The sequence below is a fragment of the Diuraphis noxia genome, unplaced genomic scaffold (assembly GCF_037042655.1).
Source record: "Diuraphis noxia isolate RWA-SAM2 unplaced genomic scaffold, SU_Dnox_SAM2 contig0001, whole genome shotgun sequence".
Classification (NCBI taxonomy): domain Eukaryota; kingdom Metazoa; phylum Arthropoda; class Insecta; order Hemiptera; family Aphididae; genus Diuraphis; species Diuraphis noxia.
The window spans coordinates 99,707,880-99,852,058 of record NW_028301711.1 but is presented as its reverse complement, the minus strand read 5'-3'; the positions used below and the strand labels follow the sequence as shown (position 1 = coordinate 99,852,058).

Genomic DNA, 144,179 nt, shown 5'->3' with positions numbered 1-144,179 from the left:
CACCGACGATGGACGACGGATTGAAATCAAATAAAACAAACATATTCAGTGAACGGTTTTGGAAAGAGCAGATATTCGATTACAAGTTTCAAAAATTATCGACAAATGACGCGTATAACGTATGTTATAAATATGAATTACAACACTTGTTTTATGAAGAACATAAACGATATGATTGGACGCGCAATCTTCAACCGTACGACTTACAGTTCGACAATAATTGCAGTATAAACGATGGAGAAATTGTCAATATATTAAGTAATATATTGCAAATGGATCTCGAATGGTGATAAATCGCTCTGGTGGCCCAAGGACTGGTAGATTTGAATGTAATATATGTTTTGCATATAATAAACGATGACTTAACCTTTTGACGTGGCAATACGTGTACCCGATGTGGGAAAAATTGCCCGTTAAGGGGTCGAGCGATCTATAAGAAGATATTATGAAGATTTGTACATCCCAGTGTCGGATTCAAATCATCAATATTTTAAAGATAACATGCTCCAGAAATCGCCAATTTCTAAAGACGACTACGCACTATCGGGAAACAGGTATTTGGATAATAGTTTCGTAAAAAACCTAAAAAATGTACAACGCGTGCTGTCAAAAGACAACGTTTAGGTTGAAAATTTGTAAAAAAACCGTTTACATAGTCGAACCGGGATTTATCTTATATTCAATTCTGAATAGTGTATATATTATAACGCATTTAATATTTACGCGATTGCACAGATTACCCGTCCGGTTCATACGTCGAAACACGTGTACGTTGCGTTGGTTGTGAAAAAAAAACGAAAACTTCGTCATAAATTTTACCATTTACTGAATCGTCAAGATGAATACGTCGAATACCTAACTTACTATTTAAAAGAACACGAATGTGATGTTTTTAATATTGCGAAAAACAGTATTTTTGAATTGGAACTCGATTTGAGAAATGAATATTCGAATTTATACTATAATGACGGTCAATTGGACGATAATCACCGACGATGGAACGACGGATTGAAATCAAATAAAACAAACATATTCAGTAAACGGTTTTGGAAAGAGCAGATATTCGATTACAAGTTTCAAAAATTATCGACAAATGACGCGTATAACGTATGTTATAAATATGAATTACAACACTTGTTTTATGAAGAACATAAACGATATGATTGGACGCGCAATATTCAACCGTACGACTTACAGTTCGACAATAATTGCAGTATAAACGATGGAGAAATTGTCAATATATTAAGTAATATATTGCAAATGGATCTCGAATGGTGATAAATCGCTCTGGTGGCCCAAGGACTGGTAGATTTGAATGTAATATATGTTTTGCATATAATAAACGATAACTTAAACGTTTTGACGTGGCAATACGTGTACCCGAGGTGGGAAAAATTGCCCGTTAAGGGGTCGAGCGATCTATGAGAAGATATTATGAAGATTTGTACATCCCAGTGTCGGATTCAAATCATCAATATTTTAAAGATAACATGCTCAAGAAATCGCCAATTTCTAAAGACGTCTACGCACTATCGGGAAACAGGTATTTGGATAATAGTTTCGTAAAAAACCGAAAAAATGTACAACGCGTGCTGTCAAAAGACAACGTTTAGGTTGAAAATTCGTAAAAAAACCGTTTACATAATCGAACCGGGATTTATCTTATATTCAATTCTGAATAGTGTATATATTATAACGCATTTAATATTTACGCGATTGCACAGATTACCCGTCCGGTTCATACGTCGAAACACGTGTACGTTGCGTTGGTTGTGAAAAAAAAACGAAAACTTCGTCATAAATTTTACCATTTACTGAATCGTCAAGATGAATACGTCGAATACCTAACTTACTATTTAAAAGAACACGATTGTGATGTTTTTAATATTGCGAAAAACAGTATTTTTGAATTGGAACTCGATTTGAGAAATGAATATTCGAATTTATACTATAATGACGGTCAATTGGACGATAATCACCGACGATGGACGACGGATTGAAATCAAATAAAACAAACATATTCAGTAAACGGTTTTGGAAAGAGCAGATATTCGATTACAAGTTTCAAAAATTATCGACAAATGACGCGTATAACGTATGTTATAAATATGAATTACAACACTTGTTTTATGAAGAACATAAACGATATGATTGGACGCGCAATCTTCAACCGTACGACTTACAGTTCGACAATAATTGCAGTATAAACGATGGAGAAATTGTCAATAAATTAAGTAAAATATTGCAAATGGATCTCGAATGGTGATAAATCGCTCTGGTGGCCCAAGGACTGGTAGATTTGTATTTAATATATGTTTTGCATATAATATACGATGACTTAACCTTTTGACGTGGCAATACGTGTACCCGATGTGGGAAAAATTGCCCGTTAAGGGGTCGAGCGATCTATAAGAAGATATTATGAAGATTTGTACATCTCAGTGTCGGATTCAATTCATCAATATTTTAAAGATAACATGCTCCGGAAATCGCCAATTTCTAAAGACGACTACGCACTATCGGGAAACAGGTATTTGGATAATAGTTTCGTAAAAAACCTAAAAAATGTACAACGCGTGCTGTCAAAAGACAACGTTTAGGTTGAAAATTCGTAAAAAAACCGTTTACATAGTTGAACCGGGATTTATCTTATATTCAATTCTGAATACAGGCACGTCACCAAGGGGGGGGCCTTAGGGGGCCTGGCCCCCTAAGAAAAGTCAGTGGCCCCGAACTGGCCCCCTCAATTTTATTTTCAAATATAATGGCATTTGATTATTCCGAATGGCCGAATCAAACAATCGTATTAGGTAGGTACATAAATTAAATTCCAAGATTTTATTTTATTAGTCGTTATTATACTCGCCACGGACTAAAGTATCTTAATTCTTAGTATATGGCGACATGGCGTATATGCGTTAGTCCGTAAAATTCGTCACTCGACAATTTGAGATAAGAGTGATAATCATAAGATTAGAGTGAATTACACGTCTAAGAATAGATTGAAAACTAGAAATTCCAAATACGGGTCTCGAACGTGCATTTGATAAACACGACCGTCGACCACAGACAACACGACTAGGTACAATAGTTTATATTCCACTATTCCAGTAACATTGTGATAGTGATCACCATTTACTACAGTCTACAATAACGTCAATAACAAATAAACATACCTCATCAATATAATATACACAGTGTATCGATTTGTATTGATTCATTATTCATAATCAGGCAGAGGCCAAGTCACAAGTAGTTGTAGTAGTATTACAATGAAGAGAAGTATAATAAGTTATTTTAATAATCCAAAAAACTTAAAAACTGAGAAAGGTATGTACGATAATATTATACACAATTCAGGTACATTTTATCTACCCAAGTCTTATTTACCTACATTTTATATTTACTAATTATTACACTAATTTTCTTAAAGCTGTATATTCTATCATTAATAGGTACCTACGTCCTACATATTATTAATCCGTAGTTTTTTTAAATTTTTAAGACATTTCATTCTATTATATTGTTGAATTTGTAGTATTTTAATTTTTAATCATTAAGATGATTATTATTTTATAGTGTTTATGTGCATTATACTCTTTGCACACTCTTTTTAATCTCAACATTTACACTATTTTTACAAAGTATAATTTAGGTAGGTAGTACTAAATATTTCTGGACTTATGGTATTTACTATTTAGTATTGTATTTACCTGGTTTACCTCGATGGACAGCCCAAGTATTTGCATGCTTAACAATGAAAAAAGCAATTAGTCCATTACTTGTACTATTAAACAAATTAGCATATGAAAGAGGAGACCGTGCTGTAGAAGCTATAGGTTTACTTCATCAAATTGATTTTAAATTTATTTTAAATTTAGTAATGTTCTGTTATATCCTACATATGTTTAAAGGAATAAGCGATTATTTACAAAATGTAAGTGCTGAACTAGCTAATGCATTGATTTTAATATCATCTTTAGAATCAACCCTTCAAGATATGCGGTTAAAAGATACAGATACAACTTTTAGTAACATATATGCTGAAACCATTTCTATATGTGGTAAAAATAACATACCCATACCTTCACAAGATACAAATGTAAAAAGAATAAAAAAAATACCAAAACACTTTGAACAATTTATATTTACACAACAAAACTCATTAGAAGTAGAATTGTATACATCCAAAATAGATTTAAAAGTCAATCTTTATTATACAGTAATTGACTACATTTTGTTGGAAATTAAAAATCGATTTTCCAATAATAAAGATATTTTAAGTGCTGTCTCATACTTACATCCTGGTAATGAAAAATTTTTAAGTTTTTCGCACATTCAGCCTTTAGCCGAACATTATGGGGCCAATACTGATGTACTAAAGTCAGAATTAAAGATATTACCAAACACTATAAAAAGATATGCATTACAAAATAATACAGAAATTAAAACTATGATGAAATTATTGGAGCTGTTAGAAAAATACAAGTTGGCTTTTATTGAAACTCATAAAATTGTACAAATTATCATAACTATTCCAGTTTCAAGTGCTGCATGTGAGAGAACATTTTCTTGTTTAAGAAGGCTCAAAAACTATATGAGATCTCTTATGACAAATGAAAGGTTAGTGCAGTATTTAAATATGTAAAATAATATGACTAGTAAACTCAAACAATTATACACTTCTACAAAATATGTATTATTACATATCTTTAAAAATGCTATTATGTATAATACAATTATCTAACAAAATAAAAATAAAATATTTCATTCATAAATTCAAAAAATATCCCATTGAAAAACAATCAAACTGGAAATTTTTTGTTTTTGTAAATTATAAGCATCTCAATTACTTAATTAAAATTAGATACCTATGAGATAATAGTTTTGTTTATTATTTTTTGTTGTAGGTTGAATAATTTGGCACTATTGTCTATAGAAAAACATTTATCTAAATCATTAGATTTAGATGAATTTACCAGAAGATTTGCTGTGAACCATAAAAACCGAAGACTTATTCTAGTATAAATAATAAAATGTATATAATAAAATGTATATAATAAAATGTACCTACCTAATATAAATATAATATAAAACTTTAACAACCAATACAGACATTATACTGTTAAAATGTAGTATATATTTTTATAGATATTATGTGATAAGGAAAGGAGTGGTAGGGGGTAAAAAAACATAAAGGGGCCAACAAATATTGGCCCCCTCATAGAAAAATTCCTGGCTACGTGCCTGTCTGAATAGTGTATATATTATAACGCATTTAATATTTACGCGATTGCACAGATTACCCGTCCGGTTCATACGTCGATACACGTGTACGTTGCGTTGGTTGTGTCGGGATTGTGAAAAAAAAACGAAAACTTCTTCATAAATTTTACCATTTACTGAATCGTCAAGATGAATACGTCGAATACCTAACTTACTATTTAAAAGAACATGATTGTGATGTTTTTAATATTGCGAAAAACAGTATTTTTGAATTGGAACTCGATTTGAGAAATGAATATTCGAATTTATACTATAATGACGGTCAATTGGACGATAATCACCGACGATGGAACGACGGATTGAAATCAAATAAAACAAACATATTCAGTAAACGGTTTTGGAAAGAGCAGATATTCGATTAAAAGTTTCAAAAATTATCGACAAATGACGCGTATAACGTATGTTATAAATATGAATTACAACACTTGTTTTATGAAGAACATAAACGATATGATTGGACGCGCAATCTTCAACCGTACGACTTACAGTTCGACAATAATTGCAGTATAAACGATGGAGAAATTGTCAATATATTAAGTAATATATTGCAAATGGATCTCGAATGGTGATAAATCGCTCTGGTGGCCCAAGGACTGGTAGATTTGAATGTAATATATGTTTTGCATATAATAAACGATGACTTAACCTTTTGACGTGGCAATACGTGTACCCGATGTGGGAAAAATTGCCCGTTAAGGGGTCGAGCGATCTATAAGAAGATATTATGAAGATTTGTACATCCCAGTGTCGGATTCAATTCATCAATATTTTAAAGATAACATGCTCCAGAAATCGCCAATTTCTAAAGACGACTACGCACTATCGGGAAACAGGTATTTGGATAATAGTTTCGTAAAAAACCTAAAAAATGTACAACGCGTGCTGTCAAAAGACAACGTTTAGGTTGAAAATTCGTAAAAAAACCGTTTACATAGTCGAACCGGGATTTATCTTATATTCAATTTTGAATAGTGTATATATTATAACGCATTTAATATTTACGCGATTGCACAGATTACCCGTCCGGTTCATACGTCGAAACACGTGTACGTTGCGTTGGTTGTGAAAAAAAAACGAAAACTTCGTCATAAATTTTACCATTTACTGAATCGTCAAGATGAAAACGTCGAATACCTAACTTACTATTTAAAAGAACACGAATGTGATGTTTTTAATATTGCGAAAAACAGTATTTTTGAATTGGAACTCGATTTGAGAAATGAATATTCGAATTTATACTATAATGACGGTCAATTGGACGATAATCACCGACGATGGAACGACGGATTGAAATCAAATAAAACAAACATATTCAGTAAACGGTTTTGGAAAGAGCAGATATTCGATTACAAGTTTCAAAAATTATCGACAAATGACGCGTATAACGTATGTTATAAATATGAATTACAACACTTGTTTTATGAAGAACATAAACGATATGATTGGACGCGCAATATTCAACCGTACGACTTACAGTTCGACAATAATTGCAGTATAAACGATGGAGAAATTGTCAATATATTAAGTAATATATTGCAAATGGATCTCGAATGGTGATAAATCGCTCTGGTGGCCCAAGGCCTGGTAGATTTGTATGTAATATATGTTTTGCATATAATAAACGATGACTTAACCTTTTGACGTGGCAATACGTGTACCCGAGGTGGGAAAAATTGCCCGTTAAGGGGTCGAGCGATCTATAAGAAGATATTATGAAGATTTGTACATCCCAGTGTCGGATTCAAATCATCAATATTTTAAAGATAACATGCTCCAGAAATCGCCAATTTCTAAAGACGACTACGCACTATCGGGAAACAGGTATTTGGATAATAGTTTCGTAAAAAACCTAAAAAATGTACAACGCGTGCTGTCAAAAGACAACGTTTAGGTTGAAAATTCGTAAAAAAACCGTTTACATAGTCGAACCGGGATTTATCTTATATTCAATTCTGAATAGTGTATATATTATAACGCATTTAATATTTACGCGATTGCACAGATTACCCGTCCGGTTCATACGTCGAAACACGTGTACGTTGCGTTGGTTGTGTCGGGATTGTGAAAAAAAAACGAAAACTTCTTCATAAATTTTACCATTTACTGAATCGTCAAGATGAATACGTCGAATACCTAACTTACTATTTAAAAGAACATGATTGTGATGTTTTTAATATTGCGAAAAACAGTATTTTTGAATTGGAACTCGATTTGAGAAATGAATATTCGAATTTATACTATAATGACGGTCAATTGGACGATAATCACCGACGATGGAACGACGGATTGAAATCAAATAAAACAAACATATTCAGTAAACGGTTTTGGAAAGAGCAGATATTCGATTAAAAGTTTCAAAAATTATCGACAAATGACGCGTATAACGTATGTTATAAATATGAATTACAACACTTGTTTTATGAAGAACATAAACGATATGATTGGACGCGCAATCTTCAACCGTACGACTTACAGTTCGACAATAATTGCAGTATAAACGATGGAGAAATTGTCAATATATTAAGTAATATATTGCAAATGGATCTCGAATGGTGATAAATCGCTCTGGTGGCCCAAGGACTGGTAGATTTGAATGTAATATATGTTTTGCATATAATAAACGATGACTTAACCTTTTGACGTGGCAATACGTGTACCCGATGTAGGAAAAATTGCCCGTTAAGGGGTCGAGCGATCTATAAGAAGATATTATGAAGATTTGTACATCCCAGTGTCGGATTCAATTCATCAATATTTTAAAGATAACATGCTCCAGAAATCGCCAATTTCTAAAGACGACTACGCACTATCGGGAAACAGGTATTTGGATAATAGTTTCGTAAAAAACCTAAAAAATGTACAACGCGTGCTGTCAAAAGACAACGTTTAGGTTGAAAATTCGTAAAAAAACCGTTTACATAGTCGAACCGGGATTTATCTTATATTCAATTTTGAATAGTGTATATATTATAACGCATTTAATATTTACGCGATTGCACAGATTACCCGTCCGGTTCATACGTCGAAACACGTGTACGTTGCGTTGGTTGTGAAAAAAAAACGAAAACTTCGTCATAAATTTTACCATTTACTGAATCGTCAAGATGAATACGTCGAATACCTAACTTACTATTTAAAAGAACACGAATGTGATGTTTTTAATATTGCGAAAAACAGTATTTTTGAATTGGAACTCGATTTGAGAAATGAATATTCGAATTTATACTATAATGACAGTCAATTGGACGATAATCACCGACGATGGAACGACGGATTGAAATCAAATAAAACAAACATATTCAGTAAACGGTTTTGGAAAGAGCAGATATTCGATTACAAGTTTCAAAAATTATCGACAAATGACGCGTATAACGTATGTTATAAATATGAATTACAACACTTGTTTTATGAAGAACATAAACGATATGATTGGACGCGCAATCTTCAACCGTACGACTTACAGTTCGACAATAATTGCAGTATAAACGATGGAGAAATTGTCAATAAATTAAGGAATATATTGCAAATGGATCTCGAATGGTGATAAATCGCTCTGGTGGCCCAAGGACTGGTAGATTTCTATGTAATATATGTTTTGCATATAATAAACGATGACTTAAACGTTTTGACGTGGCAATACGTGTACCCGAGGTGGGAAAAATTGCCCGTTAAGGGGTCGAGCGATCTATGAGAAGATATTATGAAGATTTGTACATCCCAGTGTCGGATTCAAATCATCAATATTTTAAAGATAACATGCTCAAGAAATCGCCAATTTCTAAAGACGTCTACGCACTATCGGGAAACAGGTATTTGGATAATAGTTTCGTAAAAAACCGAAAAAATGTACAACGCGTGCTGTCAAAAGACAACGTTTAGGTTGAAAATTCGTAAAAAAACCGTTTACATAATCGAACCGGGATTTATCTTATATTCAATTCTGAATAGTGTATATATTATAACGCATTTAATATTTACGCGATTGCACAGATTACCCGTCCGGTTCATACGTCGAAACACGTGTACGTTGCGTTGGTTGTGAAAAAAAAACGAAAACTTCGTCATAAATTTTACCATTTACTGAATCGTCAAGATGAATACGTCGAATACCTAACTTACTATTTAAAAGAACACGATTGTGATGTTTTTAATATTGCGAAAAACAGTATTTTTGAATTGGAAATCGATTTGAGAAATGAATATTCGAATTTATACTATAATGACGGTCAATTGGACGATAATCACCGACGATGGACGACGGATTGAAATCAAATAAAACAAACATATTCAGTAAACGGTTTTGGAAAGAGCAGATATTCGATTACAAGTTTCAAAAATTATCGACAAATGACGCGTATAACGTATGTTATAAATATGAATTACAACACTTGTTTTATGAAGAACATAAACGATATGATTGGACGCGCAATCTTCAACCGTACGACTTACAGTTCGACAATAATTGCAGTATAAACGATGGAGAAATTGTCAATAAATTAAGTAAAATATTGCAAATGGATCTCGAATGGTGATAAATCGCTCTGGTGGCCCAAGGACTGGTAGATTTGTATGTAATATATGTTTTGCATATAATATACGATGACTTAACCTTTTGACGTGGCAATACGTGTACCCGAGGTGGGAAAAATTGCCCGTTAAGGGGTCGAGCGATCTATAAGAAGATATTATGAAGATTTGTACATCTCAGTGTCGGATTCAATTCATCAATATTTTAAAGATAACATGCTCCGGAAATCGCCAATTTCTAAAGACGACTACGCACTATCGGGAAACAGGTATTTGGATAATAGTTTCGTAAAAAACCTAAAAAATGTACAACGCGTGCTGTCAAAATACAACGTTTAGTTTGAAAATTCGTAAAAAAACCGTTTACATAGTCGAACCGGGATTTATCTTATATTCAATTCTGAATAGTGTATATATTATAACGCATTTAATATTTACGCGATTGCACAGATTACCCGTCCGGTTCATACGTCGAAACACGTGTACGTTGCGTTGGTTGTGTCGGGATTGTGAAAAAAAAACGAAAACTTCTTCATAAATTTTACCATTTACTGAATCGTCAAGATGAATACGTCGAATACCTAACTTACTATTTAAAAGAACATGATTGTGATGTTTTTAATATTGCGAAAAACAGTATTTTTGAATTGGAACTCGATTTGAGAAATGAATATTCGAATTTATACTATAATGACGGTCAATTGGACGATAATCACCGACGATGGAACGACGGATTGAAATCAAATAAAACAAACATATTCAGTAAACGGTTTTGGAAAGAGCAGATATTCGATTAAAAGTTTCAAAAATTATCGACAAATGACGCGTATAACGTATGTTATAAATATGAATTACAACACTTGTTTTATGAAGAACATAAACGATATGATTGGACGCGCAATCTTCAACCGTACGACTTACAGTTCGACAATAATTGCAGTATAAACGATGGAGAAATTGTCAATATATTAAGTAATATATTGCAAATGGATCTCGAATGGTGATAAATCGCTCTGGTGGCCCAAGGACTGGTAGATTTGAATGTAATATATGTTTTGCATATAATAAACGATGACTTAAACGTTTTGACGTGGCAATACGTGTACCCGAGGTGGGAAAAATTGCCCGTTAAGGGGTCGAGCGATCTATGAGAAGATATTATGAAGATTTGTACATCCCAGTGTCGGATTCAAATCATCAATATTTTAAAGATAACATGCTCAAGAAATCGCCAATTTCTAAAGACGTCTACGCACTATCGGGAAACAGGTATTTGGATAATAGTTTCGTAAAAAACCGAAAAAATGTACAACGCGTGCTGTCAAAAGACAACGTTTAGGTTGAAAATTCGTAAAAAAACCGTTTACATAATCGAACCGGGATTTATCTTATATTCAATTCTGAATAGTGTATATATTATAACGCATTTAATATTTACGCGATTGCACAGATTACCCGTCCGGTTCATACGTCGAAACACGTGTACGTTGCGTTGGTTGTGAAAAAAAAAACGAAAACTTCGTCATAAATTTTACCATTTACTGAATCGTCAAGATGAATACGTCGAATACCTAACTTACTATTTAAAAGAACACGATTGTGATGTTTTTAATATTGCGAAAAACAGTATTTTTGAATTGGAACTCGATTTGAGAAATGAATATTCGAATTTATACTATAATGACGGTCAATTGGACGATAATCACCGACGATGGACGACGGATTGAAATCAAATAAAACAAACATATTCAGTAAACGGTTTTGGAAAGAGCAGATATTCGATTACAAGTTTCAAAAATTATCGACAAATGACGCGTATAACGTATGTTATAAATATGAATTACAACACTTGTTTTATGAAGAACATAAACGATATGATTGGACGCGCAATCTTCAACCGTACGACTTACAGTTCGACAATAATTGCAGTATAAACGATGGAGAAATTGTCAATATATTAAGTAATATATTGCAAATGGATCTCGAATGGTGATAAATCGCTCTGGTGGCCCAAGGACTGGTAGATTTGAATGTAATATATGTTTTGCATATAATAAACGATGACTTAACCTTTTGACGTGGCAATACGTGTACCCGATGTGGGAAAAATTGCCCGTTAAGGGGTCGAGCGATCTATAAGAAGATATTATGAAGATTTGTACATCCCAGTGTCGGATTCAATTCATCAATATTTTAAAGATAACATGCTCCAGAAATCGCCAATTTCTAAAGACGACTACGCACTATCGGGAAACAGGTATTTGGATAATAGTTTCGTAAAAAACCTAAAAAATGTACAACGCGTGCTGTCAAAAGACAACGTTTAGGTTGAAAATTCGTAAAAAAACCGTTTACATAGTCGAACCGGGATTTATCTTATATTCAATTCTGAATAGTGTATATATTATAACGCATTTAATATTTACGCGATTGCACAGATTACCCGTCCGGTTCATACGTCGAAACACGTGTACGTTGCGTTGGTTGTGTCGGGATTGTGAAAAAAAAACGAAAACTTCTTCATAAATTTTACCATTTACTGAATCGTCAAGATGAATACGTCGAATACCTAACTTACTATTTAAAAGAACATGATTGTGATGTTTTTAATATTGCGAAAAACAGTATTTTTGAATTGGAACTCGAATTTGAGAAATGAATATTCGAATTTATACTATAATGACGGTCAATTGGACGATAATCACCGACGATGGAACGACGGATTGAAATCAAATAAAACAAACATATTCAGTAAACGGTTTTGGAAAGAGCAGATATTCGATTAAAAGTTTCAAAAATTATCGACAAATGACGCGTATAACGTATGTTATAAATATGAATTACAACACTTGTTTTATGAAGAACATAAACGATATGATTGGACGCGCAATCTTCAACCGTACGACTTACAGTTCGACAATAATTGCAGTATAAACGATGGAGAAATTGTCAATATATTAAGTAATATATTGCAAATGGATCTCGAATGGTGATAAATCGCTCTGGTGGCCCAAGGACTGGTAGATTTGAATGTAATATATGTTTTGCATATAATAAACGATGACTTAAACGTTTTGACGTGGCAATACGTGTACCCGAGGTGGGAAAAATTGCCCGTTAAGGGGTCGAGCGATCTATGAGAAGATATTATGAAGATTTGTACATCCCAGTGTCGGATTCAAATCATCAATATTTTAAAGATAACATGCTCAAGAAATCGCCAATTTCTAAAGACGTCTACGCACTATCGGGAAACAGGTATTTGGATAATAGTTTCGTAAAAAACCGAAAAAATGTACAACGCGTGCTGTCAAAAGACAACGTTTAGGTTGAAAATTCGTAAAAAAACCGTTTACATAATCGAACCGGGATTTATCTTATATTCAATTCTGAATAGTGTATATATTATAACGCATTTAATATTTACGCGATTGCACAGATTACCCGTCCGGTTCATACGTCGAAACACGTGTACGTTGCGTTGGTTGTGAAAAAAAAAACGAAAACTTCGTCATAAATTTTACCATTTACTGAATCGTCAAGATGAATACGTCGAATACCTAACTTACTATTTAAAAGAACACGATTGTGATGTTTTTAATATTGCGAAAAACAGTATTTTTGAATTGGAACTCGATTTGAGAAATGAATATTCGAATTTATACTATAATGACGGTCAATTGGACGATAATCACCGACGATGGACGACGGATTGAAATCAAATAAAACAAACATATTCAGTAAACGGTTTTGGAAAGAGCAGATATTCGATTACAAGATTCAAAAATTATCGACAAATGACGCGTATAACGTATGTTATAAATATGAATTACAACACTTGTTTTATGAAGAACATAAACGATATGATTGGACGCGCAATCTTCAACCGTACGACTTACAGTTCGACAATAATTGCAGTATAAACGATGGAGAAATTGTCAATATATTAAGTAATATATTGCAAATGGATCTCGAATGGTGATAAATCGCTCTGGTGGCCCAAGGACTGGTAGATTTGAATGTAATATATGTTTTGCATATAATAAACGATGACTTAACCTTTTGACGTGGCAATACGTGTACCCGATGTGGGAAAAATTGCCCGTTAAGGGGTCGAGCGATCTATAAGAAGATATTATGAAGATTTGTACATCCCAGTGTCGGATTCAATTCATCAATATTTTAAAGATAACATGCTCCAGAAATCGCCAATTTCTAAAGACGACTACGCACTATCGGGAAACAGGTATTTGGATAATAGTTTCGTAAAAAACCTAAAAAATGTACAACGCGTGCTGTCAAAAGACAACGTTTAGGTTGAAAATTCGTAAAAAAACCGTTTACATAGTCGAACCGGGATTTATCTTATATTCAATTTTGAATAGTGTATATATTATAACGCATTTAATATTTACGCGATTGCACAGATTACCCGTCCGGTTCATACGTCGAAACACGTGTACGTTGCGTTGGTTGTGAAAAAAAAACGAAAACTTCGTCATAAATTTTACCATTTACTGAATCGTCAAGATGAATACGTCGAATACCTAACTTACTATTTAAAAGAACACGAATGTGATGTTTTTAATATTGCGAAAAACAGTATTTTTGAATTGGAACTCGATTTGAGAAATGAATATTCGAATTTATACTATAATGACAGTCAATTGGACGATAATCACCGACGATGGAACGACGGATTGAAATCAAATAAAACAAACATATTCAGTAAACGGTTTTGGAAAGAGCAGATATTCGATTACAAGTTTCAAAAATTATCGACAAATGACGCGTATAACGTATGTTATAAATATGAATTACAACACTTGTTTTATGAAGAACATAAACGATATGATTGGACGCGCAATCTTCAACCGTACGACTTACAGTTCGACAATAATTGCAGTATAAACGATGGAGAAATTGTCAATAAATTAAGGAATATATTGCAAATGGATCTCGAATGGTGATAAATCGCTCTGGTGGCCCAAGGACTGGTAGATTTCTATGTAATATATGTTTTGCATATAATAAACGATGACTTAAACGTTTTGACGTGGCAATACGTGTACCCGAGGTGGGAAAAATTGCCCGTTAAGGGGTCGAGCGATCTATGAGAAGATATTATGAAGATTTGTACATCCCAGTGTCGGATTCAAATCATCAATATTTTAAAGATAACATGCTCAAGAAATCGCCAATTTCTAAAGACGTCTACGCACTATCGGGAAACAGGTATTTGGATAATAGTTTCGTAAAAAACCGAAAAAATGTACAACGCGTGCTGTCAAAAGACAACGTTTAGGTTGAAAATTCGTAAAAAAACCGTTTACATAATCGAACCGGGATTTATCTTATATTCAATTCTGAATAGTGTATATATTATAACGCATTTAATATTTACGCGATTGCACAGATTACCCGTCCGGTTCATACGTCGAAACACGTGTACGTTGCGTTGGTTGTGAAAAAAAAACGAAAACTTCGTCATAAATTTTACCATTTACTGAATCGTCAAGATGAATACGTCGAATACCTAACTTACTATTTAAAAGAACACGATTGTGATGTTTTTAATATTGCGAAAAACAGTATTTTTGAATTGGAAATCGATTTGAGAAATGAATATTCGAATTTATACTATAATGACGGTCAATTGGACGATAATCACCGACGATGGACGACGGATTGAAATCAAATAAAACAAACATATTCAGTAAACGGTTTTGGAAAGAGCAGATATTCGATTACAAGTTTCAAAAATTATCGACAAATGACGCGTATAACGTATGTTATAAATATGAATTACAACACTTGTTTTATGAAGAACATAAACGATATGATTGGACGCGCAATCTTCAACCGTACGACTTACAGTTCGACAATAATTGCAGTATAAACGATGGAGAAATTGTCAATAAATTAAGTAAAATATTGCAAATGGATCTCGAATGGTGATAAATCGCTCTGGTGGCCCAAGGACTGGTAGATTTGTATGTAATATATGTTTTGCATATAATATACGATGACTTAACCTTTTGACGTGGCAATACGTGTACCCGAGGTGGGAAAAATTGCCCGTTAAGGGGTCGAGCGATCTATAAGAAGATATTATGAAGATTTGTACATCTCAGTGTCGGATTCAATTCATCAATATTTTAAAGATAACATGCTCCGGAAATCGCCAATTTCTAAAGACGACTACGCACTATCGGGAAACAGGTATTTGGATAATAGTTTCGTAAAAAACCTAAAAAATGTACAACGCGTGCTGTCAAAATACAACGTTTAGTTTGAAAATTCGTAAAAAAACCGTTTACATAGTCGAACCGGGATTTATCTTATATTCAATTCTGAATAGTGTATATATTATAACGCATTTAATATTTACGCGATTGCACAGATTACCCGTCCGGTTCATACGTCGAAACACGTGTACGTTGCGTTGGTTGTGTCGGGATTGTGAAAAAAAAACGAAAACTTCTTCATAAATTTTACCATTTACTGAATCGTCAAGATGAATACGTCGAATACCTAACTTACTATTTAAAAGAACATGATTGTGATGTTTTTAATATTGCGAAAAACAGTATTTTTGAATTGGAACTCGATTTGAGAAATGAATATTCGAATTTATACTATAATGACGGTCAATTGGACGATAATCACCGACGATGGAACGACGGATTGAAATCAAATAAAACAAACATATTCAGTAAACGGTTTTGGAAAGAGCAGATATTCGATTAAAAGTTTCAAAAATTATCGACAAATGACGCGTATAACGTATGTTATAAATATGAATTACAACACTTGTTTTATGAAGAACATAAACGATATGATTGGACGCGCAATCTTCAACCGTACGACTTACAGTTCGACAATAATTGCAGTATAAACGATGGAGAAATTGTCAATATATTAAGTAATATATTGCAAATGGATCTCGAATGGTGATAAATCGCTCTGGTGGCCCAAGGACTGGTAGATTTGAATGTAATATATGTTTTGCATATAATAAACGATGACTTAAACGTTTTGACGTGGCAATACGTGTACCCGAGGTGGGAAAAATTGCCCGTTAAGGGGTCGAGCGATCTATGAGAAGATATTATGAAGATTTGTACATCCCAGTGTCGGATTCAAATCATCAATATTTTAAAGATAACATGCTCAAGAAATCGCCAATTTCTAAAGACGTCTACGCACTATCGGGAAACAGGTATTTGGATAATAGTTTCGTAAAAAACCGAAAAAATGTACAACGCGTGCTGTCAAAAGACAACGTTTAGGTTGAAAATTCGTAAAAAAACCGTTTACATAATCGAACCGGGATTTATCTTATATTCAATTCTGAATAGTGTATATATTATAACGCATTTAATATTTACGCGATTGCACAGATTACCCGTCCGGTTCATACGTCGAAACACGTGTACGTTGCGTTGGTTGTGAAAAAAAAAACGAAAACTTCGTCATAAATTTTACCATTTACTGAATCGTCAAGATGAATACGTCGAATACCTAACTTACTATTTAAAAGAACACGATTGTGATGTTTTTAATATTGCGAAAAACAGTATTTTTGAATTGGAACTCGATTTGAGAAATGAATATTCGAATTTATACTATAATGACGGTCAATTGGACGATAATCACCGACGATGGACGACGGATTGAAATCAAATAAAACAAACATATTCAGTAAACGGTTTTGGAAAGAGCAGATATTCGATTACAAGTTTCAAAAATTATCGACAAATGACGCGTATAACGTATGTTATAAATATGAATTACAACACTTGTTTTATGAAGAACATAAACGATATGATTGGACGCGCAATCTTCAACCGTACGACTTACAGTTCGACAATAATTGCAGTATAAACGATGGAGAAATTGTCAATATATTAAGTAATATATTGCAAATGGATCTCGAATGGTGATAAATCGCTCTGGTGGCCCAAGGACTGGTAGATTTGAATGTAATATATGTTTTGCATATAATAAACGATGACTTAACCTTTTGACGTGGCAATACGTGTACCCGATGTGGGAAAAATTGCCCGTTAAGGGGTCGAGCGATCTATAAGAAGATATTATGAAGATTTGTACATCCCAGTGTCGGATTCAATTCATCAATATTTTAAAGATAACATGCTCCAGAAATCGCCAATTTCTAAAGACGACTACGCACTATCGGGAAACAGGTATTTGGATAATAGTTTCGTAAAAAACCTAAAAAATGTACAACGCGTGCTGTCAAAAGACAACGTTTAGGTTGAAAATTCGTAAAAAAACCGTTTACATAGTCGAACCGGGATTTATCTTATATTCAATTCTGAATAGTGTATATATTATAACGCATTTAATATTTACGCGATTGCACAGATTACCCGTCCGGTTCATACGTCGAAACACGTGTACGTTGCGTTGGTTGTGTCGGGATTGTGAAAAAAAAACGAAAACTTCTTCATAAATTTTACCATTTACTGAATCGTCAAGATGAATACGTCGAATACCTAACTTACTATTTAAAAGAACATGATTGTGATGTTTTTAATATTGCGAAAAACAGTATTTTTGAATTGGAACTCGAATTTGAGAAATGAATATTCGAATTTATACTATAATGACGGTCAATTGGACGATAATCACCGACGATGGAACGACGGATTGAAATCAAATAAAACAAACATATTCAGTAAACGGTTTTGGAAAGAGCAGATATTCGATTAAAAGTTTCAAAAATTATCGACAAATGACGCGTATAACGTATGTTATAAATATGAATTACAACACTTGTTTTATGAAGAACATAAACGATATGATTGGACGCGCAATCTTCAACCGTACGACTTACAGTTCGACAATAATTGCAGTATAAACGATGGAGAAATTGTCAATATATTAAGTAATATATTGCAAATGGATCTCGAATGGTGATAAATCGCTCTGGTGGCCCAAGGACTGGTAGATTTGAATGTAATATATGTTTTGCATATAATAAACGATGACTTAAACGTTTTGACGTGGCAATACGTGTACCCGAGGTGGGAAAAATTGCCCGTTAAGGGGTCGAGCGATCTATGAGAAGATATTATGAAGATTTGTACATCCCAGTGTCGGATTCAAATCATCAATATTTTAAAGATAACATGCTCAAGAAATCGCCAATTTCTAAAGACGTCTACGCACTATCGGGAAACAGGTATTTGGATAATAGTTTCGTAAAAAACCGAAAAAATGTACAACGCGTGCTGTCAAAAGACAACGTTTAGGTTGAAAATTCGTAAAAAAACCGTTTACATAATCGAACCGGGATTTATCTTATATTCAATTCTGAATAGTGTATATATTATAACGCATTTAATATTTACGCGATTGCACAGATTACCCGTCCGGTTCATACGTCGAAACACGTGTACGTTGCGTTGGTTGTGAAAAAAAAAACGAAAACTTCGTCATAAATTTTACCATTTACTGAATCGTCAAGATGAATACGTCGAATACCTAACTTACTATTTAAAAGAACACGATTGTGATGTTTTTAATATTGCGAAAAACAGTATTTTTGAATTGGAACTCGATTTGAGAAATGAATATTCGAATTTATACTATAATGACGGTCAATTGGACGATAATCACCGACGATGGACGACGGATTGAAATCAAATAAAACAAACATATTCAGTAAACGGTTTTGGAAAGAGCAGATATTCGATTACAAGATTCAAAAATTATCGACAAATGACGCGTATAACGTATGTTATAAATATGAATTACAACACTTGTTTTATGAAGAACATAAACGATATGATTGGACGCGCAATCTTCAACCGTACGACTTACAGTTCGACAATAATTGCAGTATAAACGATGGAGAAATTGTCAATATATTAAGTAATATATTGCAAATGGATCTCGAATGGTGATAAATCGCTCTGGTGGCCCAAGGACTGGTAGATTTGAATGTAATATATGTTTTGCATATAATAAACGATGACTTAACCTTTTGACGTGGCAATACGTGTACCCGATGTGGGAAAAATTGCCCGTTAAGGGGTCGAGCGATCTATAAGAAGATATTATGAAGATTTGTACATCCCAGTGTCGGATTCAATTCATCAATATTTTAAAGATAACATGCTCCAGAAATCGCCAATTTCTAAAGACGACTACGCACTATCGGGAAACAGGTATTTGGATAATAGTTTCGTAAAAAACCTAAAAAATGTACAACGCGTGCTGTCAAAAGACAACGTTTAGGTTGAAAATTCGTAAAAAAACCGTTTACATAGTCGAACCGGGATTTATCTTATATTCAATTCTGAATAGTGTATATATTATAACGCATTTAATATTTACGCGATTGCACAGATTACCCGTCCGGTTCATACGTCGAAACACGTGTACGTTGCGTTGGTTGTGTCGGGATTGTGAAAAAAAAACGAAAACTTCTTCATAAATTTTACCATTTACTGAATCGTCAAGATGAATACGTCGAATACCTAACTTACTATTTAAAAGAACATGATTGTGATGTTTTTAATATTGCGAAAAACAGTATTTTTGAATTGGAACTCGATTTGAGAAATGAATATTCGAATTTATACTATAATGACGGTCAATTGGACGATAATCACCGACGATGGAACGACGGATTGAAATCAAATAAAACAAACATATTCAGTAAACGGTTTTGGAAAGAGCAGATATTCGATTAAAAGTTTCAAAAATTATCGACAAATGACGCGTATAACGTATGTTATAAATATGAATTACAACACTTGTTTTATGAAGAACATAAACGATATGATTGGACGCGCAATCTTCAACCGTACGACTTACAGTTCGACAATAATTGCAGTATAAACGATGGAGAAATTGTCAATATATTAAGTAATATATTGCAAATGGATCTCGAATGGTGATAAATCGCTCTGGTGGCCCAAGGACTGGTAGATTTGAATGTAATATATGTTTTGCATATAATAAACGATGACTTAACCTTTTGACGTGGCAATACGTGTACCCGATGTGGGAAAAATTGCCCGTTAAGGGGTCGAGCGATCTATAAGAAGATATTATGAAGATTTGTACATCCCAGTGTCGGATTCAATTCATCAATATTTTAAAGATAACATGCTCCAGAAATCGCCAATTTCTATAGACGACTACGCACTATCGGGAAACAGGTATTTGGATAATAGTTTCGTAAAAAACCGAAAAAATGTACAACGCGTGCTGTCAAAAGACAACGTTTAGGTTGAAAATTCGTAAAAAAACCGTTTACATAATCGAACCGGGATTTATCTTATATTCAATTCTGAATAGTGTATATATTATAACGCATTTAATATTTACGCGATTGCACAGATTACCCGTCCGGTTCATACGTCGAAACACGTGTACGTTGCGTTGGTTGTGTCGGGATTGTGAAAAAAAAACGAAAACTTCTTCATAAATTTTACCATTTACTGAATCGTCAAGATGAATACGTCGAATACCTAACTTACTATTTAAAAGAACATGATTGTGATGTTTTTAATATTGCGAAAAACAGTATTTTTGAATTGGAACTCGATTTGAGAAATGAATATTCGAATTTATACTATAATGACGGTCAATTGGACGATAATCACCGACGATGGAACGACGGATTGAAATCAAATAAAACAAACATATTCAGTAAACGGTTTTGGAAAGAGCAGATATTCGATTAAAAGTTTCAAAAATTATCGACAAATGACGCGTATAACGTATGTTATAAATATGAATTACAACACTTGTTTTATGAAGAACATAAACGATATGATTGGACGCGCAATCTTCAACCGTACGACTTACAGTTCGACAATAATTGCAGTATAAACGATGGAGAAATTGTCAATATATTAAGTAATATATTGCAAATGGATCTCGAATGGTGATAAATCGCTCTGGTGGCCCAAGGACTGGTAGATTTGAATGTAATATATGTTTTGCATATAATAAACGATGACTTAAACGTTTTGACGTGGCAATACGTGTACCCGAGGTGGGAAAAATTGCCCGTTAAGGGGTCGAGCGATCTATGAGAAGATATTATGAAGATTTGTACATCCCAGTGTCGGATTCAAATCATCAATATTTTAAAGATAACATGCTCAAGAAATCGCCAATTTCTAAAGACGTCTACGCACTATCGGGAAACAGGTATTTGGATAATAGTTTCGTAAAAAACCGAAAAAATGTACAACGCGTGCTGTCAAAAGACAACGTTTAGGTTGAAAATTCGTAAAAAAACCGTTTACATAATCGAACCGGGATTTATCTTATATTCAATTCTGAATAGTGTATATATTATAACGCATTTAATATTTACGCGATTGCACAGATTACCCGTACGGTTCATACGTCGAAACACGTGTACGTTGCGTTGGTTGTGAAAAAAAAACGAAAACTTCGTCATAAATTTTACCATTTACTGAATCGTCAAGATGAATACTTCGAATACCTAACTTACTATTTAAAAGAACACGATTGTGATGTTTTTAATATTGCGAAAAACAGTATTTTTGAATTGGAACTCGATTTGAGAAATGAATATTCGAATTTATACTATAATGACGGTCAATTGGACGATAATCACCGACGATGGACGACGGATTGAAATCAAATAAAACAAACATATTCAGTAAACGGTTTTGGAAAGAGCAGATATTCGATTACAAGTTTCAAAAATTATCGACAAATGACGCGTATAACGTATGTTATAAATATGAATTACAACACTTGTTTTATGAAGAACATAAACGATATGATTGGACGCGCAATCTTCAACCGTACGACTTACAGTTCGACAATAATTGCAGTATAAACGATGGAGAAATTGTCAATAAATTAAGTAGAATATTGCAAATGGATCTCGAATGGTGATAAATCGCTCTGGTGGCCCAAGGACTGGTAGATTTGTATTTAATATATGTTTTGCATATAATATACGATGACTTAACCTTTTGACGTGGCAATACGTGTACCCGAGGTGGGAAAAATTGCCCGTTAAGGGGTCGAGCGATCTATAAGAAGATATTATGAAGATTTGTACATCTCAGTGTCGGATTCAATTCATCAATATTTTAAAGATAACATGCTCCGGAAATCGCCAATTTCTAAAGACGACTACGCACTATCGGGAAACAGGTATTTGGATAATAGTTTCGTAAAAAACCTAAAAAATGTACAACGCGTGCTGTCAAAAGACAACGTTTAGGTTGAAAATTCGTAAAAAAACCGTTTACATAGTCGAACCGGGATTTATCTTATATTCAATTCTGAATAGTGTATATATTATAACGCATTTAATATTTACGCGATTGCACAGATTACCCGTCCGGTTCATACGTCGAAACACGTGTACGTTGCGTTGGTTGTGTCGGGATTGTGAAAAAAAAACGAAAACTTCTTCATAAATTTTACCATTTACTGAATCGTCAAGATGAATACGTCGAATACCTAACTTACTATTTAAAAGAACATGATTGTGATGTTTTTAATATTGCGAAAAACAGTATTTTTGAATTGGAACTCGATTTGAGAAATGAATATTCGAATTTATACTATAATGACGGTCAATTGGACGATAATCACCGACGATGGAACGACGGATTGAAATCAAATAAAACAAACATATTCAGTAAACGGTTTTGGAAAGAGCAGATATTCGATTAAAAGTTTCAAAAATTATCGACAAATGACGCGTATAACGTATGTTATAAATATGAATTACAACACTTGTTTTATGAAGAACATAAACGATATGATTGGACGCGCAATCTTCAACCGTACGACTTACAGTTCGACAATAATTGCAGTATAAACGATGGAGAAATTGTCAATATATTAAGTAATATATTGCAAATGGATCTCGAATGGTGATAAATCGCTCTGGTGGCCCAAGGACTGGTAGATTTGAATGTAATATATGTTTTGCATATAATAAACGATGACTTAACCTTTTGACGTGGCAATACGTGTACCCGATGTGGGAAAAATTGCCCGTTAAGGGGTCGAGCGATCTATAAGAAGATATTATGAAGATTTGTACATCCCAGTGTCGGATTCAATTCATCAATATTTTAAAGATAACATGCTCCAGAAATCGCCAATTTCTATAGACGACTACGCACTATCGGGAAACAGGTATTTGGATAATAGTTTCGTAAAAAACCGAAAAAATGTACAACGCGTGCTGTCAAAAGACAACGTTTAGGTTGAAAATTCGTAAAAAAACCGTTTACATAATCGAACCGGGATTTATCTTATATTCAATTCTGAATAGTGTATATATTATAACGCATTTAATATTTACGCGATTGCACAGATTACCCGTCCGGTTCATACGTCGAAACACGTGTACGTTGCGTTGGTTGTGAAAAAAAAAACGAAAACTTCGTCATAAATTTTACCATTTACTGAATCGTCAAGATGAATACGTCGAATACCTAACTTACTATTTAAAAGAACACGATTGTGATGTTTTTAATATTGCGAAAAACAGTATTTTTGAATTGGAACTCGATTTGAGAAATGAATATTCGAATTTATACTATAATGACGGTCAATTGGACGATAATCACCGACGATGGACGACGGATTGAAATCAAATAAAACAAACATATTCAGTAAACGGTTTTGGAACGAGCAGATATTCGATTACAAGTTTCAAAAATTATCGACAAATGACGCGTATAACGTATGTTATAAATATGAATTACAACACTTGTTTTATGAAGAACATAAACGATATGATTGGACGCGCAATCTTCAACCGTACGACTTACAGTTCGACAATAATTGCAGTATAAACGATGGAGAAATTGTCAATAAATTAAGTAAAATATTGCAAATGGATCTCGAATGGTGATAAATCGCTCTGGTGGCCCAAGGACTGGTAGATTTGTATTTAATATATGTTTTGCATATAATATACGATGACTTAACCTTTTGACGTGGCAATACGTGTACCCGAGGTGGGAAAAATTGCCCGTTAAGGGGTCGAGCGATCTATAAGAAGATATTATGAAGATTTGTACATCTCAGTGTCGGATTCAATTCATCAATATTTTAAAGATAACATGCTCCGGAAATCGCCAATTTCTAAAGACGACTACGCACTATCGGGAAACAGGTATTTGGATAATAGTTTCGTAAAAAACCTAAAAAATGTACAACGCGTGCTGTCAAAAGACAACGTTTAGGTTGAAAATTCGTAAAAAAACCGTTTACATAGTCGAACCGGGATTTATCTTATATTCAATTCTGAATAGTGTATATATTATAACGCATTTAATATTTACGCGATTGCACAGATTACCCGTCCGGTTCATACGTCGAAACACGTGTACGTTGCGTTGGTTGTGTCGGGATTGTGAAAAAAAAACGAAAACTTCTTCATAAATTTTACCATTTACTGAATCGTCAAGATGAATACGTCGAATACCTAACTTACTATTTAAAAGAACATGATTGTGATGTTTTTAATATTGCGAAAAACAGTATTTTTGAATTGGAACTCGATTTGAGAAATGAATATTCGAATTTATACTATAATGACGGTCAATTGGACGATAATCACCGACGATGGAACGACGGATTGAAATCAAATAAAACAAACATATTCAGTAAACGGTTTTGGAAAGAGCAGATATTCGATTAAAAGTTTCAAAAATTATCGACAAATGACGCGTATAACGTATGTTATAAATATGAATTACAACACTTGTTTTATGAAGAACATAAACGATATGATTGGACGCGCAATCTTCAACCGTACGACTTACAGTTCGACAATAATTGCAGTATAAACGATGGAGAAATTGTCAATATATTAAGTAATATATTGCAAATGGATCTCGAAAGGTGATAAATCGCTCTGGTGGCCCAAGGACTGGTAGATTTGAATGTAATATATGTTTTGCATATAATAAACGATGACTTAACCTTTTGACGTGGCAATACGTGTACCCGATGTGGGAAAAATTGCCCGTTAAGGGGTCGAGCGATCTATAAGAAGATATTATGAAGATTTGTACATCCCAGTGTCGGATTCAATTCATCAATATTTTAAAGATAACATGCTCCAGAAATCGCCAATTTCTATAGACGACTACGCACTATCGGGAAACAGGTATTTGGATAATAGTTTCGTAAAAAACCGAAAAAATGTACAACGCGTGCTGTCAAAAGACAACGTTTAGGTTGAAAATTCGTAAAAAAACCGTTTACATAGTCGAACCGGGATTTATCTTATATTCATTTCTGAATAGTGTATATATTATAACGCATTTAATATTTACGCGATTGCACAGATTACCCGTCCGGTTCATACGTCGAAACACGTGTACGTTGCGTTGGTTGTGAAAAAAAAACGAAAACTTCGTCATAAAATTTTACCATTTACTGAATCGTCAAGATGAATACGTCGAATACCTAACTTACTATTTAAAAGAACACGATTGTGATGTTTTTAATATTGCGAAAAACAGTATTTTTGAATTGGAACTCGATTTGAGAAATGAATATTCGAATTTATACTATAATGACGGTCAATTGGACGATAATCACCGACGATGGACGACGGATTGAAATCAAATAAAACAAACATATTCAGTAAACGGTTTTGGAAAGAGCAGATATTCGATTACAAGTTTCAAAAATTATCGACAAATGACGCGTATAACGTATGTTATAAATATGAATTACAACATTTGTTTTATGAAGAACATAAACGATATGATTGGACGCGCAATCTTCAACCGTACGACTTACAGTTCGACAATAATTGCAGTATAAACGATGGAGAAATTGTCAATAAATTAAGGAATATATTGCAAATGGATCTCGAATGGTGATAAATCGCTCTGGTGGCCCAAGGACTGGTAGATTTCTATGTAATATATGTTTGGCATATAATAAACGATGACTTAAACGTTTTGACGTGGCAATACGTGTACCCTAGGTGGGAAAAATTGCCCGTTAAGGGGTAGAGCGATCTATAAGAAGATATTATGAAGATTTGTACATCCCAGTGTCGGATTCAAATCATCAATATTTTAAAGATAACATGCTCAAGAAATCGCCAATTTCTAAAGACGTCTACGCACTATCGGGAAACAGGTATTTGGATAATAGTTTCGTAAAAAACCGAAAAAATGTACAACGCGTGCTGTCAAAAGACAACGTTTAGGTTGAAAATTCGTAAAAAAACCGTTTACATAATCGAACCGGGATTTATCTTATATTCAATTCTGAATAGTGTATATATTATAACGCATTTAATATTTACGCGATTGCACAGATTACCCGTCCGGTTCATACGTCGAAACACGTGTACGTTGCGTTGGTTGTGAAAAAAAAACGAAAACTTCGTCATAAATTTTACCATTTACTGAATCGTCAAGATGAATACGTCGAATACCTAACTTACTATTTAAAAGAACATGATTGTGATGTTTTTAATATTGCGAAAAACAGTATTTTTGAATTGGAACTCGATTTGAGAAATGAATATTCGAATTTATACTATAATGACGGTCAATTGGACGATAATCACCGACGATGGAACGACGGATTGAAATCAAATAAAACAAACATATTCAGTAAACAGTTTTGGAAAGAGCAGATATTCGATTAAAAGTTTCAAAAATTATCGACAAATGACGCGTATAACGTATGTTATAAATATGAATTACAACACTTGTTTTATGAAGAACATAAACGATATGATTGGACGCGCAATCTTCAACCGTACGACTTACAGTTCGACAATAATTGCAGTATAAACGATGGAGAAATTGTCAATATATTAAGTAATATATTGCAAATGGATCTCGAATGGTGATAAATCGCTCTGGTGGCCCAAGGACTGGTAGATTTGTATGTAATATATGTTTTGCATATAATAAACGATGACTTAACCTTTTGACGTGGCAATACGTGTACCCGAGGTGGGAAAAATTGCCCGTTAAGGGGTAGAGCGATCTATAAGAAGATATTATGAAGATTTGTACATCCCAGTGTCGGATTCAAATCATCAATATTTTAAAGATAACATGCTCAAGAAATCGCCAATTTCTAAAGACGTCTACGCACTATCGGGAAACAGGTATTTGGATAATAGTTTCGTAAAAAACCTAATAAATGTACAACGCGTGCTGTCAAAAGACAACGTTTAGGTTGAAAATTCGTAAAAAAACCGTTTACATAGTCGAACCGGGATTTATCTTATATTCAATTCTGAATAGTGTATATATTATAACGCATTTAATATTTACGCGATTGCACAGATTACCCGTCCGGTTCATACGTCGAAACACGTGTACGTTGCGTTGGTTGTGAAAAAAAAACGAAAACTTCGTCATAAATTTTACCATTTACTGAATCGTCAAGATGAATACGTCGAATACCTAACTTACTATTTAAAAGAACATGATTGTGATGTTATTAATATTGCGAAAAACAGTATTTTTGAATTGGAACTCGATTTGAGAAATGAATATTCGAATTTATACTATAATGACGGTCAATTGGACGATAATCACCGACGATGGAACGACGGATTGAAATCAAATAAAACAAACATATTCAGTAAACGGTTTTGGAAAGAGCAGATATTCGATTACAAGTTTCAAAAATTATCGACAAATGACGCGTATAACGTATGTTATAAATATGAATTACAACACTTGTTTTATGAAGAACATAAACGATATGATTGGACGCGCAATCTTCAACCGTACGACTAACAGTTCGACAATAATTGCAGTATATACGATGGAGAAATTGTCAATAAATTAAGTAATATATTGCAAATGGATCTCGAATGGTGATAAATCGCTCTGGTGGCCCAAGGACTGGTAGATTTGTATGTAATATATGTTTTGCATATAATAAACGATGACTTAACCTTTTGACGTGGCAATACGTGTACCCGAGGTGGGAAAAATTGCCCGTTAAGGGGTCGAGCGATCTATAAGAAGATGTTATGAAGATTTGTACATCCCAGTGTCGAATTCAAATCATCAATATTTTAAAGATAACATGCTCCAGAAATCGCCAATTTCTAAAGACGACTACGCACTATCGGGAAACAGGTATTTGGATAATAGTTTCGTAAAAAACTTAAAAAATGTACAACGCGTGCTGTCAAAAGACAACGTTTAGGTTGAAAATTCGTAAAAAAACCGTTTACATAGTCGAACCGGGATTTATCTTATATTCAATTCTGAATAGTGTATATATTATAACGCATTTAATATTTACGCGATTGCACAGATTACCCGTCCGGTTCATACGTCGAAACACGTGTACGTTGCGTTGGTTGTGAAAAAAAACGAAAACTTCGTCATAAATTTTACCATTTACTGAATCGTCAAGATGAATACGTCGAATACCTAACTTACTATTTAAAAGAACACGATTGTGATGTTTTTAATATTGCGAAAAACAGTATTTTTGAATTGGAACTCGATTTGAGAAATGAATATTCGAATTTATACTATAATGACGGTCAATTGGACGATAATCACCGACGATGGAACGACGGATTGAAATCAAATAAAACAAACATATTCAGTAAACGGTTTTGGAAAGAGCAGATATTCGATTACAAGTTTCAAAAATTATCGACAAATGACGCGTATAACGTATGTTATAAATATGAATTACAACACTTGTTTTATGAAGAACATAAACGATATGATTGGACGCGCAATCTTCAACCGTACGACTTACAGTTCGACAATAATTGCAGTATAAACGATGGAGAAATTGTCAATAAATTAAGGAATATATTGCAAATGGATCTCGAATGGTGATAAATCGCTCTGGTGGCCCAAGGCCTGGTAGATTTGTATGTAATATATGTTTTGCATATAATAAACGATGACTTAACCTTTTGACGTGGCAATACGTGTACCCGAGGTGGGAAAAATTGCCCGTTAAGGGGTCGAGCGATCTATAAGAAGATATTATGAAGATTTGTACATCCCAGTGTCGGATTCAAATCATCAATATTTTAAAGATAACATGCTCCAGAAATCGCCAATTTCTAAAGACGACTACGCACTATCGGGAAACAGGTATTTGGATAATAGTTTCGTAAAAAACCTAATAAATGTACAACGCGTGCTGTCAAAAGACAACGTTTAGGTTGAAAATTCGTAAAAAAACCGTTTACATAGTTGAACCGGGATTTATCTTATATTCAATTCTGAATAGTGTATATATTATAACGCATTTAATATTTACGCGATTGCACAGATTACCCGTCCGGTTCATACGTCGAAACACGTGTACGTTGCGTTGGTTGTGAAAAAAAAACGAAAACTTCGTCATAAATTTTACCATTTACTGAATCGTCAAGATGAATACGTCGAATACCTAACTTACTATTTAAAAGAACACGATTGTGATGTTTTTAATATTGCGAAAAACAGTATTTTTGAATTGGAACTCGATTTGAGAAATGAATATTCGAATTTATACTATAATGACGGTCAATTGGACGATAATCATCGACGATGGAACGACGGATTGAAATCAAATAAAACAAACATATTCAGTAAACGGTTTTGGAAAGAGCAGATATTCGATTACAAGTTTCAAAAATTATCGACAAATGACGCGTATAACGTATGTTATAAATATGAATTACAACACTTGTTTTATGAAGAACATAAACGATATGATTGGACGCGCAATCTTCAACCGTACGACTTACAGTTCGACAATAATTGCAGTATAAACGATGGAGAAATTGTCAATATATTAAGTAATATATTGCAAATGGATCTCGAATGGTGATAAATCGCTCTGGTGGCCCAAGGCCTGGTAGATTTGTATGTAATATATGTTTTGCATATAATAAACGATGACTTAACCTTTTGACGTGGCAATACGTGTACCCGAGGTGGGAAAAATTGCCCGTTAAGGGGTCGAGCGATCTATAAGAAGATATTATGAAGATTTGTACATCCCAGTGTCGGATTCAAATCATCAATATTTTAAAGATAACATGCTCCAGAAATCGCCAATTTCTAAAGACGACTACGCACTATCGGGAAACAGGTATTTGGATAATAGTTTCGTAAAAAACCTAAAAAATGTACAACGCGTGCTGTCAAAAGACAACGTTTAGGTTGAAAATTCGTAAAAAAACCGTTTACATAGTCGAACCGGGATTTATCTTATATTCAATTCTGAATAGTGTATATATTATAACGCATTTAATATTTACGCGATTGCACAGATTACCCGTCCGGTTCATACGTCGAAACACGTGTACGTTGCGTTGGTTGTGAAAAAAAAACGAAAACTTCGTCATAATTTTTACCATTTACTGAATCGTCAAGATGAATACGTCGAATACCTAACTTACTATTTAAAAGAACACGAATGTGATGTTTTTAATATTGCGAAAAACAATATTTTTGAATTGGAACTCGATTTGAGAAATGAATATTCGAATTTATACTATAATGACGGTCAATTGGACGATAATCACCGACGATGGAACGACGGATTGAAATCAAATAAAACAAACATATTCAGTAAACGGTTTTGGAAAGAGCAGATATTCGATTACAAGTTTCAAAAATTATCGACAAATGACGCGTATAACGTATGTTATAAATATGAATTACAACACTTGTTTTATGAAGAACATAAACGATATGATTGGACGCGCAATCTTCAACCGTACGACTTACAGTTCGACAATAATTGCAGTATAAACGATGGAGAAATTGTCAATAAATTAAGTAATATATTGCAAATGGATCTCGAATGGTGATAAATCGCTCTGGTGGCCCAAGGACTGGTAGATTTCTATGTAATATATGTTTTGCATATAATAAACGATGACTTAACCTTTTGACGTGGCAATACGTGTACCCGAGGTGGGAAAAATTGCCCGTTAAGGGGTCGAGCGATCTATAAGAAGATATTATGAAGATTTGTACATCCCAGTGTCGGATTCAAATCATCAATATTTTAAAGATAACATGCTCCAGAAATCGCCAATTTCTAAAGACGACTACGCACTATCGGAAAACAGGTATTTGGATAATAGTTTCGTAAAAAACCTAAAAAATGTACAACGCGTGATGTCAAAAGACAACGTTTAGGTTGAAAATTCGTATAAAAACCGTTTACATAGTCGAACCGGGATTTATCTTATATTCAATTCTGAATAGTGTATATATTATAACGCATTTAATATTTACGCGATTGCACAGATTACCCGTCCGGTTCATACGTCGAAACACGTGTACGTTGCGTTGGTTGTGAAAAAAAAACGAAAACTTCGTCATAAATTTTACCATTTACTGAATCGTCAAGATGAATACGTCGAATACCTAACTTACTATTTAAAAGAACACGATTGTGATGTTTTTAATATTGCGAAAAACAGTATTTTTGAATTGGAACTCGATTTGAGAAATGAATATTCGAATTTATACTATAATGACGGTCAATTGGACGATAATCACCGACGATGGAACGACGGATTGAAATCAAATAAAACAAACATATTCAGTAAACGGTTTTGGAAAGAGCAGATATTCGATTAAAAGTTTCAAAAATTATCGACAAATGACGCGTATAACGTATGTTATAAATATGAATTACAACACTTGTTTTATGAAGAACATAAACGATATGATTGGACGCGCAATCTTCAACCGTACGACTTACAGTTCGACAATAATTGCAGTATAAACGATGGAGAAATTGTCAATAAATTAAGTAATATATTGCAAATGGATCTCGAATGGTGATAAATCGCTCTGGTGGCCCAAGGACTGGTAGATTTCTATGTAATATATGTTTTGCATATAATAAACGATGACTTAAACGTTTTGACGTGGCAATACGTGTACCCGAGGTGGGAAAAATTGCCCGTTAAGGGGTCGAGCGATCTATGAGAAGATATTATGAAGATTTGTACATCCCAGTGTCGGATTCAAATCATCAATATTTTAAAGATAACATGCTCAAGAAATCGCCAATTTCTAAAGACGTCTACGCACTATCGGGAAACAGGTATTTGGATAATAGTTTCGTAAAAAACCTAATAAATGTACAACGCGTGCTGTCAAAAGACAACGTTTAGGTTGAAAATTCGTAAAAAAACCGTTTACATAGTTGAACCGGGATTTATCTTATATTCAATTCTGAATAGTGTATATATTATAACGCATTTAATATTTACGCGATTGCACAGATTACCCGTCCGGTTCATACGTCGAAACACGTGTACGTTGCGTTGGTTGTGAAAAAAAAACGAAAACTTCGTCATAAATTTTACCATTTACTGAATCGTCAAGATGAATACGTCGAATACCTAACTTACTATTTAAAAGAACACGATTGTGATGTTTTTAATATTGCGAAAAACAGTATTTTTGAATTGGAACTCGATTTGAGAAATGAATATTCGAATTTATACTATAATGACGGTCAATTGGACGATAATCATCGACGATGGAACGACGGATTGAAATCAAATAAAACAAACATATTCAGTAAACGGTTTTGGAAAGAGCAGATATTCGATTACAAGTTTCAAAAATTATCGACAAATGACGCGTATAACGTATGTTATAAATATGAATTACAACACTTGTTTTATGAAGAACATAAACGATATGATTGGACGCGCAATCTTCAACCGTACGACTTACAGTTCGACAATAATTGCAGTATAAACGATGGAGAAATTGTCAATATATTAAGTAATATATTGCAAATGGATCTCGAATGGTGATAAATCGCTCTGGTGGCCCAAGGCCTGGTAGATTTGTATGTAATATATGTTTTGCATATAATAAACGATGACTTAACCTTTTGACGTGGCAATACGTGTACCCGAGGTGGGAAAAATTGCCCGTTAAGGGGTCGAGCGATCTATAAGAAGATATTATGAAGATTTGTACATCCCAGTGTCGGATTCAAATCATCAATATTTTAAAGATAACATGCTCCAGAAATCGCCAATTTCTAAAGACGACTACGCACTATCGGGAAACAGGTATTTGGATAATAGTTTCGTAAAAAACCTAAAAAATGTACAACGCGTGCTGTCAAAAGACAACGTTTAGGTTGAAAATTCGTAAAAAAACCGTTTACATAGTCGAACCGGGATTTATCTTATATTCAATTCTGAATAGTGTATATATTATAACGCATTTAATATTTACGCGATTGCACAGATTACCCGTCCGGTTCATACGTCGAAACACGTGTACGTTGCGTTGGTTGTGAAAAAAAACGAAAACTTCGTCATAAATTTTACCATTTACTGAATCGTCAAGATGAATACGTCGAATACCTAACTTACTATTTAAAAGAACACGATTGTGATGTTTTTAATATTGCGAAAAACAGTATTTTTGAATTGGAACTCGATTTGAGAAATGAATATTCGAATTTATACTATAATGACGGTCAATTGGACGATAATCACCGACGATGGAACGACGGATTGAAATCAAATAAAACAAACATATTCAGTAAACGGTTTTGGAAAGAGCAGATATTCGATTACAAGTTTCAAAAATTATCGACAAATGACGCGTATAACGTATGTTATAAATATGAATTACAACACTTGTTTTATGAAGAACATAAACGATATGATTGGACGCGCAATCTTCAACCGTACGACTTACAGTTCGACAATAATTGCAGTATAAACGATGGAGAAATTGTCAATAAATTAAGGAATATATTGCAAATGGATCTCGAATGGTGATAAATCGCTCTGGTGGCCCAAGGACTGGTAGATTTCTATGTAATATATGTTTTGCATATAATAAACGATGACTTAACCTTTTGACGTGGCAATACGTGTACCCGAGGTGGGAAAAATTGCCCGTTAAGGGGTCGAGCGATCTATAAGAAGATATTATGAAGATTTGTACATCCCAGTGTCGGATTCAAATCATCAATATTTTAAAGATAACATGCTCCAGAAATCGCCAATTTCTAAAGACGACTACGCACTATCGGGAAACAGGTATTTGGATAATAGTTTCGTAAAAAACCTAAAAAATGTACAACGCGTGCTGTCAAAAGACAACGTCTAGGTTGAAAATTCGTAAAAAAACCGTTTACATAGTCGAACCGGGATTTATCTTATATTCAATTCTGAATAGTGTATATATTATAACGCATTTAATATTTACGCGATTGCACAGATTACCCGTCCGGTTCATACGTCGAAACACGTGTACGTTGCGTTGGTTGTGAAAAAAAACGAAAACTTCGTCATAAATTTTACCATTTACTGAATCGTCAAGATGAATACGTCGAATACCTAACTTACTATTTAAAAGAACACGATTGTGATGTTTTTAATATTGCGAAAAACAGTATTTTTGAATTGGAACTCGATTTGAGAAATGAATATTCGAATTTATACTATAATGACGGTCAATTGGACGATAATCACCGACGATGGAACGACGGATTGAAATCAAATAAAACAAACATATTCAGTAAACGGTTTTGGAAAGAGCAGATATTCGATTACAAGTTTCAAAAATTATCGACAAATGACGCGTATAACGTATGTTATAAATATGAATTACAACACTTGTTTTATGAAGAACATAAACGATATGATTGGACGCGCAATCTTCAACCGTACGACTTACAGTTCGACAATAATTGCAGTATAAACGATGGAGAAATTGTCAATAAATTAAGGAATATATTGCAAATGGATCTCGAATGGTGATAAATCGCTCTGGTGGCCCAAGGACTGGTAGATTTCTATGTAATATATGTTTTGCATATAATAAACGATGACTTAAACGTTTTGACGTGGCAATACGTGTACCCGAGGTGGGAAAAATTGCCCGTTAAGGGGTCGAGCGATCTATGAGAAGATATTATGAAGATTTGTACATCCCAGTGTCGGATTCAAATCATCAATATTTTAAAGATAACATGCTCAAGAAATCGCCAATTTCTAAAGACGTCTACGCACTATCGGGAAACAGGTATTTGGATAATAGTTTCGTAAAAAACCTAATAAATGTACAACGCGTGCTGTCAAAAGACAACGTTTAGGTTGAAAATTCGTAAAAAAACCGTTTACATAGTTGAACCGGGATTTATCTTATATTCAATTCTGAATAGTGTATATATTATAACGCATTTAATATTTACGCGATTGCACAGATTACCCGTCCGGTTCATACGTCGAAACACGTGTACGTTGCGTTGGTTGTGAAAAAAAAACGAAAACTTCGTCATAAATTTTACCATTTACTGAATCGTCAAGATGAATACGTCGAATACCTAACTTACTATTTAAAAGAACACGATTGTGATGTTTTTAATATTGCGAAAAACAGTATTTTTGAATTGGAACTCGATTTGAGAAATGAATATTCGAATTTATACTATAATGACGGTCAATTGGACGATAATCATCGACGATGGAACGACGGATTGAAATCAAATAAAACAAACATATTCAGTAAACGGTTTTGGAAAGAGCAGATATTCGATTACAAGTTTCAAAAATTATCGACAAATGACGCGTATAACGTATGTTATAAATATGAATTACAACACTTGTTTTATGAAGAACATAAACGATATGATTGGACGCGCAATCTTCAACCGTACGACTTACAGTTCGACAATAATTGCAGTATAAACGATGGAGAAATTGTCAATATATTAAGTAATATATTGCAAATGGATCTCGAATGGTGATAAATCGCTCTGGTGGCCCAAGGCCTGGTAGATTTGTATGTAATATATGTTTTGCATATAATAAACGATGACTTAACCTTTTGACGTGGCAATACGTGTACCCGAGGTGGGAAAAATTGCCCGTTAAGGGGTCGAGCGATCTATAAGAAGATATTATGAAGATTTGTACATCCCAGTGTCGGATTCAAATCATCAATATTTTAAAGATAACATGCTCCAGAAATCGCCAATTTCTAAAGACGACTACGCACTATCGGGAAACAGGTATTTGGATAATAGTTTCGTAAAAAACCTAAAAAATGTACAACGCGTGCTGTCAAAAGACAACGTTTAGGTTGAAAATTCGTAAAAAAACCGTTTACATAGTCGAACCGGGATTTATCTTATATTCAATTCTGAATAGTGTATATATTATAACGCATTTAATATTTACGCGATTGCACAGATTACCCGTCCGGTTCATACGTCGAAACACGTGTACGTTGCGTTGGTTGTGAAAAAAAAACGAAAACTTCGTCATAAATTTTACCATTTACTGAATCGTCAAGATGAATACGTCGAATACCTAACTTACTATTTAAAAGAACACGAATGTGATGTTTTTAATATTGCGAAAAACAATATTTTTGAATTGGAACTCGATTTGAGAAATGAATATTCGAATTTATACTATAATGACGGTCAATTGGACGATAATCACCGACGATGGAACGACGGATTGAAATCAAATAAAACAAACATATTCAGTAAACGGTTTTGGAAAGAGCAGATATTCGATTACAAGTTTCAAAAATTATCGACAAATGACGCGTATAACGTATGTTATAAATATGAATTACAACACTTGTTTTATGAAGAACATAAACGATATGATTGGACGCGCAATCTTCAACCGTACGACTTACAGTTCGACAATAATTGCAGTATAAACGATGGAGAAATTGTCAATAAATTAAGTAATATATTGCAAATGGATCTCGAATGGTGATAAATCGCTCTGGTGGCCCAAGGACTGGTAGATTTCTATGTAATATATGTTTTGCATATAATAAACGATGACTTAACCTTTTGACGTGGCAATACGTGTACCCGAGGTGGGAAAAATTGCCCGTTAAGGGGTCGAGCGATCTATAAGAAGATATTATGAAGATTTGTACATCCCAGTGTCGGATTCAAATCATCAATATTTTAAAGATAACATGCTCCAGAAATCGCCAATTTCTAAAGACGACTACGCACTATCGGAAAACAGGTATTTGGATAATAGTTTCGTAAAAAACCTAAAAAATGTACAACGCGTGATGTCAAAAGACAACGTTTAGGTTGAAAATTCGTATAAAAACCGTTTACATAGTCGAACCGGGATTTATCTTATATTCAATTCTGAATAGTGTATATATTATAACGCATTTAATATTTACGCGATTGCACAGATTACCCGTCCGGTTCATACGTCGAAACACGTGTACGTTGCGTTGGTTGTGAAAAAAAAACGAAAACTTCGTCATAAATTTTACCATTTACTGAATCGTCAAGATGAATACGTCGAATACCTAACTTACTATTTAAAAGAACACGATTGTGATGTTTTTAATATTGCGAAAAACAGTATTTTTGAATTGGAACTCGATTTGAGAAATGAATATTCGAATTTATACTATAATGACGGTCAATTGGACGATAATCACCGACGATGGAACGACGGATTGAAATCAAATAAAACAAACATATTCAGTAAACGGTTTTGGAAAGAGCAGATATTCGATTAAAAGTTTCAAAAATTATCGACAAATGACGCGTATAACGTATGTTATAAATATGAATTACAACACTTGTTTTATGAAGAACATAAACGATATGATTGGACGCGCAATCTTCAACCGTACGACTTACAGTTCGACAATAATTGCAGTATAAACGATGGAGAAATTGTCAATAAACAGTGGCGCCGAGTTCATTAAAAAAAGGTGGTTCAACTCTCCCCAAAGACCACCCACCCACCCACAAAACTAAACCACACAAAACCGCTCGCTTCGCTCGCGAATCACATACACTTTACTTATCAAACAACTGTATTTATGAAATTAAATGAATTTATCTAATTCAATAAACCTTACTGTTTAGTATTTACAAACATTTTGATACCATATTATTAGCATACATTTATAGGATGATAAATATATTTTACCTCTTAATTCTTATCAATCTATTATTTATTATATAAGTATAAACCTTAATAGGTACATAAATATGAAAACATTTAGAGATTTTTATTCATAAAATAAAAAATAAAAAATATACCGGTAGGTACCATAATACCAAACATTAGGTTAGATGTTTTGATAATACAGATGTAGTACTGGCAAACTCATCTACAACTTGATTATGATCTATATCAATATCAGATTCGCAAGAAATAATCATTAACTGCTCCAAGCGGTCCTGACTAATTGTTGTCCTCAATCGGTTTTTAACGATTTTTAATTTAGAGAACGTCCGCTCTGGTGTTGTGCTAGACACTGGTAGTGTACATGCGATTTGAAGAGCCATGTATAAGGTCGGGAAAATGCTCTGTAATCCGGAAGTATGACATACCTATAAATTACAATAATTTAGAGTTACTATATTATATAATTTATTTTTTGCTCTTATCCAGCAAAAATATTTAGGTCTAAATAGGGAATGTAAATAAATAAATTAGTAACAACCTTAAATACGTGAAGAAGTGTTCCCAAATTTTGGCTACTGTTTTTTTTTAGACCAACGGTATCTTCTTTTTCTTCTTCTTCATCGCTGCCTTCTAAATCTGAAGAACTTTCTTTATTATCACTAGTTGCAGAACTAGGATGTAAACATTGAGAACCTATCATAGCAGATTCAAAATAAGAAAATAATTTTGAAAATTCTAAGTATTCTTTTTTTAACTCGGTATGATTAATAAATTTGCTGTACAAATTACAAAATTTATTAAATGCATCATCTGGTAATGTGTTAGGGTCAGATTTTGTTTTTTTCAGAACTGAAACAGAAAATAAAGAAATATCTTTCAATAATTCTTGAGATTTTGAATGAAAGCGTTCTTCAATACAAGTAATTGCTGAATCTATTGCAATTAAGTATGTTTTAACTTTATAGTGGAATTTAGGATCAATAAATGTATGGTCTTCAGTTGTTTCACCAGACAATAACTTTTTCTTTCTACTACGCTGTATTGGTAATGAAGTAAATGTAAATTCCGATGTATTCATAAATTGTGTTGCTTCATTGCACAAGTCGTTATATGCATCATCAGATCTCAAGCGTTTGATGCTGCTCGAGACTGCTTGAAGACTATTTACTGCACCTAGCAAATCAATATCTTGACTTTGAAAAATTTTTGTTACTGGGTCTAAAATATTGAATAGATTTTTATAACAGATTGCTGTCAAAACAAATCTTTCTGATAAAAAAAAATCTATTAAACCCGTAGCTTTAGATCTGGCTTTGAAGTCTGCATTTTCAGTTATTTTGATCTGTTCTAATGTATTAATAACTATGTCGTATGTTAATAATACTGTATTCAGTGCTGATGAGTATGACATCCAACGAGTGGTTTCTACTCTTTTAAGTCTATGCACTCTTGCTTTAGGATTTTTTTCTTTTTGCATATTTTCATATATCGCTACCCGCTTTTTACTTGTTGAAATCAGTGCATACAACTGCTCCAGATTCCCAAATGTATCAACTGCATTAGCTGAACAGCTTGACATTTGAACAACAACCAAACTAAGTCTATGTGCATAGCACCATGTATAAATCGCTGCTGGGTTTATTTCTCTGATTAAAGCTTGTAGTCCTTCATATTCACCCCGCATATTGCTGGCTCCATCATATGATTGACCAACAAGCAGCAATTTCCAATCCAAATCATTTTCTTTGCATATATCTTGGAATACGGAAAATAATTTTTGACCGGTGGTAGTAGATGTTTCTTTAAGTCCTAATAAACGTTCTCGTATAACTGGAGAATGTTCAACTATACAAACATAACGAATTATAAATGCCAGTTGTTCTCTTCTAGAGCTGTCAAACGTGGTATCAATTGAAACACTAAAAAAATTGTTAAGATCTAACTCTTTTTTTATAGACTTTTTTATACATTTTGAAACAGAATTTATCAATTGATTTTGTCTCTGCCATGAGATGAAGTTAATTTGATTTCTTCCATGTATTTGAAGACGGTCCATATAAACAGCCAAGCTAGGAGAAAATTTAGATAAATTCTTTACCAAAGTAAACAACTTTGGATCATATGATAAAATGTTTGGCCGTTCTGTAATAGGGTAATACATTAAAAAAATAGATATTTAAAGTTGTTTTGTTACAATTAAAATAATATTAATATAAACATTTGTACCTACCAGTTTCATTTAAACAACTCGACTTAGACATAATCTGTTCTACTGGCTCATTACAATTAACACTGGAACTTGGATCATCAGTGAATACTATAATACATATAAACAAAATAAACTTATTATTTTTTAAAAAATCTAGTATTACTTATTTAATTTTCTATAATTGTTATTCGTTTGTATTTATCAAAGAAACAGTATTGAATAATTGTTTGTACCTACCAGTTTCATTTAAACAACTCGACTTAGACATAATCTGTTCTACTGACTCATTACAATTAACACTGGAACTTGGACCATCAGTGAATACTATAATACATTTAAACAAAATAAACTTATTATTTTTAAAAAAATCTAGTATTACTTATTTAATTTTCTATAATTGTTATTCGTTTGTATTTATCAAAGAAACAGTATTAATTTAAATATTTGTACCTACCAGTTTCATTTAAACAACTGGAGTTGGATATAATCTGTTCTACTGGCTCATTACAATTAACACTGGAACTTGGATCATCAGTGAATACTATAATACATTTAAACAAAATAAACTTATTATTTTTTAAAAAATCTAGTTACTTTTTTCATTTTCAATAATTGTTATTTGTTTATATATATTAAGGATTAAGGAAACAGTATTGAATAAATGTTTGTACCTACCAGTTTCTTTTAAAGAACTCGACTTAGACATAATCTGTTCTACTGACTCATTACAATTAACACTGGAACTTGGACCATCAGTGAATACTATAATACATTTAAACAAAATAAACTTATTATTTTTAAAAAAATCTAGTATTACTTATTTAATTTTCAATAATTGTTATTCGTTTGTATTTATCAAAGAAACAGTATTAAATATACATGTTTGTACCTACCATTTTCTTTTAAAGAGCTCGAGTCAGACATTATCTGTTCAACTGGCTCATCACAATTTACACTGGAACTTGGATCACCTGGTAATAATATAACATATTTAAACAAAATAAACTTATTATTTTTAAAAAAATCTTGTATTACTTATTTAATTTTTAATTATTGTTATTTGTTTGTATAAATATATTAAGGATTAAGGAAACAGTATTGAATAATTTTTTGTATCTACCAGTTTCTTTTAAAGAATTTGAGTTATTTTATATTATAGATTTATATTATAAATTGGTTTAAATTCAAAAACTATGTATCCAAGTTAAACTTAGTAGGTACTTACCAATAGAATAAGAATAATTTGTTCCTGTATTCACTTGAACTGTAATCGGTGTAGGAAAAAATGAAGATATTGAACGAGAAGAAATTTTGGTTTTTCGTACTTTACAGTTGTCTAAATGTCTTTTCCAGTTAGTGATATTTAGCTGCTCTCGTTTTTTTCCACAAACGCACATACACTTTTCCGACATATTAAGTTTTTTATATAAACAAGAAGTTATAAAAGTAAATTATGAATATAAAATATTGTAATGTAGTATCTATATAGAAGGTAGTCGCTACTAAGGTAGAGCAATATTCAAAAATGTATAAATAAAATCAAACTTTTAAATTCAAGTAGGAAAAAATGTATCATTAATTTGTAAATAGGTACAACACTTCACATTTCACAGTACACAAATAAAAATAACTAATAAGGACATCAGTAATTACCAACTGGCAACTGCACAAAATATGAACAAATAACAATGTTCAATATACACTGTAATCCGTGTTGGTATAAATTTTCGATTTATGATTAGTCGTAGGTCGTAAGCCGTAGCCCGCATATTGATACGAATACGGAATAACCACAATAATAATATTATTATTAGGTATGCATTTATCAGTTTTATCGCAGTCTAAAAATATCTTGTCATTTTTATATTATTGCGTCGTCGTCGTCTCATGTCATATACAATAATATTGTATACGCCATATTATACATTTATACGGTATACTGTATAGTACTATAGTGTATACCTACGTGCTAATAACATGGTGGTGCGACTGGACGGTGTTATTGGATTTAAAGATAATTTAAGATTTTTGCCCGATTTCGATTTTTGACCAACGATAGTCAATAAATAATCCCACAATACCTACATAATGTTCAATCAAACTATGAAGTATTCAGTATTGAATTATCAGACTATATAGACTAATAGAGTCCATGAATCATGAGTCAATATTTTGGCCACATACTTTAATATTTTATCCATAACTATCCATACGCTAACGTAAGTGTTATAATAATAATATAATAATGCAATACCTTATACCTACCTAGGTTACAGGTAAACAGGTAATATGTTGTAACTGGTAACTGCTTAACGCTTAAGTAGTTAAGTGCCTAGTACCTACTTAAATACTTTATACTTAGTATAGTAAAAGAATTAACTATCTTGGTTCAATATTTTTACTTACCTACCCAAGACCCACACAACCCACCCACCCACCCACCCACCCATAATTTTAGGTGGTTCAAATGCACCACCTTAAGTGCGTACTCGGCGCCACTGTCAATAAATTAAGTAATATATTGCAAATGGATCTCGAATGGTGATAAATCGCTCTGGTGGACCAAGGACTGGTAGATTTGTATGTAATATATGTTTTGCAATATAATAAACGATGACTTAACCTTTTGACGTGGCAATACGTGTACCGAGGTGGGAAAAATTGCCCGTTAAGGGGTCGAGCGATCTATAAGAAGATATTATGAAGATTTGTACATCCCAGTGTCGGATTCAAATCATCAATATTTTAAAGATAACATGCTCCAGAAATCGCCAATTTCTAAAGACGACTACGCACTATCGGGAAACAGGTATTTGGATAATAGTTTCGTAAAAAACCTAAAAAATGTACAACGCGTGCTGTCAAAAGACAACGTTTAGGTTGAAAATTCGTAAAAAAACCGTTTACATAGTCGAACCGGTATTTATCTTATATTCAATTCTGAATAGTGTATATATTATAACGCATTTAATATTTACGCGATTGCACAGATTACCCGTCCGGTTCATACGTCGAAACACGTGTACGTTGCGTTGGTTGTGAAAAAAAAACGAAAACTTCGTCATAAATTTTACCATTTACTGAATCGTCAAGATGAATACGTCGAATACCTAACTTACTATTTAAAAGAACACGAATGTGATGTTTTTAATATTGCGAAAAACAGTATTTTTGAATTGGAACTCGATTTGAGAAATGAATATTCGAATTTATACTATAATGACGGTCAATTGGACGATAATCACCGACGATGGAACGACGGATTGAAATCAAATAAAACAAACATATTCAGTAAACGGTTTTGGAAAGAGCAGATATTCGATTACAAGTTTCAAAAATTATCGACAAATGACGCGTATAACGTATGTTATAAATATGAATTACAACACTTGTTTTATGAAGAACATAAACGATATGATTGGACGCGCAATCTTCAATCGTACGACTAACAGTTCGACAATAATTGCAGTATATACGATGGAGAAATTGTCAATAAATTAAGTAATATATTGCAAATGGATCTCGAATGGTGATAAATCGCTCTGGTGGCCCAAGGACTGGTAGATTTGTATGTAATATATGTTTTGCATATAATAAACGATGACTTAACCTTTTGACGTGGCAATACGTGTACCCGAGGTGGGAAAAATTGCCCGTTAAGGGGTCGAGCGATCTATAAGAAGATATTATGAAGATTTGTACATCCCAGTGTCAGATTCAAATCATCAATATTTTAAAGATAACATGCTCCAGAAATCGCCAATTTCTAAAGACGACTACGCACTATTGGGAAACAGGTATTTGGATAATAGTTTCGTAAAAAACCTAAAAAATGTACAACGCGTGCTGTCAAAAGACAACGTTTAGGTTGAAAATTCGTAAAAAAACCGTTTACATAGTCGAACCGGGATTTATCTTATATTCAATTCTGAATAGTGTATATATTATAACGCATTTAATATTTACGCGATTGCACAGATTACCCGTCCGGTTCATACGTCGAAACACGTGAACGTTGCGTTGGTTGTGAAAAAAAACGAAAACTTCGTCATAAATTTTACCATTTACTGAATCGTCAAGATGAATACGTCGAATACCTAACTTACTATTTAAAAGAACACGAATGTGATGTTTTTAATATTGCGAAAAACAGTATTTTTGAATTGGAACTCGATTTGAGAAATGAATATTCGAATTTATACTATAATGACGGTCAATTGGACGATAATCACCGACGATGGAACGACGGATTGAAATCAAATAAAACAAACATATTCAGTAAACGGTTTTGGAAAGAGCAGATATTCGATTACAAGTTTCAAAAATTATCGACAAATGACGCGTATAACGTATGTTATAAATATGAATTACAACACTTGTTTTATGAAGAACATAAACGATATGATTGGACGCGCAATCTTCAACCGTACGACTTACAGTTCGACAATAATTGCAGTATAAACGATGGAGAAATTGTCAATAAATTAAGGAATATATTGCAAATGGATCTCGAATGGTGATAAATCGCTCTGGTGGCCCAAGGACTGGTAGATTTCTATGTAATATATGTTTTGCATATAATAAACGATGACTTAAACGTTTTGACGTGGCAATACGTGTACCCGAGGTGGGAAAAATTGCCCGTTAAGGGGTCGAGCGATCTATAAGAAGATATTATGAAGATTTGTACATCCCAGTGTCGGATTCAAATCATCAATATTTTAAAGATAACATGCTCCAGAAATCGCCAATTTCTAAAGACGACTACGCACTATCGGGAAACAGGTATTTGGATAATAGTTTCGTAAAAAACCTAAAAAATGTACAACGCGTGCTGTCAAAAGACAACGTTTAGGTTGAAAATTCGTAAAAAAACCGTTTACATAGTCGAACCGGTATTTATCTTATATTCAATTCTGAATAGTGTATATATTATAACGCATTTAATATTTACGCGATTGCACAGATTACCCGTCCGGTTCATACGTCGAAACACGTGTACGTTGCGTTGGTTGTGAAAAAAAAACGAAAACTTCGTCATAAATTTTACCATTTACTGAATCGTCAAGATGAATACGTCGAATACCTAACTTACTATTTAAAAGAACACGATTGTGATGTTTTGAATATTGCGAAAAACAGTATTTTTGAATTGGAACTCGATTTGAGAAATGAATATTCGAATTTATACTATAATGACGGTCAATTGGACGATAATCACCGACGATGGAACGACGGATTGAAATCAAATAAAACAAACATATTCAGTAAACGGTTTTGGAAAGAGCAGATATTCGATTAAAAGTTTCAAAAATTATCGACAAATGACGCGTATAACGTATGTTATAAATATGAATTACAACACTTGTTTTATGAAGAACATAAACGATATGATTGGACGCGCAATCTTCAACCGTACGACTTACAGTTCGACAATAATTGCAGTATAAACGATGGAGAAATTGTCAATAAATTAAGTAATATATTGCAAATGGATCTCGAATGGTGATAAATCGCTCTGGTGGCCCAAGGACTGGTAGATTTCTATGTAATATATGTTTTGCATATAGGTAATAAACGATGACTTAACCTTTTGACGTGGCAATACGTGTACCCGAGGTGGGAAAAATTGCCCGTTAAGGGGTCGAGCGATCTATAAGAAGATATTATGAAGATTTGTACATCCCAGTGTCGGATTCAAATCATCAATATTTTAAAGATAACATGCTCCAGAAATCGCCAATTTCTAAAGACGACTACGCACTATCGGGAAACAGGTATTTGGATAATAGTTTCGTAAAAAACCTAAAAAATGTACAACGCGTGCTGTCAAAAGACAACGTTTAGGTTGAAAATTCGTAAAAAAACCGTTTACATAGTCGAACCGGGATTTATCTTATATTCAATTCTGAATAGTGTATATATTATAACGCATTTAATATTTACGCGATTGCACAGATTACCCGTCCGGTTCATACGTCGAAACACGTGTACGTTGCGTTGGTTGTGAAAAAAAAACGAAAACTTCGTCATAAATTTTACCATTTACTGAATCGTCAATATGAATACGTTGAATACCTAACTTACTATTTAATAGAACACGATTGTGATGTTTTTAATATTGCGAAAAACAGTATTTTTGAATTGGAACTCGATTTGAGAAATGAATATTCGAATTTATACTATAATGACGGTCAATTGGACGATAATCATCGACGATGGAACGACGGATTGAAATCAAATAAAACAAACATATTCAGTAAACGGTTTTGGAAAGAGCAGATATTCGATTACAAGTTTCAAAAATTATCGACAAATGACGCGTATAACGTATGTTATAAATATGAATTACAACACTTGTTTTATGAAGAACATAAACGATATGATTGGACGCGCAATCTTCAACCGTACGACTTACAGTTCGACAATAATTGCAGTATAAACGATGGAGAAATTGTCAATAAATTAAGGAATATATTGCAAATGGATCTCGAATGGTGATAAATCGCTCTGGTGGCCCAAGGACTGGTAGATTTCTATGTAATATATGTTTTGCATATAATAAACGATGACTTAAACGTTTTGACGTGGCAATACGTGTACCCGAGGTGGGAAAAATTGCCCGTTAAGGGGTCGAGAGATCTATAAGAAGATATTATGAAGATTTGTACATCCCAGTGTCGGATTCAAATCATCAATATTTTAAAGATAACACGCTCCAGAAATCGCCAATTTCTAAAGACGACTACGCACTATCGGAAAACAGGTATTTGGATAATAGTTTCGTAAAAAACCTAATAAATGTACAACGCGTGCCGTCAAAAGACAACGTTTAGGTTGAAAATTCGTAAAAAAACCGTTTACATAGTCGAACCGGTATTTATCTTATATTCAATTCTGAATAGTGTATATATTATAACGCATTTAATATTTACGCGATTGCACAGATTACCCGTCCGGTTCATACGTCGAAACACGTGTACGTTGCGTTGGTTGTGAAAAAAAAACGAAAACTTCGTCATAAATTTTACCATTTACTGAATCGTCAAGATGAATACGTCGAATACCTAACTTACTATTTAAAAGAACACGATTGTGATGTTTTGAATATTGCGAAAAACAGTATTTTTGAATTGGAACTCGATTTGAGAAATGAATATTCGAATTTATACTATAATGACGGTCAATTGGACGATAATCACCGACGATGGAACGACGGATTGAAATCAAATAAAACAAACATATTCAGTAAACGGTTTTGGAAAGAGCAGATATTCGATTACAAGTTTCAAAAATTATCGACAAATGACGCGTATAACGTATGTTATAAATATGAATTACAACACTTGTTTTATGAAGAACATAAACGATATGATTGGACGCGCAATCTTCAATCGTACGACTAACAGTTCGACAATAATTGCAGTATATACGATGGAGAAATTGTCAATAAATTAAGTAATATATTGCAAATGGATCTCGAATGGTGATAAATCGCTCTGGTGGCCCAAGGACTGGTAGATTTGTATGTAATATATGTTTTGCATATAATAAACGATGACTTAACCTTTTGACGTGGCAATACGTGTACCCGAGGTGGGAAAAGTTGCCCGTTAAGGGGTCGAGCGATCTATAAGAAGATATTATGAAGATTTGTACATCCCAGTGTCAGATTCAAATCATCAATATTTTAAAGATAACATGCTCCAGAAATCGCCAATTTCTAAAGACGACTACGCACTATTGGGAAACAGGTATTTGGATAATAGTTTCGTAAAAAACCTAAAAAATGTACAACGCGTGCTGTCAAAAGACAACGTTTAGGTTGAAAATTCGTAAAAAAACCGTTTACATAGTCGAACCGGGATTTATCTTATATTCAATTCTGAATAGTGTATATATTATAACGCATTTAATATTTACGCGATTGCACAGATTACCCGTCCGGTTCATACGTCGAAACACGTGTACGTTGCGTTGGTTGTGAAAAAAAACGAAAACTTCGTCATAAATTTTACCATTTACTGAATCGTCAAGATGAATACGTCGAATACCTAACTTACTATTTAAAAGAACACGAATGTGATGTTTTTAATATTGCGAAAAACAGTATTTTTGAATTGGAACTCGATTTGAGAAATGAATATTCGAATTTATACTATAATGACGGTCAATTGGACGATAATCACCGACGATGGAACGACGGATTGAAATCAAATAAAACAAACATATTCAGTAAACGGTTTTGGAAAGAGCAGATATTCGATTACAAGTTTCAAAAATTATCGACAAATGACGCGTATAACGTATGTTATAAATATGAATTACAACACTTGTTTTATGAAGAACATAAACGATATGATTGGACGCGCAATCTTCAACCGTACGACTTACAGTTCGACAATAATTGCAGTATAAACGATGGAGAAATTGTCAATAAATTAAGGAATATATTGCAAATGGATCTCGAATGGTGATAAATCGCTCTGGTGGCCCAAGGACTGGTAGATTTCTATGTAATATATGTTTTGCATATAATAAACGATGACTTAAACGTTTTGACGTGGCAATACGTGTACCCGAGGTGGGAAAAATTGCCCGTTAAGGGGTCGAGCGATCTATAAGAAGATATTATGAAGATTTGTACATCCCAGTGTCGGATTCAAATCATCAATATTTTAAAGATAACATGCTCCAGAAATCGCCAATTTCTAAAGACGACTACGCACTATCGGGAAACAGGTATTTGGATAATAGTTTCGTAAAAAACCTAAAAAATGTACAACGCGTGCTGTCAAAAGACAACGTTTAGGTTGAAAATTCGTAAAAAAACCGTTTACATAGTCGAACCGGTATTTATCTTATATTCAATTCTGAATAGTGTATATATTATAACGCATTTAATATTTACGCGATTGCACAGATTACCCGTCCGGTTCATACGTCGAAACACGTGTACGTTGCGTTGGTTGTGAAAAAAAAACGAAAACTTCGTCATAAATTTTACCATTTACTGAATCGTCAAGATGAATACGTCGAATACCTAACTTACTATTTAAAAGAACACGATTGTGATGTTTTGAATATTGCGAAAAACAGTATTTTTGAATTGGAACTCGATTTGAGAAATGAATATTCGAATTTATACTATAATGACGGTCAATTGGACGATAATCACCGACGATGGAACGACGGATTGAAATCAAATAAAACAAACATATTCAGTAAACGGTTTTGGAAAGAGCAGATATTCGATTAAAAGTTTCAAAAATTATCGACAAATGACGCGTATAACGTATGTTATAAATATGAATTACAACACTTGTTTTATGAAGAACATAAACGATATGATTGGACGCGCAATCTTCAACCGTACGACTTACAGTTCGACAATAATCAGTGGCGCCGAGTACGCACTTAAGGTGGTGCATTTGAACCACCTAAAATTATGGGTGGGTGGGTGGGTGGGTGGGTTGTGTGGGTCTTGGGTAGGTAAGTAAAAATATTGAACCAAGATAGTTAATTCTTTTACTATACTAAGTATAAAGTATTTAAGTAGGTACTAGGCACTTAACTACTTAAGCGTTAAGCAGTTACCAGTTACAACATATTACCTGTTTACCTGTAACCTAGGTAGGTATAAGGTATTGCATTATTATATTATTATTATAACACTTACGTTAGCGTATGGATAGTTATGGATAAAATATTAAAGTATGTGGCCAAAATATTGACTCATGATTCATGGACTCTATTAGTCTATATAGTCTGATAATTCAATACTGAATACTTCATAGTTTGATTGAACATTATGTAGGTATTGTGGGATTATTTATTGACTATCGTTGGTCAAAAATCGAAATCGGGCAAAAATCTTAAATTATCTTTAAATCCAATAACACCGTCCAGTCGCACCACCATGTTATTAGCACGTAGGTATACACTATAGTACTATACAGTATACCGTATAAATGTATAATATGGCGTATACAATATTATTGTATATGACATGAGACGACGACGACGCAATAATATAAAAATGACAAGATATTTTTAGACTGCGATAAAACTGATAAATGCATACCTAATAATAATATTATTATTGTGGTTATTCCGTATTCGTATCAATATGCGGGCTACGGCTTACGACCTACGACTAATCATAAATCGAAAATTTATACCAACACGGATTACAGTGTATATTGAACATTGTTATTTGTTCATATTTTGTGCAGTTGCCAGTTGGTAATTACTGATGTCCTTATTAGTTATTTTTATTTGTGTACTGTGAAATGTGAAGTGTTGTACCTATTTACAAATTAATGATACATTTTTTCCTACTTGAATTTAAAAGTTTGATTTTATTTATACATTTTTGAATATTGCTCTACCTTAGTAGCGACTACCTTCTATATAGATACTACATTACAATATTTTATATTCATAATTTACTTTTATAACTTCTTGTTTATATAAAAAACTTAATATGTCGGAAAAGTGTATGTGCGTTTGTGGAAAAAAACGAGAGCAGCTAAATATCACTAACTGGAAAAGACATTTAGACAACTGTAAAGTACGAAAAACCAAAATTTCTTCTCGTTCAATATCTTCATTTTTTCCTACACCGATTACAGTTCAAGTGAATACAGGAACAAATTATTCTTATTCTATTGGTAAGTACCTACTAAGTTTAACTTGGATACATAGTTTTTGAATTTAAACCAATTTATAATATAAATCTATAATATAAAATAACTCAAATTCTTTAAAAGAAACTGGTAGATACAAAAAATTATTCAATACTGTTTCCTTAATCCTTAATATATTTATACAAACAAATAACAATAATTAAAAATTAAATAAGTAATACAAGATTTTTTTAAAAATAATAAGTTTATTTTGTTTAAATATGTTATATTATTACCAGGTGATCCAAGTTCCAGTGTAAATTGTGATGAGCCAGTTGAACAGATAATGTCTGACTCGAGCTCTTTAAAAGAAAATGGTAGGTACAAACATGTATATTTAATACTGTTTCTTTGATAAATACAAACGAATAACAATTATTGAAAATTAAATAAGTAATACTAGATTTTTTTAAAAATAATAAGTTTATTTTGTTTAAATGTATTATAGTATTCACTGATGGTCCAAGTTCCAGTGTTAATTGTAATGAGTCAGTAGAACAGATTATGTCTAAGTCGAGTTCTTTAAAAGAAACTGGTAGGTACAAACATTTATTCAATACTGTTTCCTTAATCCTTAATATATATAAACAAATAACAATTATTGAAAATGAAAAAAGTAACTAGATTTTTTAAAAAATAATAAGTTTATTTTGTTTAAATGTATTATAGTATTCACTGATGATCCAAGTTCCAGTGTTAATTGTAATGAGCCAGTAGAACAGATTATATCCAACTCCAGTTGTTTAAATGAAACTGGTAGGTACAAATATTTAAATTAATACTGTTTCTTTGATAAATACAAACGAATAACAATTATAGAAAATTAAATAAGTAATACTAGATTTTTTTAAAAATAATAAGTTTATTTTGTTTAAATGTATTATAGTATTCACTGATGGTCCAAGTTCCAGTGTTAATTGTAATGAGTCAGTAGAACAGATTATGTCTAAGTCGAGTTGTTTAAATGAAACTGGTAGGTACAAACAATTATTCAATACTGTTTCTTTGATAAATACAAACGAATAACAATTATAGAAAATTAAATAAGTAATACTAGATTTTTTAAAAAATAATAAGTTTATTTTGTTTATATGTATTATAGTATTCACTGATGATCCAAGTTCCAGTGTTAATTGTAATGAGCCAGTAGAACAGATTATGTCTAAGTCGAGTTGTTTAAATGAAACTGGTAGGTACAAATGTTTATATTAATATTATTTTAATTGTAACAAAACAACTTTAAATATCTATTTTTTTAATGTATTACCCTATTACAGAACGGCCAAACATTTTATCATATGATCCAAAGTTGTTTACTTTGGTAAAGAATTTATCTAAATTTTCTCCTAGCTTGGCTGTTTATATGGACCGTCTTCAAATACATGGAAGAAATCAAATTAACTTCATCTCATGGCAGAGACAAAATCAATTGATAAATTCTGTTTCAAAATGTATAAAAAAGTCTATAAAAAAAGAGTTAGATCTTAACAATTTTTTTAGTGTTTCAATTGATACCACGTTTGACAGCTCTAGAAGAGAACAACTGGCATTTATAATTCGTTATGTTTGTATAGTTGAACATTCTCCAGTTATACGAGAACGTTTATTAGGACTTAAAGAAACATCTACTACCACCGGTCAAAAATTATTTTCCGTATTCCAAGATATATGCAAAGAAAATGATTTGGATTGGAAATTGCTGCTTGTTGGTCAATCATATGATGGAGCCAGCAATATGCGGGGTGAATATGAAGGACTACAAGCTTTAATCAGAGAAATAAACCCAGCAGCGATTTATACATGGTGCTATGCACATAGACTTAGTTTGGTTGTTGTTCAAATGTCAAGCTGTTCAGCTAATGCAGTTGATACATTTGGGAATCTGGAGCAGTTGTATGCACTGATTTCAACAAGTAAAAAGCGGGTAGCGATATATGAAAATATGCAAAAAGAAAAAAATCCTAAAGCAAGAGTGCATAGACTTAAAAGAGTAGAAACCACTCGTTGGATGTCATACTCATCAGCACTGAATACAGTATTATTAACATACGACATAGTTATTAATACATTAGAACAGATCAAAATAACTGAAAATGCAGACTTCAAAGCCAGATCTAAAGCTACGGGTTTAATAGATTTTTTTTTATCAGAAAGATTTGTTTTGACAGCAATCTGTTATAAAAATCTATTCAATATTTTAGACCCAGTAACAAAAATTTTTCAAAGTCAAGATATTGATTTGCTAGGTGCAGTAAATAGTCTTCAAGCAGTCTCGAGCAGCATCAAACGCTTGAGATCTGATGATGCATATAACGACTTGTGCAATGAAGCAACACAATTTATGAATACATCGGAATTTACATTTACTTCATTACCAATACAGCGTAGTAGAAAGAAAAAGTTATTGTCTGGTGAAACAACTGAAGACCATACATTTATTGATCCTAAATTCCACTATAAAGTTAAAACATACTTAATTGCAATAGATTCAGCAATTACTTGTATTGAAGAACGCTTTCATTCAAAATCTCAAGAATTATTGAAAGATATTTCTTTATTTTCTGTTTCAGTTCTGAAAAAAACAAAATCTGACCCTAACACATTACCAGATGATGCATTTAATAAATTTTGTAATTTGTACAGCAAATTTATTAATCATACCGAGTTAAAAAAAGAATACTTAGAATTTTCAAAATTATTTTCTTATTTTGAATCTGCTATGATAGGTTCTCAATGTTTACATCCTAGTTCTGCAACTAGTGATAATAAAGAAAGTTCTTCAGATTTAGAAGGCAGCGATGAAGAAGAAGAAAAAGAAGATACCGTTGGTCTAAAAAAAAACAGTAGCCAAAATTTGGGAACACTTCTTCACGTATTTAAGGTTGTTACTAATTTATTTATTTACATTCCCTATTTAGACCTAAATATTTTTGCTGGATAAGAGCAAAAAATAAATTATATAATATAGTAACTCTAAATTATTGTAATTTATAGGTATGTCATACTTCCGGATTACAGAGCATTTTCCCGACCTTATACATGGCTCTTCAAATCGCATGTACACTACCAGTGTCTAGCACAACACCAGAGCGGACGTTCTCTAAATTAAAAATCGTTAAAAACCGATTGAGGACAACAATTAGTCAGGACCGCTTGGAGCAGTTAATGATTATTTCTTGCGAATCTGATATTGATATAGATCATAATCAAGTTGTAGATGAGTTTGCCAGTACTACATCTGTATTATCAAAACATCTAACCTAATGTTTGGTATTATGGTACCTACCGGTATATTTTTTATTTTTTATTTTATGAATAAAAATCTCTAAATGTTTTCATATTTATGTACCTATTAAGGTTTATACTTATATAATAAATAATAGATTGATAAGAATTAAGAGGTAAAATATATTTATCATCCTATAAATGTATGCTAATAATATGGTATCAAAATGTTTGTAAATACTAAACAGTAAGGTTTATTGAATTAGATAAATTCATTTAATTTCATAAATACAGTTGTTTGATAAGTAAAGTGTATGTGATTCGCGAGCGAAGCGAGCGGTTTTGTGTGGTTTAGTTTTGTGGGTGGGTGGGTGGTCTTTGGGGAGAGTTGAACCACCTTTTTTTAATGAACTCGGCGCCACTGACAATAATTGCAGTATAAACGATGGAGAAATTGTCAATAAATTAAGTAATATATTGCAAATGGATCTCGAATGGTGATAAATCGCTCTGGTGGCCCAAGGACTGGTAGATTTCTATGTAATATATGTTTTGCATATAGGTAATAAACGATGACTTAACCTTTTGACGTGGCAATACGTGTACCCGAGGTGGGAAAAATTGCCCGTTAAGGGGTCGAGCGATCTATAAGAAGATATTATGAAGATTTGTACATCCCAGTGTCGGATTCAAATCATCAATATTTTAAAGATAACATGCTCCAGAAATCGCCAATTTCTAAAGACGACTACGCACTATCGGGAAACAGGTATTTGGATAATAGTTTCGTAAAAAACCTAAAAAATGTACAACGCGTGCTGTCAAAAGACAACGTTTAGGTTGAAAATTCGTAAAAAAACCGTTTACATAGTCGAACCGGGATTTATCTTATATTCAATTCTGAATAGTGTATATATTATAACGCATTTAATATTTACGCGATTGCACAGATTACCCGTCCGGTTCATACGTCGAAACACGTGTACGTTGCGTTGGTTGTGAAAAAAAAACGAAAACTTCGTCATAAATTTTACCATTTACTGAATCGTCAATATGAATACGTTGAATACCTAACTTACTATTTAATAGAACACGATTGTGATGTTTTTAATATTGCGAAAAACAGTATTTTTGAATTGGAACTCGATTTGAGAAATGAATATTCGAATTTATACTATAATGACGGTCAATTGGACGATAATCATCGACGATGGAACGACGGATTGAAATCAAATAAAACAAACATATTCAGTAAACGGTTTTGGAAAGAGCAGATATTCGATTACAAGTTTCAAAAATTATCGACAAATGACGCGTATAACGTATGTTATAAATATGAATTACAACACTTGTTTTATGAAGAACATAAACGATATGATTGGACGCGCAATCTTCAACCGTACGACTTACAGTTCGACAATAATTGCAGTATAAACGATGGAGAAATTGTCAATAAATTAAGGAATATATTGCAAATGGATCTCGAATGGTGATAAATCGCTCTGGTGGCCCAAGGACTGGTAGATTTCTATGTAATATATGTTTTGCATATAATAAACGATGACTTAAACGTTTTGACGTGGCAATACGTGTACCCGAGGTGGGAAAAATTGCCCGTTAAGGGGTCGAGAGATCTATAAGAAGATATTATGAAGATTTGTACATCCCAGTGTCGGATTCAAATCATCAATATTTTAAAGATAACACGCTCCAGAAATCGCCAATTTCTAAAGACGACTACGCACTATCGGAAAACAGGTATTTGGATAATAGTTTCGTAAAAAACCTAATAAATGTACAACGCGTGCCGTCAAAAGACAACGTTTAGGTTGAAAATTCGTAAAAAAACCGTTTACATAGTCGAACCGGTATTTATCTTATATTCAATTCTGAATAGTGTATATATTATAACGCATTTAATATTTACGCGATTGCACAGATTACCCGTCCGGTTCATACGTCGAAACACGTGTACGTTGCGTTGGTTGTGAAAAAAAAACGAAAACTTCGTCATAAATTTTACCATTTACTGAATCGTCAAGATGAATACGTCGAATACCTAACTTACTATTTAAAAGAACACGATTGTGATGTTTTGAATATTGCGAAAAACAGTATTTTTGAATTGGAACTCGATTTGAGAAATGAATATTCGAATTTATACTATAATGACGGTCAATTGGACGATAATCACCGACGATGGAACGACGGATTGAAATCAAATAAAACAAACATATTCAGTAAACGGTTTTGGAAAGAGCAGATATTCGATTAAAAGTTTCAAAAATTATCGACAAATGACGCGTATAACGTATGTTATAAATATGAATTACAACACTTGTTTTATGAAGAACATAAACGATATGATTGGACGCGCAATCTTCAACCGTACGACTAACAGTTCGACAATAATTGCAGTATATACGATGGAGAAATTGTCAATAAATTAAGTAATATATTGCAAATGGATCTCGAATGGTGATAAATCGCTCTGGTGGCCCAAGGACTGGTAGATTTGTATGTAATATATGTTTTGCATATAATAAACGATGACTTAAACGTTTTGACGTGGCAATACGTGTACCCGAGGTGGGAAAAATTGCCCGTTAAGGGGTCGAGCGATCTATAAGAAGATATTATGAAGATTTGTACATCCCAGTGTCGGATTCAAATCATCAATATTTTAAAGATAACATGCTCAAGAAATCGCCAATTTCTAAAGACGTCTACGCACTATCGGGAAACAGGTATTTGGATAATAGTTTCGTAAAAAACCTAATAAATGTACAACGCGTGCTGTCAAAAGACAACGTTTAGGTTGAAAATTCGTAAAAAAACCGTTTACATAATCGAACCGGGATTTATCTTATATTCAATTCTGAATAGTGTATATATTATAACGCATTTAATATTTACGCGATTGCACAGATTACCCGTCCGGTTCATACGTCGAAACACGTTACGTTGCGTTGGTTGTGAAAAAAAAACGAAAACTTCGTCATAAATTTTACCATTTACTGAATCGTCAATATGAATACGTTGAATACCTAACTTACTATTTAATAGAACACGATTGTGATGTTTTTAATATTGCGAAAAACAGTATTTTTGAATTGGAACTCGATTTGAGAAATGAATATTCGAATTTATACTATAATGACGGTCAATTGGACGATAATCATCGACGATGGAACGACGGATTGAAATCAAATAAAACAAACATATTCAGTAAACGGTTTTGGAAAGAGCAGATATTCGATTACAAGTTTCAAAAATTATCGACAAATGACGCGTATAACGTATGTTATAAATATGAATTACAACACTTGTTTTATGAAGAACATAAACGATAGGATTGGACGCGCAATCTTCAACCGTACGACTTACAGTTCGACAATAATTGCAGTATAAACGATGGAGAAATTGTCAATAAATTAAGGAATATATTGCAAATGGATCTCGAATGGTGATAAATCGCTCTGGTGGCCCAAGGACTGGTAGATTTCTATGTAATATATGTTTTGCATATAATAAACGATGACTTAAACGTTTTGACGTGGCAATACGTGTACCCGAGGTGGGAAAAATTGCCCGTTAAGGGGTCGAGAGATCTATAAGAAGATATTATGAAGATTTGTACATCCCAGTGTCGGATTCAAATCATCAATATTTTAAGGATAACATGCTCAAGAAATCGCCAATTTCTAAAGACGTCTACGCACTATCGGGAAACAGGTATTTGGATAATAGTTTCGTAAAAAACCTAATAAATGTACAACGCGTGCCGTCAAAAGACAACGTTTAGGTTGAAAATTCGTAAAAAAACCGTTTACATAGTCGAACCGGGATTTATCTTATATTCAATTCTGAATAGTGTATATATTATAACGCATTTAATATTTACGCGATTGCACAGATTACCCGTCCGGTTCATACGTCGAAACACGTGTACGTTGCGTTGGTTGTGAAAAAAAAACGAAAACTTCGTCATAAATTTTACCATTTACTGAATCGTCAAGATGAATACGTCGAATACCTAACTTACTATTTAAAAGAACATGATTGTGATGTTTTTAATATTGCGAAAAACAGTATTTTTGAATTAGAACTCGATTTGAGAAATGAATATTCGAATTTATACTATAATGACGGTCAATTGGACGATAATCACCGACGATGGAACGACGGATTGAAATCAAATAAAACAAACATATTCAGTAAACGGTTTTGGAAAGAGCAGATATTCGATTAAAAGTTTCAAAAATTATCGACAAATGACGCGTATAACGTATGTTATAAATATGAACTACAACACTTGTTTTATGAAGAACATAAACGATATGATTGGACGCGCAATCTTCAACCGTACGACTTACAGTTCGACAATAATTGCAGTATAAACGATGGAGAAATTGTCAATAAATTAAGTAATATATTGCAAATGGATCTCGAATGGTGATAAATCGCTCTGGTGGCCCAAGGACTGGTAGATTTGTATGTAATATATGTTTTGCATATAATAAACGATGACTTAACCTTTTGACGTGGCAATACGTGTACCCGAGGTGGGAAAAATTGCCCGTTAAGGGGTCGAGCGATCTATAAGAAGATATTATGAAGATTTGTACATCCCAGTGTCGGATTCAAATCATCAATATTTTAAAGATAACATGCTCCAGAAATCGCCAATTTCTAAAGACGACTACGCACTATCGGGAAACAGGTATTTGGATAATAGTTTCGTAAAAAACCTAAAAAATGTACAACGCGTGCTGTCAAAAGACAACGTTTAGGTTGAAAATTCGTAAAAAAACCGTTTACATAGTCGAACCGGGATTTATCTTATATTCAATTCTGAATAGTGTATATATTATAACGCATTTAATATTCATATTATGATATGATATTAATATACTATTTTTTCTGATGACCGGTTCAAATGTGTATACGGTGTATGATTTAGTTTAGTGAAAGGATTAATTTACGTATTTCTTCGAGTAATAAGTGTATCATCGGAAACCCGCCTCTCAGAGCGGTATTCATTTGTTTATGTGTAAAAAAAAAATAGTGTTCGGATTGTAGAAGGATCTCGTGTTTTGTGCACATGCGCACACTCGCTTGTGTGTGTTTGTTCGACCCTTATATAATATACAATGTAGGTATAGAAATTTATAGTATATCACTATTTACGAGTAATGCGTGTTTAAAATGATTCAGTGTTATTTTACAACACCACCGAACCATAACGATTCATAAACTCTGAGATTTTATCAGTTTAAATTTATTTTGAATTATTCACTTTAAATTTAAAAATGTACAACGTCTTTTGCGATGAACCGGTATACGAAGATTATCCGTTTTTGATGATATTATTAATTAAAATATTTAGAATACGAATACCGAGGTGTAGTTTTTCATCTTTATGCCGAAAACGCAAAGAACGTATGGATATCTTTTGTTAAATATTATAATATTATACGGTTTTGGATAAACATAAACCATATAACTTAACATATTACATAACAATGAAATCATTTAGATAAGTAATTTTGGGTACAAGGTGGGATGTAGAGAGGAGCATAATTTATTAACATTTAGACTAAAAAAAAAACACATCTCATTCTACACCCTTCGATTACAACCAATCAGAAGCCTACCATCACAGTTTAAGAAAAAAAGACTACCGTACAAACCCGATTGTGCCAACCAATTCGTCAGTCTGTATTAGCCACTGTCTGTATTAAGGCTGTTAAACCACAGAGAGGTCCACAGTTTTTTTAAATTATATAATTTTTTACCGTTAAATATATTATACTCTAGTATTTATTTTTTTAGTTTATCTGTGCTTATAAAATACATTTTTTTAAATTTTAAACGATATGTTAATCACTATGGACGAATCCTTGGACAACGTTTCAATTACTATTTTAATTAATTAATTAATTTGTTTTTTTAGTTGCTTTTGATACGGAAGATGAGACACAATTCGAGTTTGAAATAACTAATACTGTGAGATCACCAATGATTGTTGATAACGTAGGCAACTACGAAAATGTTGTGTGCTCGACGCTATCCTGTGCCTCCGAAAGACTACAACCACTGTTGTATATACCAAGCATTTCTGCGAAATCGACAGTCTCATCGCCATACATATCGCGCAAAAGTTCTGCCAAATCACCCGTAGTGTATTCTCGGATCCGATGAAATTAGTGTATCTGATGAAATTCGAAATGTCCAGTTAATTCACCAACTGTATTATATCAAATTAGCTTTTTCAAAAATCTGAATGAATCGCAATGCGAAAATCACATTATATCGGTCCGGGGTGGGGCTGGGGACATGTGCAAATTTCGGAAACACATATTACCGGCGAAATATTGGTTTGCAAGTTTCGACGACTACCTTGCAAATTGTTGCTAATTTGCTGCTAAATGATTGTACAACAATAATTTAAAAATGTGTTCTTGATGATATGGTTGGGGCTGAAGTCATATGTCCCCAGCCCCCACCCTTAATTTTTTTTATTTTATGATTCAACTGAAGGATTGCAAATTGTGAAAATAGTCTTGCAAATTGTTGCTAATTGACTGCTAAATGCTGAATTGTTAAAATTGTTATTGGGTGGGGTTGGGGACATGCACGTCAAAATATCACCAACACTGCCAAGTTTACCATCGAAATTACAACCATCCTCATCGTCGTCACATAAACCACGCAATAATACTGCAGATATTGCCAATAGCGTTATCGGCACCGCCATTACCATCACAACCACCGCACCGACCGTTGACTCCGCCACAGGCTCCTCTGCCAGCAACTGTAGCACCACCTCCATTATACCAGTGTTGGTGACAGAAGTTTCCGCGACTTCTAACAACGAAGAGGAAAGAGTCAAAATCAACAACGATAAAGGTATTGTAAATGACACAACTTTTGATCCAGATATTGAAATATCGGAATTGGTAGTAATTAAAAATAAAACAAAAATTAAATTACAACAATTATAACAACATTATAGATAACACTGATGACCGTGATAAAAGTAATAAGAATTATGATGGTTGTGATAGTTGTATGGATTCAGAAAGTTCGATTTCGGCTTCAGATTCTGATTCCGATTCAGATTTTGAGACTTTTATAAAAAATTATGAACAACGACTACGAACGGTACCGATAGCTGATAGATATAGTAAATCAAAAAAAAATCTTACCGTACATTTTGAAGAAATAACAAGCAATGTAGTCTTAGATAGTTTACAATACCTAGATGCAGACATTGATCCTGCAGACTATACATATTATGTTAAAAACCAACCTGAATATCAGGATTCACCAGAGTATACACTTCATAAAACAGCTGTAGATAAAAAATATTTTATAACTTTAATAAAAACATTTAAATTTTTTTTACTGATTTCAGATAAAAAATTCCAAGAAAAATGTATAAATAACGTTAAACCTATTAAATACACAGTCCCCGAATACGATCGTCATATTAGTCAGTTTAAATGCCCTAACGGGTAACCGATATATCGAAAATTTTAGAGAAAATTGAGTCAGTTAATCGGAAAATTATGGTAGTACAAACGTTTTAACTGGGGGAACTTTTGAAAACATATAGGTAGTACTAATAAACTCAATTTTCCAGTCATACAAAACCTGCAGACTAATTTAAAAAAATATATCTTAGTGTATGATTTAACTTACGAACACATTCCGCCTAGGTATGTTACAGAATTCGAATTTATGGTACACAAATTATTTGAATCTCGTACTACATTGCCATATGATATACTGGAAGGCGAGTTGGAAATTTTGTTTCTGGCTTATTGGAAATTAGATACACAGGATTTAAAAAATTATGAAGAAACTGTGAAGAGGGTAAAAAAAATTGTCTATCTCATATAATCTACAGGTTAAAAAAATTAATAAATAATATAACACACGATACTAAATTACGTTGAACAATTATTAAAAAAAATTATTCAAAGAATCATTAATTTTGGTAGATTTGATGATAAGGCACACATAACAGCGATGTCGTTAATTTATATGAAACAATATATTTTACCCATAATCTCATCATTAAAAATTACAATACTTGACGGTTAACCAGATGGTTGAAGCGTTGGGTGGTTTATTTTTAGATTTAAAGCTTCACAATATATATTTTCCACATACCTATAACATTTTAATGAAAAACAGAGAGACTGCGTGTATGTGATTGTATAAAATAACCAATAACTTTAATTTAAAAGAAATAGATACTTCGGAAAAGTACAGCGTTTTTTTAACCTGTTTATTATTGCACATTTATATGTGAATTTAAATATATATTTATTTAGCAAAAATATACTTAATTTTAGGCAGAAAGCAAAATCATGGTTTCAGCATCATGTGTGGACGTTAGACAAACTTTCATGAACGTCATAAAATATAATAAAAGATTATTATTAGTTGCTTTGCTCAACAACACAAGTAAGTAAACTGTTTTTAATCATTATATACTTACAAAATTACTGTTTTTTTTTTAATATTTTCCATTTAAATTTAAATTAATAATTTATTAATATTATATATTTTGTTTGTTACAGATGATTGCCAAGGTACGGCTGTGTTCGTGAAAAATAGTACAGTTGCTAATTTTTATAGCAATCTATCTATGTGAAATAGAGATTCCGGCAACAAGTGTGAACGGTTTACGTTTAACACCGGAACGAGAGCAAGTGTTAGACGATTTTAACAATAAAAGGATGAAGGCATTGGTTACAACCGGTGTAGCTGATAGAGGACGACCAGGTATATTTAATTTATAGTGTATTAGACCCTTAGACAAAAAATAATAAAAACAATTAAGTTTAAGTTTACTATAAATTGCAATCAAATATAATATAATAGAATATAAAGTATACTATATTATACTTATTATAGTTTCAGTTTTTTGACACAGCATTGATATTTTGTATTTTAATAATTTAATTATTTACGAAATTAATATAAATTCTAGCTAGAAATTAACCTGCATTTGTTTATTTGTTTATTTATATTCAACATGTAAAATAAATACAACTTAAATTTTATTTTAAATTTTACAGACATAACGGGCGTTACAAAAGTAATCAATTTTTATTTACCAACAACCATCCCAACATATTTGCGAAGAGTTGGAAGCACCGGTCGGTTGAAAAATCTTGGTCCGACCGTCTCTTTTTATGATCCGGAATATGATTATGATGCCATTGAACCTTCTCTAATTGAAATGCTTAGCATGGTAAATTAAACTTTTTATATATATGTATATTTTTTTATCATAGCTTATGTAATGACTTATAATACAACTAAAATAAAAATAATATAATTTATTATTTCAGGCTGTTCAATATAATATTCCGGACTTTTTATACCGGTACAGGCGTCAAGGCTCAAAACGGGAACCTCCGAGCTATTGGTAGAGGCCAGAGATCAAAATACTTAACAATTATTTATATTATTATTTTAAAAAGATTAACAAAATTTTGCATTACTTTTTAATATAACAATGTTTTTTTCAAAATTTCAAAACGCATTTAATATTTAGGCGATTGCACAGATTACCCGTCCGGTTCATACGTCGAAACACGTGTAGGTACGTTGCGTTGGTTGTGTCGGGATTGTGAAAAAAAAACGAAAACTTCGTCATAAATTTTACCATTTACTGAATCATCAATATGAATACGTCGAATACCTAACTTACTATTTAAAAGAACACGATGGTGATGTTTTTAATATTGCGAAAAACAGTATTTTTGAATTGGAACTCGATTTGCGAAACGAATTTTCGAATTTATACTATAATGACGGTCAATTGGACGATAATCACCGACGATGGAACGACGGATTGAAATCAAATAAAACAAACATATTCAGTAAACGGTTTTGGAAAGAGCAGATATTCAATGACAAGTTTAAAAAATTATCGACAAATGACTCGTATAACGTATGTTATAAATATGATTTACAACACTTGATTTATGAAGAACATAAACGATATGATCGGACGCGCAATCTTCAACCGTACGACTTACAGTTCGACAATAATTGCAGTATAAACGATGGAGAAATTGTCAATAAATTAAGTAATATATTGCAAATGGATCTCGAATGGTGATAAATCGCTCTGGTGGCCCAAGGACTGGTAGATTTGTATGTAATATATGTTTTGCATTTAATAAACGATGTCTTAACCTTTTTACGTGGCAATACGTGTACCCGTGGTGGGAAAAATTGCCCGTTAAGGGGTCGAGCGATCTATAAGAGGATATTATGAAGATTTGTACATCCCAGTGTCGGATTCAAATCATCAATATTTTAAAGATAACATGCTCCAGAAATCGCCAATTTCTAAAGACGACTACGCACAATCGGGAAACAGGTATTGGGATAATATATCATATGTAGTTTTATTGCAGAAGTACGTACCAAGTAAAAATGAAATATGTATGTTTATCGATAAAGTAGATTTAGTTTGTAATAATTCATTGTTAAAATGTCAAAAAAACATTAAATTTCTAAGTAGTATTAAATAATTCATTTTTTTGGACATTTCTCATTAGATGGCTCATCTACACACCAAATACTTGCGTTAAGAAAAAATCATGAAAATCGGACCGGTAGAACTTTCAGATATAACTGTCATAAGTCGCCACCTCACGTTTTAATAATAATATTATAGATATGGAATGTATCGTAATATTTTTTTTCTACTATGTGTTATTATAATATTATATTCATATTATGATATGATATTAATATACTATTTTTTCTGATGACCGGTTCAAATGTGTATACGGTGTATGATTTAGTTTAGTGAAAGGATTAATTTACGTATTTCTTCGAGTAATAAGTGTATCATCGGAAACCCGCCTCTCAGAGCGGTATTCATTTGTTTATGTGTAAAAAAAAAATAGTGTTCGGATTGTAGAAGGATCTCGTGTTTTGTGCACATGCGCACACTCGCTTGTGTGTGTTTGTTCGACCCTTATATAATATACAATGTAGGTATAGAAATTTATAGTATATCACTATTTACGAGTAATGCGTGTTTAAAATGATTCAGTGTTATTTTACAACACCACCGAACCATAACGATTCATAAACTCTGAGATTTTATCAGTTTAAATTTATTTTGAATTATTCACTTTAAATTTAAAAATGTACAACGTCTTTTGCGATGAACCGGTATACGAAGATTATCCGTTTTTGATGATATTATTAATTAAAATATTTAGAATACGAATACCGAGGTGTAGTTTTTCATCTTTATGCCGAAAACGCAAAGAACGTATGGATATCTTTTGTTAAATATTATAATATTATACGGTTTTGGATAAACATAAACCATATAACTTAACATATTACATAACAATGAAATCATTTAGATAAGTAATTTTGGGTACAAGGTGGGATGTAGAGAGGAGCATAATTTATTAACATTTAGACTAAAAAAAAAACACATCTCATTCTACACCCTTCGATTACAACCAATCAGAAGCCTACCATCACAGTTTAAGAAAAAAAGACTACCGTACAAACCCGATTGTGCCAACCAATTCGTCAGTCTGTATTAGCCACTGTCTGTATTAAGGCTGTTAAACCACAGAGAGGTCCACAGTTTTTTTAAATTATATAATTTTTTACCGTTAAATATATTATACTCTAGTATTTATTTTTTTAGTTTATCTGTGCTTATAAAATACATTTTTTTAAATTTTAAACGATATGTTAATCACTATGGACGAATCCTTGGACAACGTTTCAATTACTATTTTAATTAATTAATTAATTTGTTTTTTTAGTTGCTTTTGATACGGAAGATGAGACACAATTCGAGTTTGAAATAACTAATACTGTGAGATCACCAATGATTGTTGATAACGTAGGCAACTACGAAAATGTTGTGTGCTCGACGCTATCCTGTGCCTCCGAAAGACTACAACCACTGTTGTATATACCAAGCATTTCTGCGAAATCGACAGTCTCATCGCCATACATATCGCGCAAAAGTTCTGCCAAATCACCCGTAGTGTATTCTCGGATCCGATGAAATTAGTGTATCTGATGAAATTCGAAATGTCCAGTTAATTCACCAACTGTATTATATCAAATTAGCTTTTTCAAAAATCTGAATGAATCGCAATGCGAAAATCACATTATATCGGTCCGGGGTGGGGCTGGGGACATGTGCAAATTTCGGAAACACATATTACCGGCGAAATATTGGTTTGCAAGTTTCGACGACTACCTTGCAAATTGTTGCTAATTTGCTGCTAAATGATTGTACAACAATAATTTAAAAATGTGTTCTTGATGATATGGTTGGGGCTGAAGTCATATGTCCCCAGCCCCCACCCTTAATTTTTTTTATTTTATGATTCAACTGAAGGGTTGCAAATTGTGAAAATAGTCTTGCAAATTGTTGCTAATTGACTGCTAAATGCTGAATTGTTAAAATTGTTATTGGGTGGGGTTGGGGACATGCACGTCAAAATATCACCAACACTGCCAAGTTTACCATCGAAATTACAACCATCCTCATCGTCGTCACATAAACCACGCAATAATACTGCAGATATTGCCAATAGCGTTATCGGCACCGCCATTACCATCACAACCACCGCACCGACCGTTGACTCCGCCACAGGCTCCTCTGCCAGCAACTGTAGCACCACCTCCATTATACCAGTGTTGGTGACAGAAGTTTCCGCGACTTCTAACAACGAAGAGGAAAGAGTCAAAATCAACAACGATAAAGGTATTGTAAATGACACAACTTTTGATCCAGATATTGAAATATCGGAATTGGTAGTAATTAAAAATAAAACAAAAATTAAATTACAACAATTATAACAACATTATAGATAACACTGATGACCGTGATAAAAGTAATAAGAATTATGATGGTTGTGATAGTTGTATGGATTCAGAAAGTTCGATTTCGGCTTCAGATTCTGATTCCGATTCAGATTTTGAGACTTTTATAAAAAATTATGAACAACGACTACGAACGGTACCGATAGCTGATAGATATAGTAAATCAAAAAAAAATCTTACCGTACATTTTGAAGAAATAACAAGCAATGTAGTCTTAGATAGTTTACAATACCTAGATGCAGACATTGATCCTGCAGACTATACATATTATGTTAAAAACCAACCTGAATATCAGGATTCACCAGAGTATACACTTCATAAAACAGCTGTAGATAAAAAATATTTTATAACTTTAATAAAAACATTTAAATTTTTTTTACTGATTTCAGATAAAAAATTCCAAGAAAAATGTATAAATAACGTTAAACCTATTAAATACACAGTCCCCGAATACGATCGTCATATTAGTCAGTTTAAATGCCCTAACGGGTATACCGATATATCGAAAATTTTAGAGAAAATTGAGTCAGTTAATCGGAAAATTATGGTAGTACAAACGTTTTAACTGGGGGAACTTTTGAAAACATATAGGTAGTACTAATAAACTCAATTTTCCAGTCATACAAAACCTGCAGACTAATTTAAAAAAATATATCTTAGTGTATGATTTAACTTACGAACACATTCCGCCTAGGTATGTTACAGAATTCGAATTTATGGTACACAAATTATTTGAATCTCGTACTACATTGCCATATGATATACTGGAAGGCGAGTTGGAAATTTTGTTTCTGGCTTATTGGAAATTAGATACACAGGATTTAAAAAATTATGAAGAAACTGTGAAGAGGGTAAAAAAAATTGTCTATCTCATATAATCTACAGGTTAAAAAAATTAATAAATAATATAACACACGATACTAAATTACGTTGAACAATTATTAAAAAAAATTATTCAAAGAATCATTAATTTTGGTAGATTTGATGATAAGGCACACATAACAGCGATGTCGTTAATTTATATGAAACAATATATTTTACCCATAATCTCATCATTAAAAATTACAATACTTGACGGTTAACCAGATGGTTGAAGCGTTGGGTGGTTTATTTTTAGATTTAAAGCTTCACAATATATATTTTCCACATACCTATAACATTTTAATGAAAAACAGAGAGACTGCGTGTATGTGATTGTATAAAATAACCAATAACTTTAATTTAAAAGAAATAGATACTTCGGAAAAGTACAGCGTTTTTTTAACCTGTTTATTATTGCACATTTATATGTGAATTTAAATATATATTTATTTAGCAAAAATATACTTAATTTTAGGCAGAAAGCAAAATCATGGTTTCAGCATCATGTGTGGACGTTAGACAAACTTTCATGAACGTCATAAAATATAATAAAAGATTATTATTAGTTGCTTTGCTCAACAACACAAGTAAGTTAACTGTTTTTAATCATTATATACTTACAAAATTACTGTTTTTTTTTTAATATTTTCCATTTAAATTTAAATTAATAATTTATTAATATTATATATTTTGTTTGTTACAGATGATTGCCAAGGTACGGCTGTGTTCGTGAAAAATAGTACAGTTGCTAATTTTATAGCAATCTATCTATGTGAAATAGAGATTCCGGCAACAAGTGTGAACGGTTTACGTTTAACACCGGAACGAGAGCAAGTGTTAGACGATTTTAACAATAAAAGGATGAAGGCATTGGTTACAACCGGTGTAGCTGATAGAGGACGACCAGGTATATTTAATTTATAGTGTATTAGACCCTTAGACAAAAAATAATAAAAACAATTAAGTTTAAGTTTACTATAAATTGCAATCAAATATAATATAATAGAATATAAAGTATACTATATTATACTTATTATAGTTTCAGTTTTTTGACACAGCATTGATATTTTGTATTTTAATAATTTAATTATTTACGAAATTAATATAAATTCTAGCTAGAAATTAACCTGCATTTGTTTATTTGTTTATTTATATTCAACATGTAAAATAAATACAACTTAAATTTTATTTTAAATTTTACAGACATAACGGGCGTTACAAAAGTAATCAATTTTTATTTACCAACAACCATCCCAACATATTTGCGAAGAGTTGGAAGCACCGGTCGGTTGAAAAATCTTGGTCCGACCGTCTCTTTTTATGATCCGGAATATGATTATGATGCCATTGAACCTTCTCTAATTGAAATGCTTAGCATGGTAAATTAAACTTTTTATATATATGTATATTTTTTTATCATAGCTTATGTAATGACTTATAATACAACTAAAATAAAAATAATATAATTTATTATTTCAGGCTGTTCAATATAATATTCCGGACTTTTTATACCGGTACAGGCGTCAAGGCTCAAAACGGGAACCTCCGAGCTATTGGTAGAGGCCAGAGATCAAAATACTTAACAATTATTTATATTATTATTTTAAAAAGATTAACAAAATTTTGCATTACTTTTTAATATAACAATGTTTTTTTCAAAATTTCAAAACGCATTTAATATTTAGGCGATTGCACAGATTACCCGTCCGGTTCATACGTCGAAACACGTGTAGGTACGTTGCGTTGGTTGTGTCGGGATTGTGAAAAAAAAACGAAAACTTCGTCATAAATTTTACCATTTACTGAATCGTCAATATGAATACGTCGAATACCTAACTTACTATTTAAAAGAACACGATTGTGATGTTTTTAATATTGCGAAAAACAGTATTTTTGAATTGGAACTCGATTTGCGAAACGAATTTTCGAATTTATACTATAATGACGGTCAATTGGACGATAATCACCGACGATGGAACGACGGATTGAAATCAAATAAAACAAACATATTCAGTAAACGGTTTTGGAAAGAGCAGATATTCAATGACAAGTTTAAAAAATTATCGACAAATGACTCGTATAACGTATGTTATAAATATGATTTACAACACTTGATTTATGAAGAACATAAACGATATGATCGGACGCGCAATCTTCAACCGTACGACTTACAGTTCGACAATAATTGCAGTATAAACGATGGAGAAATTGTCAATAAATTAAGTAATATATTGCAAATGGATCTCGAATGGTGATAAATCGCTCTGGTGGCCCAAGGACTGGTAGATTTGTATGTAATATATGTTTTGCATTTAATAAACGATGTCTTAACCTTTTTACGTGGCAATACGTGTACCCGTGGTGGGAAAAATTGCCCGTTAAGGGGTCGAGCGATCTATAAGAGGATATTATGAAGATTTGTACATCCCAGTGTCGGATTCAAATCATCAATATTTTAAAGATAACATGCTCCAGAAATCGCCAATTTCTAAAGACGACTACGCACAATCGGGAAACAGGTATTGGGATAATATATCATATGTAGTTTTATTGCAGAAGTACGTACCAAGTAAAAATGAAATATGTATGTTTATCGATAAAGTAGATTTAGTTTGTAATAATTCATTGTTAAAATGTCAAAAAAACATTAAATTTCTAAGTAGTATTAAATAATTCATTTTTTTGGACATTTCTCATTAGATGGCTCATCTACACACCAAATACTTGCGTTAAGAAAAAATCATGAAAATCGGACCGGTAGAACTTTCAGATATAACTGTCATAAGTCGCCACCTCACGTTTTAATAATAATATTATAGATATGGAATGTATCGTAATATTTTTTTTCTACTATGTGTTATTATAATATTATATTCATATTATGATATGATATTAATATACTATTTTTTCTGATGACCGGTTCAAATGTGTATACGGTGTATGATTTAGTTTAGTGAAAGGATTAATTTACGTATTTCTTCGAGTAATAAGTGTATCATCGGAAACCCGCCTCTCAGAGCGGTATTCATTTGTTTATGTGTAAAAAAAAAATAGTGTTCGGATTGTAGAAGGATCTCGTGTTTTGTGCACATGCGCACACTCGCTTGTGTGTGTTTGTTCGACCCTTATATAATATACAATGTAGGTATAGAAATTTATAGTATACCACTATTTACGAGTAATGCGTGTTTAAAATGATTCAGTGTTATTTTACAACACCACCGAACCATAACGATTCATAAACTCTGAGATTTTATCAGTTTAAATTTATTTTGAATTATTCACTTTAAATTTAAAAATGTACAACGTCTTTTGCGATGAACCGGTATACGAAGATTATCCGTTTTTGATGATATTATTAATTAAAATATTTAGAATACGAATACCGAGGTGTAGTTTTTCATCTTTATGCCGAAAACGCAAAGAACGTATGGATATCTTTTGTTAAATATTATAATATTATACGGTTTTGGATAAACATAAACCATATAACTTAACATATTACATAACAATGAAATCATTTAGATAAGTAATTTTGGGTACAAGGTGGGATGTAGAGAGGAGCATAATTTATTAACATTTAGACTAAAAAAAAAACACATCTCATTCTACACCCTTCGATTACAACCAATCAGAAGCCTACCATCACAGTTTAAGAAAAAAAGACTACCGTACAAACCCGATTGTGCCAACCAATTCGTCAGTCTGTATTAGCCACTGTCTGTATTAAGGCTGTTAAACCACAGAGAGGTCCACAGTTTTTTTAAATTATATAATTTTTTACCGTTAAATATATTATACTCTAGTATTTATTTTTTTAGTTTATCTGTGCTTATAAAATACATTTTTTTAAATTTTAAACGATATGTTAATCACTATGGACGAATCCTTGGACAACGTTTCAATTACTATTTTAATTAATTAATTAATTTGTTTTTTTAGTTGCTTTTGATACGGAAGATGAGACACAATTCGAGTTTGAAATAACTAATACTGTGAGATCACCAATGATTGTTGATAACGTAGGCAACTACGAAAATGTTGTGTGCTCGACGCTATCCTGTGCCTCCGAAAGACTACAACCACTGTTGTATATACCAAGCATTTCTGCGAAATCGACAGTCTCATCGCCATACATATCGCGCAAAAGTTCTGCCAAATCACCCGTAGTGTATTCTCGGATCCGATGAAATTAGTGTATCTGATGAAATTCGAAATGTCCAGTTAATTCACCAACTGTATTATATCAAATTAGCTTTTTCAAAAATCTGAATGAATCGCAATGCGAAAATCACATTATATCGGTCCGGGGTGGGGCTGGGGACATGTGCAAATTTCGGAAACACATATTACCGGCGAAATATTGGTTTGCAAGTTTCGACGACTACCTTGCAAATTGTTGCTAATTTGCTGCTAAATGATTGTACAACAATAATTTAAAAATGTGTTCTTGATGATATGGTTGGGGCTGAAGTCATATGTCCCCAGCCCCCACCCTTAATTTTTTTTATTTTATGATTCAACTGAAGGATTGCAAATTGTGAAAATAGTCTTGCAAATTGTTGCTAATTGACTGCTAAATGCTGAATTGTTAAAATTGTTATTGGGTGGGGTTGGGGACATGCACGTCAAAATATCACCAACACTGCCAAGTTTACCATCGAAATTACAACCATCCTCATCGTCGTCACATAAACCACGCAATAATACTGCAGATATTGCCAATAGCGTTATCGGCACCGCCATTACCATCACAACCACCGCACCGACCGTTGACTCCGCCACAGGCTCCTCTGCCAGCAACTGTAGCACCACCTCCATTATACCAGTGTTGGTGACAGAAGTTTCCGCGACTTCTAACAACGAAGAGGAAAGAGTCAAAATCAACAACGATAAAGGTATTGTAAATGACACAACTTTTGATCCAGATATTGAAATATCGGAATTGGTAGTAATTAAAAATAAAACAAAAATTAAATTACAACAATTATAACAACATTATAGATAACACTGATGACCGTGATAAAAGTAATAAGAATTATGATGGTTGTGATAGTTGTATGGATTCAGAAAGTTCGATTTCGGCTTCAGATTCTGATTCCGATTCAGATTTTGAGACTTTTATAAAAAATTATGAACAACGACTACGAACGGTACCGATAGCTGATAGATATAGTAAATCAAAAAAAAATCTTACCGTACATTTTGAAGAAATAACAAGCAATGTAGTCTTAGATAGTTTACAATACCTAGATGCAGACATTGATCCTGCAGACTATACATATTATGTTAAAAACCAACCTGAATATCAGGATTCACCAGAGTATACACTTCATAAAACAGCTGTAGATAAAAAATATTTTATAACTTTAATAAAAACATTTAAATTTTTTTTACTGATTTCAGATAAAAAATTCCAAGAAAAATGTATAAATAACGTTAAACCTATTAAATACACAGTCCCCGAATACGATCGTCATATTAGTCAGTTTAAATGCCCTAACGGGTATACCGATATATCGAAAATTTTAGAGAAAATTGAGTCAGTTAATCGGAAAATTATGGTAGTACAAACGTTTTAACTGGGGGAACTTTTGAAAACATATAGGTAGTACTAATAAACTCAATTTTCCAGTCATACAAAACCTGCAGACTAATTTAAAAAAATATATCTTAGTGTATGATTTAACTTACGGACACATTCCGCCTAGGTATGTTACAGAATTCGAATTTATGGTACACAAATTATTTGAATCTCGTACTACATTGCCATATGATATACTGGAAGGCGAGTTGGAAATTTTGTTTCTGGCTTATTGGAAATTAGATACACAGGATTTAAAAAATTATGAAGAAACTGTGAAGAGGGTAAAAAAAATTGTCTATCTCATATAATCTACAGGTTAAAAAAATTAATAAATAATATAACACACGATACTAAATTACGTTGAACAATTATTAAAAAAAATTATTCAAAGAATCATTAATTTTGGTAGATTTGATGATAAGGCACACATAACAGCGATGTCGTTAATTTATATGAAACAATATATTTTACCCATAATCTCATCATTAAAAATTACAATACTTGACGGTTAACCAGATGGTTGAAGCGTTGGGTGGTTTATTTTTAGATTTAAAGCTTCACAATATATATTTTCCACATACCTATAACATTTTAATGAAAAACAGAGAGACTGCGTGTATGTGATTGTATAAAATAACCAATAACTTTAATTTAAAAGAAATAGATACTTCGGAAAAGTACAGCGTTTTTTTAACCTGTTTATTATTGCACATTTATATGTGAATTTAAATATATATTTATTTAGCAAAAATATACTTAATTTTAGGCAGAAAGCAAAATCATGGTTTCAGCATCATGTGTGGACGTTAGACAAACTTTCATGAACGTCATAAAATATAATAAAAGATTATTATTAGTTGCTTTGCTCAACAACACAAGTAAGTTAACTGTTTTTAATCATTATATACTTACAAAATTACTGTTTTTTTTTTAATATTTTCCATTTAAATTTAAATTAATAATTTATTAATATTATATATTTTGTTTGTTACAGATGATTGCCAAGGTACGGCTGTGTTCGTGAAAAATAGTACAGTTGCTAATTTTATAGCAATCTATCTATGTGAAATAGAGATTCCGGCAACAAGTGTGAACGGTTTACGTTTAACACCGGAACGAGAGCAAGTGTTAGACGATTTTAACAATAAAAGGATGAAGGCATTGGTTACAACCGGTGTAGCTGATAGAGGACGACCAGGTATATTTAATTTATAGTGTATTAGACCCTTAGACAAAAAATAATAAAAACAATTAAGTTTAAGTTTACTATAAATTGCAATCAAATATAATATAATAGAATATAAAGTATACTATATTATACTTATTATAGTTTCAGTTTTTTGACACAGCATTGATATTTTGTATTTTAATAATTTAATTATTTACGAAATTAATATAAATTCTAGCTAGAAATTAACCTGCATTTGTTTATTTGTTTATTTATATTCAACATGTAAAATAAATACAACTTAAATTTTATTTTAAATTTTACAGACATAACGGGCGTTACAAAAGTAATCAATTTTTATTTACCAACAACCATCCCAACATATTTGCGAAGAGTTGGAAGCACCGGTCGGTTGAAAAATCTTGGTCCGACCGTCTCTTTTTATGATCCGGAATATGATTATGATGCCATTGAACCTTCTCTAATTGAAATGCTTAGCATGGTAAATTAAACTTTTTATATATATGTATATTTTTTTATCATAGCTTATGTAATGACTTATAATACAACTAAAATAAAAATAATATAATTTATTATTTCAGGCTGTTCAATATAATATTCCGGACTTTTTATACCGGTACAGGCGTCAAGGCTCAAAACGGGAACCTCCGAGCTATTGGTAGAGGCCAGAGATCAAAATACTTAACAATTATTTATATTATTATTTTAAAAAGATTAACAAAATTTTGCATTACTTTTTAATATAACAATGTTTTTTTCAAAATTTCAAAACGCATTTAATATTTAGGCGATTGCACAGATTACCCGTCCGGTTCATACGTCGAAACACGTGTAGGTACGTTGCGTTGGTTGTGTCGGGATTGTGAAAAAAAAACGAAAACTTCGTCATAAATTTTACCATTTACTGAATCGTCAAGATGAATACGTCGAATACCTAACTTACTATTTAAAAGAACACGATTGTGATGTTTTTAATATTGCGAAAAACAGTATTTTTGAATTGGAACTCGATTTGCGAAACGAATTTTCGAATTTATACTATAATGACGGTCAATTGGACGATAATCACCGACGATGGAACGACGGATTGAAATCAAATAAAACAAACATATTCAGTAAACGGTTTTGGAAAGAGCAGATATTCAATGACAAGTTTAAAAAATTATCGACAAATGACTCGTATAACGTATGTTATAAATATGATTTACAACACTTGATTTATGAAGAACATAAACGATATGATCGGACGCGCAATCTTCAACCGTACGACTTACAGTTCGACAATAATTGCAGTATAAACGATGGAGAAATTGTCAATAAATTAAGTAATATATTGCAAATGGATCTCGAATGGTGATAAATCGCTCTGGTGGCCCAAGGACTGGTAGATTTGTATGTAATATATGTTTTGCATTTAATAAACGATGTCTTAACCTTTTTACGTGGCAATACGTGTACCCGTGGTGGGAAAAATTGCCCGTTAAGGGGTCGAGCGATCTATAAGAGGATATTATGAAGATTTGTACATCCCAGTGTCGGATTCAAATCATCAATATTTTAAAGATAACATGCTCCAGAAATCGCCAATTTCTAAAGACGACTACGCACAATCGGGAAACAGGTATTGGGATAATATATCATATGTAGTTTTATTGCAGAAGTACGTACCAAGTAAAAATGAAATATGTATGTTTATCGATAAAGTAGATTTAGTTTGTAATAATTCATTGTTAAAATGTCAAAAAAACATTAAATTTCTAAGTAGTATTAAATAATTCATTTTTTTGGACATTTCTCATTAGATGGCTCATCTACACACCAAATACTTGCGTTAAGAAAAAATCATGAAAATCGGACCGGTAGAACTTTCAGATATAACTGTCATAAGTCGCCACCTCACGTTTTAATAATAATATTATAGATATGGAATGTATCGTAATATTTTTTTTCTACTATGTGTTATTATAATATTATATTCATATTATGATATGATATTAATATACTATTTTTTCTGATGACCGGTTCAAATGTGTATACGGTGTATGATTTAGTTTAGTGAAAGGATTAATTTACGTATTTCTTCGAGTAATAAGTGTATCATCGGAAACCCGCCTCTCAGAGCGGTATTCATTTGTTTATGTGTAAAAAAAAAATAGTGTTCGGATTGTAGAAGGATCTCGTGTTTTGTGCACATGCGCACACTCGCTTGTGTGTGTTTGTTCGACCCTTATATAATATACAATGTAGGTATAGAAATTTATAGTATATCACTATTTACGAGTAATGCGTGTTTAAAATGATTCAGTGTTATTTTACAACACCACCGAACCATAACGATTCATAAACTCTGAGATTTTATCAGTTTAAATTTATTTTGAATTATTCACTTTAAATTTAAAAATGTACAACGTCTTTTGCGATGAACCGGTATACGAAGATTATCCGTTTTTGATGATATTATTAATTAAAATATTTAGAATACGAATACCGAGGTGTAGTTTTTCATCTTTATGCCGAAAACGCAAAGAACGTATGGATATCTTTTGTTAAATATTATAATATTATACGGTTTTGGATAAACATAAACCATATAACTTAACATATTACATAACAATGAAATCATTTAGATAAGTAATTTTGGGTACAAGGTGGGATGTAGAGAGGAGCATAATTTATTAACATTTAGACTAAAAAAAAAACACATCTCATTCTACACCCTTCGATTACAACCAATCAGAAGCCTACCATCACAGTTTAAGAAAAAAAGACTACCGTACAAACCCGATTGTGCCAACCAATTCGTCAGTCTGTATTAGCCACTGTCTGTATTAAGGCTGTTAAACCACAGAGAGGTCCACAGTTTTTTTAAATTATATAATTTTTTACCGTTAAATATATTATACTCTAGTATTTATTTTTTTAGTTTATCTGTGCTTATAAAATACATTTTTTTAAATTTTAAACGATATGTTAATCACTATGGACGAATCCTTGGACAACGTTTCAATTACTATTTTAATTAATTAATTAATTTGTTTTTTTAGTTGCTTTTGATACGGAAGATGAGACACAATTCGAGTTTGAAATAACTAATACTGTGAGATCACCAATGATTGTTGATAACGTAGGCAACTACGAAAATGTTGTGTGCTCGACGCTATCCTGTGCCTCCGAAAGACTACAACCACTGTTGTATATACCAAGCATTTCTGCGAAATCGACAGTCTCATCGCCATACATATCGCGCAAAAGTTCTGCCAAATCACCCGTAGTGTATTCTCGGATCCGATGAAATTAGTGTATCTGATGAAATTCGAAATGTCCAGTTAATTCACCAACTGTATTATATCAAATTAGCTTTTTCAAAAATCTGAATGAATCGCAATGCGAAAATCACATTATATCGGTCCGGGGTGGGGCTGGGGACATGTGCAAATTTCGGAAACACATATTACAGGCGAAATATTGGTTTGCAAGTTTCGACGACTACCTTGCAAATTGTTGCTAATTTGCTGCTAAATGATTGTACAACAATAATTTAAAAATGTGTTCTTGATGATATGGTTGGGGCTGAAGTCATATGTCCCCAGCCCCCACCCTTAATTTTTTTTATTTTATGATTCAACTGAAGGGTTGCAAATTGTGAAAATAGTCTTGCAAATTGTTGCTAATTGACTGCTAAATGCTGAATTGTTAAAATTGTTATTGGGTGGGGTTGGGGACATGCACGTCAAAATATCACCAACACTGCCAAGTTTACCATCGAAATTACAACCATCCTCATCGTCGTCACATAAACCACGCAATAATACTGCAGATATTGCCAATAGCGTTATCGGCACCGCCATTACCATCACAACCACCGCACCGACCGTTGACTCCGCCACAGGCTCCTCTGCCAGCAACTGTAGCACCACCTCCATTATACCAGTGTTGGTGACAGAAGTTTCCGCGACTTCTAACAACGAAGAGGAAAGAGTCAAAATCAACAACGATAAAGGTATTGTAAATGACACAACTTTTGATCCAGATATTGAAATATCGGAATTGGTAGTAATTAAAAATAAAACAAAAATTAAATTACAACAATTATAACAACATTATAGATAACACTGATGACCGTGATAAAAGTAATAAGAATTATGATGGTTGTGATAGTTGTATGGATTCAGAAAGTTCGATTTCGGCTTCAGATTCTGATTCCGATTCAGATTTTGAGACTTTTATAAAAAATTATGAACAACGACTACGAACGGTACCGATAGCTGATAGATATAGTAAATCAAAAAAAAATCTTACCGTACATTTTGAAGAAATAACAAGCAATGTAGTCTTAGATAGTTTACAATACCTAGATGCAGACATTGATCCTGCAGACTATACATATTATGTTAAAAACCAACCTGAATATCAGGATTCACCAGAGTATACACTTCATAAAACAGCTGTAGATAAAAAATATTTTATAACTTTAATAAAAACATTTAAATTTTTTTTACTGATTTCAGATAAAAAATTCCAAGAAAAATGTATAAATAACGTTAAACCTATTAAATACACAGTCCCCGAATACGATCGTCATATTAGTCAGTTTAAATGCCCTAACGGGTATACCGATATATCGAAAATTTTAGAGAAAATTGAGTCAGTTAATCGGAAAATTATGGTAGTACAAACGTTTTAACTGGGGGAACTTTTGAAAACATATAGTACTAATAAACTCAATTTTCCAGTCATACAAAACCTGCAGACTAATTTAAAAAAATATATCTTAGTATATGATTTAACTTACGGACACATTCCGCCTAGGTATGTTACAGAATTCGAATTTATGGTACACAAATTATTTGAATCTCGTACTACATTGCCATATGATATACTGGAAGGCGAGTTGGAAATTATGTTTCTGGCTTATTGGAAATTAGATACACAGGATTTAAAAAATTATGAAGAAACTGTGAAGAGGGTAAAAAAAATTGTCTATCTCATATAATCTACAGGTTAAAAAAATTAATAAATAATATAACACACGATCCTAAATTACGTTGAACAATTATTAAAAAAAATTATTCAAAGAATCATTAATTTTGGTAGATTTGATGATAAGGCACACATAACAGCGATGTCGTTAATTTATATGAAACAATATATTTTACCCATAATCTCATCATTAAAAATTACAATACTTGACGGTTAACCAGATGGTTGAAGCGTTGGGTGGTTTATTTTTAGATTTAAAGCTTCACAGCGACTTCACAGCGCCTACAGCGACGGCAACAATACGGCGTACAACGCCATCTCTGGAGCGTTGTATATGTTTCAAGTTAAGTGTGCAGGTGCCTTAAGACTAAATTGAAACCGGTTAGTTCATGGTCTTTTAGTCAAATAATTAGAGATTAAGTGTATGGACCTTAAAGTGCATACACGACATGATCATGGAAATTAATGAAGAAAATGAGCAAATAGAATGTACAAATAATATTGTACAATATAGTATTGAAGATAACGCTAATTGTCAGAATTTGGATACAAAAATTAATAGAAATGAAATTTTTCAAGGTAAAAATGTATCGTTTATTGAACAAGAACCTAACACAGAAATAGAAAGGAGTGTAGAAAATTAACCAATAAATGCCAAAATGTTTATATATTATTAGTAGGAGAAGATGGTCTCTGAGGAAGCCAATAAAAACTAATCAACAAAGAATGAAATCAACTTCAAGAAGAGCTGGAAATTCATATAGGTACAAACAGAAAAGGTGTTTTATTAGGTAATAAATTGATGCAGCCAAATACATATAAAACAATGCAATGTCAAAATAGATGTGGAAATATAGATGAAATTACTCGAAAAAAAATATTTGATTCATATTATTTGTTAAATTTACAATTTGTCATATCGGTACTTTTTTTCTTAAAAAAAATGGTCATTAATGCTTCTATCATCTAATAGACCTATCTAAAAATAGTTTTCTCATGCAACAAGAAAAATACAACAAATCTGTGAATGCGAATATAAAGCCATTTATTTTTTTTAATTTGTAAATGGGATCATAAGTATTATAGTATTAATATTTTTTTCCTACGAGGAATTCATATTTATAGTAAAATACATAAATATGTCTACCAAGGTTTAAATTTAACTATATTGTGTTATGAACAATAAATTGTAAATATATAGTTATAGAGATATTATTTGATTTAGTTTTTGTTTAATGAAAATTGCCATTTTATCATATTAGTATTTTTCTCCATTCCAACAGAAGAAATAAATGCTATGTTGACTTGTCTTGCAACTCATAACTTAACTCTCTTAAGTCGCTAAAGCAAACGTTTATTACATTTAAAAAAATAATAATTTTTTTACTCAATATAGAAAATTGTCTACAGTTCTTGTTAAAATATATGTGATATCAATATTATCACAATTTATCAACACTTAATAGTGCTATTGAAAATTTTAATGCAAATTAATTTGACATACACTTTTAGTACCTATTTCATATAAAATTATATAATATCATCATCATCAAATATTTTAATGCATTTTTATCTAAATACAAATTGTATAGAACCTGCATATTTTATATATATATATATTTTATATGAAGTATTATATAAAATTAATGATTCAACTTAATTATTAAAAATTGTCCACTTTACTGCATAATATAGGTAACTACTTGTATGTATGCAATTAGTGTTTGTAACAAATTCAAAATTTGTGACAATGTTTATTTATGACTTATGTTCATGATCATTATTTACCACACAACATGGAACTTACAAAATGTAACGCCATAACAGCGGTTTCACTTAAACACACATATGAAAACACTAAGAACTTACAGAACGCAATGTCTTGCCAGTGGTTCTTTTAGTGTACTTGTCAATTTTGAACTATAGGATCAAAAACTTACCATCAAATCATAAATCACAAAAAAATACATAAAAAAATGTTCTGTTGTATCTCATTGTATTATTGTTTAAATAAATACTTAGTTTTAGTATCGACTCATATATTTAAATACAATAGTAGACACCTACACCATACTTTAAAGTGAACATTCAACACAAATTAAATAAAAATTAATATTTTGGGTTGCAAATGATTTGTATAAAAAATTATTTATTTAATATTAAGTAGATACATGATGATAATATGACATATTAATGATTCAAACTGATTCTAAGTGTATGACAAATAATTTTAAATTATCTAAATAATGTTATTTATGAAACACTTAATACACATTTTAAGCTTCAGTATGACATATAGGTTTAACAGATCATTTGGTTCACATATTTTCATTATAAAGTTTTATTAATTTTACTTGTAATCATTATAATGGTTTCTCTATAACTAACTACTTTTATGCAGGCATTAAAATAAACTAGCCCGTTTTAAATTTATTCATGTGTTACCATAAACATCCCTTGGTAGGTAATAAATTGAACAGTTATTTTTTATATTAATTTAAAAATCTTGATTTTTTTTTTTCATTAATGCCATAATTTTTATTCCTGTTATAGAGGTGCTTAAAATTGGCATACATTTTTAAATGTATTCATAAAGTAAAATAATCTTTTTAAATTATATACATAATATTTTACATTGCTCATGAATAGGATGTGAATAAAAGGTACCGATACACAAATCACTAACAGGGTATACATAAATTTCGACAAAGTTATAGAAATTATTTATTTTCTATTGAAATTAAGTATTCTTATAAATAATTTTGAATGATATAATAATGAACAATCGACAAATTTTATTAGAATTCCTTGGCCAATGTTTAGTTTCAGCTTTTAAATGTGTTAAATTTATCTATATTATTTATAATATTTATAATGTAAATTTTGTTATGAATAAACAATAATAAACATTAACAATAAATACAAATGTAATAGTAGTTATAAAAAAATAACATTACAATAGTTATTTTAAGTTAAAATAAACATTGGACAATCCTGGAGCTGCAAATAAGCACTTTAAATATAAGGATGAATGGTCCTTGTTAAATTAAGATATAAGGAATATGATGAATGACGGATTGGCAGAGGAGAATGAAGAGTGCATTGGCTGTACAGTGTATATGGTCGAGTAATAAACCTATTAATATACACGTGTTTGTTAATTTCATATCACTAAATCTGTATTCTGCCTATAATTATGAGTATAAAATTATTATTATTATTATTATTAGGACAATATTAGAGTTGATGTTTTTCATCTATATAAATTAAAAGGTATTGAAAAATATTTTGTAAATATAATTGGGTCAACAAATTTAACATTATATTTTGGAAAAGAGAAAAGATAAGTTCAAGTTGTTAATAATAATTTTCCAATACCTCATGATGGAATTTTAGTTAAATAATTTTTAGAAGATAATAAAATAGCAATAGATTACGCAAAGAGTGATATAACGTCAACAATGACTGGAGACAATTTTATATTATTAGATCAGATCATTCAACATAAAGACAATTCGATCATGGCAGTAATACCACCGAGATTTTAAATGACAATTCCAATAATAATCACGGACAATCAAGTAAATAAAATGATACGTTAATTATTTATTCACAAGTGTTGCAAAATCTTGTTCATTATAGGCTGGGTAGTATCTTAGATAGGTACTAGTAGAAAACACTGTTTTTTAATTGGACATGTTTATAAGTAGGTTCTCCCGGACGATTTGAAAATCCCTGTTAAGTTTGATGAGGATAATATTCAAAATATTAAATATTGAAATACACACAGTAAATGACAGATTTATTTTTTCTTTAAAATTTCATCGGTGCCTTATAGAAAATTTCAACATTTATTACATATTACTGATTTACATTTCAATTAATGAACATGGTCAATTTCTCCATATGACTAAAAATTCTATGTATTTGTTAATGCACAAAATAATGACCAAATATTTTATTTGGCCAGATTTAAGTCACTGTAAAGTAGTGGCGACAATATTTGCTTGTGGATTTAATGAAATTATACATAACATTGTGACACAGACCCCACATGTGTGACAGAATTACTAAAAAATGATGTAACTAAACCACCTCAATGTGATACTTATATCTCTGAATTCAAAACAGAAATGTGATATCCCTCATTTTTCAAAAATCGTTGGTTTTTTGTATGTGATAACCCCCCCCCCCCCTACAATTACTATAATTTGTAATAAACAATCATTAACTCAAAAAATTATAAGTTCAGGAAAGTTATACTTGAAGTCTGGGTGTATTGCTTACACCCCGAAAGATGTACTACAAACTGAACAAATATTAAATCAAACATCTCTCTCAGTTCCGGTAAACTTATCTCTTATGAATGATTCATACTGTAATGTTTTCAAATTTTCAAATCAGCCCTATCCCAAACCTATTCACTTCGATGAAGTAAAAAATATTAAATTTAATAAAGAAGCGTTCAATTAAATAAATATCCAATTAGACCAACAAGATATGTTATTAAATTCACTTACTGTAGATAAAACATATGAATTTATGTATATATGTTACGGTCCAGGTGGATAAATCATTCATTGTAATACAATGCCCGGACATTGTAAACAATGTCTAAGATATTTGGGCAAAGTAAATAATGCATATTCAATTCCCATATAGACTAGTCATTGTAATACAATGTCTAGTCATTGTATACAATGCTAAAACTGGTGTGGGCAATGTGAATATTAGTTATTTTAAAGTATTATCTAAGTAATTTATCTTAAGCCGGGATCCCACGACTCGTGTATTTGACGAATATCCACGAATACTCAAATAATCGGCAAGTTATACGAATAGCCAAGTAGACCATTCCCACAACTCGTACATTTAACGAATATCCACGAATACTAGAATAATAAGATATAATATTATAATAATATAATAAGATCTATTTTGGTAATTAAATTCTCTTTGACTCGTGTCACATTTACATAGGCGGACATCGGGGGGGGGCTTAGGGGGGCTTAGCCCCCCTAAATATTTTAATAGCCCCCTCAAAATCGAAATTTAATTATTAATGTTATTCGTTGATTTAATTATTATGTTTTCGTTTTATTTGAAAATCGTAAAATAATATTTAACCAACAAATGACGCTAATATAATATCATTAAAAATCTTAGAATATATAGCCATCAAACAATCAAATCCACCGCCACCAACAACTGACCGAATTCATTTAATTTACGAACACGCGGTCACGCGGATATCCCATAGACGACGCGTTATCACGTCTTATCGGTATGCTAGGCGGCGGTTAGGTTACTCATGATAGAAACGGTCTCTCACGTGCCGCGCTGACATTCTGATAATAATAATTATTATTATTAATTAGTGTATAATCACAGATATATAAAAATTTTTATATATCTGTGTGTATAAAAATTGTTTAGGTTTCAACGTTTTTGTGGTTATGACAATTGAGTATTGACGCCATTGACGGTTAATATTGTTGAATACGAGTATACAACTATAATAATACTATAATAGTTTAATTGGTAGTTCGGTTGACTCGGTTGAGTGTTGTGACGTAGACGTTAAGTGTTTTGATTTTTGAACATGGCAAATTTGTTTAGTATTTTTAATGTGAAAAAAGATCTTAAAAAGAAAGAAAAAATAAAAAATGTTAACAACATTGAAACAAACCTCGTTTACAATGACGACTTGGATGATTTACAATTAGAAGAAGTTAATAACGAAACTGGTGATCTAAGAAACACGTTAAATGGACCAGTTGACCATGACGAATTAGATGACTTAGAGTTAGAAAAAGTTAATAACGGAACTAGTGATTTAGGAAACTTGTTAAGTGGACCAGTGCGTCCAATTTTGAAGGTAAGTGCTGCTATTTGTTTCCTACCTATGAAACTATGAAACATGAAACAATAAAATTTGAATTTGAATTTAAAAATAATATATGCTTTTGTCAACATGCTTGATATTTTGTGTTATATATATTATTATTTATTTATATTATGTTTGATATTTTATTATTAATAATTTTATTGTTATGATAATAACATGATATTTCATTATTTTAGTCATATCCTATGACTAGATTTGGAACACAAAATCGAAGCTTTAATGCTTCATATTATATTCAGCATGAATGGTTAGAATATAGTATTTCTAAAGATGCAGTTTATTGCTTTGCTTGCCGTAACTATAGCAGTGGTGCTAATGATAATTGCATAGATAGTTTTACTAAGGCTGGTTTTAAAAACTGGAAGAAGGCAAGTTGTTTTTAAAATGTTATGTGCCTAACTATTATAGTATTATTTTAATATATATTTATATAAAATATTGTAAATTGTTTGCTTCATTGCTTCTACTATAGCTAAGTGGTTCAAGGGGTGCTATGAGAAATAAATTAAGTAAGCTTTTTGCTCATTCTGAAACCAAACATCACCTCACTTGCATGGCTAAATGGACTTCACATAAAAAAACTGAAATTACTGGAAGTGTTCTGACTCAAATATCTTCACAGCACAGTATGCTTGTAGCAATGAATAGGAATTATATGAAAATGTTGATTGATATATCATTATTGCTAAGTCGCCAAGGAATTAGTTTTCGGGGTCACGATGAAACAGCTAATTCTTTAAACCAAGGTGCCTACTGCCTAATACAATATGCTTAAACTGTATAAAATTAAAAACTTAATAAATTTTAGGAAATTTTAAAGAAATATGTGATGTGATGGCAAAACATAATCCTGACTTTGCTGCAAAATATTGTGAAAAAACTAATTATTCAAGCCATAGAATTCAGAATGAAATTATTGCGATTTGTTCAAAACATGTTAAAGATACAATTGTTCAAGAAATTAAGAATGCTGGTTCATTTAGTATAATGTGCGACGAAGCAAGGTACATTTTAATTTATAATTAAGCTATTTATTTATTTTTTGTATTATTAACAATTTTTTCTTACATTATTATATATTTTTTCTTTCTGTTTATAATTTTTCAGATGTTTTAAACAAGAACAGATGTCATTATGTGTTAGATACTGTAAAGGGTTTAATGTTATTGAAAGGTTTTTGGGATTTATTGACTGCTCTAATAAACAAAATGCTGAAACATTAACACAACACATTATTGAATATTTAAAAATCTGTGGTATAAATCCACAAACACCAATTGTAGCTCAATCATTTGATGGTGCAAGTGTTATGTCAGGGAGATTCAATGGGGTACAAGCAAAAGTGAAAGAAAATTATCCGTATGCTATTTATACTCACTGCATGGCCCACAGAGTAAACCTAGTGGTTTTGGATATGTGTAAACTTGTTAAGGTATAATTTATGATTTAAATTTAACGGTTCTCTTCTAAATATTTATTTATTTATCTATAGGAAACAAGAAGTGTTTTTAATACTTTAGAAGCACTGTATGTGCATTTTTCAAAACCGAGCATAAATAAAAAGTACAATGATATACAAACAAGTTTGGGAATACAAAAATTAGCAATCTCTAAGTTGAGTGATACACGTTGGAATTGTCGGTACCGAAACTGCGAAGCTATAAAAAAAAATTTTAAAGCAATAGTGCATTAGAAGAAGAAATTGAAGATGAAAGTGATAGAGATGTGAATGAGGCCATAGGTATTTTTTGAATTTTAAATTGCTAATTATTTCTATGTAGCTGATTTTGTTAAAATTGATTTTTCTTAGGAATACTTTCAAGTATTAGAAAAGAAACGTTTGCTGTTCAATTGTTCATATTGCAAAAAGTGTTGTCTATAATTAACATTTTAACAATTAAACTACAAGAGAAGACAGCAACTCTTGGAAAAGCAAGCAATCTTATCAAAGGTAACCTACATCTGTAGGGTTTTCTGAACTTTGGAGTGAGATATCAATGTTTTTGAATGAACATAACATATTGATTGAAATTCCATCTCTAGGTAAATATCAAATATTTTATATAGGTACAGGTATTAAAATAAATTAATGTTTCAATATTATGCTTACTGTCATATAGGATCAAAAAGAAAAAGAATGGGGCCAAAAACTTTAAAAAATTATATTGTCAATACATCTACTAGTGACCAATATATATCTAATGAAAAAACAAAACAGTCTACTGCAGAAGATTATTTCAGGACTAATTTTTTTTATTCTGTCTTGGATGTAGTTATTACAAATTTTAAAAAACGATTTTCACCAGAAAGTCTAATGATGGCTTCATCTATTGATAATTTTTTCGAGTTGAACTTTAATGATAGTCTTCATTTCATTAGCCATTATCATGTAAATATCTAAAATGATATTAAAATATTGCTTCATAAATAACAGTATTGATAATTTCATATATAATTATTAGTATATTATTTTATATTTATGTTTAGTCTTTAGTGGATGTGTCCAAAGAATGTCTTAATTCAGAAATGACAGTGGCCAAAAATGTTGTACTTCAAAATATTGGTTATGATGTGAATTTTAATATTGATGATGTTTTAAGAGTTTTGTCAGAAAACAAAACCATATTCCCTAATTTGCAAAAACTATTTATAATAGCATTAACAATACCAATTAGTTCAGCTACTTGCGAAAGAAGTTTCAGTGCAATGAGGAAAATAAAAACATGGTTAAGAACATCGATGCTTCAGGATAGATTCAGCGATCTTTCTATACTATATATTGAAAAAGACATGTCTAAAAATATAAATAGCAATGATATTTTGAATATTTTTGCCGATAAAAATAGATATTTGTTATTAAAATAAAATATTAATTATTTTTAAATTTACCTTATTTAGTGTTTTTTTTTTTTTTTAATACAAATTAAAAATATCAATATTTGTATTAGTTATATGTTTATAGCATGTGGGGGTGCGGGGGCGAAGCCCCTGCGGTCCACTTTACATTGGATTATTATAGCCCCCCTAAAAATTGAACCAAATGTCCGCCTATGCACATTTACCGACAATCCGCGGGAAGGTGGCGAATGACGAATAACGAATAGCGAATAACGAATATTCGTACAAGTACTCCATTCCCACTACTTGGCGAGTATCCACAAATACCGAATATTCGTCAAATGCACGAGTCGTGGGACCGCACCGTTTAATGCTGTGTTATAATTGTGTAGTATATTTTATGTGTGTAGTTTTTAAAATGGAAAATACATTTATTAATCGTTTAAATAATATTTTAGATTTTAAAAAACCTAACAGTACGTATTTAAGTAAAATTAAATATGATGAACTTATATTACATTTGAAAGAATTAAAATCAAAAAAAACGAAAATTCCAAATGATTATAAATTGATTAAGAAGTATGATACAATGAAAGTCTGTAATGTGGAAAGACTTGTTGTCCCAATAAATGAAGGTAACCAAATTAAATATTACGTACATAACGAAGAACTTTTTAATATTCTCCATTTTGTTTACTAATCAAATTTCTTAAAACATATTAAATAAAATTATTATATAATGTTCATTATAATATTTATCAATATAATTGTTCACTTGGCACCTGTAGTACTGGCCGTTGTTTACAATGCCTGGTTTATGTGAATAATTATCTACTTGGCTTGAATAACTTGGACATTGTAAACTTTTTCCGGTCAGTGTTTACAATGACCATTTATCCACCTGGACCGTAACATATACACAAACAAATATTTGGTTGTCATAATAATAGTATTTTAAATATATTTTATAGCAAAATTTTATTTAAATAAGAAAGCAAAAAAATCAGCTGTAGGAAACATTAATTTAATTTATAATCATATAAGTTCTAAAAAATAATTTATTAAAGGTTTGGCTGCATACGAATTGCGTCCCAAAATACGAAAATATAGGTACATCGCGATATCCGAGTTGCGTCCGTAGTTTTTGCACAACACATCATTGGTGTTTCCGTTTTGACGGAAAACATAAGGAAATTAAAATCTATGCACGTTCTATTACCTCAAGGAAAAATATAACACTAACACTTGCAAAAAATTTCAAATAAAATTTGACCTTTAACTAATGCAACCAATCAAACATAATTTGACATTAAATCCTAAACACAAAATCCAAAGTATAATATAATATGATCATACAATATGTTCCAAATATCAAATATCATCAAATCAATTTGAATACTATAAAAGAATTGAATACTTAGGTACTGATTATAAAGTAGGGTATTACTTATTCGGTTTGAAAATGAAATGTGTTTATTTGAAATAACAGAAATAATAATAATTAATAATATTCAAACAATCATTGTGTGCAAAAACAAAATAAATTAAATGGGTTTAATTCTCATTTTTGCTTCTCATTGAAGCATATGAAGTAGATAAGAATGAACATGCTGTTTTTAATCCAGTATTCATTCAATTAAATCACTTCAATGGACCACCAATAAATTTAATTAATACTCCCACGGGCATTAAACTATTCAGAATAAAAGAATATTTTGTTTAATTCTATACAAATGTAATATTATTATACAATCACAATTTTTAAAATTAATCTTTATAATATATCTATGTCTCTTATTACCTATAGTTTTTAAATATTAATTATTAACTTGTTAATATTAAATAATATATACTAAAAAAGTCTCTTATTAAGTATCTATAGTTTTTAAATAGTAATTATTTGTTTGTTAGTATTACCTATATGGTAGTAATAAATGTTAAATATATATATGATAACATTTAAGTTTATAGTTAGGTACCTGAGTGTATACTATATTGTATCTTAAAAGAATGAATAGAAAACTAAACCTTTTTGAACACCTCGATGATTCAACATCTGAATCAGTTTTATATGAAGACTCGGCGAATACTTCGGTATTTCAAAGTGACACCAGAGATTTGAGCAACATAGGTACAAATCAGTATTTTTTAACAATTACTAAAAAGGTAGCTTATAAGTCTATAGATATATTAATTCAACTATAGGATGAAGAATCAATTATAGATTCAGATGAGGTCTTGAAAAAAGACACTAACAAATTTGAATAAAAAATTTGAATTTGATATTCCAACTATACCTGGTTACAATTATCTAATAGATGATGATAGTGTTCAATCAATTAGTAATTTATTAAATGAATGGGAATTGAGCTGTCTATACCATGCATGCCTAAGTAAATTTAACATAGTTAGTAAATATATAATAGTTTTATTAATTTGTATACTGATTTATTTTAATTTTTCATGAAGCTCAACTTGTGGATGTCATTACTTTATCAAGAATGAATAGAACAGAAATTATGAAGTTAGCGAAAAATTTTCTTTGGGTGTTCAAGTAACATTGAGGTATGATGTGGAAAGATGGCAAAAACAAAATGATTCAAAAATAAATATAACTTCTAATTCTGTTTCACTACCTTCTTGTTCAAAAGAGATCATACCATCAGATTTATCATCAGGCTTTGTGTTATTTGGTATCTTAAAATGCACATCAGGTGGTATGATAACCGACTATTACAAATATAATAATGGCCTAAATGATAATATAAGGACATTACTTATTAAATTAATTATTCAGCATTTAATATCCAACAAAATGGTTATGTCTGTAGCTCTTGCTGAAAATATTGCAAACCAAATACAGAGAATATTTCCATCTGAACTAAAGGTTTGAATGTTTGATATTTAATACATATTTTAAAAATAATTATATATTAATTGGAACAAAGTACCTTATCTAACCTAAGGTAATTTTTCTTTTTAATACCTACTTATAAATACTAAAAGAGTATATTTATATGTACCTACTAGTACTATTGTACCAAAAATACATAAATAGTATAAATTACCTATGTGAGAAAATAAAATAACATTTTGAGTAGACAGGTACATACGCCATCAAACAGTATCTACTGACTACTATTGTTTATGTAATTAATGAATTATAGTTATAATATTTTACATAGTACTTTAACTTGTTGAACTTTTAAAGAACCTGTGCTCCTATTTAGTTTACAGCTAAATAAATTATACCATTTTATAGAAAAATTATTTTATGAAAGATCCATCTAGACAACCTAAAGGCAATATTTACTGTAAATATTTCAATACTTTAAGTACATTAAAGACAAGTGGGTTGAACTAATGAGAGACAAACGAACAAATCCTCCAATATTAAAGTTTTTAGTTGATGGGATAGTAATAAGTAATAACTATGGTAAGTTCATTAAAATAAATAACTAGTTTTAAATTTTTTTAGTTATTTATAATAAAATTATTTTTGATTTATTACAAAACCTGAAGAAGATATGAATTTAGTTTTGAACCAAATAAAACATGACAACTGTAGTTTACCAGAACTTGAACGTCATTGGAGCTCAACAGTCAACTATCGTTTAACTATAATTTAAAAGGGCACATCTACCCAAGAAATCATTAAAGAATGGCCAAGCTCATGATACCAATGGGATATAAATTAGTATGTAAAAATATATTTAATATTGGATTATATTTATATTATATTATGGTACTTTACCAATAGATAATAAATCCATTATATTATTATTATATGCCAATAAAATGAATCATTGTAATAATATCTATTTAGCACATTTTGGTAATTACTTTTATTAATTATATTATTTCTTGATATATTTTTGTGTAGATACTAGATAGTCATTTTATACTATATAAATCATAGTGCACTAGGTATCTTTCATTTCTCATTTATTTTTAGATTGATATCGACTTTAAAGCACTTTATCCTAATTGTTTTAATATTCTTGGCAATTATGAAATGAAATTGGAAAAAATGTTTGGTGCTCTGATGACCGAAGTCAAAGATTACAATTCTCGGAACATGTTAAAAAGTTTTACAGATATTAAAACCCAAGTGAAAGTAAATCATATATTAAATTATTATTATTTAATACATTTTTGAATACAATTTTCTTCAATAATACATTTTTCAGATGTTAAACAAGCTGTAACATTTTACTTACTACAATCTATATTTGTTCCTACATCAAAAAAAAGTTACAATCGACGACAGAGGAAAAAAATATAATTAAATACTCGATAAAAGATTTACAAAATACATTCATGGTTTTTTGCAGTACAGTGACTATGGTCGAAGAGTATATTGCTAATCGTAATCAACATAAATTACCCATTCAGCCCTTTATTTTAATCGTCGGTACTTCACTAGAACGTCTAGAACCAAAGGAAATAATTGTATATTTTGATTCTATTCAATTTAAAGTTTTTATTGTTATTAGAGCAATAGATCTATGTTTTAAGATTTTTCAACTATTTAATATAGAATATCCAATTCAATCGGGAGCAGTTTGGCTCTTTATTCAAAAATACTTATACCTTATACGTCTTATACTCAATTACACAAAATTTGATAAATCTCACCCTAATTTAAATTAAATAATTTATGACTTAGAAAGTAATGTATAATGAAAAAAATAATGTAGTAAATTTAAACAAATTAGGTTAGTTAAACGATTAATTTTACTATAATATTATAAAGCCACCTACTTTTAATATTTTGAAATTTACTTTTTTACTTATTTTCTTATTTGTCATTACAATACATTGGTTATAATATAATGTAGGTACCCTAATAATTTGTCTATAATTTAAGAATTAAGAGTATGTATTATATTTGTATACATTTATATACATACTACCTTTTGCTGAATGGTATTTTGTTCTTCTTTATGTTTATATATAGTACACAACTATTATACTATTATTATATTTATCTAGGTACTAACATATCTTTATATAGCTATCTACTAATTTAAGAATATTATACTTATTTAAATTTATTTACTTAATGCTGAATATTTCTTATTTTTTTTTTCAAGTTTAAGTCTACCTATATATTATAGTATATCATTTTCACTAGTTTGGTTTTTATACCTATATACAAGTAGGCACAATTTATTCTTAAATCATATTTACTTATACAGTCTACCTACTACTGGCTACTATTATACCTAATCCTATGTACCTACAGTTGTTCTTTATTATATAATGATATTTAATTTCTAAGTATCTATTTTTTTTGTTTTCATTCATGTTTAAGTATACATTCTATTGTATTTATAGGTACCTATTACATAAGTATTTTACATTTGTAATTAATAATAATAATATTAAATAAAAGTAACTTACTGACTCGTGTAAATTACCTCATGTTAATTCTAATTTATGCATATTCATTTGTATTTACATTTATATCAAGTTTTATTACTATTATAATGTTTAAAATTAAAACTATATAATAAATAATTAATATTGAACTATATCATGAAATGCATTTTTAATTCACACAAACTATTAAAGTTTAAATTTAGTTTTATCACCACAAAAAACAGTTGCTATTATATTATAATTTATAAGTATTATACTAAAACACAAAGTAGTATTATTGTTGAGATAATAATATGTATTAATGTATTATCCATATGATAATATCATATTATTGTTTTAACACATCTATTTCATCAAAGTGATATAATAAATTGTATGGTAACAAATATTGAAATATTATTTCATCATTCAAAAAGAAATTTTTATTAAATTAACAAAAATAATGATTATGCTGATAAATTGACTGTGGTGTGCTAATAACGTATCTTATTGAAGTTATCAAATATTAAGTTAGGCACAGTAAACGCGTATTATCAAAACATTAATATAATTTTTGTCAAATTGATAAAAATTATTTAGTTGGATAAATTTATTTATCGGCTGTATAGTAATAATACATTAATTGTTAATTTTAACTAGATTTTTATTAACTTTACCAAGCTTTTTTTTCAGTGTACTTTTAATATTTGAAAAATGTTTTTTTTTTTTTTGTAAAATCATAGTAGATAGGTATAAGATTAAATTAATTTAAAAGATATTAAAAGATAAATTAATTTCTTAATATTTTTTTTTTCTGTATACATTACAGGTTAGGTCTTACAGGTACCTACAATTACAAGATCCCTGTATATACTTTCATATTATTACGGTAGTGTAGACCACATTTATTTTGGTAGACCGCATAAAATGTTTGCGGTAGACTGCATATTAAGAGATATCCCAAGTTTCAATATTTAATTAAATTTTACATACAATACATTATAATTTATAATTGTTTGCAAAATTTGATATGGTATTACATTATTTGACTCATTGGTTAATTATTTATATAATTTTAAGTGTGTTATTATTTTTTTTTTTATGATACAATTTATATAATAATATTATTTTTCAATCTATAAATTGTAATCTTAATCCGTGCCGACTCAGATAATATTATTATCTTAAAAAATTCAAAATTATCCAAACTGTGATGTTTATCAGAATAAAATCAATCTAAAAATACGGTTTCCAAATATTCCTATAGTTCGACTTATCTGTATATAAAATTAATCTCGAAATGAATGCTTGTACCTATCACCTGTGTATGTATGTATGGTGTAATAAGAATACAAATTACTTATATTACTTACAATTAGAGTGGTAAAAACGGTAGAGTGCATACTGCAGTCGTAATGTCACCGGTAGAGCGATTATAGATTAAGATATATATATTATATATATATATATATATATTAAGATAGCCATAATGAAAATGTTTAAATTAAATATAGCCCTAGGTGGATAGTAATAAATAGTAGGTACCGTAAAAGAAAATAAGACTAAAAATGTATGTAAGACTTTACAGTTTGATATAAATTCTGAAGTAATATATTTTTTAAATCAGATTCATAGGTATGCCATCACTTATCAAACATTAAATTTTAATAGATATTTGTATTTATTTTGTTAAATGCGGTGTCTAATGTTATAAAAATATTTGGTGTTGAAAGTCTTATCGGTATATATATATATAAATATATATATATATATTAACTTGGAAATCCAAACTCTACTTGCGAAATATTATAATTAAAATCATGCTTATATTACCAATCCTCGTGTACGACAACAGATACTTGCAGTCTCTCCAATCGTCCGAGTTGAGTTTGATAGGCATCGAAACAACCACGACCTTGCTGCAAAATATGAACGGAGTTCGGGAAATCGTCTGACGTGCAAGTATAATTGTGAACGGTTATTTGACAGTAAAGTATTGTACTAATGCATTAGCGAGTGGTTAGTGCCAGTGATTCATGGCGATTGAGAGCATCGTTCCACTGTTCCGAGATACCGCACTAGGTACGAAGTCAACAAGTCATAACCAAATACTGAAATAAAATTATTATCGGAATGCATGACGACGGCGAGACGAAGAAGCAATCTAGAAGGATTCCGGGAGGAGAGCTGCGATATCATTGGCTATTGCAATCTAAAACGAAGCGGTACGAGTTTAAGTATAATAAATGCCTGTACAGCATATTTATGCGTATGATGACAATGGAGATATACAAGTTAAGGGTCTCATGGAACTCGCATTCCGTATCTTCTTGGGAAATACATGTATATATAATAAAATATAAAGATTCTTCTCGTAGATAAAAAAAAAACCCCACTAATATAACATTACTATTTCTTTTGTGTTCGATTCCGAGTATTTATCAGAGGTCCCTTTCCTTTCCATTATACTACATTATAATATGTTTTGTGTAATACTATAATACTATACCTATACAATATTATTATTATGTAATACTACGGCGCCAACTGCGCTTAGACGCTGTCTCACTTTTCGTCTGTTCACGTCATATTTTTCCGTCGACGCTGCTGTCGTATATTAAGTGTTATATTATATTATTACATTAGTATTTTTTGCCGGTTAAAGAAAAAAAAGCGGGTATGTGGATGTCGCTCTGCTGTACATTAGGTGGTGGGGTGTACCTCTGACTAGGGAAAGTTAGATTTGAATGCAATGATAGATATCATTGAATACGAAAAACGATTCTGAACGTAGGTGATTTGTCAGTCTAGGTCCTAGGATATATTATATTTAAATATTGTCATATATTCTATTTTGAAACAAATATATTATTTTTCAATAAGGACACATTTTGAGCAAGGCATGGTTAATCAATTTTTCCAAAAACATTGCATGTAGTTATCATGATTCATAATACCTTATAATATCATAGATATACATATACCTGATTTCATAAAAATTTAAAACTCATACGATCAAAACATTTTTCCATTAATGATGCTTCGAGTTTTCTCTATAGCTACTTGAAGGAAAACTAATGGAAAACTTAGTGTTGTATTTTAAATCCTTAGTTATAACTTATAAACACAAAAATTTTTATGATTTTTCAACTTCAAAATAACTTGCAAATTTTCGCGTTTTCGACATATTTCGTAAAAATTTGAACTATAAATGCTAATAAAAAAAATTGTGCCTATGTATTCTTATAATTTTTAAATCACTATAAGAATAACTTATGAGGAACATTGTATTAAATTTTCAAATATTTTGATTGGGCCAAAAAAATTTTATCGACACTTCAAAAAAAAAAAATTGAAATTTTCAGTTGTCTATAAATATCTCAAAAAAAGTCAGAATATTTTTAAAATTAAATCATGTAAAGAAAATGCCAATCTAAATAACTGGTTAAATTTTCATGTATTTACGACTTATACTTTTTGAATAATAACAAATGTTTAAAATTGTTAAATCGTTATCGTTACACGCTATTTCATAAAAATTTAAAATTCAAACGCACTTAAAATTTTTCCTATAATGATGCTTCGAGTTTTCATTATAGCTATTTGAAGGAAAACTTATGGAAAACTTAGTGTTGTATTTCTAATCCTTAGTTATAAACACAAAAAATTTTATGATTTTTCAACTTCAAAATTACTTGTAAATTTTCGCGTTTTCGACAGATTTCGTAAAAATTTGAACTATGAACGCTTATAAAAAAAATTGTGACTAACGATTTTTAATTTTTTTTAGCTTCAATAAGAACAACTCATGACGAACCTTGTATTAAATTTTCAAGTTTTTTTGGTCATCTAAAATTTTTTTCCCGACACTTCAAAAAATAATTTTCATAAAAGTCGAAAATTTCAGTGGTCTATAAATATCTCAATAAATGTCTAAAATTTTTGAAAATTAAACTGTATATAGATAACACTAACATAAACATTTGGTGAAAATGTCAAGTATTTACAGTGATTATTTTTTGAATTACCACCATATAAAAAAATCGATTTGGTTGAAAACTGGTTTTGCATAAAAATTCCCGTTTTTCTGTTATTTTTTTTTTGTTTTTCTCGATTTTTTTGAAAACTGTTGGAAAATGTTTACTTTTGACCTCTATAATGCACCAAGGTTATTCACTTTTACATCGGAAACCACCCCCAAAGTTTGAAATTGAAGCATTATTTCGACTAGTTATGCTGTACACAGACACACACAAAAAAAAACACACATCATTGTAAAATCAATACATTCATCATTTCGTTTAGAATCTAAAAAAAATTACACATTTAATATTGTTGCGATTTTCTGTCTTATTATCAACCCTGTATAATATTACCATGGTATTTGTAAAATATATAAATATATTTGCAGACTGCAGTTAGATACTCGTGAAAAAATCAATGTCATTAATATATTTTATAGTGCACAATAAGTATTATAATATATTATTATTAATATTTAATATTATACGTATCGCGTCATATACAACGTATACAACATATACGTTGTATACAATGTCACGTAATATTGTGGTACTACGTTATTGTTCCTATATAATAACATGTGGCGTGTAGTATAAATTTAATATAAATGCATAATACGGTGTACCTACTGTACCTATAGAGTATATTAGCGTAATAATATGTGTATTTGTAATTTTTATCATTAATTATAATTAGAGCCCGGAATTATATTCTTTTGCATATCTTTTTTGAGTCTATGCAGTCAGACGGGGGTTCGAAATCTTTACGAATCATGAAACAGGTGTAATAATGGAAAACGTTTTTTTGCATATTTGAGAATATTTCAAGATAAAAGAATATTTCGTATAATAAAGAATATTAGAGAATATATCGATTAATTTGTATAAATGTTTGATATTTTTGGTTACAGTGACGTAAATAATATAAATGATATATCCTACGTAATAATGTACTGCAATCCAATATAGTATATAATAATATAACTGATTTGCTATATGCTACTGTGACTTCAGTTGACGTCGAACGTTCTTTTAGGTACATATAAAAACATTTTGACTGACCGTCGCACAAGTATATGACACCAGAGAACATGGAACAAAATATAGTTATCAACTGTTTCCAAAAATTTTCTTAGTTAAAAATTTAAAATAATTAATTATTAAATATTATTATTAATAATTTAATCAAACTTTTCTTAACATGAAGTATTTTTTATTGTGTACCTATTTTTCTATTTCTTTTTTATTCGTGGTAGGTACAGCTTCAACTGCTAAGGTTATTAGCTTGTAGCAAAATTAGTATTTAGTACATAGTAAAATATGGTTATACAATAGGTTCTTAAATTAGATTATACATATCAATTTGTTTTAAAAATGTAATTATTTTGTTGGTGTTGTCATAGGTAGGGCTGAGGGCTTCAAAGAGGTTGTCGGGCAGTGTACCTATTTTATATAGTATTTATTTCAGGTTTTTGTATTATTTAATTATTATGCATATTATGTATCTTGGGCTACAACACGCTTGGGCATTTTATTCCAAATTACGACACGTTTAGGCACAAAATCACAACACGTTTGGACACTATTTTATTCTAATATTACAACACGTTTGGGCACTATAGTTTTTAGGTATCTATGTATATAGTATATAGTAAGTATATATGAATAATGTATATAGATGTATAAAATATAAATATATAGTGTATACTGTATATACCTTTAATCAAGCACATAGACGCGTATCGTACGCGACGTAGGTATTATCTAACATTATACGCCTAGAGTCTAGGCGTGCCCAACCCGCGGCCCGCGGGCCGAATCCGGCCCGCGAAGGTGTTCCAACCGGCCCGTGACAATTTTATAAAAATTAGAAATTTGTATAGGTGTAAAAAAATAATCTCATCTTTACCTCTATTATATTCTTCAAATACATTTCCGACGCGTTCACTTTTGAAATTTTGTTTGAATTTTTCTAACAAAGAAGTTCTAAGATTCCCTAAAATTTAAAATTATATAATACCTATAAATACCCTCTTCAGAAAAATAAAAAATATGATAAATATTTACCTTTACAATTGACGTATTTGTTTTGATGTTTACTTTCATAATGTCTTTTGATATTAAATTCTTTAAAGACCGCCACGGTTTCGTAGCATATCAAACACATAGCTTTATTTCGATACTCGATAAAAAAATAACTTAGACTCCAATTATCATTAAAAACACGGCATTCGGTATAAATTTTGCGCTTTTTATTTTGAGACATCTTAATGTGAACGAACAATTTCTAATGACGAAAACAAACTAACAACTATACCACTATAGCGTGGAAATATTGAGAACTTTAAACAGATACGATTTGAGTCATAAATTCGATAAGTGAACAAAGATAATATTATACCTATCCGATAAAATGTATAATAGATGACTAGTCTATATTTTATCGAAATGAATAAAAAAAAACCATGAAGCATATACGGCCCGCAGTATAAATATAAATTTCGAATGTGGCCCGCAAGTTAAATAAGGTTGGGCACGCCTGGCCTAGACTATAGGTCTAGCATTCTTACCACCTGAACAAGTTGATGATGGTTTTGTTGAGCTCATTTCTATACCTACAGATACTAGATAGTAGATATAGCCATACGTTTACTGATTATATTTTAGAAAATTATATTAATAAAGAGTCTCAATTTCCACCAAATATTTGGGCAAAAGCTCCCGTAAATAATACTAGGACAACTAACGGACCAGAAGCTTTCCATAAACATTTCAATGCACAATTTTACCATCCACATCCAAACATATACCATGTAGTAGACGTTCTAACTAACATTCAGGCAGAAGCTGCATTAATAATAAATAGTATAAAAAAAATCAATTCAATTACACTAGAAAAGAGGCTAAACTTAAAAGGAAATTTTTAATTGATAATTGGAATGCTTATGAGTTATGACAAAGGAGACATAACACTAATTGAATATTTAAAAATTATGGGAATTCGTTATCAAGGAAATAAATTATAAATATTATAATTACATAATATATTACTTTTTTTTTTCTATAATTAATAATAGTTTTTATTTAATACGAGTATTATTTATTTTATTTGTACTTATTTTATTTTAATTATTTTACAAAATAAATAGTAACTAACACTTTATAAAACTTGTTACCTATAGGTATTATTTTGATATATAGATATATAGATATATACATATATTATGCATGTATATACATATTTTATATACTTCTTAAACAAAGGTACATACAATTTACATTTTAGTGCCCAAACGTGGTATCTTTTTAGCAAGGCTGGGCATAAACGCCTTAATAAGTTTAAGTTAAGTTAAAAAGTTAAGTTAATTTAACTTTTTAACTTAATAAGTTATTTTTTTATGTTTATTAACTTAATTATTAACTTTAGGAGCTTTTGAATTAACTTTTAATTAACTTGAGTTAATTTTACATTTAAACAAGTTAAGTTAATTTAATTTAATTTTGTGAACTTTTGTAGGAATACAAATTGCTGGTAGGTACACATTTTATAAGGTTATAAGTATATGCTAACAAAATGTGTACTGTTAGCTTTTGCACACATAAAGTAGTAATAGTTCTTTGGTCTAATAACATGAACAATTTTAGGTACCGATTATTTTAATTTTACCTATAAGCAAAGAAGAAACTTTTTTAACTTAACTTGAGTTAAAAAGTTAATATTAAATTTTGGTTAACTCTTAACTTAATTCAATTGATGGAACATTTTGAATTAACTTTTAACTATTAACTTGATTTAGATTTTAATTTAACTTAGCTTAACTGAGTTAAAAAAAATCATTAACTTGCCCAGCCTTGCTTTTTAGGGATATAGAGTACCCAAACGTTGTGTGGATTTTGAATACTAAACAGATAAAAATGCCCAAACGTGCTGCACCGGTATCTTGTATCTATTTATATTAGTTTTTTTTATTATTTGCTTAATTTTGTTGCATATTGAGAATATATTAATAAAAAGCATATTTTTGGTTTATTATTCACATTATTTTATTATGATTTTTAAAGAATATTGGAAGAATATTTTCAACTTTTTAAGAGAATATTAGCATCTTATTTTGGCTATTTTTAAAGAATATAATTCCGGGCTATAATTATAATATATATTGTAGACATTGTAGGGATAGGGTATTAGAGTTTTTCTCGTTGTAACCGCTGTAGTTATTGTTATGGTAATCGGTCAAAAAGTCTGGTATAGAAAAAGTTAGACAAAACATCTGAAAATACAAAATTGTCTTATTTGTCGTAATTATGAATGGAACATTTCTACTGAATACTAGAAACCAGATTATGATGAACCATATATGCATATCCATTAAAAATAAATTTTTTATTTTATTTTAAAAACTTTTATTTCAACCTCCATCTCGACTAAATAACGTCTAGGGATACACTAAGTGACAAATTAAATTTATAATTCACGTCCGCTACGTCCCCATGAAATCGATTATATAATATATCGATGAGATAAAAGTAGGTAAATGAAATAATAGGTACTTATATAATATTATAATCGTGGTAATAATATTGATTAACGCTATTGTAGCATGTAGGTATAATAATATTATGGGAGATAAACTGTAGACATACGGCTACGATGAACATTATAGATCCACGGTAGTCAGAAAAAAAAGCCAGGGAAAAAAAATTCAAATTACAATAATTAAATATACTTATAACAATTAAAATCAAAGTATTAAATTAGGTATTATTTAAAAATTGTTTACACATTATTGGTCAAATATATAAAAAACAATTATAATTAAATATACGAAAAAATAAAATTTAAAGTATTATTAAACATTTTTAAACATTGGTCATATTGTATTTTTATTATTGTATACATATATACATATATATATATATAATTAATAATACACAGGTTATATGTTAATTAATTTAAAATTTTTAACACAGTTGATCATACTCCGTATTCATATATAAAATTGTTAATATAATAATATACATTGAATAAAAATAATATAATATTTTATGGATATTATCTTGAAATCAATTGATATATGTCTTACAGGGTGTAGATATGTATAAGTATAATGTATATACTTTGTATAGGGTGATTCTTTTTTAAATGTACATGTTGCAGTATGAAATACATGCTATCTTGAAATAAATAAATTTATATATATATATATTTTTTAATTTAAACTTTTTGTTTAATAAAATCAATACATTCATTGCTGTTTAGAATCTAAAATATATTTATAACGATGAATAATAAATAATAACATATAACCTGTGTATTAATAATTATATATATATATGTATACAATATGAACAATAATGTGTAAACATTTTTTAAATAATACCTAATTTAATACTTTAATTTTAATTGATATATATTTAATTATTGTAATTTGGCTTTTTTTTCTGTGGATTATTTTTCCCGTGGCTTTTTTTCCCTGGATTTTTTTTCTTGGCTTTTTTTCCGTGAATTCTTTTTCCATGGCTTTTTTCCTACATTCAGATCCATATAGGTACGTACCTACCAAACTATAATGGATTTCCGTAATATTTTTGTTAGGTATAAGAAATAATAAGAAATAAGAAAACATAAAAAAAGTACAATAATATAATAACGTAATAAATTATAAAAGTACTAAAATTATATTTTTAAATAAATAATAATTATATATGAACTGACTATATATATAATATTGTATGTGTATTATACTTATACACAGTGTATATCTACATAATAATATTGAATCGCGGAAAAAATGGCCACGGAAAAAAGCCCAAAAAAAATATTATTCATAATATATTTACAATTATTTCTAGATACATATTTTAAATAATATACATAGTATTTAATTAATTTTTTTTAAACTTTTAAACTTCAGTTAAATTTTGTATTGTTTTAACTTAGCTTTTTATAGTTAATTATCATATTACTGTACAGTTAAGTTAATTTACAAGTAAATCATGTGATTTGGGTGGTTAAAGGTAACACCATCAGTGTGTAACTGAATTAACTGTGTAGTTCAACCTAAATAAGTCATATTTAAAATGGCTATAATGTCAAAATCATTTTGTATTAAATATTGATTCTAATATAATTGTATTAATAAATGAGTTAAATTAATCCAAGTAAATGATTATTAATTAACCCTTAATAAGTGTTTTGTTGTTAATTCAACATTAGATTTGTACGTGTGATAGTTAACAATACAATCTGTATTATTATGTTACCACAAGTCCAGAAACGTGAATATTTTGTATTTTTAATATTTTGTTCTTATGTTCTGATAAAAATGTATTATTCTATCACAGAAATAAAAATATTATATGATTGTAAATCCATTGTATAATCAACAATCAACCACATTTTATAAAATATTACAATTTACAATGATTGCACTTTTATTTTCTTGGGCTTTTTTCAGGGGTGTATTTTTCAGTTTGGATTTTTTTTCGGTGGCCATTTTTCCGCCTCCCAATAATACAAGGTACATTATAATTATAAATGAAAATTGAATAGACAATTTTGTATTTTCGGACTTTTTGTCTGGTAATCATTGTTATATACGAAACAACAAGCGTTTATTGTGATTTGTAAGCGTCAAGTAGTGGTATAAACAAAAATACAGACGATTTAATTTTCCTTATCTTCTAGATTAATACTGTATTTAAATAAATTTAATTTATTATCATATTTACGAGCACGGGCGTGGTCCGGCCCATCTCTGTTCCATCGTAGGTGTAAATAGACCTTTAATAATCTAATACCGAATTTAAGAAATCGTATTACTTAAATAAATAATGACCGAAAGATAGCAGCCTAGTTGTAAGTAAACAAAAATTCGTTAGTTTAATGTGTTTTATTTTATTGTATATATTCATATTTCATAGATATAGTATGGAAATAATTACATCAAATAAATACAGTAAATATAATTTATAATTATATTTAATTAAATCACATACATTGATAAATTCTAACATTAATTTGATTATCATAATTATATAAACGACATCATCAATTTCATCGTTATTTTATATTTTATGTACATATAAAAATACATATAAAATACACAATATTTACAATAAGCTCCGTCCGTTGTTTTTGAATAAGCTAACCACTCCCATCGAGAAAACCAGTTAAATTGAAATTTTAAATTTCGTTTTCCACTATTAGTAAATTCATAATATTTATCTGGGTACCATAATGCTTTAAATATAGATAACTTCGACTCATCTGACGTATGTGTTTGTTTAAAATAATTAGCAATATCATTAACATTCATACTTAGTTTACTAACCGGGCTTTTTTCTTTATTCTTCTCAACGGGTGTTACAGAATTTGAAGTAGTAGATTCGTCTTCGTCTTCACTCGTTTCCTTTTTTTTTTTTGAAAAACATCGTTAGAGTAGTGTTATTTAATTTTCTTTTCTTATCACTCATATTGAATAAAAAAATAAATTAAAAAATGTATCACGTTTAAAATAATAAATAAATGTATTACGTTCAAAATATTAAATAATTATATAAATATTAAATACAAAAATATTGAACACAGAACGAGAGTTCAAAATAAAATGAAATTGAGCGAGTATTCACGTTGATTAGTGGCATTAGTGTAATCGACTAGTACCTAATCGTCGATCGGTTATTTGTAGATTAGTTTAGTTGGTATATAATATTTGTCATTATGTCAAATCTCATGATTCAAAGTAGATAGCAACGATATTACGATAACAAAATATTACCTATCATACACATTACACGCGCACGTATATCTGTGTATGAACTTAGTGCTTTGCTCATAAACAATTATGTAATAAAATTTAACATGGAATGATAACAATTATTTTTCGACAAAAATAATTATTAATGCGTTATCGCGGCCAGACTAGACCGATGTACGGAACTTTTTAAAACCACCGGGAAGAGACCGACCGACAAAACGCGTAACATGATCCTAGCCTAAATTCCATAAAAAAATCATTATTCGTATTTCACTTGGGGGGGGGGGGGGTTAGGGGTTTACCTAAACAAATTTAGTAGCTAGTATAATTTTCTTAAATGATACTAATAAGGAAAAGAAATAATATATATAAGTTACATAATATCTATAAGTTACATAATATATTTGTGGAGAAAATCAATATTGTTTTAATATATTATTACGAAATTCGATGTTTTCCTATACTTTTCTATAGGTATATTTTATACATGGCTTATAATATTGTAATACCTTGTCTTGTCATGTTAAATGACACCTATGACTCATATAATTGTATGCATTTATATTGTATTAACTCTCATTACAGTCACAAAACTACTAGACGTATATCGACTAATTGATAACCGATTTCGCTGCAGGATTCGGGAAAAAGGCACGAGTATCAAAGAGTGACAGGTGGCTTTATCAAAAGGATTTTTTTTGGATGCGCAGGAACTAGATTCATCATCGCCGACAGAGATCTTTTTTGACCATTTAAAGTATCCTTTTTCTGGCGGCAGACAAAAAGCCATACAGTATATGTTTACCGTTACAAATACGTACCGATTTCTTAGTTCATGATTTTATAATACAAATGTAGATCGTCCCTTTTTGTCGGTGACAATCGACAATGGTTTTACAAAAGATTTACGATTTTAACCTACAACCATATTATTCTTTATACTCAGTTGTGTGACAGTCTGGCCGTTATTTATTAGACTTTACGAGGCTACGGAGAATAATAGGCTGTGACCTTGGTAACTGAAAGACATTCGCCACGTACCATTATGTCATATTATTACCAGGAACGAGCATAGGACCTCTAGCACACATAAACTCCACAAGGCAACAATATAGATTATATACATATGAATTTTAAAAACAAATTATATGCATTATGCTCTAAAAAAATGTAATATTAAAATCAAATATATAGAAACTAAATTATAATATCTATGTATAAAAAAAAATAATTTTAAAAAATAAACGGGTAAGTAGATGTCGCTCTGCTGACTGCTGTACAGTAGCTTACAAGTGGGTTACTGCTATGGATGGTACCTATTAAATTGAATTCAACAATATAATGATATATTATATTCATTGCATACGAAAAACGATTCCAAGCGAACGGCGAAGAGTCTCCTCCGGAGACGGTTTGTCAGTTTAAGATATTTTATACTATTTGGAATATACAGTAAAACTCGCTTAAGACGCTCTCGCTTAAGACGCTTTCCCGCATAAGACGCTGTTTTTAGTCGGTCCCTAGACATTTCCTATACTAGTCAATGTAAAAATCACCTGTTAAGACGCTCAGTTTTTCTCTGTCTAATCGGATAAAACGCTCTTTTTTTCAGCAGATTACGATAAATTTTAGTAGTTTTGTGAAAATAAAAATAGAATTTTTGTATTATACGTGTTTTTATCGTTTTATTTTATCGCTATACCTATTTTATCATTACTTATTATAACAGTTTCACTGTATTTCATCGTATTATGAGATTTAGTAAGTTTCTTAGTCATTTCTTGCTGAAACGCATTGTCAGAACCTTAAACAATCAAAAATAGATATTTTTTTTAATAAACAATAATAAAATATGTATGTAATAATAATATTTTTTTAAATTAAATTCAGTAGCACAAAATTATAAGTATGTATGTATATTATAATTATAATTAATTTATAAGTGTATTTCTCATTAAATTATGTTTAATAATAAAAAAATAAACTCGATATTTCAACCACAACATTTTGTTTCATTCCCACATAAGACGTTTTCCCGCTTAAGACGTTCTAGAGAGCTGGTCGCTTAAAGAGCGTCTTAAGCGAGTTTTACTGTAAATATTATAATAATATTATTTCAAAAAAAAAAAATTAGGTACCTATAAAATAAATTCAAAATTAATTATATCACATTCATTATGTACCCGACTCACTCAGTCATTCATAACACATACAATATATTGGTATAAGTCATTTAACGACATTAACTATTATAATTATAATATAAAGTATAATATAGGTAGCTGTTCTAGAAATTTCAGTATACCCATTAATAATATTTTTAAACTACAACAATAAAACTAAAGTTGTTATTCGAAATGTTCAAATGTAATTTCGTATACAAATTTGAACTTAAAATAATAACTATAAAAACTGGGTTTGTATAGTGTTTAGGTTTTTTTTGTTATAGAATTCACTACTTATACGTGAAAATGTGAAATCTTATTTTAAATTTTCAATCCTTATAGGTAGTCATTAAAGTTTAACATTTTCTAAATTTTTAACAACTAAATAATTTTTAACTTTTAACTTTTTAACTAAAAACGGTTATACATAAAAAAAACTTGCGTATGTATTTTTAATATTTTCTAACTGCTATTATACGTGAAAACGTATGATGTATTCAATTTTCAAGCTTTTTGACCCAGATAATTAAATTTTATTGATATAAATAGAATAAAAACTAAAAAAATTGAAAATTGAAAATGTCTATAAATAACTAAAAAAGTGTTAAAATATTTTGAAAATCTTATAAAGTATAAGAATTGATAAAAAAAAAATATTATGTAAATTTCAAGTTTCTACAGTTAATCGTTTTTGAATAACAACAAAATAAGAATATTGATGCATGATATAAACCGAGTGAATATCTAATGTATCTACGGTAATTTGTTTTTAGAGTTACACCAATATCCAAAATCAATTTTATTAAAAACCGATTTTGCACAAAAATTCCCGTTTTTTCTTAATTTGTTTTTCTGATGTTACCGGTGCTATAGAAAACTACTAGGAATTCTAGTATAACACTTTATCAGCATATCATTACTACAAATATATAATAAGTATATACCTAACCTAATAATACCATATTTTATCATTTTGTCAGTAACTAATGAGTGTAATAAAAAAGAAACACGTTTAAATAAAAAAATAAAAATCAATTACAAATAATGATAATGATAATTATAATGATAATAAAATCTAAATAATAGATGTAGGACTACTAGGACTTTTTAAATGGTCAATACGCAAACGATGTATAACTCAAAAATCGAATGATGCGCAATTATTGTCTAGACATTTTTTGTAAGCTTACAATAGTGATGCGCAAACGACAACCAGCGGTCCAGGCACGCTCAGGCCCCGCTTAGCTACGTGCCTGCACTGGCAAAGCTACTGATAAGTTGAAAATCAAAGTATTATTTCGACAACTTATCATGTACAAACACAAAAAATTGTAAAATTAATAAGTACATTTATTGTTGCATCGCTCAGAATCTAAAACATATTTTTAATTTATTTGTTAAAATGCTCGATAATCAACGAACAGTAAGTACGTAATAAAATATAATGACAGATAATTGAAGTTAATTCCTACAATCCTATACACGCGTCATGTTATCGGTCAGATTGTGACTGACAATATTATTACATATAGGTTGAAATTCGAAAAATAATATTTCTCTATGTAATTTTATATGCTATATTCTATTATTTAGTAACCAAATTTTACAAAATTGTTTTAATGCATGTTTTTGATTTTTCTAATATACACAAATTAATATAAATTTATAAGCTATATTAACAATATTTAATATGCAAAATAAAATTTCTTTAATATAACCTTCTCGTGTTACGAAACATATATTACTCACTTTATTCTGTAACCTTTATAGACAAAATATAAATATGAAAAAACTACGAGTCCTCAACTCTACTTATGACTTTATGAGTTATGACACTGACCGACCGGTGTACTTGTGTATAGATATAGATATAGCCAGTAGCGAACGCAGGATTTTAGTTCGGTTAGGGTTTTATATGAGTAAATAATTTAAATAATTTGCTTAACAGATTTTACATAACTAGCTATAACAAATTATAATTAATAATATTAATAATAAATTAACAATTTAATTTGTATCTACTACAAATTATCAACAATTGATCGACTCTGTTTATTGAAATGGTAATAAATATGATTTTTTTGTAAAATGAAAAAATTGTGTACGCCACTGGATATAGCACTCAACAGGTGGACAAGTTCCCCAAGTCAATCCAGCGAGTGCTAAATGTGTATGCCTTTAAGGTCCACTCAAACTGAAGCGGTAGCAATGGCGGTAACTTCAGCGGTATTTATCGCTTTTTAAATACCGCAGATTTAACCTAACCGGAGAGCGAAATATTTCGCCGAAAATTACTAGTCGACATTATGACACCCATGCGCATACATGTATTTTAGTAATTATTTTATTTTTATTTATTAATATTAATATTTTAGAGTACAAAACAACAAATTGCTATATATTTTTAAAAATTTTTTTAAAGATTCAACTACAAGGTGTACAATTACGATGAATACCAGAATACTCGTAGATATGTGTTTGAATATAAAGTCAAAATATATTATACTCATGTGTGTGTGTGTGTGTAAAAGATGTGTCTAGATTCATAAATGGTAATTCAATAAATATTTTTTTCAAATAGTAAAATAAAATAATAATATTACTGTACGGTGGGCCCAATAACCAATGCCTATATAACTAAATAATTTAATATGAATAATAATTAATTCACGATGATTAGTACCCACGAGTATAAGATAGTAAAAAAAATAATGAAAATTCCCAATTTCTGGAGCGTTGATTAGCTGGTCCTAGCCTGTAATAGAATAATAATGTATAGTTTTGGTGGCGATTTGGGCACACTTTATAGAAAATGGTGGTGATTCACACACATAATATAATGATAACTATAAAGACCGGATTTAATTGCATTGAAAACGCACAAAAATTGCAGTATGAAATGCAAAAGTTATATTTAAAAAACTTTTGATTCTCGAATATTTACTAAAAACAAATAGTTAAAAGTTACTTTTTTAAATTAAAATTGGTAATTAGATGCATTTCCAAATAGTGTTCATTAAAATTAAATTTTTTGTTACTTAAAATATGTTTGCACAAAGAAAAACTATTATGTAGAATTCTACATGACTATGTCTATAAACATACTATAGTTATTGATGTATATTTAAAACAATTCAATAAACTAGGGACGTTAGCCATTAGATATATATCAACATCTTATTTTTTACCTGTTATGACTTCATAAGTACTAAATAGTAAACTGAAATTATCCATATCGGATGGTATCTTGATGGTAAGAACATTATCTATGTTTGTACGTTCGTTTTTTACGATAATTCAATTTTTGTGAGTTTAAGTGAGTTATGAGCATTTTTAATGTACTGTATATTATATGCTCATAACTCACTTAAACTCACAAAAATTGAATTATCGTAATAAACGAACGTACAAACATAGATAATGTTCTTACCATCAAGTTTCATAATAGGTCGATTCACTGTAATTTTTAAACTAAAGAAGTTACAAGTGTTCTGCTGAGCTTAAATTTGTTATATTACGCACTGGTAAGACGGAGAAAATAAATACTACTAGCTGTTATGTACTCTTAAGCGTGGAAAAAGATGTAGTTGATCAATTAGATATAAACAAAATAACAACATTATGGGCAACTTTGAAAAACCGTAGAATTAATATCTAATTGAATGTATCAATAGATGAAGAACCTATTATATATTTTTATACAAATAAAAACAATATTTTGTTTAAAACTGATATTGTACTTATTACATTTTATTATTTAAAATTTAAAATACACATTTTTATTAATTTGGGTAAATGGAATGTGGAAGTTGTAAAATTATGATAAATTGTTAGTTACCTAATATTTTTATTTTCACATGAGCCACTAAAAAAGTAAAGAAACTTTTTTCTTCGTTTATTGGTCTTAACCATTGGCAACTATTTGTGAGGAGAATTACGGTTGGTTGAGGGACACATTACATGTGTATTTAATATTTATGGGTTGGGATTTCTCAAAGAAACCCTGATGGTCATAAATAAATGGTTTAACAAAATAATAATATAAATATAAATATAATATAGTAGAAAACGTATTTGAGCGAAGCGAGAAAAAAATGTTTAGTCGGTAAATTAATAGATCTACCACCCCCCATGAAATGTTGTTTAGGACGGCCCTGCGGATACAACACATGCGGGTGAGGCGTCCTCTTAATAAAATGATGTAAATATATTGAAGTTTGAACTATAATGTATAATAGTACAATTCTTATTTATACGGTTTTATGGTACAATGTACCTACAACTACAGATTATCTGTTCATAACGAAAACTCAGTACTTCATATAAAAGCGTTTATATACAATAAAATTAGCTAAGACTCAGCCTGAGTTAAATATTTGTTCATTTAAATACACAAAATTGTAAAAAATTGCAAAAATGTGGAAAATCGCAAATAATTACATAATAAAATTAAATAGGCATAATACATCGTATACATCGGCTATACATTTGGTCAGATTTGGTGTATCCCTAACTGAATGCAAAATAAATTGCTATATCAATTAATTTCGATCTTGTAGTATTTGGGTAATTTGATATTTTTCGCACACGCCGATGCTCATACGATAACGTCCGTTAAGAAACAAAAAAAACAAATCGACCATGTTCAATAATCGAAAAACGAGCTAGACGTTTCCTTTGTGCGTGTGTGTGTGGTGCGACCTACCTAACATTTTTGGATGCAGCGGCGAAGAGGGATTTCTGAAGGTTAAATCTGTTACGAACTAAAGCCAACCTCTCTCATGAACCATGGCTCAGCTCGTTAAACTATGTTTTATTGTTATTTATTACTGTTAACTGTCGGACTCACGTTAAACCACCGCAGTGGGTAAGGTATGTACAATTTTTTTTTAAGCATATAGATTAGTACTACAGATGTAGATTATATAATACGTAGGTATTTAATAACCGTGCGTGATCATCGACGGAGAGTTTAATTATTGCCAGAAAGAATCATATTTCCGTGCATGAAACACTGGGTTACAACCGAAACGCAGAATTTTATTGTTGTTATTGTTTTCAACAATATTACCTAGTCGAACTGGTACGCTTTAAAGGTTAGGAAGTCTACTTGGGTAGACGGACACGAGCACATCTGGCGGATACGCGTTTTTAATATTTTGAATACATCACGATGATGGTCACAAATCCAACCTAATAATGACGATAACGGCGATGGAAACGTTCATACAGTGTCGTCGCATTCGTGCGCTCTGTAATACATACGAATTGTATAGTATTATACAGGATCGATTACGATAAAATAATAATAATAATAATTATGCCTATCCCGAAGGCGGCGGCGCCGCTGCGGCGTCATACGAACGAACCGTACGGGACGAGATAATTTTCTCGGGACGATGTGTAATGGCAATATATCAACGGTGCCGGTCGCCAAGTAAAGGTCGGCACCCCGCGGGCCACAACGAAACGACAGTATAATACTATATAATACTATCATGTATTACCGGCGTCATGTCGTTACGGCTATTAAAATGATATTTATCGTAGGTACATTTCTCCAGCCCCCCCAATTTCGAATTTTGAATTTTTTTTTGCACCATACGTTTGTAGCCGGTTTGTATTGGTTTGTAATCACATTTTTTTCGTTTGTAGAGGTTTAGTTTTTTTTTAAAACCAACATTTTGGTGGGGGGCTGGGGAAATGCCCTAATTTCGAGTTTAGAATTTTTTTTTTGCACCACACGTTTGTAGCCGGTTTGTATTGGTTTGTAATCACATTTTTTTCGTTTGTAGAGGTTTAGTTTTTTTTTAAAACCAACATTTTGGTGGTGGGGCTGGGGAAATGCCCTAATTTCGAGTTTAGAAATTTTTTTTGCACCACACGTTTGTAGCCGGTTTGTATTGGTTTGTAATCACATTTTTTTCGTTTGTAGAGATTTAGTTTTTTTTAAAACCAACATTTTGGTGGGGGGGGGGGGGAGGGCTGGGGAAATGCCCCAATTTCCAATTTCAAATTTTGAATTTTGAATAATTGTTATTTAGTTGTAGCCAATTACTAGACACTATTGTTTCACTTATTTAACTTTCCTGCTATCTCATGTGATATTATATAATTAATTTTTTTTTAAATAAAATATTAGTCAAATTAAATCATAAAAACTTACTATTACTTTGATTTTACCCTTATCAATGATAGAAAGTCACCATAGGCTTAACTTATATGAGAATTGATAGCTTTTAATATTTTTAATGAATATTATTATTAATGTATATGCAAATTAACGTAATATTATTATAATTTCTACTATACTTTTGTTTCACACAAACAAGAAGTAAATTTTTTTTCCAAAATGAATGTTTATAGTTTGTATCAAATATGGCTATAAAAACAATACTCGTATATATATATATATAATCCTACAGTTTAATATTTTTAAAATTCATATTTCTTTTTAAATACAAATTCCAAATTTTATATTAATTACATTTTTTTCAATAAAATAATAAGTACCTTTTTTTTTCAGGGGAGGATCTGTGTGAACATTACTACTCCCAAATAATAAGTACCTACCTAGAACTGTTACATAAAAAAAAAAAAAAAAAATAGAAAAAAATGAGTTTTCATTTTAATTAGAACTTTTGAAATAGTAATTTGTCTTCATATTATTTATATAGTATAGTAGATATATTCACACTGTACAATTGTTTCAGCCTTAATTGGAATTGATTTTACTGCCAAATCATCATATATTTCCCAATTATTATTTAACCTTCTACAATATACTTTATAGTGCCCAATACCACTTATGTTACCGGTCAATGAACAAATTCCTCTGAGCTCATAGTTCATATTTTGAACACTTATTACAGGGGGTATATCTGATAGTTTTATAAGTACAGTAGTCCTCGGATTTTGGCTGGTAAGTCCTAAAATTATGTAAATTATTAATTATTTCATTATTAAGACTTATAATATTATTTTAAACAATATTATGATTATGCATACTCACCTTCGTCATTTGGAATTATTTCTATAAATAAATGCTGGTTTGATAGAAATGGTGTTAAAGTTTTAATATTTGTACATGTCTTACTGCCATTCTTATGTTTACAAATACTGGTGATGATACAAGTACGTTCATAAATACATTTTTCAAGTTCATTGAAGTTTCCATCATACATATAGGTTATATGGGAATATTGGTAACTCATTTTATTACATTTTGAATCAGCACATTCTGTTTTATCATATATTGTCGGGAGGTCTGGCATAACACATGTAAGTAAATTGTTGAAAGTTGTTTCACATTTGAGTAGTGTCTGATTGTACTTTAAGGGAGTTTGAATTGGCTTCTGTAAATCAATTAAAATTTTTGCTCTGTCTCTATATGTGTCCACTGTGGATTCCTTTCGATAGAATTTTTTTGATAAATTGTATAAATATAGAACAGATATGTGTTTCTTCGTTTGATTTTAAATATTTTTCACTGTCACACATAGCAACCATGATCAAAGACACTGCAGTGTCAAAGGCTTCAAAATTTGAAATTGGAAATTGGAAATTGGGGCATTTCCCCAGCCCCACCACCAAAATGTTGGTTTTAAAAAAAAACTAAACCTCTACAAACGAAAAAAATGTGATTACAAACCAATACAAACCGGCTACAAACGTGTGGTGCAAAAAAAATTTCTAAACTCGAAATTAGGGCATTTCCCCAGCCCCCCACCAAAATGTTGGTTTTAAAAAAAAACTAAACCTCTACAAACGAAAAAAATGTGATTACAAACCAATACAAACCGGCTACAAACGTATGGTGCAAAAAAAAATTCAAAATTCGAAATTGGGGGGGGGGGCTGGAGAAACGTACCTATTTATCGTCTGGGGCTAGGTAAATTGAGTCCGAGATAAGTTTGGTACATTTTGAAAGCGGTAAATTGAGTCAAATTCATTGACTGCATGTATATGATTTTGAATATTGCAACATGCATTTTTATTGCATAAAAAATAATTATATAATTAATAAAAATGCATGTTGCAATATTCAAAATCATATACATGCAGTCAATGAATGGCTACAAATCACAAATAAAAATTTTATAGTACATATTTTTAAATTTTAAATGCATATAAATCGTTTTTCCCTGGGACACAAATTACCTACTACCTATTTTTCCCCGGGACTCAATTTACCGAGTTAGGGCCATTTGGGACTCAATTTACCAACTCCGTATCGTCTAACGACCATCGCAAGCGATGTGGCCCCCGTATAATCGTATACTCGTCACATACACATAATAATAATATAATAACAGGACCACGCAATGCACTTATCACGTATGTCATAGTAGCCAGTGTATTGTACAACATTGTATCGACCTCGAAACGTAAGTGTGATTTGACGAAATTCTCATACAACCAACTTTTCGGGAATTTTTAATTTGTATATTCGATTCCTCTATAGGTGACCTGATGATTGCAACTTTTAATTTTGTAGTAACAACATAACTTTTTTTGGGGGGTGGGGCAGAAGTGTGTCTATTATCAATTTGTGGACTAACCAAAACAACCAACCCACACTAAGTAATCTAACTAAAGTCGGACACTCGTTACCTATCTATAATCATAACTCGTACATTTGATCAAAATGTTTATAATAGTTATGTATTAAATAATTTATACACATAATTATATGTATACATCAGCTGGATAGTAGATGATTCCTTATTTTGAAAATAAATTAAACTATGTTAGAATGTTGAGACTTGACACTCTTTAGTCTAATATAATAATTTATTTTTCTATACTAATTTATTAACATCAGTGACAGTTGCTATCAGTTTTTTTGCATTTGATTATACAATTTGGTTTTTTTTTTTAAAACGTTTTAAAATAAATATGACGATGTTTGCGCCCGAGGTGTCTGGTAAATTGAGGCTGCTGATTTAATCTGTTTATTCAAGTCATTTTGTGAATATGTGATTGATTGTAACTTGTAAGTTGAGTCCCATAAAAACTGCACCTTATTTTCTGTTCTTACATATTATATAATAATTAATGTATAATGTGTAGTCGACTGTCATACCACACGTTAATTTAACTGCAAACGATCGAATCTACAACTTTATATCAATATATCTATATAACCTATATTATTATTTATTATTATAGTGATTTTTTTTTTCAAATCAGATAATTTAGTCATACGTATTTCTCATAAAAAATCTTAAATAACGTACATATACCTACATCATACATGTATAGGTTCGTAGTGAGACAGAGTGGTGTATTTATGTGCATTGAGGTTTGTGGCGCCGTAGAATGTTAACGGGTTGGTTACTAGGTAGACATATTGTATGATATTATTGTAAGTAAAGTAATTCATTATAGTATTCGGCATTAGTATCTCCTAATATAGTAGGTTAAATTCATTTTTGCCAAAAAAATTGAATTTGAAAATGTCATTGTGTGTATAAAATATAGCAATATACCTATTTAAAAGTTTCATATATTATCCACGAATAATATTTTTAAATTACAACAAAATAACCAAAATCGTTATTCTTGGTTTTAAAACATAATTTCGTCCAAATATGAATTTAAAATGTCTAAAAAATAACTGAGTAAATATATTTTTTAGATTTTTTGGTTACAGTATGATAGTTCAGTTATAAAAACTGAACTTATATTAATCTATATAATTTTATATTGCATTATTAGTAGTATGACAAGTGTAAATACTAAATTTTAAAGTTACCACGCCTGATTGAGAATTGAAACCATGGCCGTAACTTCGTTTAGCCCAACCACCATCACCTATTACTGTCATGTATGTGGTACCTTTATGGAAATTTCATTTTTCTATAACAATTTTATTTTCTAGCTCACCGTTCTTTTGGCTGTATGACATAAGCGCCAAAGGTACAAAAATGACCTTTCATTTGCGCCAAAATCTGTAGAACATAAGCGCCAAAGGTACAAAAATTACCTATCATTTGCGCCAAAATTAATATTTTATATAAATATTAAGTAGGTATAGTTGTTTAAAAATTTCTATATCTTATAAAAATTATATTATATTAATATTATTATGTTGATAGTAAATTATAAAATAGGTATAGGTACATCAATATTTAATAGATTTAATAAATTGGTTGATTTTTTATAAAAATAAAATGTCGATAATAAATTATAATATACATGCACATCCAGTGGCGTATATGGGAAGTTTAGAAGGCCATGCAATACAAAAAAATGGACACCCACCCACAGTGGCGTGGCGAGGTAAAAGTTACATGTGGGCGAAGTAGACTTAAAGAGGCACTTTTAAAAATTTTTTTAACTTCTGTCATATTTCTCTATGGTTAATTATAAAGCCCTATGGAACGCGAGGCCCTTTGAGGCGTGAGGCCGTGGGCAATGGCCCACACCACCCACGCCTAGCGCCGCCACTGCCCACCCACAGGCCACAGCTCAAAGGGTTGAGCCAGCTACCATCTTTATATAAACTCAAATATTGTTTTTGTTTACCTATTACTATTTGTTTTTTTTTTTTTTTATAAAAAACCAATTCTTTAAGTAAAGGGTTAGGTTAGGTACTAGGGTAGGTTAGGTTAGGTTAGGTTTGACATACCCACCTAGCAACAGTGGAAAATATAAGTAGTTGCAGAAAATAAACAAAATAAACAAAAGTTACTCATAAAACTATTTAAAGAAAAATGTTATATATTATGGTATTCACAAGCCATTTCAAATTTATTAAATACAAAACTATTTGATAATATGAATAATGATGATAAAGAAAACATTGTACAGTTAAAAGAGTAAAGCCTTTGACAAAACATTACTTTTTTGAGCAAATAAATTAATAATTTTTTCATTATCTATGTCAACATCTTGCTCACATGAAATTCGCATAAGATTTTCCAGTTTATTTTAAATAGTAAGTACCATTTAAATAGTACACAATTTTTATAATTGACACATAAATACATTTTACATGGGTTAGGTATTTTCAAGTAATTTTGTATTTAATGTAGATTGTCATACCTTAATAGCTTTTATAGTTATACAAATTTTGTTCATGATTATCTTGTATATAAATTATATATATAAATCATTAAGTATTAGTGTATTACTATGATACAGTGGCCTCATTTGTGGGTTGCAAGGGTATGCGAATACATCCCATGCATTTTTTTAACACACTTTTTGTGTAGATCATTTCATAAAATTATGATTGCTTATCTTGTTCTGTATAAACAATGAATGTTTCATACTTCATCAAAATCCTACTTATTTCTCAGTACTCTTAGTATCTCAAGGTTTACTTTTATCTTTTATATAAATATCAAGTATCTATAAATAATTTAAATTTTATATCGAAAACACAAAACATTGATACCAACCCATCTAGTCTCCCCACCCACCCCGAGTTGTGACAACCCATGCAGTTGCATTACTTGAGAAGATATATATACGCCACTGTGCACATCAATATTTTATACATTTAATAAATTGGTTGATTTTTTATAAAAATAAAATGACGAAATTACGAAATAGGTACTAACAATATGTTATAACACAAACTGCTCACCCACTGTCTATTTGACAATCTATCGCAGGCGTGCCCAACCTTATTTAACTTGCGGGCCACATTCGAAATTTATATTTATACTGCGGGCCGTATATGCTTCATGGTTTTTTTAGGTATTATGCGAATAAAACTGTTGGACTAAACATAAATTCTTGAAAATGTAATATAAGGTTTATCATAAGGTGTTGTTGTTGTCTGGTACTAGTAAACATTTTTGCAAAATGTTTAATAATAAATATTATTATTCTATAGACAATTAGTCAAAAACACATATATTTTTTAAAAACCTAACGTCAATTTAAATACTTTTTATATGTATCTTCTGCTTCGTTACCTTATAGTCGGGTTTTCGATATCCTCTTCAATTCTATTGGTATTATCTTCTTTATTTATTTTTTTCCTTTTTTTTGTATCTACTAGACACTAAGTTTTTTATGCACTTAGATTTTGAACTTCGTTTTGTACATTTAGACTGTTTACCGTGTTTTTTGTTTGCCATAATTTATTCGTCCAATATAAAACACTAGTAAATAGGTAGAGAACTATAGAGACTAATAAAATATGCGCTCACACTACACAGTCTACACATTCACTGTAGAATGACTAAAATGACAATGTTTGTTGTTGTGGCTGGAGCAGTTGTGGCCGCCGCCCGGGCCCCGTGGGTTGTAGAGACGTCGGTCGGAACGGGTGTAGAGACGTCGGTCGAAAAAGAATACCGGCCAGGTACAGCGTAGTTGTAGAAGAAAAAAAGAAAAGATTTTGTTTAGTCGGAGACCCGGCGACGGAGCTTTTCGATGTTGGTGGGGCAGGTCAGTGTCGTCATATTGTGGGAATACATCATATTCGGGGAGATTTCAGCATCGTTCCGCCGGTGCGGTGCCGCCGGACGCGACGAGAGCGCCGACAGCAACGACGGCCGTGTGGACACCGTACACTGCGGGTTTGTGGGGGGCCAGGGGACGGGAGTAACCGAATTGGTTCCCGTTTGGCTGAATTGGTTCCCGTTTGAAAAAGGTATTTTATTAAGTTGAGCCGAATTGGTTCCCGTTTGCGTACAGGTAATTTTTAATTTTTGATAATTGGTACAAAATATAAATTAGATAGTATAAAATATAAATGTACCTTCATGGCAATATTCTATAGTCTATACTCTATAGTATAATATACAATAATATGGCAATATCTTTAATATTTATATATTGGCAGTTTAGCAAATTATCGGTGAATTGAATATTTAAAGAAAGTTAGTTTCAAATTTGCAAATCAAAGCTTTTAAGTAATTGTAGGTACCTATTTATTATATTTTATTATTTGTATTTTGACTATAGTTGACTTCCAAATCAACGATTTAAAATTGTATATATTCCATCTTTTTTTTATAACACACATTAACGCACATTTTTAACCAAGCCTACTTTTAAGTTGACAGTCCTAAGCCTGTAAAATTGAGAAGGAAAATGTGCGTAATTAAACGGGAACCAATTCGGCTTAACTTAATAAAATACCTTTTTCAAACGGGAACCAATTCGGCATGTGGGGTTGGAGCTCGGGAACCAATTCGGTACCAGCCCAGGGGACAATTATTACATAATACTGCGGTCATTTCTGCATTAGCGCGCGATAGTCATAATAATATATAAATAAGGTATGCTCATTAGTGAAACTATGGGTACAGGTATGTTTGTTGTAATAATCATATCAGTGCAAAAAAAATGCTATGACGTTACAAGTGGAAATAGTATAATTATTATTTTATATTTGATATCGTGGTGCGACTATTATTGCAGTAGGTAGATGCCAGATGGTAGTTAGAGTAGGGGTATTGCGCGATTCTGATTACTAGTAACGCGCTCCGACGGAATTCTTCAATAACTCAATCGCATATTCCCCCTTAATAAATTCGTTTTCCCTATAATCCGACGATCCTATAATTAAACATCTTATAGGTATTGGAAATATTGATTCTGATATAATATTATCATCTAAATGAAACAATGTAATTTCATATTTTTTATCCATTTAATATAGAAAAATAATATAAGCTTAAAAATTAAATTTCCTATTAAATTTTTCTCTTACTAAATATAATATAAAAAATAAAAATATCTGAATTAAAAATGTCTGACCCAATATCTTTAAAAGTACGTTTAAATAAACAGGGTTAAAATATAAATATATTAAATTATCAGAATTGGAAATTAACAAAAAATATGAAGTTACTGGTTTTGAAATTATTAACACTAATCAAAATGAGAAAATCTCTGTACCTTATACTTAATAATAAATATAAACTCTTTTTACCAAATAGATGTTTAAGAATTATCTCTAACAATGAATGATTTTCAGTGGAATACATTTTACATTTATTACAGATATGAAAAAATGTTTGATAATGGAAATACATACCATCATTTAAAGTTTGAAGCTGATATTCCAGATAATATTGCAGATAATTTACTAAAATAATTAAATACAGAATATTTCACATACAAATATATACAATTATCTGATCTAAATATCAATGAAAAAAATAGAATAATATCCTTTAAAAAAATAACTACAAAATATGGAGAAAGAGTTTCTGTTTTATTGAATAATAAACATATACTTATATTACCTTACAGATTTGTTAACACTATCTCTGAACAAGATATAGATAGATATAGGCCTGGTGCACACTTGCGTTATTTTAACGCGCGGCAACGCTGCGGCACCGGGGCAATGTACACCTAGCGGAAAATATACATACCTATAACGTCATACATACGTACGGTCAGTACCATGATATAACAACATGGTATGATCGCAAAAAACCATTTTTGGTTCTAGTCTGCGCAATACGTCACTTGCTTACCCATGTTATCACAAACATAATATCGACTTGTTATCAATTGAATTTTCAATTTGTTAATTATTGTTATTCAACTGAAAGTAAAACAATATTATATTAATATTAGCTGTTCAATCGTTCAATGTTCATCGAATTATTCTAATTTTTTATTGTTCTTGAACACTTTCCCTAGAAACAGTTTAATTTACCTGCTCCTGTATGTTCCGTTTCTGAATGCACGACAGGGAGTAAATCTAGGCATAAATTAATTGGTACTGTCCGAGTTGCGGTCGCAATAGACGAATTGCGGTCGTAATAATATTGAAGGTAATAGGTACTGTCCGAGTTGCAGTCGTAATAATATTGAAGGTAAAAGGTACTGTCCGAGTTGCGGTCCGTATTCGGTTATCGATTATCGATTATCCGATAAGCTCTTATCCAAAATCCAAATTGCAGTCGGACATTATATCGTTTAGTTCATTGCAAGACGTCATATTGGACATATAAAATGTCGGAAATTTCAAAAATGTACAGTGAAAAGGGAAAAATGTTACTTCTATTAAATAATTTTAAATTTAGACAGTACCGTTCTCTAAAAACGGGAGAAATGTCATGGAGTTGTACGAATAAAAATTGTAATGCAAAACTATACACTATCGGCGAAGAACACGTGTTTTCTAGAACGACAAATGATCATACAAATCACGAAGCAGATCCTATTCAAATCTTAAACAGACAAAAAATAAATAACTCTGTAAAAAGGAAGGCTGATGAATTATCATTTTCGGAAAAGCCAAGGAAAATAATTCGTCAAGAGGTGGAGAAAGATGTTAATATTTTGAATACATTAACAGACAGAGACATGATTCGCATAGGTAAATAATATTACTATATAACTATATATTATTTATTTATATATTATATTTTATTATTTTAATATTTTACTTAATATTATAATCCTGTTAGAAATATAATATTATGATTATAGGCCATAATATCGAAAAAATATTATAACAATAAGTACAAGTATAAAAATATAATTTAAAAAAATATTCACAAGATCATAGTTACATTTGTAGAGTTAAATTGTTAAAAGCGATACCTTTCAAATGATTAATATTGTCATTAGTATTGTAAAATAAGCCATAAGGTTAAATTACGTATTTTTTCTGAACAATTTTTATATATATATTTTTTTTATGTTTTTTGGCACCAACTTTAATAAATTCCATAACTCAATCTCATAATTAATCCATAATTAAATCAAATTTAAAAAATACAGTTCAGACAAAATATATGTATATAAAATATATATTATAACTATAAAAACAAGAGTTTTCCCCTAAACATTTCCCCCTCAAAAATAACAAATATGTTCCTGTTGCACTTAATTTATTAAAAGATAAAAAAGAATTATCGTACAGAACAGTTATCAGTGGCGGTTTTGGGGGTGAGGCAAGTGAGGCGGTGCCTCACTTAAAAATTTAGTAAGAGGAATATGTTTTTTAAACAAATTAGACATAGTATATATTTTTTTCATTTGTATAATATATTATTAATGTTCTGAATTTTGTCATAGAAAAATGTCAAAACAGAATATTAGATTTTAATACAAACATCATTCTGTAGTTAATAGTAATTAATAATATGGTATCAGTTTATACGGGTGTAAGGACTACGCGGAGCACGGGGCACAGGTTGTTTCAGGCTAAAATTATACGCGATTTTGTTGCCCGGTGTCGACTGTGGTCTCGTAATCTTCCAACCGTACCCGTAAGAGCGACCGCTGACGGTGCCTCTCACGTGTAGTTGTATTTAATATTACTGAATAATACGATCCCGCACGCACACGAACCGTACGCATAGCACATGCACTTCATAGGCGACGATTGAGGCGGCATGTAAACATTGGCTCGGCCGAAAAAGTACACAATAATTATTGAATTATCATCAGTGTTGGTGACACTGCGTAAAAATCAGCTAAACGACGTACAATTACAACACTGCAGTTATCTTCTATTCGTATCGAATTGTTTAATCATAGTCTGTGCTTGTATTGTCGTCTATCTGCTATCTCTACTACCTATTCTACTAATCACTTTCTAATCTTTTCAACATGTCAATTTGTTTAATGTATTATAAGTTTGTGTTTTTATTATATATATATATATATATGTAATTATGTAAATGTATATAATTGTTGTATATATGTATGTTAATATTTAGTCGCCTCAGTCAAAATTGAATCCCAAAACCGCCACTGACAGTTATGTCTACGCTAAAAAGTAAATGTTTGGAAATGAATTTAATATTTAAACCACAACATATCGTTTCTGATTTTGAAAAAGGAATTCTTCAAGCTGCAATAAAAGAATTCCCGAACACCACTTTGGTTGGATGCAGATTTCATCTCAGTCAAGCCTGGTGGAGAAAAATCATGGGATTAGGACTGACTATAGAGTACAAAAATAAGAACTCGGAAATTGGAAAATGGTTGCACTACGTTTTTGGATTGACTTTTCTCCCTCCAGATGAAGTGGGAAATGTTTTTTTGGAATTAATCGCCGAACAACCTATAGATCCAAGAGTTACTGAATTTAGTGACTATTTGGTCGATAATTATATTGACAGTGATGCTACTTTTCCAACCACACTCTGGGCAGCTTTAAATAATAATGTTTGGAGAACGAATAATGGAAGTGAAGTGTTCAATTCTAAATTCAAAACTGAAAACCGATCGCCACATCCTAACATATTTGAATTTTTAAAGTGTATCAAAGATATTCAAATTGACACATATGCAAAAATCAATACAGTAGATTTGGAAAGCAATAAAAAAAGCGATAACATAAGTAAGACATTTATTAAAAATAAAATTAAACAGTATTTTAATAAAGAAATTGACTCACTAACATTTGTGAAAAGCGTGTCATACAAATTTGATCCGTTGTAATATGTATTATAAATTTATTATTTTTTTTTTTTTTATTAGACATGATATTTTTTAGGATATACAATATTTTTTTAGTTTTTACTCATATGTTTGCTTTTATTATTTTTATTCGATAAATATGTACCTATTTTGTATTTTTATGTGCAAGTGTAACTATAAATTTGTATTCTATTGACTCACTGACATTTGTTAAACACGTATTTTGAATCTAACCATAGCACAATAACATGTAACTATATCAATATTTAAAACATAATAATTAATAATATTTAATATTTAACTAATTATTAATATTAATCATATTTCCCAACCGCGACTAGATTTTGTTTATTTTTTACCTGCTTAGATTCCGACCGCAACTCGGATTTTTTTTTTACCTATTTTAATCCTGACCGCAACTCGGTATCAACCAATTAATTACAAGTGATGAGGAAATACCCAGGATACTAGGTTTCCAAAAGATCCTATAATTCAGAAGTTGTGAGTATCCGCCTGTAGAAAAGATAGAACAATAAATGTTTCATCTGGTAAGAACTAGATTGTTAATTAAATATTATTTATAATTTTATTCAGCATATTATAATATGCCTAGGTGGCTGGATAATATTACAATATTATATATTAATTATATATACAATTTTTTTTAATTGTTTAATATTCATATTTTATATATGAATACATTGAACATTAAAATTATAACATAAGAAAAAAAAATGTAATTGATAAAGGCAAAATCACTTAATTTTAATTAGTTCTTTAAATTAAAAAATATAGGTACATGGTACAAAGCAAAGTTGAAAACATGTATCTCAGATACTAGTTCTATTCTTTTACATAATATTTTTTATTTTTTTTTTTTATAGCATATATAATATGTTCATTACATTTTTCCAATGAAGATTATTTGGCATAAATGCAGTTTAGCTCCCAAGCGATTTTTTGGAATTTTTTTTTTTCAAAATGTGTGTTTTTGAATGCTTAATTTGATGGTACTTTCAAAAAAAAGCCGGTCGAACTTATTTTGGAAGTTATGGCCAAAAAACTTCAAAATGCTTAACTTTTTCAAAAAACGTGTTTTTGAATTGAAAATACAAAAAATTTAAGTTTTTAGAATTTTTTTTTTTAGATACGTTTGTGTTTATATGCTTAATATTTTGGTGGAATCATAATTTTCCTATCGTACTTACTTTTTATGTTATTGTCAATAAACCACATAAAACTGAATTATAAATTTATTTCAAACATTTGCATATTTGTGAAACTCAAAATTAATTTTTTTGACTTTTTTTTTTTATTCGACGAGTAATAACATATATAAGTTTTTGGTGAAATCAGAACTAACTTATATTTTTTGGTTTGGAAGATATAGATTAAAATTATAAGCAATAAAAAATAAAAATGTACAGGTAATATGTATTTTATTCATAAAATATAATATTCAATATTCAATTTGATACAACATAAAATATCTGCATCTATTCGGGTAGGAATATGATTTTGCACACGTATAATATGGTTTACCTATATGTTTACCTGATTTGGCGACACGCAATGACGCCTGTGTACGACAGTCACATAAGTGGTAATCTTCTGCCATGTATTTAAAGTATCGACATCTTGAGGGGTCAGTGTAATTTTTTTGGCATACAACAAATTGTGTTGTACTATTTTCCAAAAAAGCATTTGGTTTGTCACGTATTGAAACACGTAATCCACAATGACAAACATATAAACTTTCATCGAACATCCAACGATTCATCGTATGTTCATATGTGTGCTGTATAACTAAGTAAGGTACCGCCACACTGGTAATATCAGTCCACTAATCACACTTCTTTCTTCAATTCTAAATACACTCGTCGCCAAAGGCACTCTTCGTAATTACTTTCGTCCAATACCCATTTTTATTACATACTATTATTTCCACATTATAATAATCTTATCCATTTGTACTATATAATATTATTTCCTTATTAATATTAAAATATCTTTAGGTTCTAACTGACTAATATCAGTATAATTAATGTTTATATTATTTATAATATCACATTATACTATAATGATGTTTATGTTGATATAATAATAATAATAATAATAATAATAAAAGACCACGATTAAAGATTACTTATAATACCTACATTATCGAGTTTTTGCGTAGTCGTTGTCGTAGTTGCGATCTTGCGTCGAATTTAATTTTCAGAGTTGTGTCTTGTCTACAAAAGTTTTTAGGAACTGTTATAAACATGCCTCACGATTTTATTGATATTTACGAGCTTTTTGAGCGAAAACGTCAAGGGCCAGTTTCTATAGAAGTACTTGAAAAATTGCAGTCTTGGACACTAATTGCCAAAAACAATGCACTACAATGTGATCATGGGCATTATCTTAAATTATGTTTGAAAGCAAATTGTTTGGACGGATATGTATGGAGATGTCGAGAATATTACACAAATTCAAGTCGAAAAAAAGTAAATGCTTAAACTTTATTATTTGAAAATTCAGTTTTTCAGTTCCCAATAGTTTGACATTGTAATCGTTCTATAAATTTACCCATGCCCCCCCCCCCCCCATCGGGGGTGTTTTTTTTTTTTTAATTACTTTTGGCCTCCTAAAAAATCAATTTTAATTAATAAACAGTATTTTCCAAAGGTAAAATGTGATGTTTATCAATCTATAAGGAAAGATACATTTTTCCACAAGTCCCACTTATCCTTGTACAAGATTGTTAGTTTTACGTATTTATGGACGAAAAGTGTATCACTATTGTTCCTTTCCGAGGAGTTAGGGATTGCTCAACATACCGTCGTGGACTGGGCGTATTTTCACCGTGAAGTGGTTTTCGATGGCATGATAATACATCATGAAAAAATTGGTAGGTAGTTATTACCTTTAAAAGTTTAAAATCTAATAGTATGCTGTATCTGAATAGTATTTTAATATAACAATTAGGAGGAGTAGGTAAAACGGTTGAGATCGATGAGTCCAAATTTGGAAAACGCAAATATCATAGAGGACATGCAGTTGAGGGTCAGTGGATATTTGGTGGTATAGAAAGAGACAATGGAGCATGTTTTCTGTCGAAAAGCGGGATAAGGAAACATTGCTAGCTGTAATTAAAGAGTGGGTGCTGCCTGTAACACAAATAATAAGCGATTGTTGGAAAGTATGTATATAGGTACTTTCAATCTATTTTTCGGTTTCACGTTTCGTTTATATTAAATATATTCCAGAGTTACGACTGTTTGAATGATGAAGGTTTCAAACATTTTAAAGTGAACCATTCAGTGAACTTTAAAGACCCAATTACAGGCGCCCACACCAACACAGTCGAAGGAATGTGGAGACATGCGAAAGCTTCGCTGTCGCAATACTCGAGGAAAAAACATTTCTATGGCGGCTACATGGCCAAATTTATGTTTCTTAAAAAATGCCGTTTATTAAATCTAGACCCTGTAATTGAATTTTTTCGTTTAGCCGGCAATTTATACAATCCACATAAATATAACAACGAGGGGATCGACGTTTCTGATGACGACGATACTGATATAATATAATATATAATATTATCTAAATCTGTACATTTTGATTTTTTATTGCTTATTATTTTAATCTATATCTTCCAAACCAAAAAATATAAGTTAGTTCTGATTTCACCAAAAACTTATATATGTTATTACTCATCGAATAAAAAAAAAAAGTCAAAAAAATTAATTTTGAGTTTCACAAATATGCAAATGTTTGAAATAAATTTATAATTCAGTTTTATGTGGTTTATTGACAATAACATAAAAAGTAAGTACGATAGGAAAATTATGATTCCACCAAAATATTAAGCATATAAACACAAACGTATCTAAAAAAAAAAAATTCTAAAAACTTAAATTTTTTGTATTTTCAATTCAAAAACACGTTTTTTGAAAAAGTTAAGCATTTTGAAGTTTTTTGGCCATAACTTCCAAAATAAGTTCGACCGGCTTTTTTTGAAAGTACCATCAAATTAAACATGCAAAAACACACAATTTGAAAAAAAAAAATTCCAAAAAATCGCTTGGGAGCTAAACTGCATTCGTTCCGTTCTAGTGCCATGCCGCCAGTGGTTAATAAAAGATCGTTGAAGCAAAGATCACCAAAATTCACTGTGTCAGATTATGTAACTCCAATTAATGATAATTCTTCAGTTAACTACAAATTATATTATAAAGATTTTAATTCAAATTTGTTATTATTAATTTAACATTTTTACAGACCTTTCTTAAATCAGAAAATATGACTCACAGTCCAGTTGATTGCCGGCGTTCTAAGACGTATAAAATATACCTTTCGTAAGTCTTAAATCAGTAAATGGGTGTACCCAATAACGCCTTTTATTTTTTAAAACATATTTTTTGTACACAAGGTACGCAAAAATAATACGTTTGCTTTTATAAATTTCCATCGCTTGTGTCAAATTCATACTGACAATATATGTAAATAATAATATATGTAAGTGAAAACTGCAAAACTGCACAAAAGAAAAGTGTTATTTTTGCGTTCCAACGTCGTACTGACCATGATATAAAAACATGGTATGATCGTAACTTTTTGACGGTCAGATATCAAGGACTCTGTAAATATTTTCGGTAAGCTGACGATGTCATAAACCCGCGAAATTTGAATTTGTTGTAATCAAAACAGAAGGGGATTTCTGTACCATATTATACTTTTATTTTTTACATATTACATATTTTATATTATAGGTACTTAGCATTGTGTAGTTACACACATTGTGTTAACTTACAGGCAGAGGAAGCAGGTGATTAAAGCAGTAGAAAAAGTTGAAGCACTTGAAAAAAAATATGCATATATTATAATTCATTCCTATATTATATTATACGTATGTATTAGCTATTAGGTTATTAATTTACTGGAGTAGTTTTAGTGAACACGGCCAACTCGAATTTTGATTATTACCTAATGGCTAGTACAACTATTAATTTACCAGTAAACTAATAATTTATATAAAATGGCCTACCTATATCCTATTCTTTAAGAAGACGTGATATTCGCATGTGTTGTCTCCGTCTTACAAGTGCGTAGGTAACAAAGCAAATTTTACGCTCAACAGAACTACACGTTTAGCTCTGTTAGTTTAAAATTTAGAGTGAATTGACTTCTAATAAAATTTAAAGGTAATAATGGTAATATTATTACCTATGCTTCTCATAGGATTTTTATTATATTTTAATTTTAAAGCGAGTTATGGATATTTTTAAGATATACAAACAATTTACAATTTTAAGATATTCATAAATCGCTTTAAAATTAAAATATAATAAAAATCCTATGAGAATCATAGGTAATATTAACTTTAAATTTTATCAGAAGTCAATTCACTCTAATTTTTAAACTAACGGAGCTAAACGTGATCTGCTGAGCGTAAATTTGCTATGTTATGCACTTGTAAGACGGAGACGACAAATGGTTGTGTAGCGTTCTCTTAATATGCTGTGACTGCTAAAGTGCAACTAACAATACCTACGTCTATGTATTTGCATTAAAATTGTTCAGGATTACATTAGATAATGACTAATAAGTGATGGACGATGGTAGGTCAAGGAAAAGCCTTATTGACTTAATGTATTCAATCTAAAATAATAAAGAATAATAATTAAATTAACAATATATTTACATTTTTAATACATAATAAAATTAATAATTATAATAAATAATAACAAATATTAGTAGGTTCATTTACGTGTGGATATTATTATATTTTACTATTTATTTTTTAAATTTATTAAGTTTACTTTTTTTTTATCTTTTTTTATCTTTTATTGTTTGTTTTTCTTGAATCACTTTGTTTAAATGATTTATTCGAATAAATGTTCTTGTGCGTACCATAAAGTGTAATACGTCATTTGGAATATTAAAGCTATTTTTTATTAATATTAATACTTTGTCTGTTACTTTATCCATTATACCAGGTCCTTTATGAATATCGTTACGTTCATGGTATTCTCTAAATACCATTTCAATAAACTTGCTGCATCGAATCATGTCCATCGATGGCTTAAGTAAATTCCCCTCAGATACATATTCAGCCAAATTGCAGTTTAATCCATTTTTAGATGTTTTTGATTTTTCTGCTAATTCAGGATATTTTCCTATAAATTTTCTAGCAACAGCACCTGCCACATACTGTAGACAGTCTACCTCAATCATATTCAGATCTAAGACATCCAAGTTTGTCTACAGTAAAAAATATTCATTAAAGTATACAGGGTGATTCTTTTATCAAACAACACTTATTATTTGAAAAAGTATTGACTTTTTTCAAATTTTTTTTTTTTCAAAATTGTAGATTTATGCTGTTCTAGAATTGTATATCTTTTTTATATTTTTTACCCTTATATTTATTAGGTAAACCACTGTCAACTTTTGATTTTCAAATGGTAACCTATACTTAAAATTTCATAATTGAATAAAACTATTTTTTTCATTAATTAATACGTTCTAATTTTCATTTTTCGTTAATCCGTTGATGAGATATTGCTCCTCAAAGTTAGGTGGTTTTGGGAGATAGTTATCGTAATATGTAAATGTGTTATACCTCGTCAGCAGATACCGCAGCTATCAGGATTTTTATGTCCCAGTGCAAAAGATATCACACTTTTCAAATCAGTTCATAAAGTACTTAGAGCCCCTAAATGTATTTTATTATGCCCATTTTGCAGGGAGACACGAAGTTCACCCCACGAAGGTGATTACGTCAATGGTCAGTGGTCGTAATAATTATTATCAATTATAAAGACCAGAAGTTATAAGTAATAAATTCGATATCGTTCAACCCAAGATATAGCGGCGATAATCTTTGTACCTGATCGCCGATAATACCTACATACAATAACACACGATCATAATATTACTATTATTATTGGTCTGCTTCTGTTTGTAGCTTCGATCACGATCTCACCTCTATTCTATGCTCCAACACACCATAGAATAACATACGGAAATACAGAATTATTTTAGTGTTTAGTCCATAAAAGTTACTGTTGTCCATGGTTTATCATTACAACTAATACAACTGTCTATCATAAAGAAAATACAGTGTTACCAATATGTGTATTTACAAAATAAATAGTAACTTACTGTTTATTTGTCACAAATAAAATCCCGTTTTTGTTACTCTAGTAGACAGCCTGTACTACAGTTGTAACAACTGTTAACTGTTTTAAATCACTGCTGTAGTGTACAGTAATTTATTTTCCGTTGTCTGTTACTCGTTACTGGTCAGTATAATTTATAGCATGGTGCTATGGCGTCAGCGACCGATACTACCAAGTACTAATTACTTGTGTACTACAGTCTACAGTAGTAAACTTAATAAATTTCACATTTTCACAATAATATTATCATAATAAATAATATTCTGTGCCTTTGTAGTTTTAACGAACTAGCTGATCTAGTTAACTGGAGCTCTAGTTAAATATTTAAATATGTTTAATTTATCAACTTACTTATTTTGTTATTTTCAATAAAATTCCAAGACCAATTTATTAACTTGATGTACATGTGCCTACCAAAAATTCATTCGTTCGTAAGTATAAGAATTCATATTAAATATAAATTTTAACAAACTTTGGTTAAGAATGGAAAAAATGTAACATACATACATAAATATACATGTATGTATTTGTATACAATTTGAATAAAAAATACATGTTATTTATATTTTAGCTTATGTTCAAATTGCTTGCCATCTTCAGTTAAACAAAAATGTTTTAATACTTCAGAGGAAGTAGATTTTTTCAATATTGAGTTTTCAATTTTGTTGCAACAATCTCTTATTCTTTGTTTAAGTTCCTCCACACTATTGCATTTTTCTTTATACACTTCATTTTTTAGATGGCCCCAAAAAAAGAAGTCAAGAACACTCAAATCGGGGGAACGAGGTGGCCATTGAATAATGGGGCTGTGAGTTCCAAACCAGTTATCGTCTCCATACATCTTATTGAGGTATGCACGTACAGCCAAGGTATTATGTGCTGGTGCACCATCTTGCTGCCAAATCAAATTCAAGCGCTGTTGAAGTGAAATATTTTCCAATAGTATGGGTATATCATCTTTCAAAAAACCAAGATACTTATTGCCATTAAGATTTTCCTCAAAAAAATATGGACCAATTAAATACTCATCAATAATCCCACACCAAACATTCACACCCCAACGAACTTGCTTAGTTCATTAATTTTAAGATTTTTAAATTAATAATAAAAACAAAAATCTAAACAGTAAGCACTGAATACGACTTCAAACTTATTAATCCTACCATCTTACCATCCTACACACACTATTGGCAAAATTAATTTTAGTTATTTAGGTATTCTATGGTATTATCAAAAGTAATAACCAATGGTATTTTCAATGATAAATGAGTGCAATAACAATTAATAATAAATGTACAATATATTATATAATAACCATTTCTAATAATGGACCTTAATGGCATAATATTAACAATAAATTAACTTAATAGGTAGGTAACTTAATTTATTTTTTTATACATATAATATACATATAACTGTGTATAGCTTTGGTAGATTTAACTAATACAAAATAATGTGTTAATTATTATTATAGATTTAATATATCTATTTAATGCTGTTTACCATATGGATACTTTGAACATGTAAATGCCTATTAGGATTTAAGTTTTTTAATGATAATTTTGTTTTTTAACAAATCAAATATTGTACCTCTTCTCATATAAAGTATCATTTGAGCACATGCACATTGAATAAAGAAGTTAGACAAGTACATAACACTATGGTACATATGTTTATTACAAATCTGGAAATACAATACTCTGAACTAATTTAATATTAAGTATAAACAACATTTTTTTTTATGTTTACAATTTCAATTTAATACATTTACAATTTCAAATCAAATATTAGTATAATATAAATAATTCACCATACATCGCTTCAATAGTTGTAATATACGTTGTAGGACTAGGTCTTTTTGACCAATCACATGAATTTAATCAATATGTAGCTATTTAAATAAACAATGACATACGTCCAAATATACATATATGGCACTGATCAATTTTTATAATTATATTTTATGTAAAAAAAATCATATTTTCAATGTCGCGAACAGGGTTTGAGACCATTGGCACAACTAGAGTGTGCAAAAGGGTCTTTAGCACCTCTTATTTTTTTAGATTTAACTATCATTATTATAGTGAAATACCCTCAATTTAATGTTTTTAAAATATAAAATATTATAGCACCCCACGTTTTAAATTTTTTAATGTATATTTTCTACTTTAATAAGATGCAAGTGATAACCACTAACAAAAACTAGGGAGAGAATAACCATTTTTTAGATTGCTTAATTTTGATTATTTAAATGTTTTTTTAAGCGTTTGATTTGATGATTTTAGGTTCTGTTTAGCCCTGAACCCTGTTCACGACAAAATTCCTCACATATTATACTGATATTATTATGAACCGTTAAACAATTTTACTTTAATAAGCCTAGGACTATGAAAAACCTATTTCAAAATGATGATACAGTTTAATCTAAATGTTCGTTTTGCAGTTAATATGCAAAATATGAGTAAAGATAAAACATGTATTCAAAAAATTAAAACAAACTTTTCAATCACCCCAGACTTAAAAAGTAAAATTTAAAAATGGTATTAATAATATTCTAACTTGAATTTAGTACTAATTATTATTTGGTGACAACACCAATCATTGACAGAAATAATTTAGTATTTATCATTATGACATTATACAATGTAGCACAGTAGACTAATGTTTTTGGATGTTTTGATTATTATATCTTTTTTGTTAAAGGGCTTGTCCGTAAAAAATAAAAATAAAATAATTATTAATCACATAGCCACTTAAAAATTCTTAATTTGATTTAGGACATAATCTACATATTAAACACAAAATAAATATCTATATCTATGTATATTATCTTTTAAGTTGTAATGATTGATGTTGTCACCTAATTTAAATTATAAACTAGCATACAAATTATAAAGCTTTAACATTAGCACAATTTTTAGTTTTCAATACATTTTTTTTTTCATTCCAAAAATCGGTTAAATGATTTTTGATTTCCCTCTCCACTTACATTCCTCTTCAACTTTCTGTATGTTCCTATTCTAGTACCTTCAATCACTTGCTTCAGAAATGGAGTTCTAGCCCTTCCTTTTACAGGTTTCCTCCTTATAACGTGTCCGATCCATGCTTTTCTTCTCAATCTTAGCGTACTCCGTATTGATTTTTGATTCTCCTAAATACCTCAAATTTTTTTTATCTTTTCTGTCTATTGAATTTCAGCGTTTTCCAACAATAATACTTTAAAAGCTTTTATTTTGACTTTCTCAGTCTTCAGTAGTGTCCCAATATCTGCTCCATATATGTAGATCTACATTCCACACAAAGCCTTTTATAAGTGATTTTCTGTTGTCCAAACTTAATCTATTTGAGGTAAAAGATTTATTTTTTTATAGTAGGCCTGTTTGGCATGCGCTATTCTACATACTGCATCTGTACAACTTTTCTCATCGCTTGTGATTGAATAGGTATGTGAAGTTTAAGTGTTCTTTAAGCTAATGAGATAGATTGTTTTATTAATTTTAATTTTTGCTTGCATTTATCAACTAGTAAAACTTACCAATAGGTACATTGTACAAATGCACTTGCAAAGTATCCAATTCACGTGAGATTAACCAATTTAGGTACTTAAATGTTTAATTAAATTACTAAATAAAATACAATATGTGGTAAATATTATAATTTAAGTATATACAAGAACTAATAATATTATAAATTCACCATTAAAATTTAAACATTTAAAATTGTTAAGTATTAACAAATAAAATACTTTATTAGTTATTACTTATTACCGACTCACGATTCAAATATTGTTGTTATGACTTGTCTTATAACATTTTAACCTAAATTATAACCGTTTATTCACTCAACGTATTGTTGGTATGTGATTTACGTTAACCAGGTATAAGGTTTACTTCCATATCATGTAACCATGGTACCAGACTTTAATCGTCCACAGCGTACAAAACAAATAACAGCTGATCAAAATTAGTTTTACTCACGATTTTACCTAATCGCAAATCAGCCTAATAAACCATATCGTATTACCCGTGTTGTTCTGTCTTCTTATCCGTAGTCCGTCACGGCATGTTATGTCTATGGTTACGGCGTACTCCATAGATATGGAGGGGGGTCGTCGGGGGTATACGACGTGAGTAGGTATGCCACCACGGCACCACGAGTGACACTAATGGTCCGATTACTTAAAATATGACATCATGACAATAAGTTAATGTAGCGAGTTAGTAGGTACAATTAATATCATTTATCACTATTAGGTATATCTTGGGTTCGAATGATATCGAATTTATTACTTTTAACTTCTGGTCTTTATATTAGATAAGTATTATTATGACCAGTGGGGCGAACTACATTACACCCAGTCAAATGGGTATTATAAAATACATTTAGGGGCACAACTTAAGCTTACTGTACCTACTACTTGAATTGATTTGAAAAGTGTGATATCTTTTGCCCTGGGACATAAAAATCCTGATAGCTGCGGTATCTACTGACGAGGTATAAGTGGTATAACACATTTACACACTATAAATATCTCCCAAAACCACCTAACTTTGAGGAGCAATATCTCATCAACGGATTAACGAAAAATGAAAATTAGAACGTATTAATTAATGAAAAAAATAGTTTTATTCAATTATGAAATTTTAAGTATAGGTTACCATTTGAAAATCAAAAGTTGACAGTGGTTTACCTAATAAATATAAGGGTGAAAAATATAAAAAAGATATACAATTCTAGAACAGCATAAATCTACAATTTTGAAAAAAAAAAAATTTGAAAAAAGTCGATACTTTTTCAAATAATGAGTGTTGTTTGATAAAAGAATCACCCTGTACATTAATATATTGATTGAAATGTTATATTTGTATTTATATGTACATGTATAGGTATACCAACTTCAATCTCAAAATATTCAAGCAGATCAATATAATCAGATGGAATTTTAAAATCTTCAAAATCATCTAACCACAAAAAAAGTTCTGGACACGCCACTGGTTGAGGTCAATTCATCTACCGAGTCTTATCCGTGTACTGGTGTAAATTTGGTGATACCAGTGTGCTACAGTGTTATAGAAATACCGTGTGGTATTTGTGTAAATGTGTTCAATATTACCACAAAATAATCGCTATCAATTTTATTTTTAGCCGGTTTTTTCAACAATATTGCCTCACCGTCGTAATCGTTTTTATTGCGTGTGGTGACGGTGCATTAGTGCAGCAGAAATAATGTAGACATGAATGTAAAAATAAACCTACAGTATAATATTATAGTGATTACTGATTACGATAATCAATATAATATAATCCGCAGCATATTAATATTAATATTTAATAACTAATAAGTATCTTCAATTTTTTGGTCTATGATCAATTTGTTTAGTTTATATTATTATTTATTATATCACATGTGATCAGTATAATATATACTGACTATAGTTGGGACTTTGGGAGTACAGTCTGCTGCAGTTTCGTCTTGCGTCAACCGTTATATAATATCAGTAAGTATCTATTAAAATAATAGTAATAATAATAATTATATTTTACATAAGTATAGGTTACCTCTTACCTATACGTTCATTTAAATTAACATTTTCTATCTGTGTTTCGATCGAATCAAAGGAATAATTTTAGTTAGGTAAGCATTTTTCAATTGCAGTAGGTACCTATACTTAACGTACTGCCAGTTTCGGTATGCCTATACATAAGATTGAATCATAAAAAAATAATTATTATAAGACTTAGGTAGGTACCCAAAGTCAAAATATATTCAGTTAGAGTACAATATGAATAAATTTCTCCTATTTTTTGTATAATTAGTTAAATTACTTAAAACTATGTAATTTAAAGTAGGTATAGGAAGTAAGTTTATCTAATTAATCATAATTATTGCAGTATTAACACATAATTAGTATACCTAAGAAACTACTAAATTAAATGAATTGATAAAATAAAATATATTATATTATATATTATAAAATAAAATTCTTCGTGCTTATAATATAGATACTATAATATTTATATTTAATTGAAATGTTAGAAAAAGGTTTTAAATTAGGTAGCAGTAATTATACATCTACAGCGGTTCCCAAACTTTTTCCTATCGCGGCACATTATTATTAGTTATTATAAGTCACGGCACACTTTGGATACATATTATCTATATACTTATCGAATAATACGTATAGATATTAAAAATAAGAAACGTGAACGACTTTTATCAGTTGAACAAGAAATGCGGGTGTGTTTATCGTCGATCCCACCTAGAATTTATTGAACTATTATGCAAACAACATCAAGCACACGTCCGCGCACGGTAAAACTTATTTGCAACGACAATCTCAAATGAGTTGCGTTAGCGACTGTTGCGCAATTGTTTTGCAATTGATTTATGTGTTCTATCCGCACACGAGTACAATCGAATTTTGACCAGTTTACGAGTTCACATCGTAAGGTTGAGACGTGCATTTTTTAAAAAGTTTTTTTCAAACAAAGTTTATTGAATTATATTTTATTCAAAAGTTTTGCAACATGTCAAGAAGTAGTTCTGACGAAGATGACATAATTGACTACTATCAATAGGATTCAATACCGTAGAAACCGAAAAGTCGTACGAAGGGAATATTGGACTCATCCATATACAGAAAAAAATTTAAAATGCTGGTTGTTTATAGCAGCAGAACAGTTGAACCAAACTGATGCCAAGTTTATAGCGTTTTATAGAATGTCTAAGGATTCTTACCAAGAATTAGTTAAACTGGTTGTTCCAAACATACATAAGATGGACACAAATATGAGAGAATGTGTATCTCCCGAAGAAAGAATATTGATAACTCTGAGGTAAGTTTAATTACTCGCTATTTATTTTATTTGGTCCTGATAATTATGATAATAATAACATAGTATTAACAAATAACAAAATTAAAAAAGTAAGAATAATAAAAAATAATAAAAAATAATGAAAGAATACTTATGATTTAAAAAAAAATTACAATGGTGTGAAATTAGACTCATCGTTGTTGTTGTAGTTTTCGAATGTCTCTAAAAAGTTTGTATAATAATCAAGTGCATTTGATGATGCAGAAACCTCAGATGTGTGAGTTGATGGTAATGAAGTAGTAGATGGCGTTGACAACGTTGATGAATGTAGAGATGATATTATCATCTATAACACTAAAAATTTTGCGTTTAAATATTTTGATTTGATTATTACTAAAATGCTCGACTTCAGGTATCAAACTTAGTAGAAACATTTTAAGTGCTTCTTTGCGTTCACTGTTATAAGAATTAGTGGTCCCGGTACTTAAATTTGCTTCCAACCTTGCCTTTTTGGCTTTGAAGTATTCAGCCACACAAGTATCAGCTTCTATTGATGTTTTATTTTTGACCTTCAGGTTTTTCTTGATACGAGAAGACGACGGCTGTTCTGGAGGACAATTGCTTTGTTGTGAGTCACAAAAAATATAATTTGTATTTACAATATTATGTACGATATTTTTAGATCTCTGTGTTCTAACTTATATGTATAGGATGTAGATAAATACAATAAATACAATTCGTATTGAATAATTATTTTTAGAATACGTCATTCGTATTTCTCTGCGATGTAGTATGAATTTTGTATTTAAAACTTGTTTTTAAATTTTAAATTTTTGCTTATTTTCCGTGTGTATTATATATGAAACATTATATTATAATATGCTATAATGATATTATAATATAATATTATATTTTATAAAATTAAATTTTTTTATGATAAACATTACATCAATAGTGTGGTACATACCTGTCATGTTAACTTTAGCTGCTACCTCATGCCATGCTTTTTCTGTTAAATCCTTTCTAGAATAGCTAGTATTGAGATGTGTTAAATATCGTCCATTAACGTTACGATATCACATTACATAACACAGTGATAAAATAAATAACACCTTACCGTAGTACCGACTCGGGATATATAAATGTGTTATTTCAGTGGTGCGCGATATAAAATGTATACATTTTTCGGTTAATTACTTGATTGAGGTTATACCACGGGTATAGAAGATAAGTTACCATTTATACCGTATTTATAAATGTATGATAGTGAAGCCGCGAGCGACGTTTCATTATTTTCTATTTATAAGTTATAAGTTATAACTGATAACAGTAAATATCTAATCATACATTCATAAGTTAATTTAAGAGTTTCATTTTATTTCAAGCAATAAGCAATAAGCATAGTCTATAGACAAGTACGAAATACAAGTAACAATATGGTAATATCTAATTAATATTTAAATTATTGTACATTAAATTTGTTTGATGGGTATTTAGTGTTTATATAATATTTTTTCCTATTACAATTTATTTTAAATCTTACATATTATATTAGCATAATATAAAACTAGGTATGAGCATACCCAGTATCCGCCTAGAGCATTCTTTTAGGGGCTCTCACATAAAATATATAAGGGACTTGAAAAACTAATAAAAATATGAACTGTTTGTAATAATATAATCAATACATTTTAAACACATTTTTATTCTATTATATATATTATAAAATGTACTTATAGAGTATACAATAGGAATGTTATACCTACTTAGTATAATACTATAATCCATATAAGTATGAATAGTATGATAATAATGTTTATCTTTGAAACTCATATACTACCTAAGGTGGACATTAACTTCTTAAAAACATTTCAACTTACCTATTTTTAATTAATTGTCAAATTATATTAATAACATAAATAATTAAAAGTAACAACTAACAACTTAGGGCTTAACTATTTCCATTTAATTTGAAAAAATGATACGTAAACTGAAAATCCTGTTTCTACTTTCTATGTAAGTATTATTTGGTATCTATAACTGAAATTTTAAATAATTAATTAAATTACTACAGGTACTGTGTTATAAGAGGGATTAAGATAAATTGTTGACAAAATATTTAGTTATTGTTTAATAGTTATATTAAAAATTAATTACCTAGTTCAGTGCTCTTAGTATAATTATAAGTTAAAATTAAGTACTCTAGAAACTTTTTTTATAAAATAGTAACCAATTAGAGTCCAATTGTAAATGAAAATTTATAAAATCAATGTAGGTACTACCACATTATTACTATTTTTACCTGTTCTATGTACACCAACAAAGAAGTACATAAAAGTATCAAAAATGTTTATTACAATTTACAATGTAACAGAAGTACCTACCTATATAATTATTATTAAAATAATTATTTAATTTCCATCTCAAACATTATATTATTTATATTTATTTTCAAAAAAGTGACTATAGTAGCTAAAAAAGAGACCAAATGGGTGCACTAAGTCTAACTTATTTTTAACTGAGTTAATATGCTTTTCACCATTAACTATTAGAGTTAAATACATTGGTTCAAAAAACCTTTATTTTATAGCCTATAATGTTCTTAATATTGACTTAACTATACTATTAACTTATTTCAAACTAACTTTTCATACCTACTATATTGTAGGATAAAAGGAGACAGAAGAAAGTTACCGACGAACAGAAAGTGTAACTAGTCTCACTATTAGAAAACAATCCACGATTAGTTTCAGGCAAATTTAGTGCTGATTTTAGTTTTGATGACTCTATTAAAAAATGGAAAAGTATCATTTCTGAACTTGAGTCATGTTCAACTGGCCCAAAAGGGAAAAGTGTTGATGACTGGAAACGAGTTAGTACCTAATATTATTTGTATTTTATTTTATTTTATATTGTTTTTATTTAATTGTTATATGAATTTAATTTTGTTAAGACATGGTCAGACTTGAAGAGAAATGTTAAAGAAAAGGCTGCAAAAATAAGATCTTCTTATAGAGCAACCGGGGGAGGAGAAGCGTCAAATGAAAAATTATCCAAATTGGAGGAAAGAATAGTAGGTATTATCGGAGAAATAATGATTGAAGGACACAAAAGAGTACATGAATTTGGTTCACCTTGTGTTAAAAAAAAAGTAACTAATGATATATTATTGGCATATGCCTATAAATATATATATATATATATATATTTAAGTATTCTCAATTGAATAAAATTTAATGTTTAGGTAATAAACATATGCAGCCAACCAACCGGAGAAATGGATCCAATAATTCAGATAGATAGTGAAGTATCAGAAGTAATGTCATTATTATTTTCAATATTTTTTTATTAAAATATATTATTACCAAAAACGTTTATTATACCTAGGTTTTTATTGTAAATCATGAAGATGGATTTGGGAATAATTCTTTATATCAACAAACAGTAATTATACAATAATAACTTAATTGTTTATTTTTTTTAAATAATTGTCATGATTTATAGGATATAAGTAGCCCAACTATAGAAGATATTGGTGAAGCTTTGATTAATAATGAACCAGTACCAGAGAATGTTGTAGTTTTTGATTTCCCAGAGGTATACAAATATTTTAATTTGTTAATCAAATTATAATCAATTATTATATTATTATAATCTTTATAGATAAACCAACAAGAAAACATGTTGAAAACAAATTCTAAAAAAGGTAAAAGTGAGTATAATTCAGACGACAGTCCCCAAATATAAATATAAATTATCAATTTAAATAATATAATATACTTAATAACATTTACTAATGATGTTTTTTTTTTTTTAATTTTCAGATAGTATTTGAGTGTTGATTATTAAATGTAAATTTGTTTGTAAATTAATGTTTTTCAGAGCAAACTGAAATTGATTATCCCATGTACATGGAACAAATGATAAAAATTGAAACGAGAAAAGCAATTGCACTTGAAACATTAGTTATAACAGCATCAAGTATACTGGAATCCCTTAGAAAAGATAAATAGTTTTATATAGTTAATTTTGTTTTTTTGTTCACATAGTTTATAGTTTATTAAATGAAGACTTATTAATATTAATTTAAGTTTTTAAAACTGTTGAAAGTATTACATTTTTTATTTTGTTGTTATAGTTATAACATTTTGTATTTTATTAAAATTATTATAAAGTATTTTTCAGTTAAAATATAATCAAAGTGATTTGTTATAAAAAAAATAACACAATTTAACCATATACCTTATACTGACGTATAAGGTTAACAAATTTAACGCAATTGATTTACAATTTGATTTCTAATTTGCTGTCCTAGCCTATGAAAAGAATTACGCGCTCTACCGATTTCCTCATTTACATTCATTGAAATT

At 30.4% G+C, this 144,179-nt stretch overlaps 6 protein-coding genes and 3 pseudogenes across 14 annotated transcripts; 8 read left to right on the top strand and 1 right to left on the bottom strand.

Moving 5' to 3' along the window:
* Positions 1-38,663: 38,663 nt before the first annotated feature.
* Positions 38,664-43,378, bottom strand: LOC149062771 (zinc finger MYM-type protein 1-like). 3 transcript variants are annotated; one of them, XM_089216674.1, is made up of 8 exons: positions 42,193-43,378; positions 41,861-41,938; positions 41,643-41,729; positions 41,422-41,508; positions 41,205-41,291; positions 40,989-41,075; positions 39,297-40,900; positions 38,664-39,183 (listed from the first exon to the last, which is right to left on the bottom strand). In XM_089216674.1, the coding sequence occupies exons 1-8, from the start codon at positions 42,377-42,379 to the stop codon at positions 38,914-38,916; spliced, it is 2,487 nt and encodes an 828-aa protein (XP_089072800.1). In that variant the 5' UTR covers positions 42,380-43,378; the 3' UTR covers positions 38,664-38,913. The 3 variants fall into 3 exon arrangements, with proteins under 3 accessions (XP_089072800.1, XP_089072802.1, XP_089072801.1); XM_089216676.1 differs by lacking the exon at positions 41,643-41,729; XM_089216675.1 differs by lacking the exon at positions 41,861-41,938.
* A 7,076-nt stretch (positions 43,379-50,454) lies between these two features.
* On the top strand, positions 50,455-55,169 carry LOC149062770 (zinc finger MYM-type protein 1-like). 3 transcript variants are annotated; one of them, XM_089216693.1, is made up of 8 exons: positions 50,455-51,640; positions 51,895-51,972; positions 52,104-52,190; positions 52,325-52,411; positions 52,542-52,628; positions 52,758-52,844; positions 52,933-54,536; positions 54,650-55,169. In XM_089216693.1, the coding sequence occupies exons 1-8, from the start codon at positions 51,454-51,456 to the stop codon at positions 54,917-54,919; spliced, it is 2,487 nt and encodes an 828-aa protein (XP_089072819.1). In that variant the 5' UTR covers positions 50,455-51,453; the 3' UTR covers positions 54,920-55,169. The 3 variants fall into 3 exon arrangements, with proteins under 3 accessions (XP_089072819.1, XP_089072820.1, XP_089072821.1); XM_089216694.1 differs by lacking the exon at positions 51,895-51,972; XM_089216695.1 differs by lacking the exon at positions 52,104-52,190.
* Positions 55,170-84,351: 29,182 nt separating this feature from the next.
* On the top strand, positions 84,352-90,209 carry LOC149062767 (uncharacterized; annotated as a pseudogene).
* LOC149062769 (zinc finger MYM-type protein 1-like) lies at positions 86,808-88,044 on the top strand. Its single transcript, XM_089217446.1, has 4 exons — positions 86,808-87,060; positions 87,123-87,318; positions 87,422-87,746; positions 87,807-88,044. The coding sequence occupies exons 1-4, from the start codon at positions 86,808-86,810 to the stop codon at positions 88,005-88,007; spliced, it is 975 nt and encodes a 324-aa protein (XP_089073572.1). The 3' UTR covers positions 88,008-88,044.
* On the top strand, positions 88,279-89,207 carry LOC149062768 (zinc finger MYM-type protein 1-like). Its single transcript, XM_089217447.1, has 3 exons — positions 88,279-88,357; positions 88,435-88,703; positions 88,802-89,207. The coding sequence occupies exons 1-3, from the start codon at positions 88,312-88,314 to the stop codon at positions 89,177-89,179; spliced, it is 693 nt and encodes a 230-aa protein (XP_089073573.1). The 5' UTR covers positions 88,279-88,311; the 3' UTR covers positions 89,180-89,207.
* A 953-nt stretch (positions 90,210-91,162) lies between the features above and the next one.
* Positions 91,163-93,707, top strand: LOC149062766 (uncharacterized; annotated as a pseudogene). The gene is made up of 6 exons (XR_016189332.1): positions 91,163-91,246; positions 91,662-92,039; positions 92,415-92,579; positions 92,664-92,849; positions 93,108-93,269; positions 93,343-93,707. The product of XR_016189332.1 is annotated as an uncharacterized LOC149062766 (transcript).
* Positions 93,708-123,400: 29,693 nt separating this feature from the next.
* LOC149062765 (uncharacterized) lies at positions 123,401-125,845 on the top strand. Its single transcript, XM_089215406.1, has 3 exons — positions 123,401-123,767; positions 124,226-124,327; positions 125,160-125,845. The coding sequence occupies exons 1-3, from the start codon at positions 123,401-123,403 to the stop codon at positions 125,843-125,845; spliced, it is 1,155 nt and encodes a 384-aa protein (XP_089071532.1).
* A 2,183-nt stretch (positions 125,846-128,028) lies between these two features.
* On the top strand, positions 128,029-129,399 carry LOC149062764 (uncharacterized; annotated as a pseudogene).
* Positions 129,400-141,565: 12,166 nt separating this feature from the next.
* Positions 141,566-143,940, top strand: LOC149062763 (uncharacterized). 4 transcript variants are annotated; one of them, XM_089217722.1, is made up of 7 exons: positions 141,566-142,681; positions 142,763-142,882; positions 143,054-143,125; positions 143,197-143,253; positions 143,314-143,406; positions 143,473-143,521; positions 143,692-143,940. In XM_089217722.1, exons 3-7 carry the CDS (start codon positions 143,087-143,089, stop codon positions 143,820-143,822), a joined length of 369 nt encoding a protein of 122 aa, XP_089073848.1. In that variant the 5' UTR covers positions 141,566-142,681; positions 142,763-142,882; positions 143,054-143,086; the 3' UTR covers positions 143,823-143,940. The 4 variants fall into 4 exon arrangements, with proteins under 4 accessions (XP_089073848.1, XP_089073845.1, XP_089073846.1 ...); XM_089217719.1 differs by having other exon boundaries at positions 141,568-142,681; positions 142,763-142,960; XM_089217721.1 differs by having other exon boundaries at positions 141,572-142,681; positions 142,763-142,960; positions 143,473-143,515.
* The last annotated feature ends 239 nt before the right edge of the window (positions 143,941-144,179 follow it).

What these genes read in the sequence shown, in the direction of transcription:
- LOC149062770 (XM_089216693.1), top strand. Translation starts at nt 51,454, where the DNA reads ATGTCGGAAAAGTGTATGTGCGTTTGTGGAAAAAAACGAGAGCAGCTA. An exon ending in CAGTTGTTTAAATGAAACTG is followed by an intron (nt 52,412 to 52,541) that starts GTAGGTACAAAT and finishes AATGTATTATAG; the next exon opens with TATTCACTGATGGTCCAAGT. An exon ending in GAGTTGTTTAAATGAAACTG is followed by an intron (nt 52,629 to 52,757) that starts GTAGGTACAAAC and finishes TATGTATTATAG; the next exon opens with TATTCACTGATGATCCAAGT.
- LOC149062763 (XM_089217719.1), top strand. Translation starts at nt 142,904, where the DNA reads ATGATTGAAGGACACAAAAGAGTACATGAATTTGGTTCACCTTGTGTT. An exon ending in CACCTTGTGTTAAAAAAAAA is followed by an intron (nt 142,961 to 143,053) that starts GTAACTAATGAT and finishes TTTAATGTTTAG; the next exon opens with GTAATAAACATATGCAGCCA. An exon ending in TAGTTTTTGATTTCCCAGAG is followed by an intron (nt 143,407 to 143,472) that starts GTATACAAATAT and finishes TAATCTTTATAG; the next exon opens with ATAAACCAACAAGAAAACAT.
- LOC149062768 (XM_089217447.1), top strand. Translation starts at nt 88,312, where the DNA reads ATGTTTTTGAATGAACATAACATATTGATTGAAATTCCATCTCTAG. An exon ending in GATTGAAATTCCATCTCTAG is followed by an intron (nt 88,358 to 88,434) that starts GTAAATATCAAA and finishes ACTGTCATATAG; the next exon opens with GATCAAAAAGAAAAAGAATG. An exon ending in ATTTCATTAGCCATTATCAT is followed by an intron (nt 88,704 to 88,801) that starts GTAAATATCTAA and finishes ATTTATGTTTAG; the next exon opens with TCTTTAGTGGATGTGTCCAA.
- LOC149062771 (XM_089216674.1), bottom strand. Translation starts at nt 42,379, where the DNA reads ATGTCGGAAAAGTGTATGTGCGTTTGTGGAAAAAAACGAGAGCAGCTA. An exon ending in GAGTTCTTTAAAAGAAACTG is followed by an intron (nt 41,509 to 41,642) that starts GTAGGTACAAAC and finishes AATGTATTATAG; the next exon opens with TATTCACTGATGATCCAAGT. An exon ending in CAGTTGTTTAAATGAAACTG is followed by an intron (nt 41,292 to 41,421) that starts GTAGGTACAAAT and finishes AATGTATTATAG; the next exon opens with TATTCACTGATGGTCCAAGT.
- LOC149062769 (XM_089217446.1), top strand. Translation starts at nt 86,808, where the DNA reads ATGAGAAATAAATTAAGTAAGCTTTTTGCTCATTCTGAAACCAAACAT. An exon ending in AGCTAATTCTTTAAACCAAG is followed by an intron (nt 87,061 to 87,122) that starts GTGCCTACTGCC and finishes AATAAATTTTAG; the next exon opens with GAAATTTTAAAGAAATATGT. An exon ending in ATATGTGTAAACTTGTTAAG is followed by an intron (nt 87,747 to 87,806) that starts GTATAATTTATG and finishes ATTTATCTATAG; the next exon opens with GAAACAAGAAGTGTTTTTAA.
- LOC149062765 (XM_089215406.1), top strand. Translation starts at nt 123,401, where the DNA reads ATGTCGGAAATTTCAAAAATGTACAGTGAAAAGGGAAAAATGTTACTT. An exon ending in CAGAGACATGATTCGCATAG is followed by an intron (nt 123,768 to 124,225) that starts GTAAATAATATT and finishes TATAAAAACAAG; the next exon opens with AGTTTTCCCCTAAACATTTC. An exon ending in ATCGTACAGAACAGTTATCA is followed by an intron (nt 124,328 to 125,159) that starts GTGGCGGTTTTG and finishes CGCCACTGACAG; the next exon opens with TTATGTCTACGCTAAAAAGT.